A 144,179-nucleotide genomic window follows, 5' to 3' on the forward strand; every position below is an offset into this window, starting at 1 on the left:
GTCGTAGTAGTAAGAAACAGGAACAAACATCTCAGTTCTCCAGTTGGCAGCTAAGGGTATGTCTACACTGCAATAGACATGGCTGGCCCATGTCAGCTGACTGACTGTGGGGCTTGGGCTGTGGGACACTGAGGGTCCCTGAGCCCAAATATCTACACTGGAGTTTTACAGCCCTGACTCTCAGTCATCTGACTGAAGCCAACTGTGGGGTTTTAATTGTGGAGTAGACATACCTTAACTTAGTCCATGAAGCAACTACCTACAGAGCTATATCCCCCTAAAGAAGGTTGTATTGCCAGATGTGAAGAAATACAATACGTAGTGGCTGTTTAAATTATTAAAATGCAGATGTTAAGTAGAGACCTTTTAATAAAAGTAATTATGCTGGACCATTCTGACCATGAAATAATGTAAGTAGATCAGAATGGGGAAAAAACCACTTAGCATCTTGGTATCTAATGTTGCAAAAAAGTCTTATTTATATGAGAGAACTAGTATGTTATTTAAGACTTAATACATTTTACATAGGCACAATATTAACATTCCTAAAGCAGCCTTCCACAACTCCATCTGGACTTCTGAGACCATAACCATGCAATGTGTATCTAAGTTAGGTACTTATATTGCTTCCATTACTATAGTATGTTGGCACCTTGCAATCTTTAATGCAATTATTCTCATAACACCCCAGTGTGGTAGGACATTGCTGTTGTCCCCATTGTACAGCAGCATAGAGCCTGTGACTTGCTGAAGGTAATACAGAGATCGTGGTGGAGCAGGGACATGATCCCAGGCCTTCCAGTTCCCAAACAGGGGCAGCAGAAGCTTCCTAACAGTGCAAGAGCCACCGGTGCCTGAAGCATGGCCCTACACCTCATGCCACCCTGCCCCCTGCTTGCTCTTCTCCACCTCCTGCCCCCCCTCCCCTGCTCACCCTTACAGTTGGGGAAACAAGTGGGAGGGTATACCGTTGAGACCGAGTGGTGGAGAACAACTGAACAGCAAGTGACTGAAAAATTACTCCAATTCTTTGAATGGCTAGTGCCCTGTCAAATATTAAGGAAGGACCCAGGCCAGTTCTGTATGGCAGGATCCTGCCACATGTTGAGCGCTCTGACCTCAATCCAATAAAGCACTCAGGTACATGACTAGGCACAAACAAGCAGAAGGTTGTGGCCTGTGCACACCTGAGGTGAAATTCACCTTCTGTGTGAAAAGGGCCCCCACAGGGCCACTGCATAACATACCTCCCACCTAAGCCCTCTTTTCCAGGCTTCCGTGCTACGTAAGCCTCATGCTAACCCTCTACATAGGGGGCAATTTTATCCTGGTGGAATAATCTGCTAGCTAGTGACAGAGCACTTCTGGTGGCGGTTTTTCTACAGGTAAAACTCAAATGAACAGCACTGATGGGTCGTCCTCTCTCGTCGTTCTTTCTTCATGGAGAGCAAAGAACAGTGCCGTTTAGGGCAGCATTATTGATTTGGGGCCTCACAACTGGTGTCAATCTGAAAAGGAGGCGGCACTACCACACTGTTCCCTTTGGACTCGGTTTCCCTTCCCATTTCTGAGTTCTCAGTGATTGTGAAAAGTGCCTTGAAATGAACAACTACTTGTCCATAGAGTCATCTTGGCCTGGGTGGGAGCAGCACAAGCTTCCCTGCCATTGCTCTGACTAAGGCTATGGCTACACTACAAGGCTTTTAGTGACATGGCTGTGCCACTACAGCTGTGCCTCTAAAAGCCACGGAGTGTAGCCGCTGTTTGTCAGCAGGAGAGAGCTCGCCCGCCAACAAAAAACTTCCAGCCCTCATGAGCGGCAGCAGCTTTGTCAGCAGGAGAGCGCTCGGGCTGCCAAAGTGCTGCTCACACTGGCGCTTTTCATCAGGAAAGCTTTTGTCGTTGGGGGTGTGTGGGTTTTTTTTTTTTTTAATAAACACCCCTGAATGACAAAAGTTTTGCCCCTGAAGAGCCAGTGTAGATGAACCTTAAGTTCCCCACACCTCATCAGGAGGGACCATCTGTACAGATAAGGTCCCTCAGTCTCCTTGCCTAGTCTACCCTGGGTGCCTCGGCTGACAACGGCCTGACTCCTGATATCTGTGAGCCCTGTATCTGAAGGACTTGTAGGATTTAGGCCCCAACAACCCATTACAATCATTTTTGTGATGTAGATGTGTCTTGGCTCCCAAGGAGACTGAAACCACTGATGCATTTAATAAAGGCAATTAAACAGCCATGAATGACTTATTGATCTTGGTTGTATTTTTAGCAAGTGACATAGTGATGAAAGCTCCTACAGTCCATTACAATCCCCTCTGCTATCCAGCTTCCATTTCTTTTACCTCTTGAATTATTTAATTGACTTCACTGTTACAAATCCAGCTGTAAGACCTAAAACTGGAACTAAAATGTGTAGGTTATATCAGGCTGGTAATACAAGACACTGTATGCAGTGACTAACCCAACTGCAGAGAAAATCCTCTCTGCCACCCATCTTTCTCTGTAAGCAATGACTCTGTCCTTCACGACTCCTTAGAATACTGGCATATCCCATACCTTCTCCTGGGGGAAACTATAGCTACCTGAGTCTGTCTTTCAAACACTTCACAAGCTCTTCTCTTGGAATGGCTTATGGCCATGCCTTTCTCCCAACTCCTCTCTTAAGATGAAGCCAAGTGAGGGGCTCATTTATGCTATTAATCTCTTTTTATGACAGTAGAGAACTGGTTATTTGTATTGTGGTAACACCTACAAGGCCCTCAGCAGACATCAGGGCCCTATTGTACTAGGCACTGTATGACCATAGAAAAAAAATTGGTGGTCCTGGTCAAAAAGCTTACAATAGATATAAGATGAGACAATAGGTGGTTACAACCAATGGGTGAGGGAACAAAAAGGAAACAGTGATATCGCTAAGATCAGCTGAATAACTGACAGCCCTGGCACACTAGCTGCCTTACCATTGCTGTGTGGGACAGGTATCCTGGCAAAGGGGATTTGAAAGAGGATAATGTAGCGGATGTGGAGTTTATGGGGAGCTACTCCCATATGTAAAGGGTTATTAACCCGAGCACCTTTCTGAGCGGAAAAATTGACATTAATGGTACGTACTGGAGCAGGAGGGTGAGCAGCCGCATTCTGAAAATAACTAAGTCTTGACTTCTCATCACCAGAGACTGGGGTTCGTACAAGCTGCTGACACAGCACTGCAGTCCTAAAGCAGGGAAGGCTGCATGTCAGTCGTGCCGTACTTATGAGGAGAGCCTAAGCCGCAGTCTCTCCTGCATGTCCAGCTAGAAGTTTACAGTGCTATGGCACTTCCCCAAAAGCTCATGGGATAATCCCACTTTTCTGCCTAACATTGCCCCTCTCTCTAAAACAGGCACTAATGTTCAAGGCTGTATGTGGTGAGAGTTACTGCCACGCCCATGATACCTGCCACTTTTGTCTGTGCAGCCACTGCATTAACCCGGTCTAATGCATTGCTTTTGTAATGCACTTCAGGATTCACTGGGTATGAAGGATCCTCTCTAAACCCCAGTCTCTTATGGCTGATCAGAGACTCAGAGCTAAGCTGTGAGGGACTGGTACTCCCAGGAGCAATAAGAACAACATGGCTTTAGATACAACTGCTGGATCCAAGCCAAGATCACAGTAGAAGCTGTTTTGCTTCTTGGCACTAAGCCTACTATAACTAAACATACAATTAATCTTAAAAATGGGACCAAACTAAGCCCCTCTTGTTTGTGAATCTTATAAACGGAAAGGTTTTCTCTCCTTCTGTTTTTAACAGGAGTTGATGTAAAGCCAAAAGAGTATGTGGGAGCGGGCGTGGAGTCAAACTTCAAGCCTTAATATCTGATGAGGCTGTTACAAAACTAAAATGCCTGTGTCTTTGCTTCCTTCATGCTGTCTATAGGTAGGATGGAAGCTGGCAGTTCTGCTTTAATTTTTGACAATTGATTTATATCAAGGCTGGATCACCTTCCCTACAGACAGGGCCAGCTCCGGGCACCAGCGCAGCAAGCAGGTGCCTGGGGTGGCCAAGGGGAAGGGGAAGGGGCAGCACGTCCGGGTCTTCAGCAGCAATTCAACGGTGGGTCCCTCGGTCCCTGTTGGAGGGAAGGACCTGCTGCCGAAGAAGAAAGCGGCGTGGTGGACCTGCTTGGGGCGGCAAAAACCTAGAGCCAGCCCGGCCCTGCCTACAGAAAATATGCAACTTTTAAATCTTCAGCTTGGACTGATCTTTGGAATCAAGGCTTTACTATTTGATTTATTGCTTGTCAGTGTACCAGGCTTACAGCAGGTGAACGCCAGCAGCAATCCATTTCCCTGCACTTAGTCTGCTAAAGGGATACTGCCAACTAGATTTGTTTTATTTAAAGTCTTACAAAACCTGCAAAATGACCAGAAAGATTTTGATTTTCTTTAATTGTGAAGAAACATCTCATTACCACATTCACCTGCAGCAAAACAGCATCATTTTCCTAGTGCACAAGAACCAAAGGCTGGAAACAAAAGTTAAACTGTTCAGCTGGAATAATTCAATCCCCTTCTTTACTCCCCCTGCACAAAACGGTAGACAGCTTCCATGTGTGTGTTACATCTGAACTCAGTCTGAACACTCTGGGCCTAGTTCCCCCATGCATTTTCACTAGCTTTACACTGCTAGGAAGAGGAAAATCCAAGTCCTCTGATCCTAGCCATGGTAGGGCATGGCTATTTAGAATGCTTTATGCTAGTAGTTTTCCTACTTATTCTTAAGACAAAAATACAGATTTGCATGGGCTTAGGTAAGGGTTTGTTTACACTTGTGTAACTGTGATTTGAAACTGATTTAGCTAGAAGTGCAAACAGCTGTGTGCACACTGCTGTTTTGAATCTACTTTATTTCAGGTCGCTCGCTTATTAGGAATTGGTTTAAGCTCACATAGAACTAATCACATGGTTTAAAAATAAGCACCTATGTAAGCCTTCACAGGCTCTTAGCCTTCACAAGATCAAAGTCATTGCAAATATTTTGCTGCAGTAAATGTTAACTGGTCAAAATAGCACACAAAATTCAAATGCTTAACTGAAATTTTAACCAAAAATTAGCCAGTCAAAAATTAGGAAATATTTCTAGCAAAACAGTTTTGCAGTCTCTTGTTCCTCTTTCCACCAGAACTCAAAATTTTGACTGAAATAGTACCAATTTGAACAAGTAATACATTTTTGGACCCAAAAGATGTTCATGTTGTGAGTGAAGATGGTTTTGCTCAAAGTCAGATGGGGAGAGGGGAAGTTTTAAATGCAAAAATTGTGTTAAGATTTAGGGAGTAAGAAATCAAACTTTAAAAAAAAAGTTGCACTACATTCCTTGCAACAAATTCTGAATGTCACAGTGATTAAGTTTGAACTGTGTAAATATTCTCAGGTCACAGTGCCACTTCAAATCGCTCTTAAGGCTGCTTGTGGGGAAAGTGTACAAGTGAAAAGTTTGACTGACTAGCTAGGTGCAGGCAATAGCATAGGGGTTTTTAAAACTCCTAAGAGAACTTGACACTTAGTTCTCATTAATTTTAATGGATCCTGGGAATCCAAATCCCTTGGGCAGCTTTGACCATCTCAGCATTAACCTTACCTGCAGCTCTCCAATCAAATACAATGTGTGCCTGTCTCTGCACAGGAAGAGGAAGTAAATGACAGACAAGTGTGGTGCCAACATCAGGCACTTTGGTCAGAAACAAAGGTGATCCAAGGCATTGCATGTCTTGGCAGGCCTAGCAGAGTGAATAGCCAAAATACAGCTGATGGAAGTCTGAAAGAGACAATGGACTTCTAACAATAGCAGTCATTCCTCTCTTGCATGTCCCCAACATTGGGGGGGGGGGGGGGAATCCATGTAGGGCCAGGATTTCCCCCAAGTTGTATAGTTTCCTGGTTTAAAAAAAATCCCAACTGAAGTCTCCCTTTGACTCTGCTCTTGTAAAAGGGGCAGGGGGCCTATAAAGGTGTGTGTAGGTCAGGACCTTCATTTCATGTCTTATCCCGAACAGCAGATGCAATTTTACCACCCCTATCCCCAAGTCCAGTCAACGTGAGTGGGAATGGGACTAGCCTCCTATATAGGCAGTTGTCTTGTACTATAGCAGCTAAGAGATCAACTGTTTCTGTCAAACGTGGTGTATTGGGGCAGCAATCACATTTTGAAACCACAGATCACTGTCTAGTTGGAGGTTATATGTGTATGCTAAAAATTAACAGCGTCGTCATTGCAGAGGGTCTGACACACTTGGAATTGGGCAGTTAGACTGAACTGCCGCCCCTGCCACAATATCCACACTATTTTTAGCGTGCTCGCCCAAGCACAGATAGTGCTCCAGCTGCAGTGTAGACATACCTCCAGGGGCTCTCCATAGCACTGTGAAGTCCTTTATCATATTGCACAAGCACATGTGCCTGAATCTCCTGCTCCAATGCAGTCGGTGTAAAGGGAATGGAGCCATCTACAGTGTGTACTTGGAAAAAGCATTTAACATCCCTTCCAAAGAGCAAGGAATGGTTCAGAAGTCTGATTTACATAAAAATCCCTGGGCCTTTTTCCTCTGTGTGTTGTTCTGATGTGGCTGTCAAGATCTAAACTAGTCTGAACTACATGGTCTTTCTACAGTAGCTATTCTCCACCAACAGGGCTCTGATTAGACAATGAATTCACATTTGCTGGTTAGTTGGACCAAAAATCAACCCCCCCCCCTTTGTCTCTTGTATATTTAGCTTTGAAGCTTTTCGTGGCAGGGGTTGCCTGTCTTACTATGTGTATGTGCAGCACCTAGCACAATGGGGCCATGATGTCGATTAGAGCCCCTGGATGCTACTGTAATACAAATAATTAAACACTGTTGCTTTGATTCTGACTATTTTCCTGCATCAGACCCCTCCCCCTTTTCCATTCTGAGAGCTGGGCAAGGCTAATTGTTGTCTTGCAACAGGCTGATAAAACAGTGACACAAGAAGCAGCTGTCACAACCTCTCTGTGCCTGTATCCTGATAATTGCCATGCTTATGTCAGACAGGAAGCCCCATGGGAGTGGCTGAGCATCAGAAATTTTCCCCTGTAACCCAAGGCAACTCTGACAGAACTTGCACAGACCTTTGCAAGATGCAGCAGAAAAGACACATTCTCTTTTTCATACCTCTCCATAATATCATGGCTTAACTAGCTCACTTCAGTGAGAACCTCTTCTCTCCACCCCACCCCCATTCTTTTCAAAACTCTCAGGTGACTGATTTGGTCCTTTTGGAGTAGAAAAGGTCATGGACAAACCTAATGCTAAATAAAAGCTAAGCAACATATTGCATCTGAGGAGTCCCATATAACAGTGGCTCTCAACCTTTCCAGACCACTGTCCCCCTTTCAGGAGTCTGATTGGTCTTGCGTACCCCCAAGTTTCACTCACTTAATTTCTTACAAAATCAGACATTACAAAAACACAAGTGTCACAGCACACTATTACTGAAAAATTGCTGACTCATTTTTACCATATTATAAAATCAATTGGAATATAAATATTGTACTTACATTTCAGTATAAAGAAGAACAGGAGGACTTGTGGCACCTTAGAGACTAACAAATTTATTAGAGCATAAGCTTTCGTGGACTACAGCCCACTTCTTCGGATGCATCCGAAGAAGTGGGCTGTAGTCCACGAAAGCTTATGCTCTAATAAATTTGTTAGTCTCTAAGGTGCCACAAGTCCTCCTGTTCTTTTTGCGGATACAGACTAACACGGCTGCTACTCTGAAACATTTCAGTATAGGGTATATAGAGCCGTATAAAGTCATTGTCTATATGAAATTTGAGTTTTACTGACTTAATGAGTGCTTTTTATGTAGCCTGTTGTAAAACTAGGCAAATATCTAGATGAGCTGCTGTACCCCCTGGAAGACCTCTGTGTACCCCCAAGAGTATGTGTACCCCTGGATGAGAACTACTGTCTTAACACTGAAACTGGCAAGCTCCTTTTGATTGTTCTAAATGACTCTTGTGACCTTCAAGAAGCTCTCATAGCTCCATTGTTTGCAGCAGGCCTTGAACATCTTGCAGGGGAAACACTCAGGCTACAGATGTGCCTTCTAAATTTTCCATGAAATTCAATTCAGCTGTTGCTGAGACATAAATTAGTTATATGCCATCATAAATGTGTGTAGTGCTTTGCAGTCACAAAATTCACCAGGCCTCTGAGGTTGTCTCTACTGAAGTGTAAGCCTAGGGTTCACACTCTCTCAAACCTAACACTCACCCCTTCCATCCACACACAGTGCTAACTCAGGGTTCAGACCCAGGGTTCCTGGACCCACAGGTGTGGAGGGTTCAGGCCCTATTGCTCTGCAGTGTAGACACAGCCCTACTCAACTTGTGCTTTAGGAGTCTGCCAAAAGTATTCCCCAATCCTGTGCACTCACTTTCTCTGGCCTCTGGACAGGCAAGTTTTCCCACACTGCACCAGAAATGGAGAGCACTTGACTGGGTCTGTTTCCCCTCCCCGCCATGGGTTAAATTCTCCATTGACTTCATTGGAGCGATTGCAGTTACTCCTGCTTTACACAAGTGTGACTGAGAACAGAATATGCCCCCAAGTGGTTAGCAGAAGGTATAAATTAAAGTATTGCAGCTGGTTCTATAAACTCAGGGGGAACCCTTGAAAAGAAAGCCAAACTTAAGGGGTGAGTCTTACAGTCTTCCTGCTAGGTGACTTCTGCTACATGCCTCTCTTCCAGTTATTCTGTATGAAATGTTACAGCAGCTAAGATTCTGTTAGTCCTACTTGCATCCACTTGCATCCACTTATTGCTATATATCTCACACCATCTTATATAACCGCCTCTCATCTTATATAATACTCCTGTTCTTCTAATCGCCTCTCAGTTTGTTACCATTTAAATCGGTAGGCCAAGCTCAGACCTGTGGTGCTGGACTCCGAGCTTGCAATCTTCTTTGGAGGGATATATTACCAAGAATAAGGTACTAGGGAGAGCATAGATGGAGGTGAAGGAGACAGCAGCTGGAAGGCTAACTGAAATGAGTGTGTTTTAAGGAGAGATTTGAGGATGCCTGCTGATGGTGATCACTGATCACCATAAAGCCAGGTAGCGGTTAAAAGGCTTTTGCCTTATCCCATTCTATTTGTATGCAACACAACATGCATTCACACCCTTGAAGAAAGGGACCTACACTAGAGTGACCAATCACTGGGCTGCCTCAGAGGCAGCCAATCAGGACCCTATTCCATGTTGCTAAATTCAGAACAGGAACCAGAGCAGACATAGAAGGTAGGCTTCATAAATCAAATTTCCGGGCAGTGTTACAGCTTTGCAGCTGAAAAGCAAACCATGCTCTCTCAAAGCCATTCATGTGGCTTCACTTACAGTTTCTGAACACAGTAAATAAACATTGCAGCAGATTTTTATTACACAGATGACTAGAGCAGATATTACATATTTGCTAAAGCCAATTCATATTTTTGTACATTAAACAGGTGTTATACATATTGGGCCCCATTTATCCCTGATCCTAGAGTCATTCCACTGACTGCAATGGTGGTATATAAGAAAAGAATTTGCACCGTTATATTTATTGGCTTAATAAATCACTTAATTACTCCAGTTTTATGCCAGTATGATGCTATTGACTTGACGGTGGTGAATCAGGCTGTGATGGGGTATGTACCCTCACACTGGCAGTGAAAGGGTTAATTGTACCCAGAGAGCAATTAGTGCAGCTAAGGTGCAGGGGCATTAGGCGGAGCTGGTGCCAGGTCAGGCAACTCATACAGAAGGGACTTCAGACAGTAGAAGGAAGGTGGTTGGGGAGAGTAGGAGCTAGGACCTCTCCCAAGCATGGAGCTCTAGCAAAGGGTCAGGAGAGAGACACATGGACCCACAGATAAGGATCCAGGCCTCTAGGAGAAAGCTCTGAGACACATCTGTGTGTATGAGAGCAGGAGAGAACTCTGCAGAGCCTGGGAACTGGTAACAGACCACATCCACAAACGGCCCTTTGTACATAAAGCCCAGATTGAGTTGCCACTCTAATCGACAGAATTCCCCCTCCACTGCCACCCGACCTCATAGGCCCCTAAATTCACTCCATGCCTAAAGTTTTGGTCAAAAAAGTTATTTGGGGCCTAAGTTTCTGCCATCTTGGCCCCAGTTCTTTTTCACTTCAAACTCTGGGCAGGGCCAGCACAACCCATTAGGCCACCTAGGCCGTTGCCTAGGGCACTGCAATTTGGAGGGCGGCGACTGTGGCGGTATTTCAGCGATGGGACCTTCCGCCGCTTCTGGGGGGGGTGGCATTTCGGGGCAGGACCTTCCGCTGCCTAGGCCGGTGGAAAAGCTGGCAGCACTCCTGACTCTGGGGTATAATTAGGAGTGATAAAGGGAACATTTAGGCTGGCAATACCAGGAAATTTCCATATCAGTGGCATCTGCAGAATAGTCTCCCAAGGGAAGTAATGGATGCCCCAAAACTTCAGCTACTTCCAAGTGGCCAAAGTCCTGGACATTACTACATGGTAAGGAATAATCCAGCCCTATAAGGAATGGATTGTTAACAAAATTGATGTTTTAATTTTCATCATTAGGCTGTTTAGGTCACATCCCAGTGAGATGAATGGAAGCAGTTCACACCTTTTCTTAGGGACAGACTGATACCTTTCCTCACAGTTAGTAACACCTTACACCCAGACGATACGCCAAAGACTTCAAGGACATCCACTCCTAGTGTAAGGTACAACTTCACAGGAGTAAATGTAAATGGAATCTGGCTTTCGGGGCCAGATTCTGGTCTCCTACATTAATGCACATTGGGAATGAATCCGCTCTGAGTGCAGCATTAACTAGTCTTTTGTCATAGAGACATTAGTTCACATACACAGTGAAGGATTCTGGGTCCTAGGCACTTCCCCATTTTTGCATAAGGCCAACGGGCTGCATAGGCATCCCAGACGAGTCACAAAAAGGGGAAGCCTCTCAAGAAGCTGCCTTTCCTCTCAGCACAGCCCTCTCTGCACCTTTCTAGGTGTGATTAAGCCGGTTGTATTCATCTCAGGACCACAGCACCTAGGGTGAGCACACACTCTGTTCTCCTTTCTCTTCTTCCCCTCCCCCCATATATGAATCTACGTCCTGGAGGGTAATGGTTGGGGCAGGTTCAAGGTCACTCTCTATGGAAAGCAATCATACTTCTGCCTCCTAGGGAAACGAGATTAAAACAAGTTGGCAAACACCACACGCTGTGCTAGAAAGATTCCCACTGCTGACCCGTATGGAAAAGCAATGTGCTGATTACACGACAAACACTATCACTTTTCCGTATGGGAAACTTCAAATTAACTCGTTTATCCCAACTCACTTCACAATCTTAACATGAATTAATGTCTGGGTAGACTCCGTTAAAGCTATTCTAGCAAGCCTCAGCATATCCAATGAACAGGAGCTTTTATAGAATTGTCCACATAACCATTACCCATCCCACCCTTCTACAGAAAGATATTGTTTTTCTTATCTAAGAAGAGTTGGTTACACATACTCCTATTACAGTAGGAATATGTTTGGAAATTCAGTATTTTCCAGGAAAAACTGCTGCTTCTCTTTTTGGTAAGGGAAGTATTTGTTTATCAGTATGTGGGTGTTGTAAAGAGATTGCTTTAGTGTAAATTGGAGCTGTCATGAGGAAGCTACAGAATTGTTATGGGGAAGTAACTTGTGCTCTAGCACTATTGTGAGACTCTTAGTGGTTGTTTTTTTATCATGGGTCCAAATCTGCTCCCATTGGACTCAATGGAAACAGGAGCCGAGCCTTTACTGTCTCTTTCCAACTTGGGCTTCAGTATGGTCATTTTAGTCTCTTCGATAAACTTTACTCACACAAGGCTAGACTGTGGCAAACTCTTACACCAGTGCAAGGGGAGGGAACTATGTAAGGCGCTTTTCAGCCAGACTCTACAGCCCATGGACAGGCTCTTCACAGTTGCGGCCACTGCACACAATGGATCACAGGGACAGTTCCCTCAGAGTTTCCTGAGGGCCATGCATCTCGCCAGAGGGGCAAGGAGGAGGCAAATTCATGGTCATACACCTCCTTCAACACTGGCCCACAGAGCAGCCTGGCCACATAAAGGAATTAGGTAGCACCTTCCTTAATGATGGTATGGCCTGTGCCGATCCCTATGAGGTGGTGTGATTCAGAATTCCCTTCTGCCCAGCCCATTGGCTGAATAACACAAAGGCCCACAAGCGACTTCACTGAAGTCACTGGGACAACTTCTCTGAGTGAAGCTTGCAACTTGAGCCTTAGCACTGCATTGTTCCTCCCTTGGCATCACTACATGCACTCTTAGGCAACTCACCAGCATCGAAAATGAAAAGGGTGCCAGCAATAACATGTATGCACATGTGTCAGATAACGTGACCCTGCAAGTACTGGGAAAGCCTCAAATCAGCAGGGGTGTTCACTACCAAAGGTAACCCTCACAAAACCCTTACAGAAATGAACGGGACAGATTTCCATTCAGTTACAAGTGACTGGAACATGAGAGAGAGAAATAGAATGAGGGAGTGAGATTCTCACTGGGGCTCTGGTTCCATTCTTAGTGCTCTGGGGATTAGCACTGCCTGGAAGGTACATTAAGATAAAAAAGATTTATACCCTGAATGTAAACGTTTAGGCTATTTCAAAGGCGGCCAAATTTAAACCCCAATCTTGCAAGGGTTAATTATGTCTACACGATAGTCCCACTCTGAGACACCTCTAGGGCCTGATTTTCAGAGGTGCCGAACATCTGCTGTAGCCACTGATTCCATTTGAAGTTTAGTGCTTTGAATAATCAGGTCCAGGGAATCTGAAGTCCTTGGAAATCAGTGGCTACATGTTTGGTACTGGGACCTGCCACTGGCCCTGGGCCTGCCCCTACTGAAGTAAAAAGCTAGATTCCAAATGACAAATGGGACTAGACCAAGCCCATAAATGAGCATCTGGCTGTGACGAGTGTCTTTAAAAAAAATGTAATGTAAATTTAGTGAAGGTGAAAGGTGCCTAATGGAAAGACCTGGATAATGAAGTCCTCTGTTTCTCAGCACTGTATTGTGTTTTGAGCCCATGCCTGGATCTCTTACACCACTACTTAGGCTACATCTACACTACAGGGGGGGGTCGATTTAAGATACACAAATTCAGCTACGCAAATAGCGTAGCTGAATTCGACGTATCGCAGCCGACTTACCCCGCTGTAGGGACGGCAGCAAAATAGACCTCTGCGGCTTCCTGTCGACGGCGCTTACTCCCATCTCCCCTGGTGGAGTAAGAGCGTCGATTCGGGGATAGATTGTCGCGTCCCAACGGGATGCGACAAATCGATCCCTGAGAGGTCGATTCCGGCGGGTAGTGTAGACCCAGCCTTAGAAGAGCAGGATGTGCTCTCAGGAATGTCTATTAGGACCTCAAGGCTGCAAACTCTGGGAAAAACCCACACCTGGTTAATCAATAATCAGAAGAAAACCTCTTGCTTGACCATTGCAACTGCTTTCTTAACAAGTTTTCTTTAAGGGACATGTCATTGTGTTACTAATGTATAAAATAAGGGGGGGAAGTTTGAGGTAGTGGGACTCTTTGGGACCCGACTCTCCCTCTGGATGCATCTTGTGTTCCCATTGGCAGATGGGCTGCCGCTTAGCTGTAAGTGAAAGCTAAGCTTAGCTTTAAGTGAAAGAACTCTTGTGTTGTCCTGCTTGTACAGCCATCTATCGGTTGGATGGCCGTGTCTCCCCTGATTTATTTCCTGACACCACCTCGCACAGAGTAAAAGTTAGCAAGAGCTTTGGGTTGAAAAAACCCCAGGTAACACTGCCACCATCATAAAAACTATTTCACAAAGCTAGAGGTTTTATAAAATGCCAAACACTTTTGGGCTGTCCAGTCCATAAATACTTTATAAAATAACAGATCTTCCAACTAGATCTAAATCAGGGGTAGGCAACCTATGGCACATGTGCCGAAGGCAGCATGCAAGCTGATTTTCAGCGGCACTCACGCTGCCTGAGTCCTGGCCACAGGTCTGGGGGGCTCTGCATTTTAATTTAATTTTAAATGAAGCTTCTTAAACATTAAAACCTTATTTACTTTGCATACAACAATAGTTTAGTTATATATTGTAGACTTTTATAGAAAGAGACCTTCTAAAAACATTAAAATGTATTACTGGCACGCAAAACCTTAAATCAGAGTGAATAAATGAAGACTCGTGTCATAACTATAAAGAGAAAGGTAACAGCCATCCTGTGTACAACACTATAAAATCCCTCCTGGCCAGCAACTCCAAAATCCTTTTACCTGTAAAGGGTTAAGAAGCTCAGGTAACCTGGCTGACACCTGACCCAAAGGACCAATAAGGGGACAAGATACTTTCAAATCTTGGTGGGGGGGGGGGAGAGAAGGCTTTTGTTTGTGCTCTTTGTTTTGGGGGCGTTCGCTCTTGGGACTGAGAGGGACCAGACATCAATCCATGCTCTCCAAATCTTCTGAATAAGTCTCATTTACAAGCTTGTAAATAACAGCCAGGCAAGGCGTGTTAGGTTTATCTTTGTTTTCTCAACTTGTAAATGTTCCTTTTGCTAGAGGGTTTACCTCTGTTTGCTGTAACTTTGAACTTAAGGCTAGAGGAGGTTCCTCTGGGCTCTTTGACTCTGATTACCCTGTAAAATTATTTTCCATCCTGATTTTACAGAGATGATTTTTACCTTTCTTTCTTTAATTAAAAGCCTTCTTTTTAAGAACCTGATTGATTTTTTCCTTGTTTTAAGATCCAAGGGGATTAGATCTGGACTCACCAGGAATTGGTGGGGGAAAGGAGGGGGGATGGTTAAATTCTCCTTGTGTTAAGATCTAAGAAAACAGTGACTATAACATGCTGCATCTTAAGGACAAGATGGCAACTGCATTAGGCAGGGAGAATATCTACTTTTAAAAGTGTCGTATTTAGAAAACAGCCTTTAATTTACATTGCTACATGTAGAAAGAATAGTTAGACATAATAGGCAAGATTCTGTCACCCCTACTCACACTGAGTAATACCTCACTCTACTAACACTGATTTCAATGGGGCTTGCTTGTGGGGTATTGTACTAGTCAACATAAGGGGGACAGAATCCGGCCCAACATGAGACCAATGGGCAGATCCTCAGCTCATGGAATGCAGCATGGCACCATTGGCTGGCCCAATATCATGAAAAGAAAACAGATAACCCAGAGTAGAAGTCACAGTGTTTGGTGTAAGAGGATCAGAGGCAAAGCTTGACAATAAAATGTATTTATGTAGTGGCAGAGCTCAGACCTTGTCCCCATGGGTCCCATGCTTCCCCATGCAGTTTATGCTAGCCTCAGAGACTCACTGCAATCCTCCACATAGACCTCTCTCTCTAGGGCCAGGGTTATAGTCTACTGAGCCCTTTTCATCATAAGCCAGCAAGGAGGTTGGTGAGAGAGCTCCCACAGTCTCTGTTGTCCCTATGGGCTTATTCAAGAACAGTTTAGCCTCCTGTTCTATCAGGGGCCTGTCTTCCCCTCCCAGGAGATGTTTCTATAGTGGGGGTTGGGGGGAACCCAGGTCCACCCTCTACTCTAGGTTCCAGCCCAGTGACCCTAATGGCAGCAGCTATTGGCAACTGACCTTTCACTGCCAGAGTTACTACATTTCCCTGGGCCACTTCCCCACAGTTCTCCTACTTCTCTCTCTTAACACCTTCTTCACCCTTACCTTAGACTCCTTTTCCAGTGGCTTAAGGGTGTCTTCATTACCCAGCCCTTCAACCACACTTCCTTTTCTCTGGCTCTCTCTGGTCTGACCAGAGTGAGCCCTTTTATAGTATCAGAGGGGCCTTAATTAGAGTCAGGTGTTCACATTAGCTTAACGGCCTCACCTGACTCTTTGCAGGTTAATTGGAGTCAGGTGTTCTCATTAGCCTAACAGCTTCAACTGACTCTTTGCAGGCTAATTGGAGTCATGTGTCCACCCTAGCCTGGAGCAGTCCCTATCAAAGATGATAGCACCTTTGACAAACAGTAAATGACTGACTGTCCTTGGCCACTTTTATATTGCGTGAGTACATATGCTGCCAGACCCACCCCCCCCCTGCAGAAGAGATTCTTTCAGCAGCAAGTTAACATGAAGTGATTTACTTTGTCCATATTGGATACAAGGTTCAGGGGGGTGGGGGGGAATCACTCCAGGTTGCACGTGCTTTTGAAATTTTTATTTCCATATTCCATAGGTCCTTTGGAAGAAATTTCATACAAAATGAAATCAAAGATTGCCTACTTGGAACTTCTTTTTTGGATGGGATAAGTATTGCTGGTAAGTCATATAAATGATTGTGCTGTTAAGATTTGAATTTACTTAGCTCCTGGCCTAGCCCAAATTTGGTTGTGGGGGGGGGGGTGTTTTGTTTTATTCTACATAGATTGTGCCGCCTTGGAACAATAAATAAACTCCAAACTAGAAAAGGCCCATTCCGTGCATTAAGGGCTGGCTTCCTCTCTCCTTTACTTTCATCGAGCAGTACTTTCATTCCATGAGTCATCCCCCTGATTTCAGTGGGAAACTTTTACTAATAAGATACTAAAAGTGTGTGCTGTAGCAGAATTGATCCCAGGATAATAGAACAGACTTGATGCTGCAATTCAACTAATTCAAATAATTGTAGTTGCTTGCTGAACTGTATTTCCCAGGATTATTTCAACCTAAGATCAGAACTCTTCCTCTTCCCAGGTATAAATGCCAAGCCCTGGAAAGTTTTGATAGAGCGTCTTAAACAGCATAGTGTAGAGACCATCCAACCAGGTATGCATGTATGTCTAAATGACTCATTTTCATTAGCCCCGATCTAACTTCTCCCTCCAAAAACTGTGTAATTTAAATTTTCTTGTAACTATATGCTTTCTTAAATACGCCTTTTTCAGCACCTATCTGAGGTGTAAGTTTGCCCCATTGTCCTCTATTGGGGCAGGCCTTCAAGGATGTTCTAGCATTTTATTTTGTAAAATATATGGGCTTTTCCTGATCTCCAGCAGAGGAATGCTCCACAGGCGAGGGCTCTTGGCTCCAGAGGAAAGTGTAACTTGAGCAGTGAGTGTTATTTTTTCCCCCCAACCTCTGTCAGTCATATTTCCTGTGTGGATTGGTGTATTCTTGAAGGGTTGCACAGAGCCCCTGATCTAGCTCACATTATTGGGGCTTTATAGATTAGGGCTAGGACCTCAAAGCAAATCCTGCACTGGGGAGACACTGCAGTGCATTGAACATGGCCTAATAAGCTGTTGCCAAGGTGACGCTGTCAGTTGTTCCAGCATGATGGACCAGTTGAAGTTTCATCTAGACTGGGCTGATTGAGGCAGTAGAGTGGAAGGTAAAGGTGAGTATTGCTGCAGTCAGGGCTTCATCTGGGATGGGCAGGGGGGTTGGTTCCTGCTTCTGTTGTGCATAGCTGGAAGTATAAAACAAAAATCTGTTTCTTTACCGATTGTTTTCCCCTCAATTTAACATACACATGATAACTTGTTGTAGGGAGTTAGGACAACTCACCTTGATGGTGTCCCTTCTTGGCATGCCAATATTGTATTTATAAAAGTGGATATTATTGTTATTGACCTTCTGGGAAGGACTAATGGACAGGCAGTGGAGGTGGAGCCAATATTTCAAAGCCAGTAAATAAATTACCTATCTGCTTTAGAAGTAGGTTTTAGTTTCCTGTTTGAGTGCTAGCTAACAGATCTTTTAGGTCCAAACCTCAGCATTTGCACAAAGTCTTATGCAAATCCACAAACTACATGTAACTGACCAATTTGCTCTGCAACTAAATCTGCCTACAAATGTTGTGGAAGCCTTTAAGGAGGTCTGTTAAACATTTGGCCCAGAGAGTCATACAAGAAAGGTAGAAATGTAAAAGTTATTTGTAGCAGAGGTCCCTTCCAGCCTGATATTCTTTGACTGGGTGAATCTGCTTCAAATTGCAAAATCTGTTGGAAAGAGTGATGGTGTCCCTAGCCTCTCTTTGCCCGAAGCTGGGTGGGCAATGGGGTGGATCACATGATGATTACCTGTTCTCTTCATTCCCTCTGAAGCACCTGGCATTGGCCACTGTTGGAAGACAGGGTACTGGGCTAGATGGACCTTTGGTCTGACCCAGTATGGCCATTCTTATGTTGAACAAGTTTCATAAAGATGTGTTCAGCTATTGAGGGTCTAATCATCCCAGAACAAATGTAACATTTTCATGGACTCTCATTGTGCTGGTGCCCAACTCTGGCCGCAAGGATTTCACTACATAGTTTACCTCTCTCAGCTGCTTGATGACCTTAAAGGGCCTGTCCTGGGCAGCCTGTAGTTTATTCTTTCTTACGGGAATGAGAACCGTCACCTGGTCCCTGGTAGCATAGAAGCAGGCACGTGCTGAGCGGTTGTACCAGACCTTTTGCTTCTCTTGGGCCCTGGCTAAATTCTCACCGGCCAAGTCCATGAGCTCAGTGAGTTTTTCCCAGAAAGTCAGTGCATACTCCACTTCTAATTTTCCATCGGGGGAGACCTTCCCCTCTCATTCGTCCCTCAACAAGTCCAGAGGTCCCCATACAGCAACTCAAAAGGAGAGAACGCAGTTGATTCCTGGGGCACTTCCCGGTACGCGAATAGCAGGTGGGGTAAATACTTGTCCCAGTCTTGTGGGTGCTGGTTCATAAAGGTTTTCAGCATCATCTTTAGGGTCCCATTGAACCTCTTCACCAGCCTGTTGTATGCTGAGGCCCAGGTGCGTCGGACCCCACACTTCTCCCACAAGCACCGGAGCAGAGTTGATATGAAATTGGAGCCCTGGTCTGTAAGTACCTCATTGGGGAACCCCACTCTGCTGAAAACGGTCAGCAGTGCATCTGCCACAGTGTCTTCCTCACCAAGGCCACCTCCTCAGGATAGGGAATAGTGAAATCTACCACCACCAGAATGTATTTTTGCCCTGTCCGAGTTGCCTTGCTGTCCATGGCCACCTTCTGGAAAGGCTCCTCTATGATGGCCAGGGGCCTCAAAGCTGCTTGTGCTGGGCCTTCCCCACCCTCTGGCAGGGGTCACAGGACCTGCAGTACTGCTGGATGGCATCAAAGATCCCGGGCCAGTAAAAGTTCTGTAGCAGCCTCTGCCTGGTGTGCTGGATTCCCTGGTGTCCTGAGAGAGGGACATCGTGGGCCAGGTACAGTAGCCTGCGGCGATACTTCTGGGGGAGCACTAGCTGTCTCCTGATCCCCCATGGTTCCACTTCCCCTTGGGGAGCCCATTCCCGATACAGGAATCCCTTCTCCCACAGGAATCTTTCCCGGCAGCCTACCCCCAGGGGTTTCGCTGTGCTGTGGCCAGAAAGTTCCCTTAGCTTCTCTAAGGGGGGATCCTTCCTCAGCTCGGCCTTGAATTCAGCGGCTGGGGAAGGGATGGGGACCTGCTCCCTCTCAGTGGCTGGTCTGAGGCAGCGGCCCCACCAACTCCTGTCCCCAGTGACTCCTTTCCCGCTGGGGTAGGAACCTGCATCCCTGGCAGGGCACCGCCCTGGTGTCAGAGCAGAATGCCCTTTGCTGGCTCTGGCTACGGGTGATGATTAGGGTGCTCTGGGGGCCGCCCGGCCAATCCACCAGGTCACCCCCCATCAGCACCTTGGTTGGCAACTGATGGTGCACCCCCACATCTTTGGGCCCCTCCTTGGCCCCCCATTTCAGAGGTACCCTTGCCCTGGGTACCTTAAACAGGGGCCTGCACACCCCCGTTAGGGTTAGGTAGGTGTTGGGCACCACCCAGTTTGGGGCCACCACCTCGGGCCGGGTCAGCGTCACCTCAAGTCCCAGTGACCTGCTTCGCATCCGCCTCCAGGGGAATGAGGCACTCGCTCCTCAGGGACTGCCCCCTGCCCACCCTGTAGACTGAGAACTTTGAATCCAGAGCATCCATCCTCCCCAAGGGGCTGGCCTGAGAGACTCCCTCCCCCCTTGGGCCATTGCTAAACGGCCACCCTCTCCTGCCTGGGGAGCCAGCCCTTCCTCTGGCTGGTCTCCCACCCAGTTAACCCTTTGTGGGCTCGGTTTGCTCATCCTGTCCCTGAGCTTTTGGCACCGGACCCATCTGTGCCCCCCCCCCCCGCCCACAGTAATTACACCTCAGGTCCCGTTGGTCCCCTGGGGCCGGTCAGTCAACTCTGGTATTGGCTGTGCCTCTCAGGAGGGATTTATCTGAGACTCCCTTCAGGGAAGCCCCTGGGTGACCCCTCTTCTGCACAGATGTGGGCCTGTCCCCCTGGGATTCCATTCCATATCCCAACCAGATAGCTACAAACTCGTCAGCCAGCAGCCCTGCGTGGCACAGGTCCTTTGGCCTCTTGTCCACAAACTACATCCTCCGGTCAGGGGGACAGAGTTCATACAGTCGCTCCAGCCCCATACAGTTCAATCACGTCCTCCTTGGTCTGGGCCCCGGTCCCATTTGCCCACTTACGGGTGTATTCCGCCATCAGCATGACCAGTTCCAGATAGGTCACCCCCTGGGTCTTCTGCACACTCAGGAACCTTTTCCTGTATGCCTTGGGGGTCAGCTCAAACTTGCACAGCCGGGCTTGTTGAACAGTTCATAGTCACCTGCTTCCACCTCATCCATCTGGCTGAACATCTTTATGGCTTTGGGATCTGGCAAGGGGGTGAGATTCATAGACTCTAGGACTGGAAGGAACCTCGAGAGGTCATCAAATCCAGTCCCCTGCCCACATGGCAGGACCAAATACTGTCTAGACCATCCCTGATAGACATTTATCTAACCTACTCTTAAATATCTCCAGAGATGGAGATTCCACAACCTCCCTAGGCAGTTTATTCCAATGTTTAACCACCCTGATAGTTAGGAACTTTTTCCTAATGTCCAACCTAAACTCCCTTGCTGCAGTTTAAGCCCATTGCTTCTTGTTCTATCCTTAGAGGCTAAGATGAAGAAGTTTTCTCCCACCTCCTTATGACCGCCTTTTAGATATCTGAAAACTGCTATCATGTCCCCTCTCAGTCTTCTCTTTTCCAAACTAAACAAACCCGATTCTTTCAGCCTTCCTTCATAGGTCATGTTCTCTAGACATTTAATCATTCTTGTTGCTCTTCTCTGGACCCGCTCCAATTTCTCCACATCTTTCTTGAAATGCGGTGCCCAGAACTGGACACAATACTCCAGCTGAGGCCTAACCAGCGCAGAGTAGATGCTGAAGCCTGTCTGCAGGGTCAACCTGGTGCACATTGTAGGCCTTCTCAAAGGCAGTGAAGAAGGCATCGATATTATCCCCTTCTTATACTGAGGCAGCACTTTTATATCTGAGTTCACTAGGGGCTTAGCCAGCCTGGGCCCATCCACACTCACCACAGGAGGGGGTCTCTCTGCTTCTCAGCTCCGCCATCACCAGCTTATGCTGCCTCTATCTCTCACGGTCCTCCCATTCCTTCTCATGGTGTGACGTTATGATTGTAATATAATATCTCATTGAAAGGTGACAGGGCCAGAAAGAGTTAATGAACTCACAGACTGACCTGACCCATGGCCGAACTTTAGAGACTGGTTAGGAAGATATGTAAATGAATAGAGCTTTGAAATGCAAGTCTGCATTGTTAGAGATAGAAGGGTAGATGTTTGCTCAGGTCTTGTGATGTAAGCAAACTAGCAATAGACAAGACTTGAGCTTTGATTCAAAGTTCAAAAAAGGAGTATTAACATTTAGGAAGACACTTGAGTGAAATAGTATTATTGTCTATATGTCTCTTTTGAAGGTTGTGGTAACCTGTATCTGAACTGTTTAATGGATAAATTATCCTGTGCTAATTGCCAGGATATTTAGGAGAAGGAAAGGTAAGCTTATTGTTTTCTCAGGCCAAAAGGCTGCAGGAAATGTATAAAAACCCTGGGACACGATCCTTCTTCATCTCAGATCTGCTTTGGGTTTCAAGAGGAGGAAACCTTAAGCCATAAGGATTGAGATCACCAGTCTCTGACTGGAGTCACCCTGAATATGGACATTGGACTATAACCTATGGACTATTTCTAAATGGACTTTAGGCAACTACAAGCTCATCTCTAATATGTATTAGAATTGAACTGAGGACTGTATGTATATTGATCTTTTAACCAACACTCCCTCTTTTCTTTTTTAATAAATTTTAGCTTAGTTAATAAGAATTGGCTATAAGCATGTATTTTCGGTAAGATCTAAGTTATCATTTGACCTGGGTCTGGGGCTTGGTTCTTTGGGATCAGGAGAACCTTTTATTTTATATGATGAGATAAGATTATCAGTAATCATCATCATATCTGACACGTGTGTCTGGATGGAGGCCTGAGGCTCGGTACTTTAAGGGAACTGTGTTGTTTGGACTTCTGAGTAACCAGTGAGGTAATACAGAAGTTGTTTGGTGCTGGCTTGCTAAATCTAAGTACACCTCTACCCCAATATAACGCTGTCCTCGGGAGCCAAAAAATCTTAACGCGTTATAGATGAAACCACATTATATCGAACTTGCTTTGATCCGCCGGAGTGCGCAGCCCCACCACCCCGGAGCACTGCTTTACGGCATTATATCTGAATTTGTGTTCTATCGGGGTAGAGGTGTATTTGGAATATCCACCAGCATTTGGGGTTTGTCTGCCCCATTCTGTTTGCAGTTCACCCTAATTGAGTGACCACAGAGCTGGCTCCCACGGGCAGCATCGTCACACAATGGTCCTGCCATTCTCTCTCACGGTCCTCCAGCTCTTTCAGTTTCAGTCCCTTTTCCAGCTCCACCAACGGGGAACTCGGTCGGGAAGATCCCCTGCTGGTCGGGTCAGTGGATCCTGGGGCTCCCTGGCTGTTCCCAGCCTCTCTTGCGGACTGAGCTGGCTCAGGAACCAGCTCCTTAGAGCGATCATTCTCTTCCAACTGGGCAATCAGCTGTGCCTTGGTGAATTTTCCAATGTGCGGCCCTCTCTCTCTCTCTGCACAGCTCTACAATGTCCTTCTTAAGGAGATGGTTATAGGCCATCTCCGTGCTGTTCCCACAGGGTCACAGACTCACAGGCCTGTGCTCTTTCAGCTCCCTACGATCCCTCGGAGGAACCGCTTCAGTGCAACAGCGGTTCTCAAGAGTCCACTCTCTCTCGGGGGTTAAGCCATAGGCTCCTTCGCCTCCTGGTATCGCACCACTCGGACCCACAAGCATACCCGTCTCCCACTAATCCCCCTTTGCTTTATTACTCCACAGTCACTTACTGCAGGATGTTCTTTGTGGGATGCAGTTTGATACCACCTCTGCCACCAGTTCTCACGGACAGGCCGCGCGATCCTCTGCATATACTTCACACGAAACCAGTCAGGACACTAGGGGAGCATGCATCCTCTCTATGCGCATACTGTCTCCAGGGCAAGAAGCATACAGAGCTTCGACCTTCCTGGGTTTGAGATGTGACAAAGTGGGGTTTTAATCATCTCATTATTATGCATGTGAGTCTTACTGTCCTACGCGACTATCCTATGTACCTTGGCGCCGATGGCCGCAAGGCCATCGAGGGGGCCGCCCCCGCCGATGGCCTGTACTTTCACGATGTGAAACATGTCTTTTGCCAATTTGCAAGACCTTGTACCTTGTCTGATGATGAAAAGGGAAGTAAGGCCACCGCCAGATTTTTCAGCTTGATCTCACCAGCATGGGAGGGAAGTTCTGACAGCTAGAGAGCTTGGGGAACTTGTCACTGTTGGGGCAAAGGTGGGGGAAGGGAGCAAGAACATTTTTCTCTTTCCTTTTGTACAGAAGATGGATATTTTGTAATAGTTACAAGGCTTTTATCTCCTTGGCCTTAAGGTAATATGTATGCTCACAGTATCTATTATGATTGGGTGACTAGATCCTATCTAGTGCCTTGTGGGGAAAGGGTTAACATTCTCTTCCCCAGCAGAGTGAAAAATACAGATTGTTCCTTCCTTGAAGAAACTGCCAAATTCCCCCACTCTGATAGGAGGAAGGGAGAGAGAAGGTAGCTGAGCTCAGGTCGGGCAAATTAGACATTTAGAAGGCATTCTAAAGAGAGTCCTCGTAAGAGAATGTTCCTGCGTTTGGCATAAACTGTAAATTAATCCTGCTGTGAGAAGCTAGTTTTGACTTCACTTTGAGTGTGCAATGAGAATGGCTCCTCTTTGCTTCATTTATTTGAACCCCCAAGCTTGTGGGTTATTTTCCTTTAGCTTTGCATGGCCCTCAATACAGTAACATTCAAATCCATCCTGATTAGCCCCTTGGTGGTAATAATAATACCTTCACACCAGACCAGCAAAGTGTTATCCTCCAGCATCTTATCTCCTGCAAAGATATTCTATATGTGTGAAGACGTATTACAGGAGTGTGACTATGGCCTTGGCTACACTCGGGACTTCCCAGCGCTGCCGCAGCAGCGCTGTGAAGCGCGAGTGTAGTCGCGGCGCCAGCGCTGCGAGAGCTCTCTCGCAGCGCTGCAAGTACTCCACCTCTCCGAGGGGAATAGCTTGCAACGCTGCAAGCGAGCATGCAGTGCTGCAGGCGCTGATTACACTGGCGCTTTACAGCGCTGCACTCGCCGCACTCAGGGGGGTGCGTTTTCACACCCCTGAGCGCAGCAAGTTGCAGCGCTGTACAGCGCCAGTGTAGCCAAGGCCTTAGCTTGTGGCGGGGAGCTGACTTAATCACACTTGTGTGTTTGCTCTTCATTTTACCATTTGTCTAGGTTCCTTTTCTCCTTCCAACTGCATGTCCCAAGTCTTCACTCGCTGTAGCATCCTAAAATTTAGAGGATGTCGGTGACCTGCAGAGTGTGGCTCATGTTAGCTTATTCCAGTGAGAGGCTCCTCTTTGATTCTAGATTCTCAAGGAGAGTGTTAAAAAGAACAAAAAACACCACAAAGGTTCAATCACTTTGAAACAAACAGCCTCTTAGCACTGGGCCAAAGGAAGAGATGCTGCGTTAATTGACTACTGACTCACTTAAAGCCTGTGACCGTAAACCCCCGTTAAAGGTGCCTGAGGAAATGTTATCTTTCCTGTGCTGAGATGCATTCAAACTGTTATCAGTATATAAGAGAATACAAGATTGGTGACAGTAACTGAACCTAATCCCAAATCTTCCTTTGTCTGGTCAACTAGAGTCTAGTGCAGGGGTTGGCAACCTGTGGCACACGTGCCAAAGGCAGCACGCAAGCTGATTTTTAGTGGCACTCTGCTGCCAGCCAGGGTCCTGGCCGCTGGCCCCGCTCAGCCCGCTGTCGGCCTGGATGCACAGAACTCCGGGCTGGCAGCAGGCTGAGCGGAGCTGGCAGCTGGGACCCCAGCTGGCAGGGGCCGGTGGACGGAACCCCAGACCGGCAGCAGGCCAAGTGGCTCAGCCCATTGCCGCTCTGGGGTTCTGTCTGCCACCCGCGCTGCTGGTCTGGGGTTCCGTCCGCAGGCCCCTGTAAATGCAAAATGTATTACTGGCACGCGAAACCTTAAATTAATGAAGACTTGGCACACCACTTCTCAAAGGTTGCCGACCCCTGGTCTAGTGACTTTTTTACCTCAGAGATGAGATCAAGCTGTACTAACATTATTGCAAGGGACTCTGGCTTCCAATATTCCCAAAAGCGTCCTGCTCTGCACACAGAGTTCTGTTCACCCGGCATCTTCACTACTAAAATGGAAACAGAATTTGTTTGCTTTGATGTCTGGCTTGATCCAGCTTCCAGTGAAGTCAGCAGAAAGACTCCTGTTGATGTGAATGGGAGTTGGATTGGGCCCACAGAAAGTGATTAGTGGCTGTGCAGCTGTGAGCTATCTAGCAAGCCTACCACAAGCTCGGTGAGCCTACTCTGCAGGGATGTCCTGCAATCCACAAAAACAGCACTCTAAAGAAAAGCAGGCAGAATACATGATAATTGTGTCATTTTTGATTGCAGGGCTAAATTGATCTTGTTTGGCACAGCCCTGCCTTTTGGATGGTGCAGAGATGCACCACAGACGTGCCGTCTCAGTAGGGCAAAATACTTCCCACAGCTCCCTAGTGTGTGAGAGAGTGCATAAACCCCAACACACTTTGGAAACAACTCTGCACTCCCCCCCCCAAAAAGATGCAATCCAGGCCTGCCTTGAGTCAGCCATGCAAAGGTATTCAGCTCCTTACTCCCTCCCCACTCCATGCACAGCCAGAATCTAGCCTAAGACATGACCATTTTTCTTGTACTATGTTACATTAACTTGCCAGGCTGACTTAAAGGATTTAGCATGCCTATAGGTCATCCTGTATGACAGATACTCAAACTGTGGCGATTGGTGTGGTAGAAAACTCTAAAGAAAGTAGAATTTTGGTAGCTGCCCAAAAAGTAGTACCTGGCCCACTCTAAAGTTTAAAAACTAGACACTTAGAAAATATATAGTTTTATTTAGTTGAACCAAAATGCAGATAAAATAGCAGATGTGTTAACTACCGCAACACATTTAATGTAATCAGTATCTGTTTCATCGGTGTTTTCATATGTGTTAACATTCTACAAAAGGAGATATACAGAGCGATGTTTGCAGATGACACAAAATGATAAAGTTTTGTTCAAAGTAGAATGAACTGCAAAGAACACCAGAGGGGGCCTAACAAAGCTAAATGCATAGTAGATAAAATAAATTGTTGACTAATGCACATTGGAAGGAATAATTTGAAGTACTCATATAGATTGCTGGGTTCTAAATTAACTAACCACCCTGCAAAATGTCCTAGGTATCACTGTGGACCACTCAATGAAAGCATCTGCTTGATTCACCATAACAGCTCTTAAAAATTGTTAGGATGTATAAAGAGAAAAAATATTACTGAAAATATTATAATTTCATTATTTAAATTGAGGGCACATAGTTGGAGCAGCTATGCCTATACGAGCCGCAACCACACCTCCAATTATTGCAGTGTAGACATATCTTGAGTTACGCTGCTGTAAAACCAGTGTAACTACTGAGAGTAAAATTAGGCCCTGACACTATGTTTTTATATTTATGGGGTATAGTACAAGATGACACGTCAGGAAGGTGTATACAGTGTTGGCCTAAAAGTGAAATGTTCTCTATAATTATGGTTCTTTATCGTCCTCTGATTTTTTTTCTATAAAAACTTTAAAAGTAAAATTAAAAACTAGGTTATCGATACACTGATGGCATCTCGTTTTCATTTCCATTCAGCAGATAAGCAGAATGGAAGTGTACAAGAGGCATGCAGCAATCCGTCAGAGATTTTTGTATTGATGGCAGCAATATGTCATCAGATTCCAATCAGTACCAGTTGATTCCTATGCAGTAGTGGCAATAATTAATTCAATCGCAAGGAATTTTAAAGAGAGACGTGGTTGTTACTGTCTAGCTGGGCAATCGGTCTAAAAGGTTTTCAGTGATAATATGCCAATATTGACTTCTGTTCAAATAAATGTTGCACTCGATTGACTCGAGGGATGAAAACAAAATTTCAGTCTTCATCAGAAATATCTGGAAATCTCCCCATTATGGCCATGAATTTTTAAAGTATGACCGGTTTTTGATTTAAAACTAACATTTTAAAGGGAAGGTGAACTTAGAACTCTGGAAAAAATTGTTATTCAGCTTTAATGAGAACATCAGGAAAGATTTACAGTTGTGATCTGTGGAAATACACTTGCTGTATATTCCAACTCTTTCTGGGTTCATGCAGCAATGTGGTTGCATAAGTAGGTAGGTATTGTGGCCCTATTGTTTGACCTTGGTACTGCTGCATATGTACCAACATACTATGTGATGGGTGCATAATAAATCACTACATAATGGTGGTGGTAGATTTTGTTAACACAATCACAAGTAAACAGTATAAATTACTGACTCATCACATGATTGTTTTAAGCCATTCATGAGACAGGGGGTTGTTTTGTATGGCATGGCATTTCACATTTAACAATATTTAATGTGCAAAATATGTGTGAAAAGGAAATAGCAGAATGTAGAATTAATCATATGTAAATACACTACACAACCAGCTACAGTGACAACATAAGTGTCATGACAGAGTGACCAGAAGGTTCCCATCATACCAGAGAAACTGCAGCCAACCAGCATCCGAGACTTATGCTGAGGTTCCCTGAGAACTCCTTAGTGCTTTAGCACTTTGTTTCTTCAAGTATTTCAAAGTGAAATGTGACATAGCTGCTGCAGTCACTGGTGTAAGGATTTGCAGCGAGTTAATATAACACAGTGGAGTTGAATAATTGCAGACTGTGCTCACATTAGGTTCTCATTTCATGTGATTTCTTTCTTTCTTTTTATAGCCCAGAATGTTTAAGGGGAGGAATTCAGCAAATCGTGAAGAAAATGTTGTCAGCAGTACCCATATTCCCCAGCCATAAGCTGCATTATCTCTCCCAGTCTAATGAACTAAGAGTGCTGTTATTGTGGCTGAACTGTGCATCCATTTGTGAGATGTCTGGTACAGATCATTAAGTATGGGAGAGGGGAAAGGAGCGTGAGGTGCTGTGCAACACGTGGAATGAATATTTACTGCACTCTCCGGGTTGTGTGGAGAGTGCATGATCAGAGAAGGTACACATACCACACCACTTCACGTATTGTTTTCTTTCTTGATGCACTTGGCTCTAATGGTATGGTTATCGCATCGCACAATACAGCTGTTTCATATCAGAGAACACTACCATCTTCCCCCTCTAAAGAGAATAATTTCTTTATTCATGTATGCATTGTTTTTAGGAAGGGGATCTGAGAACCTACATACAATCATTAAACTTTACTATTGCTAACATTGTGTTTATGGTGCCTTTCAGCACAATCCTCAAGGGGAGTTTTGCCTGATTAAGGAGTGCAGGATCAGGCATGCAGTGTGTGCCTTTGGGCTACTTTCATTTACTTTTCAAAATATTTGTATTCATTTTCTTGAAGAACACACAATGTGCTGTATAAAACATACTTGGATATAATTATAAGACCGTATTCATTGTTAGGTATCTTAGGAAAAGCTGCACAAAGAACTATTATATAAACACTATTACAAACAATGGACCAGATCTTCAGCTGGTGTAAATTGGTATAGTTTCATTACCCAGAATGTTATACCACTTTTAAATTACAAAAAATTCTCAATGATACCATATCCTATTTTTCAATTACCATAAATCCCTTTCATTTCTTTCAGCAGCTTGGCGATACACTTTATATCTCATATTTCTGCTACCCCTTTATGACAGATATGGCAATTTCCTGCAATATCCTAGACAAACATTATTGAATTAAGTGTAAGTATCTTAGGAGTTCATTGTATTAAAAGAGAGAAAATACTCGTGTTATTGTGGGACAGTATGTAACATCTCTAGCAGGGAGACACGACTATTGTAACCCTGAAAACTGTTATGAGCTTCAAAGGATTATCTTAAAAAATGTGCCAAACAAGAATGAACTTTTAGTTGAGTGGGTTTCCTAGGAAATACTTGGGAAGAGAAGATAAACCCATTGTCAGCTGATTATCTGTTCCCAGGCTCCCAAGATCAAAGGGCCAAACTGGATAAAGTAGTGACTTTCAGATTCATGGGGGTTCCTGTTCTGAGCCAAAAGTGTTATGAATTTGTAAAAACACAGAAAAACCTCTAAGTGAGGTTTAAGGTTTGACCACCTGCCAGACCCCTTGTTGGAGTTGGGTTGATCTCTGGTAAGTTTATTAGCATTCATGTAATATTTTATTGTTTTGAATAAGTTTTCTCTGTAACACTTTCACCTTAAGAATAAATGTTCTTGCTTAGAAATGGCTGTGCACAGGCCTGTTGAGAGAAATTTGAAGCTCCACAGTGTAGGCCGGGAACTGTGCAGTTGGGAAAACCCCCCAGTAAGGAGGGAGAGAGATGTGAGTCTACAGCCAAGACAGGTGATGACTCAGGAACCAGAAGCCTAAAAGTGGGTGCCCTGGGTGGACTGGAGGAATCACAGGTGCAAGAGCCCTGAACTGTGACACCCTCCTTGTTCAATATCCTATTCTAGCCTTCAAAACACTATAGACACTCTGTTGTAACAATGCATTATTACATGTATTATAGTAGTTTGCAGAAGACCAAACAGGATTTCTTACTCAGATGCACAGGGTCTAACTGGTTGCCATATGTGGGATCAGGAAGGAATTTTCCCCCTGGTCAGATTGACACTGATCTTAGGTGGGTTTAGCCTTCTTCTGCAGCATGTGGGTGGAAGTCATTTGCCAGGATTATTTGTGTATATATCACTTGATCATTTCCCTGCCATTGCAGAGGCCTGGAGCACTGGTGCACCTTGATCCCTTTTATTCTCTGCCTGTGGCATGTAATAGCCTCGTCTTCTGTGGGCTGTCATAATCCTTTGGTCTTTTTCCGATTATTGGGTTTAGTGGGTGGGTGCTCACTACATCCACCCTCCCAGTCTTTAGTCAAACCTAATTTAATGGTGTCGAGTTGACAAACTAGAGTGGATGGGTCATTACATAAAGTAAAACTGTTTTCCCATAATTTTTCCCCCTACTGTTACTCACACCTTCTCAACAGTTGGAAATGGGCCATCCTGATTATCACTACAAAAGTTTTTTTCTTCTGCTGATAATAGCACACCTTAATTAATTACCCTCGTTACAGTTGGTATGGCAACACCCATTTTTTCATGTTCTGTGTATATATATTTTCCTACTGTATCTTTCACTGCAGGCACCCAATAAAGTGGGTTTTAGCCCACAAAAGCTTATGGTCAAATAAATTTGTTAGTCTCTAAGGTGCCACAAGTACTCCTCGTTCTTAGGACTGGAAGGGACCTCAAGAGGTTATCTAGTCCGGTGCCCTGCACTCATGGCAGGACTAAGTATTATCTAGACCATTCCTGACAGGTGTTTGTCCAACCTGCTCTTAAAAATCTCCAGTGGGAGATTCCACAACCTCCCTAGGCAATTTATTCGGGTGCTTAACCACCCTGACAGTTAGGAAGTTTTTCCTAATGTCCAATCTAAACCTCCCGTGCTGCAATTTAAACCCATTGCTTCTTGTCCTATCCTCAGAGGTTAAGAAAAACAATTCTTCTGTTCTCCCTCCTCCTTGTAACAACCTTTTATGTACTTGAAAACTGTTATCATGTACCCTCTCAGTCTTCTCTTTTCCAGACTAAACAAACCCAATTTTTTTCAATCTTCCCTTATAGGTCATGTTTTCTAGACTTTAATCATTTTTGTTGCTCTTCTCTGGACTTTCTCCAATTTGTCCACATTTTTCCTGAAATATGGCGCCCAGAACTGGACACAATACTCCGACTGAAGCCTAATCAGCTGGGAGTAGAGCGGAAGAATGACTTCTTGTGTCTTGCTTACACTCCTGCTAATACATCCCACAATGACGTTCACTTTTTTTTTTTTTGCAACAGTTTTTTACACTGTTGACTCATATTTAGCTTGTGATCCACTATGACCCCCAGATCCCTTCTGCCTAGGCAGCCCTACCTAGGCAGTCATTTCCCATTTTGTATGTGTGCAACGGATTGTTCCTTCCTAAGTGGAGTACTTTGCATTTGTCCTTATTGAATTTCATGCTATTTACTTCAGACCATTTCTCCAATTTGTCTAGACCATTTCGAATTTTAATCCTATCCTCCAAAGTACTTGCAACCCCTCCCAGCTTGGTATCGCCGCAAACTTTATAAGTGTACTCTCTATGCCATTATCTAAATCACTGATGAAGGTATTGAACAGAACCGGACCCAGAACCGATCCCTGTGGGACCCCTCATCATGCCCTTCCAGCATGATTATGAACCACTGGTAACTACTCTCTGGGAACGGTTTTTCAACTAGTTTTGACTGATGACAAAGGGGTGATGGAGAGTCTGCAGTGGAAGACTGGGGATCACAATCACAACTTATCAGCTGAAAGCCCAGTACAGCAGTGATTCTCAACCTTTCCAGACTACTGTACCCCTTTCAGGAGACTGATGACTTGTGTATCCCCAATTTTAAACTCACTTAAAAACTACTTGCTTACAAATTCAGACAAAAATACAAAAGTGTCTCAGCAAACTATTACTGAAAAATTGCTTACTTTCTCATTTTTACCATGTAATTATAAAATAAATCAATTGGAATATAAATATTGTACTTATAGTTCAGTGTATGGTGTATATAAAGCAGAATAAACAAGTCATTGTTTGTATAAAATTTGTTTGGACTGACTTCGCTAGCGCTTTTTATGTAGCGTGTTGTAAAACTAGGCAAATATCTAGATGAGTTGATGTAACCCTGGGAAGACCTCTGCACACCCACAGGAGTACCCCTGGTTGAGAACCACTGCTGTAAAGAGTAGCTGAGTCAAGGGTAAAAGTGAATTTCATGCCAAGGGCAACCCATGTGGTGTTAACAAAAATGTTGGTCCAAGGATCTATGGGCCTCTGTTAAAAATCCAAACAGGGAATCTTGCAACATCAAAAAAATTATGAAAGCTGCACCAACTTTAAGGTCTGCCGCTACTGAGGTGCACCCGAGAACTGGGAGCCCACGTGTAGTTGCAAGATCTACAAGTGCTGAAGGATGGCTCTTTTTTAACAAATGCAATTGCTGACAAAGGGAAATTGCCTCATCCAAGCTTTCTTCTTTGACAAGAAGGGGAAGCTTCACTGAAGTACAGTTAGTAGCAGCAGGATACATTTTAAGCAATTTGTTCTGTATAAATAAGACTGGTCATTTAGCAGAAAACTAGGGAGGAGTTATGCAAATAAGGAGCAAAGAAGAGAGGCTGAGAGGTCAGCACCTGCAAATCCGGCCACGTTTATCTGTATGTCTAACTGTGGATTTAGGAGCCTGACTTTAGATATTCAGGTATGAAAACCAGGGTGAAATTTTCAAATGTGCCTAAGGCCCACATTTTTAAAGGTATTTAGGCATTGCTGCACTCAGCGTTGCAACACCTAAATCATATTTTCAAAAGTGATTTAGGCACTGGAGCCTAAGTACCCATTGGCTCCTAAATGCCTAAATTCCTTTTGAAAATGAGATTTGGGCTCCTAAATCTATTAGGTATTGCTAATAGATTAGAATAGAGCACAACAACCCCTAAACACATTTACAATCTGGGCCTATGTGACTTAGGAGCCTGTGTTTCATTGACTTTCTGTGAGAGACAGGCTCCTAAATTACATTAGAAAATTTTACTCCTTGCTCTTTAAAAGTTTCCCCCTCGGTTATTGTTGTACACTTTCCCCTGCCTCTAGGGAATGAGTTTTAGTAGTTGGAAGATTGGACAGTTAAAATAATGGCTGTTGGCTTTTGGCACAAGTGTAAAGACTTGATAGTAATCATCAAATATATATCTTGGATTTCACACTGTTCTATAAACCCAGGAAGCCATAGTCTGGAATAAATCCTACTACATAAATATGTGCTGATGTTTATGGCCACTGGTGGGATATAAATAGAATATGCAATTGGAGGGGGTGTAATAAGTGTTCCATTTTTTCTGACTCACACATGAATACTTAACTCATGAAAGGGCGAGAATCAATACCAAGCCCTAAGGGGTTTTCTGCGGAACTGTGGGTGGAAGCTTTTGTTGTGTGTGTTCAATGCAAACACTGGCATTAATATGGATCAGGGAAATGTGATTTATTGTTCACGTCAATTAGAGATAGAAAAGACCGGCCAGATCATCTGCTCCAGTGTTGTTCAACTGTTTCTAGACTGTAACCCCCATGTTATAACATGTATCAGGGGGTAGCCGTGTTAGTCTGTATCTACAAAAACAACAAAGAGTCTGGTGGCACCTTAAAGACTAACAGATTTATTTGGGCATAAGCTTTCGTGAGTAAAAACCTCACTTCTTCGGATGCATGTTATAACAGAATCCTTCCTGCTTTTAACCATAAAGCATTTGGGACCCTACTCTCATTTAGCCATAAAGAAAGGGAGGATGGTCAAGAACCCCTTTGAAAACTCATGATTCATGTTGTTCCCTGGCAGTGCAGGATCATTGTCTCCAATTCGCAGTAAATAGATAGAGATAGAATTTCATACTAGTAGGAAGAAGGAAATACTATCTACAATTTTTAGACAATTTTAAGCACAGAAAGTCTACAGGTATGCTTGCCACTAATACAGAGAGCCTACCTGTTTTTTCTGGTTCACGACAGGCACGTTGGGCAGAATTTTCAAGGCAGAGACCAGATTTGTGTATGAAAAAGTCACAGCAAAACTTGTACCTTTCTTCACATACACCTTTGCCACAATTCTAGAAGTAAATGGTGTAGCTGTGCTATCAAGTTTCTAGTTACATACCTAAATAAATAGCTGTTTGCAGACACACTATCCTAATTTGCACAAGTCGCCCTGGTAAATGCTTATGGTTTTAATGGATTTCATATGCACGGGTTTCCCTCTTCCCATTTGAAAATGGTGGCCTATGCTATGTCCACCTGTGTCTAAAATAGAGTGAGTTTCACTGTAGGAGCTAGAGAGAACAAATACTGCTCAGACATAATAGATGATGCAAAGCAGCCCTGCGTGAGCACTCTCAGCACCCCCAGCCTACCTGCTGCTCCATGCAGCTCTGTCTGACATTTCTTGCCAGTGAGGGAAAATCACTACTCCCTTCCCCACTACCACCAGGACACCCTGAAGCCTCCTTTCCCATGGTTGGGAGAAGCAATAATGGCTGGTGGCAGCAGGGAGAGCCCTGGGAAGAAGTGGGGCTGGCAAGCTAGTTGAGAGGGAGAAACTAGACAGCACCTCCAAACACGTCCCTGGCATTGTGCGCCTGCCCCAAGGACAGGAGAAGCAATAGGGGGTAGCAAGTCAGAGCAAAATGGAGGGCAAAAGGGCTTGCTCACCATCCCGGCTAGTGGGCAGAGGGGCTCGGTCCCCTCCTCTCCTGGGGGCAGATGGCAGAGGTGGGGGCAGAGGGGCTCATGCCCTGCCAGAGGGGCGATGGGAAAGGGGCTCAGTCCCCTCCTCTCCTGGGGGCAGATGGAAGAGGTGGGGCAGAGGGGTTCGCACCCCCCAGGGGAGATGGTAGAGGTGGGGGCAGAGGGGCTCATGCCCCGCCAGAGGGGCGATGGGAAAGGGGCTCAGTCCCCTCCTCTCCTGGGGGCAGATGGCAGAGATGGGGGCAGAGGGATTCGCACCCCCCCGGGGGAGATGGTAGAGGTGGGGGTAGAGGAGCTCACGCCCCCCCGGGGGCAGATGGTAGAGGTGGGGGCAGAGGGGTTTGCACCCCCCAGCGGAGATGGCAGAGGGGCTCACGCAGCCCCTGGGGCAGGTGGTAGAGGTGGGGGCAGAGGGGCTCACGCTGCCCCGGGGCAGATGGCAGAGGGAGGAGATGGCGGGGGGGGCCTCAGTTTTCTTCCCCAGACAGTGGGGGGAGGGGGGTACACGTGCAGCAGGTGGAAAAGCCGCCGCCCCCCCTCCCCACCTTTGAATTTAAAGGGCCAGCTCTGCCCTGGGGTGCGGCCGGGGGCGAGCCTGACCATCCCCGGGCGGGCAATCGCAGGGCGAGCGCCCCGGGCGCGGGCTGCCAGCGGCGGATCCCACCCGGCGCCCCGGTCACTGGCCGCCCGGCAGCGCGAGCGGCGCCGAGCTGCGCAGCGGGCCGCGGAGCCCCCGCCCGCCCGGCGCGCCGCCCAGCACCTGCAGCCCGGCCCCGCGCAGGGGCGCTGCCCCGCTCCGCCGGCCGGCTCGGTCACTGGCGGGGCTCACGCGTGTTCCCAGGGCGGGCTCGCCTCTCGCCCCCGGCATCTCTGCGGCCGCCCCCGGAGGAAGCGCTTCCTTTACTGCACAGAGGATGAATGTCTCTGCAAGGTCATCTCTGCCTTCGGCTGCGCGGCGGCATTGAAGGTAAGGGAGGGAGCCCAGGGCCGGTGGCTTGCTGCTGTGGCAGACCGTCGGCTGGTGTATTTTGATTGTACGTGGCCGGTGTTTGGGGTGTGTGTGTGTCACACAATCATCGGGTCAGTCCTCCTCCTGCTCCACCCGTCGCTTCAATGCAACATGGCTTTCTTTGCCGCGGGGGGAAGGAACCCACCTTGCACCTGGAGGCGAACTCTGCCAGCAAGTTTGATCAGGGCAAATCAACCCCAAGGCATTACCATTGCAGAGGGCTGGGAACGGGCATAATACCAGCAGGGCACAGCAGGCGGGGTGGCTTGGCTGACAGTAGAAATCGGGGCTGTTAAATGGGGTGAACACAACACACACACACAGCTTTGATGCATGCGCGAGGAATGAGCAGCAAAACCGGTCTGGGAAAGGGGAGCATGGCGGGGCCGTCGTGGGGGATGCGTCTGTGCCCTGGATGTCTGCAGCCCAAGGTTGTCGCTGTGAATTCTTAAGCGGCTGAAGTGTGGAGAGGAGGAGGGGGGTGACAAGTGCAGTTGGATGGGGGACCGCAGTCTGGGTTCTCGTCTCTGTCCTAGGGCAACACTGGGGAAGAACCCATTCCCCTCCAAAACACTTGAACATTGTTTGCTAAAAGCTAGTATGCCTTTGGGATTATTTCCCCCTCCAAGGAACCTGGGTCGTGGGTGGGGCTGGAAGAAATGTTTACTACAGCAGGAAGATAAACAAACAGAACCGATGGGATGCAGGCCTCGATTCATAACATATTTACACCCCATTTATAGAAGATGGAGGGAATTGTTGTTGCATATTTTGCTCTGAAAATACATTGCATATATTTCCCCAGATACCAGCTAAGGGTCAACTCCCGAAGTCTTTACAGGGAGTGTGTCTTACTATATGTCTGTACACTGTCTAGCAAATTCAGTTAGGACTGCTGGGAAATACAATACTGTGATAAAAACAATAACAAAATAATTAGGCAAACCCTTCACTGAAGGGGCAGAATTGTCTTCTCAATGGCTTCAATGGGAGTTTTGCCTGAGTAAGGAGTGCAGCAATGGGGCCAACCTATTTTTTTATTTTTTTTTCCAGTCACAAATGCTGCATGTTTTGTTTTGTTTTTTTAACTTCTCATGTTTATAATGGTCACCTCTCCATAGTAGATCTGGGCAAAGAGACCCATACGAGTCTTGAAAAGATAATTGCTCAGTTGTTTGTTGCTTTCAGAATTATTTTGTATTTTCTTTTACTTCCCTGGTTTGTCTCTGGGAAGATGTTATGGGTTTTGGTTTTCAAAATGAAATAAACAGAATAGTCAGATGTTAAAGGAAGAGGGGAGGGAAACAAGGTGCTATGTTTCCATCTGTAAAAGACAGGCATTTGAATGGTAAAAATGAGTTTATAGTTTTGCTGCAGTGTTGCTTTGCTATTCAACAGTGGAGAGTAATTACCCTAGCAACGGCACTGTTGCACAGTACAAATACTTGCCCAGACTCAAGTGACTAGAAACAAAACACTCCATATCTCTTTGCGATATCATTTGTTTCAAAACCTTTGATTTTTTGGGGACAGATTTTTGTTTTTAAAGGAAGGGTTGGGTGGAATAAGAGTGATGTGGATGACAGAATGAGGCTTCACAGGACCCATCGTAAAAGAGACTAGAAAAAAGCCAGTGAGCAAATACTTTGTATCCCCTTCCCAATCTCTGTCCTTGGGATGTACTTTTTCCAGGAATGAAAATATATGTTATCCTACCCTTCCCCTTGAATTTCCTAAACCAGAGATCCCAACCTGTGCATTCAGTGGAAGTCTGCTGAGAGTTGGCTGGTCACATGATATTAGTTCTCTTTGCTTCCAGCTGCTAAAATGAATTAAAAGAAATTGACATTACATTAAATACTTTCCTAATGTTATTTTACCTGTAAACCAGGGCTGTAGTTGCCACACTAAAGTGATTGCCAGAGGGAGATGAGGTTTGTCCATGCAGGAAGAGGAGTGGGGGTGTGCAGAGGACAAGCACTCTAATGAGATGTGGTCCACATGTAAATAATGAGATCCCTGGCTTTGAGCATTACTGCCATTCCATACCTCACTGTTCATAAATCTTCCAAAACCCTGCTCCTGCTTCCACTGACGTCAGTGGCAAAACTCCAGTTGACCTCAAAATCACAGATGATGTATTACAGTGGAGGAATCGCAGTTCTTCACAAGTGAATCTGCATTTTTTAATCCCATTTTCTTTGCCTTTCCCGCATTTTTCTTCTTATCTTGGGAAGGGATAACTAACTCTGCCAATGGATTTCAGAGATCTTAAAGCCCAAAGGGATCATTATGATCATCTAGTCTGATCTCCTGCATAACACAGGCCATAGAATATTTCACGGGGATTCCTGCATCTAGCCCAACAACTTATGGTTCTGCTAAAGTATAGCTGTTAGATAGGTATCTATCTTGATTTAAAGACTCCAAGTGACAGAGAGCTTACCACATTCCTTGAGAATTTGCACCAGTAGTTAATTACCCTCACTGTTAAAAATTTACGTATTCTTTCCTGTTTGAAATTTTCTGACTTGAGCTTCCAGCCATTGGATCTTGTAATGCCTTTGTCATCTTAAATAGCCATCTGGTATCAGATATTTTCTCTCTTGGCATGTGCTTATAGACAGTAATTGAATTGCCTCTTAACCATCTCTTTAAGTTAAACAGATCAAACTCCTTTAGTCTTCCCTGGAAGGTAAGTTTTCCAGAACACACATGTTCTGTAGCTGTTCTTGGAACCGCTCCACTTTTTCCAATCTCCTTTGTAAAGTCTGTACTCAGTATTCCACTACTGGTCTCACAGATAAAAACTCTTCCTCGGTCCTGCTCAATATTCACCTGTTTATTCATCCAAGGATTGCGGGAACTCTTTTTTCCCACAGCAACACAATGGGAGTTCATGTTTAGTTGGTTATCTACAATGACCCCATGTCCTTTTCAGAGTCACTGCTTTCCAGAATAGTCTCCTAGTCTGTAAGTGTGACCTGCATTCATTCTACCTAGATCAGTGGTTCCCAAACTGGGGTTCGCGAAATGTTATGGGGGTTCTCGGGGGAAAAATTCCCTAATGGCGGTCAGAGCTGTCCCTAGGGATCCTGGACAGCATGGGGCCAGCAGCCCAGAACCCATGGACTTCCAAGAGCCAAGCAGATCAAAGCAAGCATTGCTATCACACTGAGGAGATTTAAACTTCAAGATTCCTTATAAGAAATGGAAAGGGAGGTGGATATTTTTTGCTGTTTTTAAAATTAAATAGGCAGCTAGTCTTGTTTTTAAAATTATTATGAACAATTTTAAGCTTTGTGGTAACGTGCATTGTTTGCCTGGACTGCTCAAGACCTGAATGCTTGTGTAGGAGGAACTATTTGAGTTGGCGTCTTAAATGCCTTCATGCTGTTTCACATCTGATACTCCTTGATGAAACATAGGAGCCTTGTCTTATAACAGGCTTAGTCAAAGTGATACAAGCTATGAAAGTGAGATCTTGGAAGAGTGTTGCCATTTTCATAATGCAATAAAAATACTGTAATGATAACTAATAATTAATAACAAATAGTGCATAATAAGCATGTCATAAAAACAAATTTTATATTTCCAAGATCACTGCTTTTATAATTTATACTCAGGTAAAGGAGAAAATCCCTGGAAATATTCATTTTTAGGAGGGGGTTTGCGAGACTTGACATTTTAGTGAAAGGGGTTCACAGGTTGTTAAAGTTTGGGAACCACTGACCTAGATGCATAGCTTTGCATTTGGCAATAGTAAAGTGATCTGTTCTCCCCCCATCTCTTCATTCACTGGGGGTCTGCAATTGAGTAATAACGGGGCACCACTGTTTCCTTCTCCAGAAGTCAGCTAGAGTTTAGCCAGTGACTTCATTGTGAACACCATCCTCCCATTTTCTCCTTGTAATATTTGTTTCATACCGACTTTAAGGTTGTGTGGCTGCAGACATCTTGCGTCTGGAAAAGAAACAAGGGGTTGAATATTGATAATGTTCACCGCAGAGCATTGCTTTGATAATTGATTTCATTCATACGTATCTCCAGTTGTTGGTATGATGCTTCCCCATTACACCAAGCTTCACTCTATCCTTGCAAGTGCTGTAATTTCATATTCTGCACTGAGGAAGTTTGTATCTATAACTGATGTTTAATGACACATGAATGAGTAGCGGCACATTGAATCTTAATGGAGAATTACCACCTTCAATATGTTAAGATCTAAACAAGGATCTGTAATGTATGTGGCGGAGCATTGGTGAACTCTGTAAAGAGAAGCAGTCATCCCAACTACTAAAATTAAGCCCTAGTGTTTGGGGTAACTGAAGACAGTGTTTTGTTATGGATGACTGGATTAGAGCCATGGTGCTCATGTCCAATTCCACTCAGGTCTACATTCGCTCTAGCAGACTTTAAAACGTTAGAAGGGAAGCCATCTTGGCGCTGGAGAAGAAATTAAGGTATGGATCGTGTGTGAGTAGAGGTAGCCGAGGTGTAGGGGTACATGTTTCAGAATAGGTTGGCTGGGAACTAGGAGTACTGCAGGATCTGTCAAGGCCAGGGGAAGCCTACAGAGCTTAGGAGCTCTGGTGGGTAGCAGGGATGCTCTGGTGAGTTTTAAGACTACAGGAGTCACTGAGGAAGCGTTACTCCAGCAGTCTGTGTTGGATTCTGCTGCTATTGCTTCTGCCTTCCCTCTATTCACTTGTGTACGTTATATCAAACTCTAAATCCCAGAGCACTCTACTTCTCCATGAAGATGAGAGGAAGCTGCTTCTCTTCCCCAAAATATGGCACAGGGTTGGCGATAGAGCATTTCCTGCTGTCTTCTCAGCACTCCAAAATGACTTTGGGGAACCTCTCCCACAGTGGGATTTCAGGAGGGATGGCAGGGAGATGAGGTGTCTCAAGTTCCAGGTGGGGGGGGATATGGATAGTTTCAATTTGTGTCACTGACTGCCCAGCTTCTGTAGCCAGGAGCACTCACCCGAAAGGAGCGACTGGGGACAATAAAATTTTTATGAAAGTTAATGTTTAAAATGAAATGTACGTGAGTTAAGAGGCAAGGTACGGTACATCTGGGGTCAGGCTTGGGTTATGGGGGGTTACAGGTATCATTTGCAAGGATGAAAATATACATACATATCGCATAACCTGCATAGACCCAGATTGGGGTGCAAGGTTTTTTAAAGTGTCAGTGGATAGGTGGGCTCGGGTACGCCATCCATGGAATGTATAAGAAGTCCAAGTCAGTATCGGTGTAGCAGATAAGTACATGGATGGGGTGCATCCCTGGGTCCGTCAGGGAAGGAAGTGGGTTATTTCCCTGGTCGGCGGTCTCAGTTACTCAATGTGGTATTGACAGTGTACTGTGATGTGTTCCGTATAAATGTCTCTGGAACACCTGATGGTGTCGGACACCATGAGCTGTCTCATGAGCCGGCTCGTTGTGGGGGTCCCACGAGCCCAGGGCTCCCACAATCAGGGCGTGTATCTGGACCTCATAACCCTGGGCTCTCAGGGTCTTGGCCAGTGGGGTGTACTCTGGGGTGCGCTGACTCTACAGTGGTTCTGTGAACCTGGGAAAAGATGTATTATGAGCAGCATTGTGTTTTGTTGCTAGTCCAGTGAAACATGAATGGTGTTTTTCCATGCTTTCTGTTTTTAGGGGGTAAAAATGTAGAGGTGAGCAGAAGAGGTTAAGAACTTTGATCTGCTACCACTACTTTTTCTTTTTTGTTGAATGGTTGAGATTCTTGTCCTTTCCATGTGAAAGATGCAAGCTTTCCTATGGCCTGTCATGAATTATTGTGGATCATGGCATCATAGAAGTCAGAGATGGAAAACACTTAACAAGCAATTTAGTCCTATCCCCTGCCAGTGTAGTATAATATATTTTGCTTGTGTGTCTCTTCTTGTGCTGCTTCTGTCTGAAATTTCAAAGCTTTTCCTTTTGAACCAGTGTGAGTGGTAGTCCATACTCTTGGCCAAACTAAGAGTGAACAATTTACCTCTCACTGAAGTGTTGTATTATTGTGTAAAGAGTTTAGCCGTTCAGATTCTCATTAATTGGGCAATTCATTATAATAAATACTTGTCCCTACCCGATATGTTACTTTAGCATGGCAGGTTCTTTTAATGGTGGTGCATAAAGCAGTCCATGGAAGGACTAGATAAAAGTCCATTGTTTCATGCTCTTTAAAACTAACTAGAAATTAGCAAAGGTCAAAATTTTCTTGCTTCTCAAATAAAGATCACACCAAGGAGCAGATTTTCTTTAACTAAAAAAAAAAAAAGGTAGAGCATTGGCATGACTGCTAAATTATATGTGTAACTATAAATGTAGACATTTATAATGAACCAATTCAAGCATAAGGACATGTAGCTCTGTTAAAAAAGATCCTGCTTATTTTGCTGGTCTTTAGAAAAAGGAATTTGCTTTGCTGTCTCTTATAAAATTACAAGTCCAATGTGTATGTAGTGATGTCTGAGACCACTGTGGCACCTGCTTTGGGTTACCTCTTAAACAGCAAGTGTGTGAGCATAGATATTCAGTATATCTATCAGCCCCTCATCACCACAGTGACTGAATGCCTCCCAAGTATTTAAAAATAGGAAATGATATATGTCAAACCTATTCTTGGTGGAATTATAAAGTTAGTACCCTACTACAATAATGTTTCTTTGACAATTTATTAAATGTGTGAATTTTTTAAAGGAAATAACCTCCTTTTAATATCCTGTAAGAGCAATGGCTTGATTGATGTGTAGTTTTGTGTGTGCGCCTGCGCCCATGAAGAACTTGTTACTGCAGGGAAGCAAAGCTGGTGGGGAGGGCAATGAATTTTTCCTTTTAGTTGGTGCCGTTAGTCTTATCTCTTGCAGGAGTGAGTTCTGTGGTCCATGTCCAGCTACTGTGAAAGTTCTTTCTCTTTCACTCTTCAGCCTCCCTGTATTGGCTGACCGCATACGTGCCGGGGGTGCTGCCACTGGCTTGAAGAAGTAATAACAACCCAAATACATGGTTTCCACCTTCAGCACCCCCACTATAAAAATTGTTCCAGCATCACTGGCTGACACTTTCACCATTCCAGTGAATCACGTCTTCCATAGTCATAGTGGGAGAAATGCTCTCTCAGGCATTTAAGTGCAATCCCATGCAATACCAGGACAGAGACTTTTAAGAGGACTCTGTTCAATGGAAAGCCATGGCCAAGGATGGAGCCCAGATGATGCATTCACAATGACCTGTGTTGCTAAGTGGTTGGGCTCCTGTTTTGTACCCGTTCGAGCTTTATTCGGGATGTGTGGCCTCATTCTTATGTATTCTAAGTTGCACGCCGGGAGGTCACACACATATGGATCAACGTGAACAGCACTGAGTCTGATGTGTTGGGGTTCAACTTTCTTGCAGAGGGAAGTGGGTATTTTTTGACACTGGCTCTGTGAGCAACCAGTGACATTTAGCAGTGTAACAGGACTGAAATGCTTTGGACTTTATTAACAATCTGATGGCAGATGCCTTAAAGCCTGAGGGACATTACAGAACAGACAAGTCTCTTTGAAGCACTTTTGGCTTTATTGCCCTCACCTCAGCCTTGTTTGTGCTCCGCTTTAGCCAGCTGCTCCTCCTCCCACCTAGGCCAAGAGAAAGCTGGGAGATGGTGATGTAGAAGAGATACAGAGCTGTGTGTTGTCCGTGTGTTGCTGTGCCATGGGTATGGAATAATGTGTGGGAGAGAACTGAGCCTTGTGGGACTCCATGGGTGAAAGCTTGGGATTGGAGAAACAGTTGCCTGGATCTGAATGGAAAAAGTTTGTACTTGTACAGTGATTTACGATCTGGAAAAGTTCTGCAGGGCAGGACTATGCTGCTGCTTTGGCAGTGGAAAATGAGGCTTTCTCTGCCTTCTTCAGAGCACAGGCATAGGGTTAGAGAAATTCCTTCTTTCTGAGCCTGTATCACTATGCTATCCCAGTATTGTTACTGTGTTCACTAGGTAGGCAGGGTCGGCAAGCATTTCCATTATAAACCTGTGTTTTCAGCTATTTGTAAGTCAACAGTAAAAAATCACTAGATTCCTGTCTAGATTGTTACATAACACTCATCACAATAATATCTAGGTTCAATCTGGGAGTAATATTTTTTCCCCTCAATTTGAAGAATATCAGTTAGTATTTTTAAATTGTAAGAGTAAAAAAAAATTACTGGGCTAACCATTTTCTCTTCTCTTTTTCACTACAAAAGATTGCTTCATTTGCAAACATTAAAGGCCCAGACCTGAACTTATTCATGCAAGTCTTCCCAACAAATCATTAATATTAAGGGACAAATACTACTTGTGGGTTTCCTCACTGGTGCAAAAGGCAAAAGCAAGCTGCTACTTTCAGAATTACGAATACAGACTGAGAGTGAAACTAGATAAGATAAAATAGATAGGCACCTAGAGTGAATTTTTATTGGTGACTTGCAAATTGTTGAAAACAGTCTTTTAATGCATTGCATTGTGTCCTTTGTTTCATGTTATGTCTTTGTTTTATGACCACATGCTCTCTCTGGCCCAGTGACTGTTCCACTGTGGATAAATACTTAAATAATCATTTAAAGAGGGAGAGAGAATGGCATAACTCTGTAGCCCAGTGGTTAGGGCCCCTACCTGAGAGGTGGGACACCCTTGATCCAGTCCCCCTATTCCAATCTCTCTCATTACTGATCCACAGTGGAACAGCTTCAGCAGGAGAGACAGGGAGCCCCACATCAGTATAGTCTATTCGTTTGAGCACTGTCCTGAGAGATGGGAGACCCCTGTTCAAATCTTTTTTCCCACTCTGGCAGAGAGAATTGAACTTCAGTCTCTCATTTCCCAGGCAAATGCTGTAACTACTGAGCTAAAAGCTATAAGGTGGCCACCATTACTGTCTTCTCCTCCTCCTCCTCCTCCAGCCAGATTTTGAATGGGATCTGTTCCTGTGGGCATGCTCAGAGGCCACCCACAGAAAGTTAGGCACCGAGTGAGTTTAGGCACCTGCAGGGTGAGGCGGCAGCTGAGTGGGAGTTTTGTGGATCACTGTGGTGCCACACCCCAGGACCGCATCGCCGAGGCGCCTCAGTTGCTTCGTGGATTACTCCCCACCTCTTTACAAGAGCCTTTATGACAGGCCAAGGTGCAGAACAATGGCAGTAAAGGGTGTTTTACTGAAATACAATAATTCCTGGTACTTGCTGAGTCAAAGAAAATTAATCTACCCCTCCCCCCATAAAGAGAATGCTTTAGATAGTGTTTCTGAATAAATGTTTTACATTCATTTCTAACAAAATAAAACCAGGTGTATGTGTGTGTTTTCCATTCTGTTGTACACGTGGACTTTGAACTCGGAAACTGTTCTATAGCAACAAAGACGTGCACTGATTGATATTTGAATCGTAGAGATTCGGTTACTTATTAAAGTTGAGCAACTCACTTCTTGTTTAGAGTCGGTGGCCAAATGTTTGAGTTTGCACATTTGTGGCAAATATGAAAGGGCAGAGATGTCGGTACCCTGCTGTGTAAACATGGAAAAAGTGTAATCGACAACACTCCACGACCCCATTCAATCTATTAGTTTGAGAGAGAGAGAGAGCTTTGTGGCTAAGAGGCAGAGTAATACCGCTTCACACTCTGATCTGTCCTCTGCTGAAGAATGGACACATTTACTTGGGTACAACTATTTAACTGAGGTGGAGGAGAGGGAAATGCCAAAATGCACAACAAATACTGCTCACAATGAATTATTTCACCAGTTATCGACCCCTGCCCATGTACTATAGCCTATCCTCTTGGAGAGACCGACTTTGTGCTTTCATAAATCTTTTCCACCCTGGACTAATATCCTCAGATATAAAAAGTAAATGGTGGAAAAAAGAAATCTGATATGTTGCTATTACCAAGTTTCCCAAGTACAATGAGTAGTTCACATTCAAAAAAACAAAGATTCTACTATTGTAAGAAGGATCCAGCTTCAGGTCACATTTTTTCCAACATGATGTCTGTCTGGACTGTAGATATTAGTAGCTCCAGTTGCTTTCTCTGTTCACTTTACTATACACTAATAGTAAGCATCATGGGATGTTTAGTTCCACTTACTTGATTTTGCTTTTCCAAGGTGGTCTCTCTTACCACAACATAAAGAAGCTTCTTAAGGGTGCTGAAAGATTTCATGTCATTTTGATGACAAGATCATAAGAGTTCAACTCTTCAAAAACAACAAGGAGTCCTTGTGGTACTTTAGAGACTTAACAAATTTATTTGGGCATAAGCTTTCATGGGCTAAAACCCACTTCATCAGATACATGGAGTGGAACATACAGTAAAGATATAAATACACAGCATATGAAAAGATGGGAGTTGCCTTACCAAGTGGAGGAGTCAGTGCTAACAAGCCAATTCAATTAAGTTGGAAGTAGGCAATTCTCAACAGTTGACAAGAAGGAGTGGAAATCACTTTTGTAGTGTTAATGAGGCCAATGTAAAGAAGGTGGCCCATTTCAGTTGACAAGATGGTGTATTTAGCAAGGGGAAAGTAGTTTTTGTAAAAACAATGAGAAATACTTGTGGCACCTTAGAGACTAACAAATTGATTTAGTTTTTGTAGTGACCGATCCACTCCCAGTCTGTTTCGAGGCCTAATTTGATGGTGTCCACTTTACAAATTAATTCCAGTTCTGCAGTTTCTCGTTGGAGTCTGTTTTTGAAGGTTTTTTTGTTGAAGAATTGCCACTTTTAAGTCTGTTATTTAGTGACCAGGGAGATTGAAGTGTTCTCCTACTGGTTTTTGAATGTTATAATTCCTGATGTCAGATTTGTGTCCATTTGTTCTTTTGTGTAGAGACTGTCCGGTTTGGCCAGTGTACATGGCAACTCTTCAAAGTATGAAATACAAAACTGCATGCTTACCTAAGAGACCGCATTTGTTAGCCCTTGCTTTTGGTAAATTAGTGTAGTGGAGAATTTACAGAGATATAGTAGAACCTCAGCGTTACGAACACAGAGTTATGAACTGACCAGTCAACCATACAACTCATTTGGAACCAGAAGTATGCAGCCAGGCGGCAGCAGAGACACCCTTCCCCCCCCCACCCCCCCCGCAAAAAAAAAAGGCAAATACAGTACAGTACTGTGGTAAACATAAACTACTAAAAATAAAGGGAAAGATTTGACAAAACAATGAAACTGTTTCTGTGCTCCTTTCATTCAAATTAAAGATGGTTAAAAGCATTTTCCGTATGCTTAGTAAAGTTTTAAAGCTGTATTAAGTCAATGTTCAGTTGTAAACTTTTGAAAGAACAACCATAATGTTTTGTTCAGAGTTACGAACAACCTCCATTCCCGAGGTGTTGGTAACCCTGAGGTTCTGCTGTAGCTCTTTCCTTGCTTCCGTGTTGAAGGACTCAGGGCAGGTCTACACTACGGCAGGGATCGACACTCTGAGATCAATCCACCGGCGGTTGACTTATTGGGTCTAGTAAAGACCCACCAAATCTACTACAGATCGCTCTCCAGTCGACCCCTGTACTCTATCCCCAATGAGAAGAGTAAGGTTAGTCGACAGGAGATTTTCTTCTGTCGACTCCCCCCGGTGTAGACTCCACGGTAACTTGACCTAAGGTACGTTGACTCTAGCTACGTTATTCACGTAGCTGGAGTTGCGTAGCGTAGGTTGACTTACCGCAGTAGCGTAGACATAGCCTCAGTTGAAGCTCTACGGAGCACACAGTAGTTTGCAACCTACCAAGTTGCTGGTTGGAATAGTTGGCAAAGAACACACATGGGTGGTGGTGGTTTTATTTTCATAAATACAGTTTGTCTCTTTGGCTGTGCTGCTATAAGTGGAGGTGGCAGTATTCAGAGGGCTACCTACTGGATAAAGGCATGTGGATACCAAGATTATAATAAGACACAAGACGGTTGGGTGTAAGAATGTATGTTCAGAAAATAATTATTTTTCGATAGGAGGAGACCTAGGGAGCTCTAAGGAGAGAGGATTGAGGAGGGCATGAGGAAGAATGTAGGAGGAAAACTTTGGCAGTGGCAGCACCGTCTTGAAGATGAAGGATAGAAGCTAAAAAAAGGGCGTGAGGATGATATGGCTGCTCTGGTAGAAGTGGAGGATAATTTTAGACTGGAGTTGAATTGGGAGTCCAAAGAGGAGGTGGTGCAGTTTGGTTAATGGACTAGCCTTTTATCCGGGAGACCAGGTTTCAAATCTTCTATAAGTCAAAAGTGTCAGCTGGGAGGGTCCCTCTTAGTGAGAGATCCCATCCCTCCTTTCTTGTTGCCATGCTCTATAGCATGCTCCTTGCAAGGGGAAACAGATTTTTCCAGGTATACTTTTTCCCTTTGGTTCAGACCTAGATTCCTGAGTGTCAGCTACAAAACAAACAAAAAGGGTTTCCCTTAAGTGACATTAAAAAATTAAGGTGACTGGAATCCTGCCCTGGCTTTGTTTACCTCTGTTTGTTTCACTGTCTCCTTCCTGGTATTTTTTTCCTCATTCTCTCCACATCCCCAGGCACTGGTCTGTTCAGCATGTTTGGTAAAAGGTTTGCCAGCATTAATGCTGAGCCTACACTTATCCGCAGAAACCCTGGCCCCTGCTCTGTCTTCTTTTAACCACCTCATGTCATCACCATTTTTGAAAGGGCTAATTGTTTAATTAGCGCTAAGTGGTACAGCAAGCAGGCAGCGCTGTCAGAAACAGAGCTTTATAAAATAGGTCATTTCAGGGGTTCTCAAACTGGAGGTTGTGAAGTTATTACATGGGAGGTCACGAGCTGTCAGCCTCCACCCTAAACCCCGCTTCGCCTCCAGCCTTTAAAATAATGTTAAATATAAAAAAGTGTATTTAATTTATGGGGGGCGGGGTCGCACTCAGAGACTTGCTGTGTGAAAGGGGTCACCAGTACAAAAGTTTGAGAAACCCCTGTTTACATGCTCTGCTATTTGTTTCTCAGAACAACCAGCCCCACCCTTGAATTCTTCAGAATCTGGTTCCTAACCAGTCTGGGTCCCTCTTGAAACTTAGTTCTCTTGTTCCACTTCCACTCATCTTATCCTATAAGGGATTAATTATCTTGTATAGCAGAGCTAATCAACACAGGCTGAAGGGATAGCGTTGAAGACTTGGTGCATTTGACAAGACAGAACCAATTATAGATTCAAAGATTGACTGATTTTATGCATAGTAACACCATTACTTACTGGTACTAGTGTTCACCAACTGAAGTTTACTGCAATAAAGTGCCACATACAGTAATGTGATTTGTATCTATTTTATCACTGCTTTATTCAGAAAGTTTATGTAGATAATGATAGAGCAGTTTCTTGCAGTGTTTTAACAGTTGGAATTAATCAGAAAAGATTGGCAGCTTTTCCACTGTGTTTTGCCTCTCGACCTGGCTGATATGCTGAGCTGAGAGAAACGTGGGATATTTTTAACTATTGCTCAGGTCTGAGTTGTGGAAAGCTTGACAGGATGGTATTTTATGGACATCTAATTGAACAGCTTCCTCAGCCCCAGGTAAATAAGACCATTAGCATAGAGTTACTCATGGTGGATGAGACAAGTGGGTCCATCTGAACTAATATCCTGCTCCTAGTGGTGCCAGTGAGGGATGCTTAAGAGAGAGACAAAACCCAGCCCACAATATTCTCAGCCAATTGTGCTATCCTGGAAGGAGGGTTCCATCTCAGCTTCCTCAGTAGATCTGCTTCAACCCAAAAGCTTTGTAATACTATGATCTAACTTCCTACCTAAGAAGATACTACAAATTGTGATGCTCTATGATAGCACCTAGAGGCTTCAATCAAGATCGGGCCCCACTGCACTAGGAATTGTACATTGATAGTTGTTTGTTGCTATCTGTATGTACAGTTCCAGTCTCAGAGTTTAACAAGTTGTTTTTTGTTTTTTTTAAATGTGAGATTCCCCAAATCTATGGCTTCAGTCATGTAACTGACTGCACTTAGACACGGGTGCACGTGCACACAACTGCTGGCAGGATTGGGGCCTATGTAGACAAGACAGAAGGTGGAGGTAAAGAAGTATTAAAACTGAGGCAGGAGAGACAGAAAATCAGGTTCATATAAGAAGGGGACTGGAGAGCCAGGAATATAGATCCAGATCTCGAGTTTCAGTCCACCTCTTGCACTGCAACACACCATCCAGTTCTGGTGCAAAGCCCCCTTCTAACCTGCTAGTTAAAAGATGACATGCATGTTTTAAGTGCCTTGGTTTTAGAGTTTGGGTTTTGTTTTTTGAATGCCTACTTGCCTGCTAGCAGTGATCTTTCAAAGTAAATTAATTCAGGCCAATCTGCCCCAATATATTTAATTTCTTTATATAAATCGTCTGCGAGGTCAGTGATGTGGAACTCGTGCATCATGATTTGGCAGCCAGCGTGGCCAAGCAGCAGAAGCCTGCAGAGCAGTTAGTAGCTACAGAGAACAAATTTCTAATGAACTATGCCCATAGATCACTGGCTGTTAACACCATTACACACCATATTGATCCTTTTTTTTTTTTTTTTTTTTATGTCATCCTATAAATCAGAGCGGGTTTATTATTAGAGTTCTCCAAATAGGTAGTGAAGGATGAAGTCTCTGTGTACCTAATCTACAGAGGGAAGGCTTACATTTCTAAAGGAGTAGCAGTCTGCCTAGTTGAAAGGCTGGAAGAGACCTATTTCAGGATTATTGTTAGCTACAGTTATGTAGCTGTTCTTTCAAATGTAGGGGTAGAGAGAGAAGCATATAATTTATAGTGACCTGCTTGAAATGAAGGCGGAGATAAGCAGTACTCCATCCCTACGATCAGAAAAAAAACCCCAAACCCTGAGCATATGACAGGCAAAAAGCACCTATAAAGCACTCAGAGAGCAGGTCTTCTCTCTGCTAAAGGGAGCAGGAATTTCCTGGAATTTAATTCTCAGTGAAAGTGATAAACTTTTGCTTGCAAATATATATAGATATAGATATGAATTAAATTATATCTTACTATAACTGACCCAAGTTAATAAATGTCACTGCCGTCTCTTGGCAAGGTATCAAGGTCATGCTATAACATTCGCAGTTATTGTGATCCAGAAAACAAATGGGCTGGTTTTATATGTATGTGGAGGGGGGGTTTCTTAAGAGAACATGACAGACAAATATTAGTTAGCGTGATCGGGATCCCAGATTGCCTTCTAGTGACGAAGATCTTTTGGTTCATCATTTCCAGTGACGTGAATGTGACAGCAAACAAAGAGAAGCCAAAAAATAAAACAAACAACCTGTGCAAGGTGTTACGCAGTCAGTTTTGCTGCTAAAAGCTTTCCTTTGTGCAAAAGGACTGCTGGTTTAGGTAGGGAACACTAACACTAACTGCTGCTGGGGACTGCATGCGGTAAACTGGTACAGCTAGAGAAGATGACTAACCATAAAGGGGGTTGTAAAAGAAAATAGCTTCCTCTCAAATTATGATAGCAAACATTTGTAGGGCCTGATCTAGCATCCGTTGAAGTCAATGGAAAGATTCCCATTGACTTCAATGGGATTTTCAGTAGCCCCATGTAATACAGTTCAGAGCATTTTACAAACCTGAACTCTCACAACTACCCCCTGTAAGGAAAATCAGGCAGAGAAAATAAAGTCATAGTCTTCAACTTTGTGTGCCTAAAATTAGGCAACTTAAATTTATATTTAGACACCTAAGTAAGTGGCCTGAGGTTCAGAGGTGCTGAGCACCCATGGTCAATGGAAGATGCAGGCATTTGGAATTATGACTGGGCTTCTTGCTTTGGTTTACAAGTTTTCCTGCAATTTCCCCTTAAAGCCCACTACTTGCACTTAACATTCACACATGAACCTGATCTCTAGTTCTGTCTCCACCCATTATTTACCCCAATTATTTGATTTGTATCATATTTATCAGGATTGAGTCCTGGCCCTATGAATTCATGCTCACCAGGGTAAGACTTAGTAGGAGAACTTGCACAAGTAAGGGCTGCTCACATGAATGTGTTTGCAGGAGTGGGCCCTTCAAATGCCATGGGGTAGAGACCTTGTTTTCTTGCTAGAATCTGATATACCCTGAGAAGCCCATAAAAATAACTAATCATAAACAGCCAGAGGATACAAAAAAGAACACTGAGGTGGACTGAGATTAGGATAGAGTGGGAGGAAATCTTCTGTTGCACAAGTAGGACAGCTCTATTAGAGCAGGGCTGGGGATCTGGCCCTGTGAATTATCTTGCTTCTGATCCATGTTACTTACATCACCTTCTTCTCATCCCAAAGGAGCTTTAAAGACCCAGAGAGTAGCACGGCATCACCCTTTATTCCTGTCCATGGCTTGTTCCTCCATTAAACCCAGCTGGTTATATACCTGCGGATGACATCCCACCATATAGTTTCTAGTTCTGACAGACTGGTTAGAGTGCCTTTTTTGGATCCTATCATTTGTTTGTCTTCTGCAGTGTCCCCATCACCATAATCTTTTCATTTGCAGCCAGTCCCATCCCCTGATTTCACATCCTACTCTCCTAACTTAGTTTGTCTTTAAAAATAATTCCACTTTACGCCTGCCATCTTCCAAAGAATTCATTCCTACTGCCTCCAGCCTTCTGATGTCTGTTTCATTTAACTCGGTTGGTTCCAAACCATAGAGTACTGTTTAGTACACTGGTTTGATAAGTTTTCACATGGGTACCAAATTTAATGTTTGTATCTGTCCATAATTTCATCAACTTCTGTGCAGCACTTGTAGCTAAAGCATACCTTCTTGTAACTCATCATTGATGTAACCATCAGTACTGATCAAGCTTTCTCGGTATACCTAAGATTTTCCTTGTTGAAATGCAGCAGCTAAGTGGTACAACAGTTGATCTATAGTCCCTTTTCCAAAAAGCAAATACTTCATCTTCTTGGCATTTATTTTAAGCCGAAGTGGGCTAACCAATTATCTAAGGTAACTAAGAGTATCATCATTAAGGGCACGTCTACACTTGCAAAATTACAGCGCCGGCAGTTACAGCGCCGCTCAAAGAGCACTGAAGGAAAACTGCTGTTGTGTGTTCACACTGACAGCTGCCTGCACAATAGCATGTACACATTTGCGGTGCTATTCAGAGCAGTGCACTCTGGGCAGCTATCCCACAGAGAATCTGTTCCTCTTCTGCCGCTAAGACTTGTGGAAAAGCAGAAGGAGTCACAGGGCATCCTGGGTCCTGTCCCTATGCTCTGTGATGTATTGCTTCACATCCCAGAAATCCCTGTGCTTCCGTCCGCATTTGGCGCCATCTTTCAACAGTTTGTGTACTGCGCACCCTGCCCTGCCTCTTTCTGGCTGTAGGAATGGATTCCAAGCTGTTGACCAGAATGCTGCTCACACTGACCAACACGTCACGAGTGCCAGTGGAGTTATTCCTTAAACTACAAAGGCAAGAGAAGTGCAACATTGATCTCACCAGGCGTGGTAGCTACGACACGAGACTGCTTGTGGCATTCACGGAGGTGCTGACCACAGTGGAACACTGCTTTTGGGCTCGGGAAACAAGCACTGAGTATTGGGATCACTTCGTGATGCATGTCTGGGATGACGAGCAGTGGCTGCAGAACGTTCGCATGAGGAAAGCCACATTCATGGGACTGTGTGATGAGCTCGCCCCAGCCCTGCGGCGCAAGGACACGAGAATGAGAGCTACCCTGTCACTGGAGAAGCGCATGGCGATTGCACTGTGGAAGCTGGCTACTCCAGACTGCTACCGATCGGTCGCTAACCAAGTCAGAGTGGCAAAGTTGACCGTTGGAGTCGTGTTGATGGAAGTGTGCAGGTCCATTAATCGCATCCTGCTCCGAAAGACCATTACTCTGGGCAACGTGCATGAGATTGTGGATGGCTTTGCACAGATGGGCTTCCCTAACTGTGGAGGGGCGATAGATGGCATGCACATTCCAATTCTGGCACCAGACCACCTAGCCACCGAGTATATTAATCGCAAGGGGTATTTCTCAATGGTTCTTCAGGCGCTTGTGGATCATTGTGGGCGTTTCACAGACATTAACGCAGGCTAGCCCGGAAAGGTGCATGACGCATGCATCTTTCGGAACACTGGCCTATTCAGGAAGCTGCAAGCAGGTACTTTTTTCCCAGACCAGAAGATCACTGTAGGGGAAGTCGAAATGCCCATTGTGATCCTGGGAGACCCCTCCTACCCTTAATGCCGTGTCTTATGAAGCCATACATGGTGCAACTTAACAGCAGCAAGGAGTAGTTCAATAACAGGCTGAGCAAGCACAGAATGACTCTGGAGTGTGCATTCATCCGTTTAAAAACCCGCTGGCAAGGCCTGTATGGGAAGCTGGACATGGCCGATGACAATATTCCTATCCTTATAGCTGCGTGCTTACGCTCCATAATATTTGAGTAGCCAAAGGGGCAGGGGTAAATCACTGTTCCTGGACCCTGTACTCTGGGCACGTGGCTCTTGGGGAGAGCCAGCACTGTAGAGTGGGCCTGATAATCCTTCCTATCCCCACGCTTTCCACCGGAGGTGATCATTATGGAAGCTAGCTCACTGCTGAGGGTGAGCAGGGAATCAAGGAGGGTCTTCTCCAAGCTTGCAGCTTCCACCCTGGCCCCTATGTAGCTAGCCTGTGTGCAGCAGTGGTCCCTCCCACCCCCCACCCCCAATGATGGCACAGTGGCGCGGGAAAGTTACCGTTAATGGGGAAAGAAACAAAGCAGCTCTGCTGAGGAACCTGCGGCAGCAGGTTGCCCAGTATCTCCATGAGAGTTTCCTGGAGATCTCTGAGGGAGATTCCCATGAAGTGAGGGAGTGTATCAACAGCCTGTTCTGCTGCTCAAACTAGGCATGAGGTGGGTGACAAACCTACTTTCTGCCTCCTGCCCCCAACAACTCTCTTCAGCAATTCCCGAAATCAGATCCACGTACCAGGGGCCTCGTTTCCTGTTTGTGCTTTGCCAAGATCTGACTGCTGTGACTGGCTAGGCTCCTCCGGGGTAGAAAAGAGCTCCTGAGTGCATGCATCTCTGGCCTCTGAATCATCCTCTACCTCTGGTTCCCCGTCCCACTCTTCATCCAAAATGGCCTCCTCCTGGCTCGGTCCACTCTCGACTGGCACATGAGCCAACAAAGTATCCACAGGGGCCTTCCCGGTGGAGGTGGAGTCACCACCGAGTATCGTGTCCAGCTCTTTGTAGAACTGGCAGCTCGTGGGCACAGCACCGGAGCAGCGGTTTGCCTCCCGTGCCTTGTGGTAGGCTTTCCACAGCTCCTTCACTTTGACCCTGCACTGCAATGTGTCCCGGTCATGGCCCTTTTCTGTCATGCATCTAGAAATCTGTCCATAGGTATCATAATTCTGACGGCTGGAGCACAGCTGGGACTGGACAGCCTCCTCTCCCCAAATGCTGATGAGATCCAGCAGCTGGGCATTGCTCCAAGCGGGGATCGCCTGGTGCGTGGAGCAGGCATGGCCACCTGGAAAGATGGGCTGAGACCACTGCATGCATCACCGACCAAACAGGAAGGGGACTTTCAAATTTGCAAAGGAATGTATGGGGTGGGGCTGACAATCACCTGAGGGCAGGGCAGTAGAGTTCAAACCGATGGCCAGAGAGGTGAGACCAGGCATTGTGGGACACGTCCCGGAGGCCAATAGCAACGCTGCAATCGCCATGGTGTCTACACTGGTACCGCAGTGCTGTCGCCCTGGCGCAGAAAGCTCTACGCCTCTTGGGGTGTTTTTTTTTTTAGAGCGCTGCATCTGCGCATTTTCTGCGCATGAAGTGGCTTGGCAGTGTGTACCCCTCAGGAGTTACAATGCTCAAAGCTGCTTTACTGCGCACAAACTTGCTAGTGTAGACGGGGCCTAATTCAGATGTGTCTGTAAATTGTATGAGGTCATCAGCACAAGCTAGAGAGCTTAACTCTAGATCACCCTATGCAACTTCAGCCTGGTCCGAAGCCACGGTTTCTTGCCTAGTACTTCCTCTAAAACTGGCCTTAATCTGTTGACAAATTGCAGTACTTTCATCATAATTTTTCCCACTGATGATAAACTTATACTTTTATAATTATTCATATCAGGAGACTCTTCTTTCTTCAGGATTGGTACAACTATAGCCATTAGCCAGTCATCTGCTACCTCTTCTTGCTCCCATTCTTTCAGTGCTTTGAGAGCACTTGTCCCACTAGCTTTTAGAGTCTATAGAAATGCTGAGTGTGGCAGTGATCATGAACTAATGGGAAACATGATGATTCAGTTAAACACCAGCCATATGAAAATGATATATGAAAAGATTAAGTTGTATGGAAACCCAATCAGGCCAGCGATGCAAGTGGTGAGAGAGGCAACAAATGAACTGACAACAAATGACAAGAAGTGCTGGAAGTATGGAAGGATCATCTTGGCAAATTGCTGAACCCTGCCGTTCTTCCAGATGCAAGTATTCTAGACATGTGAGATGAACAGGGCATCTTGCGAGGTAAAATGGATTTCATCACTGAATTACCCTCAGAAGATGAAACAGAAAGAGCAGTGAAGCAGTTAAAAAATGGAGAAGCTGCAGGAATACATTACATATAATTAATTTTAGTAGGAGTTGCTCACAGGCTATCAGATCCTGTAGGTTTTGTTTGATCGTATTGGCAAGGAATTGTAACAGGGAGGCTGCCCGCCTCTCACTCTCTGGCGCCTCCTAGTGGCCCATCTGGGGATTAATTCACCACATAGTCTGGCACCCTTCCAGGGGTGGCTCAGCCTGTTGTCCCACTCATTTGCTCTACGGCAATGGTCACCAACTGGTAGATGGCGATCGACTGGTCAATAATGTAGTCTCTGCCAGTTGATCACAATCTCTGGCCACCAAAAGTCCGGTGGCGCAACGGGGCTATGGCAGGATCCCTGCCTGCCCTGGCCCCGCGCCGCTCTCGGAAGTGGCCGGCATGTCCCTGCGATGGGAGGGTGGTCAGGGGATCTCCACGTGCCACTCCTGCCCTCAAGCACCACCTCTGCAGCTCCCATTGGCCGGGAACGGGGAACTGTAGCCAAGGGAGCTTCAGGGGTGGTGCTTGCAGGGATAGGCAGCATGCGAAACCATATGCTGTCCCCCCCCCACACGGGGCCATGGCGCAGGGACGTGCCGGCAGCTTCTAGGAGCAGTGTGGGGCTGGGACAGGCAGGGAACCTGCCTTAGCCCCACTGTGCCGCTACCCAAGGTAAGCGCTGCCTGGCGGGAGCCTGCACCCCCAGCCCTGAGCCCCCTCCCAGAGCCAGCATCCCATGCCCCAGCCCAGAGCCCCCTCCCAGAGCTTGCACCCCTCGACCACAGCCCAGAGCCTGCACCCCCTCCCTTACCCCAACTCTCTGCCCCAGCCCAGTGAAAGTGAGTGAGTGTGGGGAGAGTGAGCAGCAGGGGGGCGGAATGGAGTGAGTGGAGCGGGGCCTCGGGGAAGGGTAGATCCTGGGTTGCACTTAAATTTAAAAAGTGATCTTGTGCTTAAAAAGGTTGGAGACCACTACTCTACGGCCTCTCTCGTGCCCCTGGAGCTCCAGCAATTTCCTCTTCGTGGCTTAGCCTTATGGCCAAGTCACATTGAAGTCCCCCGTCCCCCCTTCCAGGGTATTATCCCCAGCAGTCCCCAAATAGGTTGCCTATGGAATGCCACTCCCACAGTGGCTTGTAGGGGAACCTGGGTCCTCTCTCTACACCGGGTTTAAAACAGAAGTTCAGGTCTTAATTCTCCTGTCTCTTACTGCTCCTTCCCTGGACTTCTCCCTACTTCCACCACACACCCCCCTTGTATCAGGGACTGTGACTGCAGGCTTCCTCTCTGCAGTCCTCCCTCCCTGCTGCCAGCTCCTTGGCTTTAAAGAAGCCCTGCCTGTTTCTGCCCAGGTGAGTTTCATCCCTACTTAAGCCTCATTGCATCTTGGCTCTCCTCCAGGTACAGCCTATGGCTAATTGGCCTCTCTTGCCTATGTTAACTCTTCCAGAGCTACTGTGGCGTTAATAATCCCTCTTAGACGCGGAAGCAGATGTGTGATGTGTTGGCTGAAAGTCTGGCTCCATTCTGGAGTTCTGTGGTGTAAGAGATCATGTCTTCTCCCTGAGCTACAGGGAGCTGCAAGAAATGAGAAGACAGGTCCCCAGTGAAGATTCTAGTTGGAAATTTTCAGCTAGTTGCAGTAAATTCCATCTAATCTAGTAGGTTTTGGAACACGGCAACAAAGCCCAGTGATCAGCAACCTGAGGCTACTGGTTGTCCATCAGAAGCCAACAGAGACATGGAAACCAAGTGGAGGATTATAATAGAATTTCCTGTAAAGGGTATACTCAAAGGGTCTGACTGTTCTCTGATACCTGTGTAATTCAGGAGTAGCTACATTGAAGATAACATGTAAAAAAATTTAAGTGAGAGGGGAATTGAGACCAAATTTCACTTGGGGGTGAGCAGAGGAGAGGAGAAAAAAAAGCTTTGTGAAAGTACTGTATTGTTTAGACCCGGACTGCCTAGAACACTGATCTGACTTCACAATCCAATATACGAACGCCTGGGGGAAGGGATGAGAGGTGTTCTAGCCAGAAGGGGCTAACTTACGTCAGAGCGGTATAGAGCCATACTGTAGTTTTGTGGGGTTAGGGAAATGTTGGGTCTGGCGTTTGAACAGTGGAGCAAGAATTAACCAATTAAACCCATGACTAAACTCACTGAGCCTGATTTCCCAGTGCATTTTCATCTTGTGTGGCCATTTACACTTTCATAAAGTGATTATAAAACACTCCCAACTCAGAAGGTTTGTGTGTTACACCCACTTTACACTTACTCTGCCAGATTCAAACCAGGGTGATCTTAGTCCAAAAAGCAGTAGCTTTTACAAATAAGCCAATAATAATAAGCCTTTCTGCATTAGAGCTGCAAGATCCGGCCCATGGTATGTTTCCCAAAGCCAGGTTTAGGCTGCTACACTGGTTTATACCAGCTGAGGATCTGGCACCTGAATATTTTCCTAAAAAGGCAAAAACTTCTGTTTACTGTTTGTTCATAAGAATAACGTAGCTGAAGTTGAAGTATCTTAGTTCAAACTTACTGTGGGTCCACACACGGCAGGCAGGCTCCCCTGTCGACTCCGCGTACTCCTCTCACGGAGCAGGAGTACCGGTGTCGACGGCGAGCACTTCCAGGATCGATTTTATCGCGTCTAGACAAGACGCGATAAATCGATCCCAGAAGATAGATTGCAGCACCCCTATAACTTTTGTGACTGCTTTAATAGAATTATCATTAGGTTGTAAGAAACCTCACTTAAGTCAATATGAGAGGAAAACAGTCCTCACACAGTAATTGTTCAGTCTTTACATGTTATTGGGAACTCCTGTATTTATTGGCAGGTTTTGCCAAGTTATATTATAATACAACCCAGCAGCAATTTGGCACGAATTAAGGAATGTTCTGGTCTGAAGGAGAAACCACCATTATAAGAGTTCTTGGAATGGATACTGAAATATTGTTTGGTATGATCATAGACATTGCAGATAAAGAAAGACCTGTTTAAAATCAATGAGTCCATTCCCTTGCAAGGGAAAGGTGTACGTACAGTATCCGATATCTGACTGATCCTACTCCAGAGACCTGTATTTAAAGTTAGTTATTTAAGTCAGACGATCGAGGGTTGGCACTAGATGAATGAAATTCATTTTCTCTCTCTCTCTCTCTCTCTCACACACACACACACACACACACACACACACACACACACACACACACACACACCCCTTAGTGTGACTATAAGAACCAGAGGGCTACATCCTCTTCAAATCCAACGTACCTGGCTATGTGGGGATTCCATTAGTGTAAGGGCATGTGACGAAGGGAAAGATGGTGTAGTCGAGGTGCTGCTGCAGTCTGGTAATCCCTGGCTGCAGGGGCTGTGGGGTGTGAGGGGGAGCATTGTATCTGACCACAATTTAGAGCAGCCTTCAGAGTTACTTTAAATTGTACTGGGGGACTAACTGGACCATAGCCAATCCCGCTGTCAGAATGTCAAGGGCTTAAAGATAGTGTAAATGATTTTTTCCATCCCAGCTGTGCTAGAAACCGTACTGGCACAATTGAGGATCTGGCTCTGAATCTAGACAGTTTAGGGGGGGAAATTGTCCCTTAGTATTTAACATCTTAACCTTAGTCCGTCCAAAGGCCACTCTCATTACTGTCAATTTTGTCACTTTTAAGCACCAGTTTCACAAGAAATGTCATGGTTGATAGGTTCAGCGTCAAAGATTAGTCATTAGGAAAATGATAAAAAGTAAGTATATGCAGGGTGGCACTGGAGGAGGCAGAACAAGTGTGATAAAACATTTATCAGGAGGAGGATACACTGAGCAAAATTGTACAGAAACATGATGACAGAATTATACCACCCTGGAAATCTAGTATCTTACAACAGTAGTTTAGTTTTATAACACTCTGTCATGCTGAGGCATCTCAGTATTGTTAAAACAAAATGCTAATCCATCATGCAGGGTTGATAATTAGTGAACAGGATTAAATTCAGCACAGGATTATGAGAAACTCACATTTTTATCCAAGGTTAACCCCCTACTGCCACCATTTTTAAAGCTCCCCTGAGTAATCATGGTCAGTCAGTTTCACTACACTGTAAAATGAGTTGCTGATCTCCATCTAGTTCTTGAGGATTACACACACACAAAAAGTTATAATAGTGGTATTGGTCCATTCCTGAAAATGGTCTATTACTACATGAAAATATTAGAGTTATCAATAATAATGCAGAAAATGCAGACGTGTTCAATGACTATTACTGTTTTGATGTGGGGGGAGATGAAATAGTATCATATGGTGAAAACACTCCATTCCATTCCATTAGTGTCTCTGGGGGATTCTAAACAGAAGCTATGAAAGTTATACATTTTCAAATCAGCAGGTCCAGATAACTTGCATCCAAGAGTTTTAAAAGAGCTGGCTGAGGAGCTCCCTGGACTATTAATGTTGATTTTTCAATAACTCTTGTTCCAGAAGACTGGAAGAAAGCTAAAATTATGCCAGTTTTTAAAGATATTAAACAGGATGACCCAGGTAATTATAGGCCTGTCACCCTGACATTGATTCTGGGCAAGATAATGGAGCTGCTGATCCGAGACTCAAGTAATAAAGAATTACAGGAGGGTAATGTAATTAATGCAAATCAACATGGGCTTATGGAAAATAGATCCTGTCATAGAATCAGAAGGGACCTTGAAAGGTCATTGAGTCTCATAGACTCATAGACTTTAAGGTCAGAAGGGACCATTATGATCATCTGGTCTGACCCCCTGCATGCTGCAGGCCACAAAACCCTTCCCTGGACTCTGCCGTTGAAGTCCCCAATCCTGTGTTTTAGTGACTTCAATCGGCAGAGACCCTCCTGCTAGTGATCCCTGCCCTATGCTGCAGAGGAAGGCGAAAAACCTCCAGAGGCTCAGCCAATTTACCCTGGAGGAAAATTCCTTCCCGACCCCAAATATGGCGATCAGTAAGACCCTGAGCATGTAGGCAAGTCTCTCTAGTCTGACCCCTGTTGGCCATTATACTATTTACGTACCATTGCTTGGTTTTCCTTGGCTACTATGTTTTACCATTAAACCATTCCCTCCATAAACTTATCTAACTTAATCTTAAAACCAGACAGGTCTTTCGCCCCCACCGTTTCCCTCGGAAGGCCGTTCCAATATTTCACCCCTCTGACGGTCAGAAACCTTCGTCTAATTTCAAGCCTGAACTTCCCCACGGCCAGTTTATATCCATTCGTTCTCATGTCCACATTAGTACTAAGCTGGAATAGTTCCTCTCCCTCCCTCGTATTTATCCCTCTGATATATTTAAAGATAGCAATCATATCCCCCTTCGCAGCAGGACCAAGTACCATCCCTGACAGATTTTTGCCCCAGAGCCCTAAATGGCCTCCTCAAGGATTGAACTCACAACCCTGGGTTTAGCAGGCTAATGCTCAAACCACTAAGCTATCCCTCCCCCCAAACTAACTTGATATCTTTTGTTGTTGTTGAGATTATAAATTTGGTTGATAAAGATAATAGTGTTGATGTAATATTCCTACTCTTCCGTAAAGCATTTGATTTGATATCATGTGACATTTTGATTAAAAACCTAGAATATTATTAAATTAATATGGCACTCATTAAATGGATTAAAAACTGGCTAACTAATCGGTCTCAAAGTAAATGTAATCCGTGAATAGTCATTGAGCAGGTCTGTTTCCCGTGGGGTCCTGCAGGGATCAGTTCTTGGCCCCACGCTAGCTCAGATTTTTATCAATGACTTAGAAGAAGATGTAAAATTACCACTGATCAAGTTTGCAGATGAGACACAAATTGGGGTAGTGGTAAATAACGAAGATGCCAGATCACTGATACAGAGTGATTTGGATTGCTTGTTAAACTGGGCACAAGCAAACGCTGTGTTTTTTGATATAGGTAAATATATATATATATATAAGAATGTAGGCCATACTTACCGGATGAGGCACTCTAATCTGGGAAGCAGTGACTGTGAAAAAGATACTGAGAGGTAAGGGGTAGAAAATCAGCTGCACATGAGCTCCCAGTGTGAAACTGTGACTAAAAAAGGTTAATATGATCCTGGAATCAGGGCCGGCTCCAGGGTTTTTGCCGCCCCAAGCAGCGCAAAAAAAAAGCCATGATCGCGATCTGCGGCAGCAATTCGGCGGGAGGTCCTTGGCTCCGAGCAGGAGTGAGGGACCGTCCGCCGAATTGCCGCCGAATAGCTGGACGTGCCGCCCCTCTCCAGAGTGGCCGCCCCAAGCACCTGCTTGGCAAGCTGGTGCCTGGAGCCGGCCCTGCTTGGAATGCATAAACAGGGTAATCTCTAGTATGAGCAGATTTTACCTCTATATTTGGGACTGGTGCAACTGCTGCTGGAATACCATTTCCAGTTCTGATGCCCACAATTCAAGAAGGATGTTTATAAATTGGAGAAGCTTCAGAGAAGAGCCATGACCGTGACTGAAGGATTAGAAAACCTGCTTTATAGTGATAGACTCCAGGAGCTCAAATCTATTTGGCTTAACAAAGATCAGATTAAGGGGTGACTTGATTATAGTCTGTAAGTATCTGGGGACCAAATATTTAATAATGGTCTCTTCAGTCTAGCAGAAAAAGATAACACATGATCAACTGGCTGGAAGCTGAAGCTAGACAAATTCAGACTGGAAATATGGCGTAAATTTTTAATGGTGAGAGTGATTAACCATTGGAACAATTTACTATCAGTTGTGGTGGATTCTCCATCTCTGACCATTTTAAAATCAAGATTGGATATTTTTTAAAGGATATGCTCTAGGGTATTTTTCTAAAGGATGTGCTCTAGGAATTATTTTGGGGAAGTTCTGTGCTCTGTGTTATACAGGTCAGACTAGATAATCACAATGGTCCCTTCTGGCCTTGGAATCGATGAAGAATTAGCGCTTCTAATCTACAGATCTCAAAGCATTCTTACAGATAGTGAAATCAAGGCACAGAGAGAGTGTGACTTTCCTGAGGTCAGCAAAGAAGTCAGTGGCAGAGCAGGGAATATGCTGCCACCCACATTTGCACAACTGGCACTAATTGGCACTCCTGTTATCAACAATTTCAGCCAAGGATTGACTGGGCAGAAAGAGTCCCACTCTTTGGAGTTGAACGCTACAGGTCAGAATTGAGGCCCATTGGCGAGATAGTTTTTAGGCATTTGCGCTGCTCCTATTGCACCTGTTCTGTGCACAGAAGGTTTTTAGGACTAACATCAGCCTTTAGTTTCAGCCATGCTAGCTCATTCATCTCTAGGCAGTGAGGTTACTCCACTGCAGGGGCAGCTCCAGGCACCAGCGCAGCAAGCACGTGCCTGGGGCAGCAAGCCGCGGGGGGCGGCCTGCTGGTTGCCGTGAGGGCGGCTGTCAGGCTGCCTTCGGTGGCATGCCTGTGGGAGGTCCGCCGGTCCCGCGGATGCGGCGGCAATTCGGCAGCGGAGACGCCGAAGGCGCGACACCGGCGGACCTCCCGCAGGCATGCTGCCGAATCAGCGTAACCAGCGGACTGCCCACAGGCAAGCCGCCGAAAGCCGCCTGACTGCCGTGCTTGGAGCGGCAAAAAACATAGAGCCGCCCCTGCTCCGCTGGGCCTGAGAACAAAACCTGGTCCTTAGTCTGCAGGAGAGTTGGACAAGTTGGATCGGCGGTTTTCATAACTAGGGGGTTCGGTGGGATTGATCTGATTGGTTTAGCCATCCATGCCCTTTTCCACACAGGAATTAAGCAGTAAGGGCCAGATTGCGTCTGGCCTTGCGTAGATGCACAAGAAGGGGAGGGCACAAGCAGTCTTCTCCCACTCCTCCTTGAGCATCCCAGACACAAAGACCTGACAATAATAGTCTCTCAGCTCTGGCAAGGCTAGGAACTGTTCCCTTCTCTTCCCCCCTACCCTCCATCCCCACCATGGATGCAAATCACTCTAAAGGGGACAAGGAGGAGGTGAGGCACAATCCCAGTGATCAGGATGTCAAATTGTACAACCAGGCCATAAGAAAAGAGGCCTGGGAAGCCTTCCCTTGGAAAATTCCTGTGTAAAATTCTCTGTTTGGAATTTACTTCCAAAATGAGCCATGCCTGGTAATACCAGAAATACACATCGGCAGGATACTGGGAAATTGCTGGGTAATATGCATCTGACTCAAGTGGGCTCCGGGGAATATCCTCTGGAAAATGTATTTTTTATTATAAATTGGTTCATTTTAGAACTATACTCTTCCCAGTGGGCAAGGCAGGAAGACCTCCTTGCCAAAGAAATCGCTGTTAAGTACACTCACGCTTTGTCCCCAAAAACAAGACAAATGTACTGGATGTCTTGATGTCGCACACAAGGTTTCCTCAGCAGGGTTCCTGTGCACAGTGTGTTGGTGGGTATCTGCAAGATCCATAACATCAGGCTTGTGAGAATGAGAGCAGAAGTTCCTGTTGGGAGCCAACCCAAATAGGCAGACGAAAGGAAAGAATCCAAATCTTGTCTACTGTAGCCACACATCAGAATTGCCCAGGAGGAAAGAATGCTGAAAGGGGGACAGAGGTAATATTTTTAAGTAGCTAACAAGGCGATGCCAATTCAATTATCTTGTATTGCATTTCTCGTCATATTTTTAACAATCAAGCATATAACTGAGTCAGTTACCTTTAATAATTAACTGCATCCTGGACTCACATGCCAAGATAACCCAGTTATGATGTGCTCCCCACTAAGACAATCTGCCACCTTCTAATGAGTAGTGATTCTTAACATTTTACCCTACATTTCCCGTAACTGTGTTTAAACTTAGTTGTGGTCATCGTGAGTGGTCTAAGCTTTGTTTAACAATCAGACTAGCCTCTAGTCACCAGTTATTTGACCACAGGAATTCAATTAGCTGGCAACCAAGGCAACCCCAATTATTTTAAAGCAGGTTATTCTGAGAACAGGAGCTAGCAAGCAAGACACTGCCTAGCATAAATTCAGTAGGTGAAATTTGACCTTGTATAAAAGGGTGCAATCTGACTGAAATCAATGGAGTTGCACTAGCTCATAGTTAAATTTGCCCTGTTAACATAGGTTTAGAGGCAGAAATATTAACATATGTATCCAAAGCACTGTAGGTTCAGTTCCTACAATCCTGACACCAGCATTGTCCTGGCAGTCGGCTTTATGTAGGTAGCTGATTCAGAATGAAGGGAGGGCAGATGAGGTAGAGATGATTTGTTGGGATGGCTGAACTCTACACTATATCTAGTGTGTAGGATGTCCTTTTAAATCCCTATCCTCTATTCTACAGCCAGATGATCCTAAAAGGGTTCCTGGAATTTACAGGGAGGCATAGATATCTCCATATATCTGCAGCTAGTGCAGTAGTAAGGCCTAAGTTCTAGATGAACACTGAAGAGTGTAAACAGTAGTAGGGACATTGCTTGTTGTATCATTTGTCCTTGTATGGACAAGTCATTGCCCCCCCAAGTGCCCCCTCCTGGCTGGATGTGGTGTTGCAACACTTTTTGACTGCTTCCCCACCTTCTTTTCGCCTACTCTGGTGCAGGGGTTTCCTGGCCCCCTGACTGACCACTTCAGAGTCCAGCCTCTCCCTGGGCTCCAAAGTCCACCAAAAAATGTATACAAAGCAAACCTTCAGCCTGGGCTCAGTGGGCAGTCCTTGGTAGAGGCATGCCTCTGTCCCCCAGTTCAGGGGCTGGCGCACTCCTTCCCTTACTCAGAGTATTTGGCAGGTTCCAGCTCATCAGTGTCCCCATCTTAGTCAGGCTTCCACCTCGCCTCTGGAGAAGTCTGTCTAGTCTTTCTTTCTCTCAGCCTTCTTTTCAGGCGATCAGAGAGAGAGAGAGCATGTGCATACATGGGCACTTCCAACCTTCTCTCCTCTGAGTCTCCTCCCCAACCAGACTCACTCAGCTCTGCATGGAGACAAACCTGCTCTCCCCCAGCTGGGCTTTGTTCCTAACTAGTCCTGGCCCACCCTCTGCGACCTGTGTTGGGTAGACATCCCATCACACTTGACAACAATTTATGCCCTGATCCTGCAACTCATAGCACAGGGATAGACTTCATTGACTTCAGTAGGGCTCCCCAAGGGCATAAGGATCTGCCCACCCAGAACAGCTTGCAGGATCAGGGCCTTAATGAGTTCATGCCCAAACGCTGATTTTGATAGAACCTTTTTGGGATGCTCACATCTAAGAGCTTTGGTTGTATCAGTGTGTTCTGGGTGTCCTGAAGAACCCATCCCATTACCATTGAATGAAATTTTTGAGACCTTCCAAATGCAAAGCACTATATTATAGGATGGAGTTAAGAGGACCAGCTGAATAAGTGTAGCTATGTTCCTTTTGTCTTCTGTCCGCACTGCAGAGAAAACACTGTAGACTGCACTGGTTTCGTGGAACCTGCACTAAAGACTTCATCCCATGTTTTGCAACAAAATGGTACGACCAATGTTTGTAAAGCATGTGTATGGATTCAGTGTGTTGCATGGACATTCCAGACTCAAAATATTCCAAACAGTGGTTTGTCGCAATATCATCTCACGAAGTGTAGACAGCACCAGAGAGGAAAAAGGCTTGGAGAAGGAAAGTTGAGTGGGGTTTTCTCACTCTTGATTTGGCTGCAGGGAGCAGTTTTCCTGTCACCTCACTGGATTCTGACCAGTTATTGAATGAGCTTCTCCTGCCCACATCTTGAACTAAAACCAGTCAGTGAAAAGTCCTTTTCTTTTTTTTTTCTGGCTGACTCTGCTCTGGCAAGTCTATCAAGGAGGACCTGGGGGGGGGGGGCGGGGCGGAAATAAGCTCAGTTTGATGGAGGCTATATCTGGTTTGTGGGGATCTTTTGGTTTGCTTTTGGAAAAGTTTGAAAAATGGGAAAACATTTCAATGTCCCATTAATTTGCTACTGTTCCCTCTCTTGTTCGCCCTTTTCAGAGATTCTAAGGCCAGAAGGGACCATTAGATCATCTAGTCTGGCCTCCTGTATACACAAGCCATAGAATTTCACCAGTTTTCCCCATACTGATCCCCATCATTTGTGTTCGACGGAAGTACATCTTCCAGAAAAACATCCGGTCTTGATTTGAATGCATCACTTCTCTTGATAGTTTGTTCCAGTGGTTAGTCACCCTCACTATTAATGTTTGCATATTTCTAATTTGAATTCATGTGGCTTCAGCTTCCAGACACTGGTTCTTACTACACCTTTCTCCTCTAGATTAAAGAACCCCCTAGTACCTGGTATTTTCTCCCTATGAAGGTATGTATATGCTGAAGTCAAGTCCCCTTCTCTTTGATAAACTAAACAGATTGAGTCTCACTACAAGACTTTCCCCTCCCTTGCCCCCTGCACTCAAATAATTGTCAAGACTTTTTTTTTCTACACCCTGTTCAGTTTTTTCCATGTCCTTTTAAAAATTTGGACACCATAATTTTATTCCAGCATCAGTCTCACCAATGGTATGTACACAGGTGAAATCTCCTCGCTGCTCCCCTGTTTATATGTCACATTAGCTCTTTTTGCAGCAACATCATACTGGGAGCCTGCGTTGAGCTATCTACTATGAACCCTAAATCTTTTTTCAGTCACTGCTTCCCAGGATTATGTAGGTATGGCCTGTATTCTTTGGTTCTAAGTGTATACATTTGTATTTGGCTGTCATTAAAATGCATTTTGTTTGAATGAGCCCAGCCTATTTAAGCGATCCAGACAGGTCTGTATGACTACCCTGTCCTTATTATTGTTTACCTTTCAGGCAATCTTCATGTCCTCCACATACTTTATCAGCAGTGATTTTTTTTATTATTATTATTTATTTATTCTTCCCTGTTTCAATTTGACTTTCCTGCCTTAGGCCAAATTAATCAGTTTCTCCTGTCAGTTGCCAATGACTGAATCTGCCCTTGTTGAGAAAGTATTTCCTGTCCGTGATTGACAAGAGAGCAGGCTTTGCAAAGATGGAATTCCTCTTCCTTCATTTCTTTCTTCCTGCTTTTCTCTTCTATCTGTTACACCTCCTTCCTTTCCCTTTTGTCTTTCATGTCCCAGAACAGAGAATCCCTTTCCATACAGCTGGAGTACAGCTGCATCTGATTATTGCATTCAGGTCTGGTACCACATCATCAGACAGATACTGATAGAAGAGGGAGTTCAGAGAAGGAAAAAACGAACAATGATATGAGGCTCAGAAGGACTGAGTAATGCTAGAAAGGTTTGAAGAGCAAAATAGGTAGAGCTTATCTGTGTGACAGTGGCAAATATTTGAAGGGCATTAAGACTAAGATTGGAGGGTACAAGTTGGAATAATTAAAAAAATGGGCTGAAACTACAAAAAATTGTCCATTTATACTGAACATAATGAATAGTCTCTTGGCCTTGAGATATATTAAGCTGTGAAATACTCTGGCAAGGGAAGTGGAGTAAATGGGAGATAACACTGGTCTACAATTTTTGAGAAGTCGTCTGCTTTAGAGATAAAATGTGCTATTTATTATGTATTTTGAATTCAAATATGACAATTAAAACAACTGATTGGCTACTGTTTCTAAGATATTTAAGTTTTTACATTTTATGTCTATGTATATTGTGTAGATAGTAGAGTTTTAATCATAAATTGTAAACCTAGCTCTTTTCATGTGTTTATGGCTGCTTTACATGATAATATTTCACCTGTCCTGTTTATGTAACACTTTAAAAATCAGCAAAGGGTTATATAAATAAAATTTATTATGAAACAAAAGGCAAAAAACTATTATGTACATAGTTTAGTCCTATTCAGTGTCTACTCGGCGCTTCTTGGCTTGTCTCTTGTATTCCCAACTGGAGGCAGAAGTAACAATTGCTGGTATGATCTGTTGGCTCTCTCCAAATCATTGGCACTGCAAAAGGCATAGATTTCCTTTTCCTGTTCAACCACTGGCGAAGATTTGTTGCACAAGTGTTGTAGCATATGTGTAGGGCCCACCTCTTGTCCTGATCTCCAATTTTGCAGCCAAAATAAAGGCGATAGGCTTTCTTAACCATAGTGGTTATACTGCGCTTTTGTGATGCAAAAGTCACTTCACCACAAACATAGCAGAAGTTATCTGCACTGTTCACACAAGTGCGAGGCATCTCTGCTCACTTTGGCTAAACAGAAATGTGTCCCTTTGCAAAATCAAACACTGACAAATAAGAGAGCACGACACTGTATGATTTCTAGAGCTGATATAGGGCAATTTGTTCAGCAGAGTGATGTAAGCTTCGTTATGATTGCATCATCCATGACTTCTAGGAATAACATGATGCAATTCATATCATGTATGACGCAATACCAGCTTCAGATTGCATCATTCATTGTTTTGCCTAAAAAGCAAGTACTGTCCAAACCCAGTCATAGATTTATTCATAGATCCAGTCAAAGATGTATTTTAGTCATTTCTGGTTTAAATTGAGATCCCTTCCCTTTATAACTCACTTATCGTCCGCCATTCCCAAGTCAAGGGTCGTATATACTGACCCAATAGCATATCTTGAAAACTAGAGCCAATCAACAATTTTAAGCATCATTTTCGTTCTCAGTGACCCAGAATTAGTAAAGTTTGACTACATTTATTTCAGAAGCATTTGGCTGTAGAGCAGTGTAAAGAATCAGTGCTGGAAGAGCACTCAAGCCCAGGGCCAGAAGGTCAACACATTTTTGTGCCAAAGGGGATAGTTTACTTTCTTCCTCTTTGCTCCCTCTTTCTCTTTCAGCTATCTTTGTTTTCACGCTGCCCTCCTGCCTGCTTACCAACCACAAATTCATTCACAATTTGTACAAAATATACATGTGTGATAAATGGGGCAGAGTTCATTGGCCCAGTACTGGAGAATTATAGTGTTCCAGGGATCAAGGCAACAAACATTTCAGGACAAGTTTCCTGCTCTGACTTTGAAATAGGATGAATATCGGATAACCATGGAACTTAGCTAGATGCCTTGCTTGGCTGTTAGTCCCCATGGAGAAGACATTAGGGCTAATGAATTTCTATCAGCCTCAACCTTATCCTTAAACTAGAGGGCAAATTCCCCACAATTATCAGGGGAAAGAATCAGATACATGTTCTGCTGGGAAAGAGAAATGGGTGAGAGGGTTGATATGGTGCCATGGGATATTCCGGTCCATCTGCAATGCTAGCTAAACAGCTGACTCTTTCTAGCCACCTCCATAGCCTGTCTCTATTCACAGAGACGTTTGTTTTTCCAGTAACTCGATGCACAGTAAATCTAGGAGTTTTCCCACAGCCGCCCAAGCCTGATGTCTGCAATTTTTAGAAAACCAGGGAGCACAGTGATTCTGTGGGACCAGCTTGAGTCAGGTTAGAGTAATTATCTTGATTGATTACTGGGTAGATAAGAACCCTGGGGATAGTGCAAATCAGGGTCTTGAGTTTAGTGACAACTAACCGCTTTGGGACAGGACCATCTTTTTGTTCTGTTTGTACAGCACCTAGCACAATAGGGGTCTGATCCATGGCCGGGGCTGCTTGGTGTTACAGCAATACAAATAATAATAAATAAGTTTCTCCTAGTTTTTCCAGGTCTCCAGCCTGGGCTTACTGAGCCATAACTTTGAGCCACTTACCCCTGTGTCTGCTCACATCCTTTATCCATTTTTGGTCTCCTTTGTATCGCCTCAGCTCCTGCCAGCTGTCTGTGAATGTACAAACAATCCATTTAGAAACCAAACCCAAACATTGGGCTGTCCATATCTTGTAAAAACTAAACATTGTACCAAAAATACACGTGGCTAGTCACTAACTCAGTGTCATGACACCCGGTGTTTAGTGAACATTGGATGTCATCTCTCCAGTGACACTGTCATTCTTGATCCCCTGCCTCCCTATATCCAGCAGCCAAGAGGGGATAGTGTTGTGCAGCAGCATAAATAGGTTTCAGAGTTGCAGCCATGTTAGTCTGTATTCACACAAAGAACAGGAGTTCTAGTGGCACCTTAGAGACTAACAAATTTATGCTCAAATAAATTTGTTAGTCTCTAAGGTGCCACAAATACTCCTGTTCTTTTAGCATAAATAGGGCCATTTTCAAGGCTGCCTGCTTATCTCTTGCCCCCCCTTGGGACTAGTTATAGAGCCGCAGTAGCAGCAAGCACTTCCCCCAGGCCAGCTATCATTCCTGGTCAATGGCGTCTAGTTACAAGGGTAGCTTCTTTCATGCACTGCCATTCTGAAGAGCGTCAACAGCAGGTCAGCAAGTCCCTCTGTGGCAGCTTTCTCTGTAGGCTGCCCATTTGTTTTCTCAGCTTCAGCTTCAACCTTCCCTGTAGCAGCATTGCAAAGGCAGCTGTCTGACTGGCCCAGCACTGATCCAAGTCATTGCTTATGGCAGCAATCCAGCTGCAGGAAACCGCTCTAGATCTTCATACATTGGAAACATTTAAAAAAATGCGAATCTAAATGCAGATTCCTAAGTCCACATTTAGGCATCTAAGTAAGTGGCATAAATGAGAGGAAAGTTGGTCTTATTAAGGTACTGGACTGGGACTCAGGAGATCTTGAGTTCAATTCCAGGTTGTTTTACAAACTTCCTGCATGACATTGGGCAAGTCACTCGATCTCGGCTCCCTGCCTGTAGAGTAGGCTTCATAATACTGCCCACTCTTTGCATGTTTAGAGTGTGAGCAGCAACCGTCTCTCACTGTGTGTGTGTGTGTGTGTGTGTGTGTGTCTGTGTGTGTCTGTGTGTGTGCGCGTGCGCTGTTCCCAGCACAACGGGACCCTGATGTTGGTTGAAGCCCATAGGCTCTACTCTAATACAAATAGTAATAACATGACCTGATTTTCAAAAGTGCTGAGCACCCAGAAACTCCCACTGGTTTCAGTGGGATTTATGAGTTCGGCACTTCCGTAAATCAGACCACTTTGATTTAGGAGCCTGAATGTAAACACACAAGCCTTCTTTTAGTGACTTGGGTGGAAAATGTTGGCGGTATGTATATTGGAATTCTGTGGTAATAAAAAGTTGCCCATTTAAAAAAGTGTGTCAGTAAAAAGAAATGGGGTTGCCAACCCTTTCCTGATCCTCCATCGTGAGGGATCATTTATTGACTTGTGCTTCCCTTCTCTCCGGGCCCCTGAGTTTTCTCCTCTCTAAACCTCGTTTTAAACTCTTCCTTTTCTCTGTAGCTGGCAAGGGACGTGTGAAGCATTTGGTGATTAGTCTGCAAGGAGGTTACTCTCTGAAAATAAATCACAGTATCTGTCTGTTCATAATGGCTGTATAGTTGCCATATATTTTTCTCACTACCTCAGGTAAGCATTTGTCTGTGTGTCAGCTGCTTTTCATCTGAGGCCAGTAATTGAGCTCTAAGCTGTGAATGGTCTGTTTTCACTCTCTGCTAGGTTCTATTCCAGCAGACTTGGAAACAAGGAAAAGAAATTTCACACAACCTTACTTATTCGCAGCTGTTCTCTAGCAAGATACAGCATGACCTCAGGTCCCTCTTAAGATTTACAGACTAAATGGAAGAGCTATTTGAGTGGGGATAGCTAAAACTACTTGAAAGCAGGGGGGGGGGGGGAGTCTAGATTGACAAGCAATTGTTGGATGTTAGCTGACAAACTAAATACAACTTTGAGGCCATATTAGTCTCACTTTTTGGACATTTTGGGGCTCATTTGGCCATCTGAGGACTAAAGAATTGCATGATAGTTTGAGACTATATCTCGAGAGGGGCTGGCTGTGTGACTGGCTCAATGGACTGATGACCATGTACAGCTTTTCATCTGTAGGTCACCAGCTTGAAATGCAGTCTAGGGTAATGTTGGCCAAATAGTGTAACTGAATCATCTGCAATAAAACGGTGACTGGAGTGCATATCATATAACCCATTATCCCGACTGATGCTAATTGTATTCCTTAAAATATTTTACCAGGGGAAATACTTTTAGGTGATCCCTAAAGGGTGGTCGCACCAGTTTAGAATTGAGGACCACTGTTTGGCCAGTGTTGGGGAATCTTAGGTTGCTGGTGCCTGTTAGTGGAGTCCAACTTCACCTCTTATGAGCATTAATTCACTATTTAAAAAAAAAAAAGAAATATATCTGGCATGAATTCCAGAAGTGAGAGAAAAAGAATTTATACCTACCGTTTTACACTGTAATAATTGTATACTTTTCCTGAAAGTACTTTTCAGATGGGGATCCGGCTCATGGCTGGTACAATAATCAATTATCACTATTTGTTGGCATGAAAAAAGAAAGATACCTTTCAATTGCAGTGTCAGGCTTATTGGGTCTCCTTTTCCATTGCAGTAGAATTTTATGTAATGCAATAGTCCAGGGGAGGAGGGAGGGAGATTTTAGTGAAGTAACTTCTTTTTTGGCATGCCTATTTTTTTTTAATGTTTTTTCTCTGTGACTGAGGTACTTCTGGTTTCACTTTGTGTCTGTGCAGAGGTGAATTCCCAAGTCGTAGCCTGTGCTCAAGAATTTATCTAACTGTAGCTATTTTGAGAATTTATCAGCAGATAGGTGATAAAAGAGAATGTAATGATCAGCCAAGCCTAGATGATAAGTAGATTTAAGACACGTGTTGCACAAAGCAAGAGGCAATTCACTGCCTTCACTTACTGTCACGCTGTCTGGAGTGGCTCACAACTGAAAGTGCTTACCTCAGGGCAGACATCCCATTCTGGGGGTATGTTCTATTATTAGATTTCACCAAGCCAGTAACATAGGTGAACTCCTGGATCACTACACCAGTCTTACCATGGAGTCACAGGCATTCCCCTTAGACTCTCCAGTCTATCTTGTCACCCAGACAAACTGAACTTTATGATAAAAGGTCACTTAAACCCAAAATCATACCACATCCGGTTTCTCCCACTCCCAGGAGACCAGTCACTTACCCTGGATCAACTGGTACTCCAGGCCTTGCACAAAAGACAGTGCTGGAAGCCAGTTCTATAGTAAACTAACTCAAGATTTAATAGCTAAAAAAAAGAATGAGAGTTATTGAGAGGTTAAGCAGGTAAAATATATGTACAGGTGAGTTACAGTCTATAATATCAAATGGTAGCAGAGATGTAGTAATCTGCCAGATTCCCCAAAGTCTCTCAGGGCTACGCAGAATAACTCTGGGGATCTCTGTCTTCTCATTCGGGTATTCTGCCTTGTTACAATCCAAACAGTCCAGAGATAAAGGATCCTTCTTTGAATCCATATTTATATCTTCTTCTCACAGAAGACAAGGTGACAGTCTCTCTACCCACATAGGTTTTCCCTTTGATGATGATGCATGAGGAAGGCACTTAGACTTTTGAATATATACATAATGGCCACTTGGTGTGAAATGAGCATTTTCCGTTAACGTCCTTAAGTCCTTCGTTAACATTTCACAAGATTTCTTTGATAGGTAATTTTAATTGCAAGAGTATTTACCATGTAAATGTTTGCTATTACATTGCGACAGGAATAAAAAAGCTAAAACAATACAAGTAACCTTCCATTAATTTTATGAAGTGTAAGCATCCAAAACACTTACACATTTTGCAATTGCTTTGATCTAATACTCAAGTGAATAAACTGTGAATAAACATGACCTGGTCACCATCATCATACTCGCTTCACTGAGGATGAAAAAATAGAGGCAAATTTAGTCTAAAACATAAACATATTTATTTTAAATAAACAGATAATTAGAAGAAGAAAGTAACCAGAAGGAGAGGGGATGGCTTAGGTGGTTGTTAATGGGATATATAGTCTTCTAGACCTAGGTCACGAGTCCAAATCCATTACAGGTGGTGATTGAAGTTCATTACCATCTGATGCCTTTTGGATGGAGTATATGTAATGAATTGTAGGCCCAGTTGCTAGTGTACATATTTTCATAGCGCAGACTGGCACAATCATTAGTACCTGTGTTCATCAGCAGAGAGGCCAAGGATTGAATGTGTATGGAGAAAGAACTATTTTCTAGTCCCTCTGGATGACCCATTGAGGCACGTGGGTGGGGGAAGTTTCATTGCCACTGCCTATATTGTAATTGTTCTCTGCATAACTAAAGGGCTGCCCTAGGGCTGCCAATCCAGCATCTTTTACCGGTACAGTATTCAATTCTTTTTTTTTTTTTTTTTATTTTAAGAGAAGGATCTGACCAGTTTGTTTCATCCAATCAGTCTTATTTTCTCAGGGCTGACATGTGGGCAAAGTCAGCGTAAGGTCTTTCAGAGACCTTTGAAACCAGTACCCTGTCAGCTCTGTGTGGATACTGAAGATGCAATGGCACGTTTTGTAAGGGTAGGGATTTTCATGGCTGCATTTGTCTAAAGTGTCCCCTTTTTGGGAGTCAGTGGTAGATTCGCTATTGCCTTCAGGCTCAGACAGGGCTCTGCCACATTGTATATTGTTAGGCCCTGACCCAAAGCCCACTGAAATGAATGAAAAGACTCCCATTAGCTTTGGTTCAGAAACAAGTGCTTTGGTGCCATTCTGGGGTGAAAGATGCTCTTGTGAATGTATAGCTTGGTAACTATTATGCCTTCATTTATTATTGCAACAGACATACATCATTTCCACCAGTACAGTACGGGCCTCGCAGACAGGAAGAACTTTACACTGTCTCATCTTGTTTAGAACCTTGCATTTGTCTCTGACATCTTAGTGGCTCCATTCAGATGTAATAATAAAAAAATAATAATACTCAATAATACCTAGCTCTTATGCTCTGTGCAGTCAGTTTTCAAATAGGCAGAAATGCCAAAGATAGAGAAAAATATCTTACGTGAAGATGTTGATGGGACTGAACCCAACATGTTCTAAACAGAGCAAATAAAGGAAATATTATCAACATAAACAGAAAGAAAAGAGGCTGAGATATGCAGGTCAGATCTTGCCTTAAGTGAATACTCCCCCTGCAGTTGGATAGTAAACTGGTGTGACTCAAGCGAGCAGGTTTTGCCCTGATGTTTAGTGAGATGTACACTTTGGACTCCGTGCCCTCTAAAGAGCATTTACCAGGGGTGTAAGGATGCCAGCGAATTGCTTTGATTTTTATCTCCCAGCACTGAAGGCTTCTGACCTGCAACCATTTGGTTTCCCGCAGAGCAACAATACATCAGATGGCAAGTGGCTTTAGCTTACTGTATTTTTTTCTCTTGTTTTCAGGCATAGTGTTGAGGAGTAGGCAGTTTACTGAGATTATATTGTACTTTGTACTGTGTCCATTGTCACTGACAGATAGCAGCAAAGCACAATGAAAATGTGAAGCAACAGGAAACAACTTCCTAGCTGGCAGGCAAGAAGAAGGAAGGTGTTTAACTGTTTGGGCTGCAAGCTTCTCAACATTAGCTATGTTTCTTCTAGCCAGCAGGCTAGGGTAAATATGGTGACATCATGATCACAGATCTGCTTTCTTGAGTTAATCACACACTTTTGTGAATCTCCATTATTGTAATGGCTGACTAGACTGCATCCTTCTCCTCTGCACACCATTTGGGGTAATTCTTCTGCATTAGGATAATGGTTGTAAATTGTAGTGTGTGTGCACTCCTTCAGATAAAAAAATGAACTGCTTTGACACAAGTTATGTCCGCATAAAGCTGCCACCGTTACTATGATACTCATGCGCATGCATATTTGGCTCCTTGCACCAGCGTTGCGCATACTCAGCAGGAATGCTTGTGTTGATGCACAGTACGGTGCACCATGGGTAGGTTTCCCAGTGTGCAACGCGCCACAGGAAGAACAGCAGCAGGGAACGTGACGATTTCATGGAGGACAGATTGCTGTGGGACTGTAGAGGTCCGGACTCATGCCTGCGGCGCCCCCTACTGGTTGCTTCGGGGAATCAGCTCGTCCAGGGTCTGGAGCGCCCTCTGCAGGCCGGTGATCCGCCTTGTCCCTACTTCTGGCTCCTGTGTCCCTCCCAGGACCCGGTGCCCCTATTACTGGGATGCTGCCCCCTGGCAATACCCCACATATCTGGGTCTCCCCTCCCTGGGGAACCCCCACCCGCTATCCCCACCTTGCCTCAGTACTAGGCCACTGCCAGTCAGCAACTAGCCCCCGCTCCCTGGGGCAGACTGCAGTATAGGCCACTCATCACTGGCAAGGGGGGTTTGGACCTGCTGCCTTGGACTATCCCTGGGCTGCCCCCTGCAATCCCCAGTACTCCTTGGCATAATACTAGGCCGCAGCCTGGGGCTTTCCAGACTGGAGCTCCCCAGCTCCTCAGCCTGTCCCCAGCCCTGCTCCACTTCAGTACTCTGCTTCTAGCTCACTGCAGCCAGGCCCTTCTCCCTCTGAAGGCAGAGAGAGACTCTGGCCTGAGCTCTTGGCTCCCTGCCTTTATAGGGCCTGCTGAGGCTGTTTGGGGCGTGGCCCCAGCTACAGCCACTTCCCCCCCCAATCAGCTGCCTGCTCCCTGGGCTATCTCAGGCCCTTCCAGGCAGGAGCAGGTGTCCACCCTGCTACAGGGACATAGATAAAAACCAATTCAAAGTTGTTGGTCAAGGTCATGGAGCAGCTGCAGATGATGGAGCTCCACTTCTGGACCTGAGAAACGAGCATTGACTGGGGATATAATCTCGTAATGCAGGTTTGGGATGATGACCAGTGGCTGCAGAACTTTTGGATGCAAAAGGCCATATTCCAGGATCTGTGTGCTGAGCTCTCCCCAGTCCTTCCACACCGGGACACCAGAATGAGAGCTGCAATGACAGTGGAGAAGTGAGTGGTGATCACACTATGGAAGCTTCCAATGCCAAATTGCTACTGGTCAGCGGCAACACATTTTGGAATTGGAAGATCCACAGCAGAGGCAGTTGTCATGCAAGTGTGCAGGGCCATTAATTGTCTTCTGCTACACAGGACTGAGTCTCTCAGTAACGTGCAGGACATAGTGGATGCATGTGCAGCAATGAGGTTCACAAATTGCGGTGGGGCAGTATTTGGCTGGTGTATCCCTATTTTGGTACTAACCCACCTTGCCACAGAGTACATCAACAGAAAGGGCTATTTTTCTATGTTTAAGCAAGTGTTGGTGGTCACTGGGGATGCTTCACAGACATCAGTGGTGGCTGGTCAGGGAAGGTGCATGTAGTTCGCCTCTCTAAGAACACAGGACTGTTCAGGAAGCTGCAACCAGGGACATTCTTTCCCAACTGGTAGATTATCTTTGGTGATATTGTAATGCCTGTAGTGATCTTGGGAGACACAGCCTACCCATTGCTCCCCTGGCTTGTGAAACCATACACTGGCCACCTCGTCAGCACCCAGGAAAATTCAACTACCACGTTAGTAGGTGCAGAAAGACAGTTGAATGTGCTTTTGGTAGATTGAAGGGATGCTGGCATTGCTTACTCACAAGATTGGATTTCTGTGAGAAAAATATCCCAATAGTTATGGCTGCCTGCTGTGCCCTCCATGATATGGCAGGCAAAGGGGGGAAAGTTGCTGCTGGGGTGGAGGGCAGAGGTGGAGCAGCTGTCTGAGATTGAAAGGCCAGACCAAAGAGCTATTAGAAGAGCTCAACATGGAGCTATGCAGCTGAGGGAGGCCGAGCACTTTAACAGTCAGCCCCAGAATGCAGCGTGGTGGACTGCATTCTATCTGCCCCTTAAGTTTTTGGGGGGTGTTAGGAATTGTGTGGTGCTTGGGGTACATTTAGGAATATAATACTGTTGATGCTCCTATTAATTTGGTGATGGTAGCTGTACTCCATGTTTGTCACTGTTTCCATGAATTCTGTTGCCCTGCACAGTAATACGTAGCGGGTGCTTTCAATAGGTGCTAAGTATTCTGTATCATATGTTGTGAAATAATAATGATAAATTATGTTCCCCAAAATAGATTTTGATTGTGTACCAAAATCAATGCTTAGAAACTATGTACAATTAAAAAACAAATATAATAAAAACTTCTGAAATAAATTTAAAGGAACAACATTAAACACAGAGCATTCATGTCCATTTCAGTCAATTTTGGCTACACATATAGCAACCGTGGCTCTCTTAGGTCAGTGTATGTGAAGCTGTGTCCATACTGTCCCCCAGCATGGAGCAGTAGGGATAGGAGTGCGGCCCCTGATGCCACATTGAATGGGGGGGGATGCTAAAACAGAGTTCTCTGCTGACTGCAAAGGAAGGTGAGTCCATGCTTGTTGAACTTCTAGATCCACAAGGGTTTGCAAGATCTGTATTTTCTGCCAGAGAAGGTCCATTTTGTCCTGGTGCATCTCCCAGCAGGAAAAGGAGAGGGAGTCCTGGGCTTTTCTCCTAGCTGCTCTTTCCTTCTTCTTACAGTCTGATATATTCACCCTCCAGGGCCTCTGTTCAAGTCTGATACAGCACTGCCTTGCAGGATCTCACTGAATATGTCGTCCCGAGTCGCATTTTTTTTCTCCTCCTTGTCTGGCTCAAGCATTCCGCAGGGGGGCCACAGGCAGAGCTTTACTAGAAAGGCATTGCATTTTCTGACACTACCTCCTGCCAGCATGGGAGCACACGGGGGTGAAACAGAGATGAGGGAATGCAGGGGTTTTGAGTGGAAAATGGACCAAAGGAAAATGTTAAACTTTTGCAAAATCGGAACATTTTTGTAAACTTAAAATGAAATACAAACTCCTCTAATTTCAAAGTTTTCAGATTTCATTGCAAGCATTTCACAGCCTTAGGCCCCAGTCCTGCAAAGGGGTCTGCTGACATGGACCTTCACCAGCACATGGAATCCCATTAACTTCAATGCGGGAGACTCCATGGGTATAACGGTCTGCAAAGATGAATCCTTTTGCAAGATGGAGCACAAGTTTGTAGCCTGATACATAGAAACCTGAGTCTGAGACTGGTACAGTCATCTGTAATCAAGTGCAATATATGAAGATGCTGCAAAGTGAAGAGAAACTGATTTTAACCCGTGGAGAATTTTATTTGTTATAGTAAAACAAGCTGCCAGAGTTTAAAAAAAAAAAAAAAAAGAGTGAACTTTGGCCCAGATTACCTGCACCCAAAAGGTATATATCAGAGAACTGCTGAATAGCAAGGAAGTTCTCAGGAGGACTGTGAGAATATGAGCTAGAGCTGCAAGGGACTGTTGTTTGTATTCCACTGGCATAAAGAAAATTGGTATAGCACACAGTGAACAGATTGGAATTTGCTGGAAGATACAGTATTAAGGCAGAAGTTACACTTCCTTTTAAATTCAAATCAGTTAAGAAGACTTCATTTACCCCTTCTGGAAAGGGGGTAAATAGGTGGGAAAGTTTTCAGATGATACAAAATTACTCAAGATAGTTAAGTCCAAAGTTGACTGTGTAGAGTTCCAAAGGGATCTCACAAAACTGAGTGACTAGGCAACAAAATGGAAGATGAAATTCAATGTTGATAAATGCAAAGTAATACACATTGGAAAATATAATCCCAACTATATATACAAAATGATTGGGTCTAAATTAGCTGTTGCCATTCAAGAAAGAGATCTTAGAGTCATTGTGAATAGTTCTCTGAAAATATCTGCTCAATGTGTAGTGGCAGTCAAAAAAGCTAACAATGTTAGAACCGTTAGGAAAGGGATAGATAGCTCAGTGGTTTGAGCATTGGCCTGCTAAACCCAGAGTTGTGAATTCAGTCCTTGAGGGGCCCATTTAGGGATCTGGGGAAAAAATCTGTCTGGGGATTGGTCCTGCTTTGAGCAGGGGGTTGGACTAGGCCCTGGTCTACACTACAAGTTTAGGTCAAATTTAGCAGCGTTAGATTGATTTAACCCTGCACCCGTCCACACAACGAAGCCATTTTTGTCGACTTAAAGGGTTCTTAAAATCGATTTCTGTACTCCTCCCCGACGAGAGGCTTAGCGCTGAAATCGACCTTGCTGGGTCGAATTTGGGTAGTGTGGACGCAATTCAATGGTATTGGCCTCCGGGAGCTATCCCAGAGTGCTCCATTGTGACCGCTCTGGACAGCACTCTCAACTCAGATGTACTGGCCAGGTAGACAGGAAAAGCCCCACGAACTTTTGAATTTCATTTCCTGTTTGGCCAGCATGGCAAGCTCAGAGGTGACAGTGCAGATCTCATCAGCAGAGGTGACCATGGAGTCCCAGAATCGCAAAAGAGCTCCAGCATGGACCAAATGGGAGGTACTGGAGCTGATTGCTGTATGGGGAGAGGAATCCGTGCTATCAGAACTCCACTCCACCCCAGAGGACTGCCCAAGCAACAGAAAGTTGGCATTCAATACGTTTTGAAGTGCAGTATGGCCTTGTCCTCCCCCACCCCACCCAGTACTTCCCTCCTCCCCCACCCCTCCTGGGCTACCTTGGCAGTTATCCCCCCATTTGTGTGAAGAATTAATAAAGAATGCATGAATTTGAAACAACAATGACTTTATTGCCTCTGCAAGCGGTGATCAAAGGGGGAGAGGAGGGCAGTTGGCTTACAGGGAAGTAGAGTCAACCAAGGGGGTGGGTTTTCATCGAGGAGAAACAAACAAAACTTTCACACCGTAGCCTGGACAGTCATGAAACTGGTTTTCAAAGCTGCTCTGTTGCGCAACGCGCCCTGCTGTGCTCTTCTAATCGCCCTGGTGTCTAGCTGCGCGTAATCAGCGCCCAGGCAATTTGCCTCAACCTCCCACCCCGCCATAAATGTCTCCCCCTTACTCTCACAGATATTGTGGAGCATACAGCAAGCAGTAATAACGATGGGAATATTGGTTTCGCTGAGGTCTAACCAAGTCAGTAAACTGCACCAGGTTCATGGTGCACATTCTACCACCATTATGCAATTGCTCACCCTATAGTTGAACTGCTCCTTACTACTGTCCAGGCTTCATGAGCCATGGGAGCAAGGAGTAGACTGGGGTAGGTGTGACCACGCAGTGCTGCCGGTTGGGAGAGCAGCCTGAGGCAGAAGCCTCCAGCTCGCATGATATTCCAGGCAGGATTGAATCTCCATGAGACGAAACTTAAAGAAGAGAATGACCTGGAATCACTCCCATTTATGTCCAGGCGCCCCGACCGACCTCACTGAGGTCTGCCAGGAGCACCCAGGTCTGCCCAGGCACCCCTGACTCACGGAGGTCGGCTAGGAGCACCCAGGAGACAATGACAATGACTAGCAGTAGTACTGCACCATCTGCTGCCGCGTAGGCAAGGAGCTGCTGCTGTATAGCAATGCAGTACTGCTTCTGCCAGCAGCACCCAGGAGACATACAGTGATGGTGAACTGAGCATGGGTAACCCAGAAAAAAAGGCGAGAAACGATTGTTTGCCGTTGCTTTCACAGAGGGAGGGAGGCCTGATGACATGCACCCAAAACCATCCGCAACAATGTTTTTGCCCCATCAGCTATTGGGAGCTCAACCCAGAATTCCAATGGGCGGCAGAGTCTGCGGGAACTGTGGGATCGCTACCCACAGTGCAACGCTCCAAAAGTCGACACTAGCTTCGGTACTGTGGACGCACTCCACTGACTTAATGCGCTTAGTGGGGACATACACAATCGACTGTATAAAATTGATTTCTAAAAAATCGACTTATAACATCGACCTTTCATAGTGTAGACATACCCTAGATGACCTCCTGAGGTCCCTTCCAACCCTGATATTCTATGATTCTAAGACAGAAAATAAAGCCATGGAACACCCACACCTTGAATACTGCATCCCGTTTTGGTCACCCCACCTCAAAAAAGGTATATTAGAATTGGAAAAGGTACAGAAAAGGATAACAAAAATGATTAGGGGTACGGAACAGCTTCCATATGAGGAGAGATTTGAAAGACTGGGACTGTTCAGGTTAGAAAAGAGAACACTAATGGGGGATATGATAGAGATATATGAAATAATGAATGATGTGGAGAAAGTGAATAAGGAAGTGGTATTTACTCCTTCACATAACACAAGAACCAGGAGTCACCCAATGAAATTAATAGACAGATTTAAGACCAACATAAGGAAGCACTTCTACACACAATGTACGGTCAACCTGTGGAACGCCTTGCCAGGGGATGTAGTGAAGGCTAAAGTATAACTGTGCTCAGAAAAGAGGTACATTCATGGAGGATAGGTCCATCAATGGCTATTAGCCAAGATGGTCAGGTATGCAACCCCATGCTCTGGATATCCATAAATCTCTGACTGCCAGAAGGTGAGACTGGATGACAGTGGATGGATCACTCAATCAATTGCCCTGTTCTGTTCATTCCTTCTGAAGCATCTGGCACTGGCCACTAATATCTTACACCTAGTTTTTGAACTGCTATGTCTGTATCAGTTTAGGAACTGATCTAGTTAAAGAGGTACAACCCTCGAATGTGAGTGCAGTTATAGGTGCTTATATCCGTACTGATTGTACAGGTATTACTGCCTCCCAACTAGGGGTTGTACAGCTTTGACTATATCAATTTCTAAACAGATATAGTCACAGCAGTACAAATCAAGGGCACTTAATGCCACACAGGAAACACGACGCATTTTGCAGCAGGAGGCCATAGTACAGCAGCTAGGGTAGCTAACACCTAAACAAACCTTGAGCACTCAGCATATGGTCTGTAGGAACTGCTACAACTGTGGAAAAATTGGAATTTGAAATAAACGAAGTTGTATTGCGTCTGGTCTACTGGGGTTAATCAGTTACAGAATGTCTTTCTGTTCACTACACTGCGCTTTGGATCAGGCCCATAGTGTATTGTGCTATTTGCTAGGGGTCACTTCAACCATTCTTTCATTAGCATTGAGGATGGCAGAATAAAGTGAGTTTTCTCACATTCTATTTGTACCCTTAGACACAATTTCATGATTTGTGTCTATTAGGGAGCTGCTGGTTGCAGCTCTAAAGTTCAGGTTGTTCTAAATGGGCTTAAAGAGGGGCATAAATTCCTGTTTTTCTTGATGTGAAATTTTCCATAATGTTAGTTTTTGTGTGTTTGAATTTTTTATGGTGTTTTTGTTTGGTTTTGTGTAATAGATTTTTAATAGAAAATATTTTAATTTGGCTTCTGGCTAAAATCTGTCAGGTTTCTGCGGCTTTATTATTAACATCTATGGTTGAAGGGTCTAGAGGAAGGTGGCGAGCACTATGAGGGGGAATGGGATGTGAATATGAAAAGCAGGCATGTGGAAATGGGCCACAGGTACAGGGGGATGTAGTGGGGTACAGGAGAGAGCCTGAGGAAACAGGGGAATAGACTTCAAAGGGACTACTCCCATGCTTAAAGTTAAGCATGTGCATACGTGCTTTGCTGGTTTGGGGCTAGAGTGCTCAGCACCTTATAGAATTAAGGTCTCCCTGGGCAGTGGGAATCAGGGAGAGGACTCAGCTGTCATAAAAACATGTTTCTTCCACTAATGCTAAAGCTACTCTGGAAAAATTTCTGTAGCCTTCAGAGTGATTGGCAGCCAAAATGGGAGTACTGTGTTATCACAGGCTTTGTTCCCAGCATTTTGCCCTTGGTTTCTCACCTATTTTTTCACATGCTTACTACCATTACAAAGAAAGCATGAGTACAAGCTGACATTTTTTCTGTAGCAATTTCCCCCAGTTGTTCCTCTCAGGTTCATAACCTATTCCTTTCCTCTCCTTTATCATGTCTGAGTATCCATGACAGTGGCATCAGCAAATTGTTAGATGCTGCAATGTGCATCTCTTTATTCAGACTTTGGGGAAGGAGGAGCAAGAGAGGGGTTTTGTGAGGGGGCTGTTGATAGGGTTTCTTGTCATTTATGTCAAAGGCGCTTACAGCGCTAGACTGATGCTTGGTGTTCTGTTTTTGTTTTTAGTTGGATGTTTGTGGACAGGAGGTTGGGTTTTATTTGGTGAGGATGGTTCTTTCATATACTAAAAATTATTGGGCCAGATCGTCGGTGTATCTTGGCAGAGCTCCATTAACCTCCATGGAGCTATCCCAGTTTATACCAGATGAGAATCTGGTCCATAGAGAGCAACAGTAGTCAGGACATTCACCTTTCCTCTGATTATAATGCTCCTCTCAGATTATAACACTCCCCTTTTGTTACTGTATCGCCTGACCATTAGAATTGGATAAATCTCAGATTTAACCCTCTTCTAGATTTTTTTTTTTTTTTATGGTGCATGCTCTAAACCAGAGGTGAGCAAACTACGGCCCAAGGGACTCTCCTGCTTGGCCCCTGAGGTCCTGGCCCAGGAGGCTAGCACCCGGCCTTTCCCCTGCTGTCCCCCCTCCCCCACAGCCTCAGTTCACTGCACCAGTGGCACAATGCTCTAGGTGACAGGGCTGCGAGCTCTTGCCGGGCAGCGCACAGAGCCGCAGCCTGACCTGGTGCTCTGTGCTGTGCGGTAGCTCCAGCCGGGCGGTGCGGCTGTAGCACCGCCAGCCACCAGTGATCCAGGCAGTGCGATAAGGGGGCAGGGAGCAGGGGGGGTTGGATAGAGGGCAGGGGAGTGCAGGGGGTGGATAGGGGTTGGGGCAGTCAGAGGACAGGGAACGGGGGGGGGCTTGAATGGGGACAGGGGTCTTGGGGGGGCAGTCTGGAAGGAGATGGGGGGTTGGATGGGGCGGCGGGGGGTAGTCAGGGTGAGGAGTCCAGGGTCAGTCAGGGAGAAGGGGTGGTTGGATGGGGCTGGGATCCCCGGGGGGCAGTCAGGAATGAGAGGAGGGGTTGGATGGGACGACGGAGGGCAGTCAGGAGCAGGAGTCAGGGGACAAGGAGGGGGGTTGATGGGGCAGGGGTCCCGGGGGGGGGGCTGTCAGGGAACGGGGGGGTTGGATGGGGCAGGAATCCCGGGGGGGAGGGGAGACAGTCAAGGGGTGAGAAGCAGGGGGGGGTCGGATAGGGGGCAGGGACCGGGCCACGCCTAGCTATTTGGGGAGGCACAACCTCCCATAAGCAGTCCTCCATGCAATTTCGGAAACCTGATGTGGCCCTCGGGCCAAAAAGTTTGCCCGCCCCTGTTCTAAACTCCTAACAGCATTATTTTTGCAAACTCAGAAGCATTTGGGATGTAGCCTGGTTTTTGTCCTATGCTACATAGAAGCCCTTTAATACATTTAACAAATGACTCTGAAATAAGTTTCCCTGTTTGCAAAAATAACATGGTCTATAATGAAGGCTAGAAAAGAATCAGCTAATGATCTGTGATCTGTAATATCGAAATTCCTGGGGGTGGGGGGCGGAAAGCACTCACGAGAAAAAGTGCTTCAGAATTGCCCCGAACAGGGGAAGGATGGTGCAGCCTGTGCTCTCTCTCTGCACAAGGGAGAGCTCCCTGAAGAACAGTCACCCAAACTGCTCCTGTGGCAGCGTGGCTCCTTATTGCTTCCTGCTTAGGACTATGCCTCAGGGTATGTCTACATTGCAAAGTGAAAGGGCGATTATAGCACGGGTAGGCATACCTGTGTTCATTTTAATCTAGGTAGCATGGATGACCATAGCACTGTAGACATGGTGGCACAGGCTTCACCATGGGCTAGTAACCAGAGTACATACCTATGGTCCCTGGAAGGCTTGGATTCTCGGGGTATCTCTTACTGAATCATTTCCCTGCCATTGCAGAGAACTTTAGGCGGTGGTGCATCTTGGTCCGTCCTGTTCTCTGTCTGTGGCATATAATGGCCTCTTGTCCTGTGGGCTGTAATTTTTTTATGTAATTGCGGTTGTTGGATTTAGTGTACGGGCGCTGGGTGTTGCTGATGGCCTGTGATATACAGGGGTCATATAGATGATCCGGTGGTCCCTACCGGCCTTATTGTACGATTATGATAGGATAAGGCAGGAGATAATACAGCAGACAATCAGACAGTATGAGCGTAGATGAGTGGATAATGGGAACGTACCTCACTCCCAGGAGAGCAACCTTGCAATATTACACCCATTCTCTCACCTGGGCTGAGTAAAACAATTTTTTCATTAAGATATGACATGAAATTTTCAGGTGGATTGATCTTGTTTGAAAGAAATGAGGAGGGTGTTGGTGTTGAAAATCCATGTTTATGTCCATGTCCTCATGATCAGGGGTGAGCCAATAAATTCTGTGCAAGGGTTGGTTAAATTTACATGTAAAATTTGCTAAACTGCAGCCTAGAGGATAATCTTTGATCTCCATTGTTAATCAGAAGTAACCAACAGACGCAGTCACATGGCTTTCATGTAAATTCTTACAAAAATTGTTGGTGCCATGTTCTAACATATCAAATCTGCTGTACCTGTGGGTGCCTCTGTCAGCTTTGAAATGGTGTCCTCCCTCGTTTTGGAAATGCAGATTCTGATTATCATCAGAAATGTCAACAACACAGCCAAAGTAATAGAGATCATGTCCGTAATGGACTTGTATCTCTTTCAGAGACCAGTTTGTCTCAGACACAATACCCCTGCACCCACGAAAGCAAACCTGAACAACTAATGGCACACATCTTGATGCATACAGGTTCCAACAGACCTGTGTTGTTGCTACTGAATCAGTATGACATATCACAAATAAGTCCCAGTAAGTGTCACCAGCCCATCCTGCCAGGTCACATTGTCCCTTCAAGGAGTAATGTCTACACATCAACACTAATAACAGTTGTGTTCCCATGTGCATAAGGGAAATGGAGTTTTAAATAATTCTTGCTTACAGTTTCTTTGCTTCTGGACTGGAGCCTGCTAAGTGAGAGATGTGGCTATGACCACACCATCTTTTTGGAAAGCTATACCCACTTTCCCTACAAAGCACATGAAACACAGGGAAGCCAGGTGCATCCCATAATGTCATCCATCACCTTCACATGATGGTAGCATAGGATGGTATCTCATTTTGAGCATCTTAATTCCTTTCTTTCAACTATGTAACCCAAACCAGACAGGATGATAGAAGTCCTGATTATCTCTAGTTAAGATAATTCCTTTCAAACTATTTTAATTTCTCATTCGTAGTGAACTGTCATTTGTCTCTACTTCTCTCAGTCTCTCATTCATAGTGACAGATCTAGGTCCCTCCGATACCACGAGAAAATAAACTACAACCTATTAATAGAAGCCCCTGGAGAAAAAAAACAAAACAAACGCTCCTATGCTAAGACCATGAAATTACAGCACTCCCATGGAAAGACTGAAGTGGAAATAAAACAGTCTTGGTATCAGAGACATGTATGTATGAAGTTAAATATCAAAACTGGTGCTCTGTGATTCACATTTTCAGTACTCCACAGCAAATTGTAGAACATCCATGTCTTCTCCAAAATTAAAAGGCCAGAGGGAAGGCTGATGTTGCTACTGTGGCAGAGTACATGTTGTGTCAACTCTTGCAGTTTCATTGTGATTCTTGTTATATTTTGTGCTTTTTCTTAAAGCCCCAGCTCCTGGAGTCATGTGATGAGATCAGAATCTCAGCTTTCATTTGAAAAGTTTCTATCCCTCATGTTTACAAAGAAAGGCTTGAAAATGTGAACCCTAAAGACTCAAAAACCAGACTGCAAATAACAAAAATTGGGTTCTTTTTATTTATTATTTTAAATCTTGTGACTTTTAAGCCAATTTCATGATTTTTTTGGAGGCCTGACTCATGACTTTTGAACCTTGGGGTTTGGCAATGCTGACAATGTTAACTAATCATTGGCATACTTCCACATGTTTGGGGATTATTTGTAAAGTGAAGCCTTAGCTTGCAATTCTCAGGATTTTTTAACATTTACAGGATTTTTGTGTTTTGACAATAGAGGAAACTATAACATTGTTTTAAAAGGGGGATATGCTGAAATAAGTGGTAGATTCTTTCCACCTTGACTTGAAGTTAACAAAGTTGTTTGCCTGAGAAATCCCTTAGATTTTAAAAAAGACGCGCAAACCATACAGGGATTCTGTCTGCCCATACAGGCCATGTATGTACTCTGGCAGGCTTTCAAAACTTTTTTGTGCTGTTTGTCTCAAGATGTCCAGGAAAATTGCACCCTGGGATAAGATATGACATGAAATTTTCAAGTGGATTGATTTTGTTTGAAAGAAATGAGGAGGGTGTTGGAGTTGAAAATCCATGTTTATTACTGGAAACTGTTTTCCATCTTTATGGTGACACTAACACCTCTTCCTAATAAAATTAAATTTCAGATGATTTCTCCAGGTCTAACACTGAACACATTTCACCTGAGCAATTTCATAGCGATTTCGATTTGTCTTGGCATGTTTTCCTTCCTAATATTGGGTTTTATTTTCATATTTCCTCCAACGGCTGTTTGCTTGCCATAGGTTTTGTTTGTCAGTGTGAATTTTTTACTGCAGTGCCAGTCGGACAGTCAACACGTAGTTTATTCAAGGATCCCAGAGTCAACCTGTGCTTGCAAGCAATAACAAAGATAACTTCCACAGTTCATTTGGTCTCCTTTACATAAAGTTTCTCTTTGTTTCTGATTTTGAACTGTCATACTATAGTTCCTGTTGGTTTGTTATTCTCTGACAATATAAATAGCTTGGTTCAAGTTCTGCTTTCGTTTACACTCGTGCACGCCCATTGGCTTCAGTGGGGTTTCACCAGAGTAAGTGAGAGTATGTCAACACTGCAATAAAAAAACCCGTGGTGCTGAGGGCTTGTCTACATTACCCGCTGGATCAACGGGCAGCGATCGATCCAGCGGGAGTTGATTTATGGCATCTGGTCTAGATGCAATAAATCGACTGCCAAGTGCTCTCCCGTCGACTCCGGTACTCCACCAGGGCGAGAGGTGCATGCAGAGTCGACGGGAGAGCATCAGCCGTCGACTTACCGCAGTGAAGCCACCACGGTAAGTAGATCTAAGTACGTTGACTTCAGCTACGTTATTCATGTAGCTGAAGTTGCGTAACATAGATCGATTTCCCCCCCCCCCCCAAATCCCTCCAGCGTAGACCAGGCCTGAGTCTCAGAGCCCAGGTCAGATGACACAGGCTTGCAGGACTCGGGCTACAGGGCTAAAAATTGCAATGTAGACATTCAGGCTCAGGTTGGAGTCTGAGCTCTGAGACTCCACAAGGGTCAGGGTCTCAGAACCTGGTCTCCAGCCCAACCCCGAATGTCTACACTGCAATTTTATAGCCCCGCAGCAATAAAGCCATGAACCTGAGTCCACTGACCTAGGCCAGCCACAGCTGTGTCATTTATCACAGTATAGGCGTACCCTGAGTGGAGAATTTGACCCTTGCCTAAATTAGATAGCAAAATAGTTCCCATTTGGTGATAGCAGAGTCAGTTTTCCCCATTGTTTTAATTAGCCTTTCCTTATAAATTAGTTCATTGATCTCGGTTGTCATTCTAGCAGATGATTGTGGCTCCCCTTTAAGATCCTCCTTTCTGCTCTTGAGTGCCCAGAAACAGAAAAGATACAGTGTTGTACAAGAGGTCTCCTCAGTACTGTCGATAGAAATAATACCCCTGCCTGCCATATGCAGCTGGAGCAGCAAAGTGATCATCACTCTGGGTAGGCTGTGACGAGTACCAGCGTTCCTGTACAGCCTTTGTTACAATAGATGGAGAGCAGCCAGTTTGACAGATCAGAGGACCAGATTCTGCTTCTGTACCTCACCTACTCCTTCAGCAGTTCCACAGATGTCAGCAGAACGACTTGAGGGGTAAGGTACTGTTTGACGACCTGGCCTATTAGAAAAGGGCCAGATTGTGGAGCCATCACTCATTTCGGGGGGCACTTCCTCACAGGAGTATTCTCATTGACTTCCCTGGAACTATTCCCATGAACATGAATCAAGTCTCCACAACCTTAGCCTAATTAAATGTATTTACTGTCCTGAGGTTAAGTGAAATGTCTGTGTTAAGTTCTCTTACCCCAGTGAAGTCAACAAGGTGTCCTGGAGGTAACTGAAGTCAGGATCTTGTCCCTCTGCAGTGGCTATCCCTGGGATAGGGAGTGGAGTATAGTTTTAGTGATCACCACTTGAGGGGTCATTTGAATGAACAGAATAAAACCAACTTTCCAATGCTATTTTTATAGGTGCTGGTGTATTTGCACTTCACTTTCACAGATCCCTGGGAATTTGCTTGTATGCTTCATTCAGAAGCAATTTCTTTGATGGTTTCAAAGATGGGAAGGAATCTCACCTTTTTTGGAGGGAAGTTCTCAACTGAAGAACGGCCACACTGGGTCAGACCATACTGGGTCAGACCATCCAGCCCAGTATCCTATCTACCGACAGTAGCCAATGCCAGGTGCCCCAGAGGGAGTGAACCTAACAGGTAATGATCAAGTGATCTCTCTCCTGCTATCCATCACCAACCTCTGACAAACAGAGGCTAGGGACACCATTCCTTATCCATCCTGGCTAATAGCCATTAAGGCCTGGTCTACACTAGGCGTTTATGTCGAAGTTAGCGCCGTTAAATCGAATTAACCCTGCACCCGTCCACACTGCGATGCTATTTAGTTCGACATAGAGGTCTCTTTAATTCGACTTCTGTACTCCTCCCCGACGAGGGGAGTAGCGCTAAATTCGACATGGCCATGTCGAATTAGGCTAGGTGTGGATGGAAATCGACGCTAATAGCTCCGGGAGCTATCCCACAGTGCACCACTCTGTTGACGCTCTGGACAGCAGTGCGAGCTCGGATGCTCTGACCAGCCACACAGGAAAAGCCCCGGGAAAATTTGAATTTGAATTCCTTTTCCTGTCTGGCCAGTTTGAATCTCATTTCCTGTCTGGACATCGTGGCGAGCACAGCAGCACTGGCAACGATGCAGAGCTCTCCAGCAGTGATGGCCATGCAGTCTGTGAATAGAAAGAGAGCCCCAGCATGGACTGATCGTGAAGTCTTGGATCTCATCGCTGTGTGGGGCGATGAGTCCGTGCTTTCCGAGCTGCGATCCAAAAGAAGGAATGCAAAGATCTACGAGAAGATCTCTAAAGACATGGCAGAGAGAGGATACAGCCGGGATGCAACGCAGTGCCGCGTGAAAATCAAGGAGCTGAGACAAGGCTACCAGAAGACCAAAGAGGCAAACGGACGCTCCGGATCCCATCCCCAGACATCCCGTTTCTACGAGGCACTGCATTCCATCCTCGGTGCTGCCGCCACCACTACCCCACCAGTGACCGTGGACTCTGAGGATGGGATACTGTCCACGGCCGGTTCCTCAGACATGTTAGGGGACGGGGAAGATGAGGAAGGAGATGAGGAGGGCGAGGCAGTTGGCAGCTCTCACAACGCTGATTTCCCCGACAGCCAGGATCTCTTCATCACCCTTACAGAGATCCCCTACGAAGCGTCCCCAGCCATTACCCCGGACACAGAATCTGGTGAAGGATCAGCCAGTAAGTGTTGTAAACATCTAAACATTTATTTTTAACAAAACAGGAATATTAACAATTAAAAGAATGGGTTGTTCATGATTAGTGTGCCCTAGGCGCTTAACGGTTTAGTAAGGGGCAGTGCAAGTTTTGAAAAGAAATCTAGCAATGTCCGGTTTTCAGTGATTGTCCTGCACAAGCCGCTCTACTGTGTATTCCCTGCTACTGCAGCTACAGTAAAATGCGGTCTATATGTGCGGGGATAGAGCAGTAATCCTCCTGGGACATCTCGATGAAGCTCTCCTGGAGGTAACTTGAAAGCCGTTGCATGAGGTTCTTGGGGAGAGCGGCCTTATTGGGTCCTCCGAAGTACGACACGTTGCCGCGCCACGAGATTATCAGGTACTCGGGGATCATTGCTCTGCACAGCAGGGCGGCATACGGCCCTGGTCTTTGGAGGCTTTCCCGGAGCATTCTCTCTTTGTCGCTCTCGGAGATCCTCATCAGGGTGATGTCGGCCATGGTGACCTGCTTTTAATTAGGTAGGGGAATGTTAGTGTTGGGACTGCTTTCCCGTTCCTTTACAGAACTGTCACCGCTGGTTTGCAGCCACGCGGTGGAGGCGGGAGAGGGGCAGCCGAAAGGGATCGTTCCCGGGGACAGCCGCGAGGGGGTGGGACAGGGGCAGAGTTCCCGCTTGCCGGATTGCTGGCAGCAGGGACTGACATTGATTTAAATGTGAAATGAGGCCAGTGGTAATATAAAAGTTTTAAACTGCCACAAGTGTACGGCTTACCATGTCTGCCTGCAACAGAAATTCCGTTGTGCTGCCTCGCTTCTCAAATGTGCTGTTCAAGACCCCAGGCACAGAATGCGAAGGCCGAGAATTCGACCTTGTGCTGAGTGCGCATGTGAAAGGTGCTGTGCATGGTCTTGTTCACAGAGAAAGACTATGTTCTTTGTTCACAACTACATTTATCTTTCAGAGGAATTCACTCCCTTTTTCCCATTTCCACAGCCCCGTCTGCGACTGTCTCACAACCTAGCCTGGAATCACACTCCCAGAGGCTAGCGCGGATTAGGCGTAGGAAGAAGAGGACACGGGAGGACATGTTCTCTGAGCTTATGGCCTCTTCCCAAGCCCAGGCAGCACAGCAGACCCAGTGGCGGGAGAACTTGACCCGAATGCACCAAGCCAACATGGATCGGGAGGAGAGGTGGCGGCAGGAAGACCAGCAGGCGACTCTAACGCTGCTTGGACTACTGAGGGAGCAAACGGACACACTCCGGCGCCTTGTGGATGTTCTGCAGGAACGGAGGCAGGAGGACAGAGCCCCGCTGCAGTCCATCTCTAACCGCCCTCCCCCGCCACCAAGTCCCATACCCACCTCACCCAAAGTGCAAAGAAGGAGAGGCGGCAGAGTCCCTGCTAACTCTCACTCCACCCCTGCAGAGAGCTCTAGTAGCAGAAGGCTCTCATTTCCCAAAATTTGAAAAGTTCTTTCCTTCCCGCCTGACACAAGCCCACGTCCAAGTTTCACCTCCCAATGCCATGTGTAGTTGATAATAAAAAATTCGTTTCTGTTAACTACTGTTTCAATCATGTTCTTTTGGAGGAGGAGGGGAAAGGGGGTTGGAAATTGGACAGGACAGTCTCCTTTGGCAGGGTACATAGTCGGGGGCAGGCACAGCAGCAGGGCACATACACAGTGCAGTGATGCAGTGACTAGTTGCCCCGGTTAGTCTGGGAGGTTGTTTTGATGTAATGTTGGGGGGGGTGGGTTGCTCTGTGACTTTGTGGCGGGGGAGGGCAGTTACAGATCTTAAGCGCCGGTCCTTAGACAGGATCACAGAGCCACACAGCATGGGATCTGTAACCGTCCTCCCCCTGCCACAAAGTCAAATAGACCTCCCATACACACAGTCCCGATCAGGAGGGGTGACAGGCTCCGTTGAAACAAGCATCCCACCGCAGCGGAGCCTGTCAATCCTTGAGTTTAGAAGCTGCATTCGCATCACAACACTAGACCCGCCCCGCACCACAGTCTGCGTCCCAGTTTTAAAAAATTCCCGCTAAAACAGTATTAAAGAAAACGGTGTGCTTTAACAAAGTAGAACTATTTTTATTTCGACACGTGTGTTGGAGGGGGGGTGAAGGGGGTATGTAACTGGATAGGATAGTCAACATTACCTGGGTAAAGAAACGGGGGCAGGTTTAGCTTCTCAGTACACAAACTATAAAATCACAGGTTACCCTGCTCACTCAGGAACTTTGCTTTCAAAGCCTCCCGGATGCACAGCGCTTCCCGCTGGTCTCTTCTAATCGCCCGGCTGTCTGGCTGTGAGTAATCACCAGCCAGGCTATTTTCCTCAACCTCCCACCCCGCCATAAAGGTCTCCCCCTTGCTCTCACAGAGATTGTGGAGCACACAGCAAGCTGCTATAACAATGGGGATATTGGTTTCGCTGAGATCACAGCGAGTCAGTAAGCTTCTCCATCTCCCCTTGAGACGGCCAAAAGCACACTCCACCACCATTCTGCACTTGCTCAGCCGGTAGTTGAAGAGTTCTTTTTCAGTGTCCAGGGCGCCAGTATAGGGCTTCATGAGCCAGGGCATTAGCGGGTAGGCTGGGTCCCCGAGGATGACTATAGGCATCTCCACATCCCCAATAGTTATTTTGTGGTCCGGGAAGTAAATACCTTGTTGCAGCCGTCTAAACAGACCAGAGTTCCTGAAAACACGAGCGTCATGAACCTTGCCCGGCCATCCCACGTAGATGTTGGTAAAACGTCCCCTGTGGTCCACCAGTGCTTGCAGCACAATGGAAAAGTATCCCTTTCGGTTAATGTACTGGGTGGCCTGGTGGTCCGGTGCCAGGATAGGGATGTGAGTTCCATCTATGGCCCCACCGCAGTTTGGGAATCCCATCGCTGCGAAGCCATCTATGATCGCCTCCACGTTTCCCAGGGTCACTACCTTTGGCAGCAGTACATCAACGATTGCCTTCGCTACTTGCATCACAACAACCCCCACGGTAGATTTGCCCACCCCAAACTGGTTCGCGACTGACCGGTAGCTGTCTGGCGTTGCAAGCTTCCACAGGGCTATGGCCACTCGCTTCTGTACACTCAGTGCAGCTCGCAACCGGGTGTCACTGCGCTTCAGGGCAGGGGACAGCAACTCACAAAGTTCCAGGAAAGTTCCCTTCCGCATGCGAAAGTTTCGCAGCCACTGGGATTCATCCCAGACCTGCAGCACTATGCGGTCCCACCACTCAGTGCTTGTTTCCCGTGCCCAGAATCGCCGTTCCACGGCATCAACATGACCCATTGCCACTGTGATGTCCTCGGCGCTGGGTCGCCTGCTTTCTGACAGGTCTGTGCTACTCTCAGACTTCAGGACATCACCGCGGTGCCGTAGCCTCCTTGCCTGACTTTTCTGCATCTGCCTCAGGGAAACCTTTATGATAAGCTGCGAGACGTTGAGAGCGGCCACAACTGCAGCGATGGTCGCAGCGGGCTCCATGCTCGGAGTACAGTGGCGTCCGCGCTGTCAATGACTGGAAAAGCGCGCGAACTGTTTTCCCGCCGGCGCTTTCAGGGAGGGAGGGCGGGAGTGATGGACGGATGACGACAGTTTCCCAAAAGCACCCTCGACTCATTTTGTTACCCAGAAGGCATTGCCGGCTACACCCAGAATTCCAATGGGCAGAGGGGACTGCGGGAACTGTGGGATAGCTGACCACAGTGCACCGCTTCGAATGTCGACGCTATCACCGTTAGTGTGGACGCACAAAGTCGAATTACTGTCCTTAGTGTGGACACACACGTTCGACTTTGCAATATCGATTACAAAAATTCGATGCAAGTAAAATCGAACTACTCTCGTAGTGTAGACAAGGCCTAATGGACTTAACCTCCATGAAATTATCTAGTTCTCTTTTAAACCCTGTTATAGTCCTAGCCTTCACAACCTCCTCAGGTAAGGAGTTCCACAGGTTGACTCTGTGCTGTGTGAAGAAGAACTTCCTTTTATTTGTTTTAAATCTGCTGCCCATTAATTTCATTTGGGGGCCCCTAGTTATTGTATTATGGGAACAAGTAAATAACTTTTCCTTATTCACTTTCTCCACACCACTCATGATTTTATATACCTCTATCATATCCCCCCTTAGTCTCCTCTTTTCCAAGCTGAAAAGTGCTAACGTCTTTAATCTCTCCTCATATGGGACCCGTTCCAAACCCCTAATCATTTTAGTTGCCCTTTTCTGAACTTTTTCTAATGCCAGTATATCTTTTTTGAGATGAGGAGACCACATCTGTAGGCAGTATTCAAAATGTAGGCAATATATAAATGGATTTATATAAGGGCAATAAGATATTCTCCAGCTTATTCTCTATCCCTTTTTTAATGATTCCTAACATTCTGTTTGCTTTTTTGACTGCCGCTGCACACTGCATGGACGTCTTCAGAGAACTATCCACGATGACTCCAAGATCTCTTTCCTGATTAGTTGTAGCTAATGGGACTTGAGGGAGGCCCAGACAGAGCCAATTATATATAACTTGATAGACCTGCCTTGGTATGAAGAAGCTTATTGGAACCTGCTATCTCGGCAACATTCAGATTTTGCTTCTCTACAAGTGTTTGATTTTTTTCAAAGATTTGAATATAGGGATGTATCAAACATACCCTTCAAAACAGGGGTGGGCCAAACTGATCCTTCTGCCAAGTTTCCTCTATTGTGTGTATGTGAACATCCAGTAGGCAAATACATAATGGTTAGGAGATGAGAAATATTTATACAAGTTAGAAAAGAGCTCATAATTCATGTGGAAGACTGTGCAGAAGACCTACACGTGAGTTATACCCAACAAGTGCAAATATTTATACAAGCTACTAACATTTTCTTTATGTAATATTCTACAGAGTTTACTTTTCAGTGTCCAGAAATATGCATCTGCATATGTGTGGTCCATCCCTCAGTTGCTCACTTGCAGGCTCTATGGCCATTTTATGATCAGTACCAGCAGAAACGTGAATTGCCAGTAGCATTTGGCAGGATGGACCAAACCCTCACGTGCTGCAAAATAAGTGAATAATTTAGTCATATGAACACACCAGGGACCAGATTATCCTCTCCACAACACAGGGGACAGGAAACTCCTTGTGACTCCCTGATCATCCACTTCTCTTCTCTGGATTCCTATTTCAGGGATTGTGCTCCACTCAAGTTTCCTAACATGAGTCCTGATAAGAAAGAACAATGGAGTATATGTAATATATCTGGTTGCAGTTTTTAGATACTGTATCAATTTAAAAAAATAACTTATCCTAACTTTTGGAAGCTATGGCTGTGGGGTCATGTCTCACTCTAGTGAGAAGGTTTAGGGATCCGAATCTCAGCAAGTTAGTTTTCAATAACATGCCATGCCCCAAAAATTTTGCATCTGAGCATTGACTGTCACTGAAAAGAGTTTTCTCCCTCCTTCCTTCCACAAGCAAGTCACCTAACAAAATCTCTAACTAGCAGAAAGGAGTGGTCCTGCTTCTGACTCGACCAGCTTTACTCTGTTATGACTCCATTTACTCTAGTGTCAAAGGGGAATCAAGCCCAATGGGTGCAGCCTGTCCGGTGTGCTAATGATCAAATCATGAGGGAGGATTGCTTAAATCCAGCCTTTTCTTTGTTAATTTTCACTGGGTCTGCGAGACGAGCTGGCAAGTACATTTGCTTGTTTCATAGACCAGTTGATAGACCTGGGGAACCTTTGTGTAACCTCTGGGCTCTGCAGTCAGAGATGCTAATTGTGATTCTTAGAGAGCAGTGACCCTCTTTCAGCAGCCTTGGAGTATGCAGTTAGGCTCTACCTTCTCTCCAGAGTCTCTAACGCTCCTAGCCAGACTCGCATACTCTCTGTAGCAATCAAGGCATTGAACACCACCAAGAGGACTCCCAGCCCCAATCAGTGTAATGTTAGGGCAGGTTCTTCACCTGCTCAGCTGGAGAAGAGCTGTAAAAGGTCATGGGCTGTAGTTTTGCTGTGCTCTTTCATTCTCATACAAATCTATTCCTGAGGTCAGCCAGGGAATATTGCATGCAGGTAACCCTTCAATGTTCATTTTGCCCACAGTTCAGAGCTGAATCTGCATCCGACATTCATGCTGAAACTTATTGTCACAAAATGTAGGTTTTTACAAAGGTTTTGGAGATCCCCTGCTACCATCATGAGATCAGGAACTGTGTGGATGTCTGTTTTATCTGCCACTGACTCCCTTGATTTTGGTCATATTTGGAAAGGGAAGGAGGAGGGAAGCAGGACATTGGAAGAGGAGCTGCCAAACCTGCCCATTCCCCAGTGCACAGCCTAAGAACGATTACTGCTGTCTAAAACTGGGATAACTTTCACTGTATGCACAGTGATGGCTACTGGCTTTATATCAACTGAGAAATGAGGACTTGTGGCCTCACGCAAGGAGGTTTTTGTGGCTTATTTTATATAAACTCCGTACTTCCTGCTCAGCTCATCAGAAGTTGTCCTTGGAGCAATTTTGATGTGTGAATTTGTATGGGCTTCCGCAGCAAGATTCCTATTAAGAAGTTTAATATCCCTGGTATTTTAGGGCTGGCTTATCCCAGGACATTTTTGGTCGGGTAGAGTCCAAAGACACGCCAGATTAGAGATACAGAGTTCAAATGATAAATTATGAATATCTGGAGGACATCAAGTTAATGAATTCATAATGAGGGGGGAAGGATAGCTCAGTGGTTTGAGCATTGGCCTGCTAAACCCAGGGTTGTGAGTTCAATCCTTGAGGGGGCCACTTAGGGATCTGGGGCAAAAATCAGTACTTGGTCCTGCTAGTGAAAGAAGGGGGCTGGACTCAATGACCTTTCAGGGTCCCTTCCAGCTCTATGAGATGGGTATATATTTAATGAGTCACCATGTTTTCCTATGCACAAAACTAGGTTTGCTGTATTCATTTTGATTTTGTTTTCATTAAACCCTTGGGACCTGCCTCTCTTCTCACTCTCAATGCACTGCATATCAGGGGGAGTTTTACTGAGGTCAGTGGCAGAGTTTCACTAATACAAGTCTGGTGTAAAATGGGGGGAGAATGAGACCTTTTGTTGAAAAGGGCAGCGTCTGTTGGTGCACATTTTACATTGCTGGCATCGGTATCAGTATCCCCACTTTACAGATGGCAAAATTAAGTCCCAGAGTGGTGATATGACTTGCCCAAGGTCACCTAGCAGGCCAGTGGCAGAGATGGAAATATAGAACCCAATTTTCTGAGTCTCAGCTTAGCACTCCACTGGCAGTGGAGATGTGGGAGAGGCTTTGAAATGAAAGCCTTCTGGGAGACACAGACAACCTACAAGGTAAAAGAACAAGGCAGGGATTTTCCCAAGTGCTCACCGTTGATCTAGCTCTGCTTCCATTGTCGTCAATAGGAATGTTACCAATGACTTCAGTGGGAGCAAAGTTTGGCCAACGCTGAGCTCTTTTGAGCATCCCACTCTAAAAGTACATTTTTAAAATGTGTTCCGAGTTCAAAATGAGAGTTACCCAGATAATTCTGCTCCCTCTGTCTAAAATTCCCCCCCGCTGTTTCATTTGGAAAAGGTTTTCTTCTTGATCTCCTGTTCTCCGGTGGTGCTCAGTTTAGCTGCGTTTCTCCTGACAAATGGCTACGCTTCAGCAGTGGGCAAACAGATGTATATACAGGATCTACCTGTAGTTCGTAAATGAGTTTAGTACATTTTGTCAAGAATGCTTCTGGAAGATTATAAATGCGGAATCGTTTTCCTTTGTGAATATAAGTATACATAGTATCAGAGGGGTAGCCGTGTTAGTCTGAATCTGTAAAAAGCAACAGAGGGTCCTGTGGCACCTTTGAGACTAACAGAAGTATTGGGAGCATAAGTTTTCGTGGGTAAGAACCTCACTTCTTCAGATGCAAGACATTGGTTCTTACCCACGAAAGCTTATGCTCCCAATACTTCTGTTAGTCTCAAAGGTGCCACAGGACCCTCTGTTGCTTTTTATAAGTATACATAGTACTTCCAGTAGCACAGCCAGAATCAGTTCTGGTGTTCTTCTTAACATTAGTCCATAGTATTTCATTCAGCAGTTCATTTTAGCAGCCAGGTTTTACTTCACAAATATTAGTCTGAAGGTACTAGAAACTTGCCACAGATGCCTGTCCATCTTCAATACTTCTATTGCACTATAAAGCACCTCACAATCTTTAGTGTATTGGTCCTCCACACATCGGTGAGGTTAGAGAAGTATTAACCCCATTTTACAGATGGGGAACCAAGGTACAAAGAGAGATTTAGTGACTTGCTCAGGGTCACATAGGAAGTCTGGCGCATAACAGGAATTTGAACCTGGATTTCCCATGTCTCAGGCTAGCCTCCAGTCATGGGACCAAACTTCCTTTCTGAAGGTTATTGTATCTCTAGCTTTGCATTACTTAACGTTATTTATTGAATTCTGACTGCAGAATATTTTCCACAAAGCATCAACACAGATCCCACTTCCCTTTTTTTTTTTATTAGCGTTAGGTGCCAGGTCAATCACATGACTAAATGAGTGCACAACATTCTTATTCTTTTCTAATTTACTGATCATCTTTTCCTTTGTGCCTTTGAACATCTCCCTTAAATATTAAAAAGTATCTAAATTGGGTATTTTCCCTGCTTAAATCTGATTGCTGTTAATGCTGTGTTTCCTTCTTTAACAGATTGGCTCTAAGGGAAAGTTGTTCCTGACCACGATCCCCTTGATACAAACACTGCTCTGCAAGAGTATTGCTAGAGGAAGCTGACTGCAAGCTACAGCTCAGAAAAATTCCATGGGGACGGTACCAGATCCTCTGAGGTCTGCCAAACTTTTGTTGGTTGCCGCTTCTGAAGAGAGAGATTGCCTGGGAGATCCGCAATCCACTAAGCACCAGCACAAACAAGCAAGCCTAGAGAGGAGCAGTAATGGCATTTCTTACACCACGGCTGAAGCTGCTGGAGTTTGCTTGTTTGACCTGAACTGTACTGTAGTTTCCGACATTCAAGGGAATGAGCACCTCTGTGGGGATGATACTAGCCAGCAAGACATGTTTTTGCCTGGGTCCTTCAGCCAAGCTGAAGAAGTGCCTCCTGCATGTACAGAATCAGCCAGTAACTTGGAGCAAAGGGGCAGCAGTGACTCCACAGTGCAAGCACAGATTGTAGCAAGAACCTGTGCAGCTGGGCATGCAACGGATATGACGCCAACTACCCACAATTCCAACCAGCTTCTACAAAGTGACCTACCAAGGATAAGGTCACTGGCACAAGTTGATGACTGTGCAGTGAAGGTCTGTAGGATGAATGATCCGGCAGAACTTCAGGAGTTAAATTATCCTTCCCCAGACAACACTATCAAGGGTAGTGAGTCCTGTCACCATTCTTCTCAAGCAAATACCCTGCAAAGAATAGACATGGAAAAAGAAAAAGCCGTGGAAATAAATGACCCTGGCTTCTCTCTGGCAGCCACTCCAGTGAGGGACTTAGAAGCTATTCCTGATCTGGGGATCAGGCCGCAGGTTTATTCAGAAGCAGAGATAAGGGCTGCAAATGATGTGAAATCCTGTCCCACTTTTAGGACTGCACTTGCACAGAGCAATGAGGCTTTGCCACCATCCAGTTTTGAGGGGACACCACCCGTGTGCAAGGCAGAGATGGAGAAAACAGGACCAGTGTTGCCTCAGCTCTCCAGGTTCAGAGAAGCAAGTACAATGACAGTCCAGCCTGAGAGCACATCTTTAACTCGGGAGGCAGTACACAGGACGTGGCGTGATGCTGAGGTTCAGGCAGTGGCCAGTATGGAGAGCAAATCCGCTTCCACCAGCCCAAGTATCCTTGCTGCATTCTTCAAGGGGAATCCTTCTTTGGAGGCAAAGGAGCAATTGCACATCATTTATCAGAGTGGTGGTGGGCAGAACCAGTCAGAACTTGCTGACGACTTTGCATCACTCCAAAAGCCAGCCTTGTGTCCTGGTATCATACCAGAAGTGTGTGCTCTGACAGCGGGGATGGATACAGTGAAAGCTCAGCCTGCCAAACTGCAAAAGCATCAGGGAGACCCACCTGACACCATCTGTCCAGTGCTGTCAGGTAGCACAACACCTGCCTGTCCAGGTCCACAAGGAGCCGGGAACACCCAAGGAACACCTTCTGTCAGGGCAGAAACACAAGTAGCCTGCTTGGCCAGAGACAGCACAGACATTCCTCAGCTACCATCAGATGCTGCAGTCTTACTGAAGGCAAAACCTGTTTACCAGATTACGGTTAACACCAGTAATCAGCCTGCAGCCCCTCAAGAGTCTGGTGATGGTGAACCCCACCCGTCTCCATTTGCAGCAGTCCCAGAAGCCAGCAACAACTTTCCACACCAAGTCAGTGATTCAGAAAGTAACCAGTCACCTGGACACGGTAGTGTACCCCATGGAACTGAGCAGACGGAGACCCTGTGCAGCGCAGCTGGTAACAGCACTGATAGAAAGCCTTTGCCGTTCCAAAGTGTTGATGAAGTGCGAATCAGTCCGGCTAATGTCAAAACAGAGAGAAAGCCAAAGAAGGAAGAAAAGCTAATGTTGCTCGATTCTAAAGGAGGAGTTAACACCAGTACTGGAGCTGCTGCTGGTTCTATGAAGGTGTATACACCAGGCACAGTTAAAACGGAGCAGGATAAAATGTTGGAAGAAACTAATCAGGCAAAGAAGTCCAGCAGCCTGAGTCTGCAAGCTGGATTTACACCTGAGTTGAATATGAATTCTACCCATGACACCCATAGGCTGGGGACCCCAACAGCTCCACCAGATCAAATTAGCAAGGCCAGTGAAGCCAGGAAGGAACCAACAGCTGTTCCTGCCTCTGCTCCATTACTGCCACGTCTTGGGGAAAAGAAGAAAAAGCCCATGGTGGCCACGGAGGCAAACGTACAGGTGCAGCAATCCAAGCACATCAGAGATGTTGTGTGGGATGAACAAGGCATGACATGGGAGGTGTATGGTGCTTCGCTAGACCCAGAGTCACTGGGGATCGCTATCCAAAATCACTTACAAAGACAAATACGAGAACATGAGAAACTGATCAGGGCACAAAGCACCCAGAACCGGAAATCGATTTCCTCGGAGACGTCTTCAAATAAGAAACTTAAAGGGAGGCAGCATAATGTGTTCCAATCCATGCTGCAGAACTTTAGGCGACCTAACTGCTGTGTCCGACCTGCTCCTTCTTCTGTGTTAGACTGACGGGGGTTTGAGTGTCCACAGGGACAACCCCTCCCCCAAAGGTGGAAAGAAACCCCACTGCTCAGTTGTATTATCTGGGATTATGATGCAGTGACCGTGGAAATTCTTACCTGAAATTTTCAGAATAGTCACTACATTGTCCCTGGATGAGGTATCACCCCTTTGTTATTTCCGTAGTAGACCCTCATCCAGTCTACTGTCAAATGAAAAGCGAGGCACTTCACAAAAGCACAATTTTAAATTGCCAAAGTACTGCAATGAGAATGGGATCTCCTGACAAGACACGAGGCAGAGAGAAGAACAGCATAAGTGTTTCTCAAAAGTGATCTTTGTTGTATCACAAGGACTAGCATAAGGTGTGGTGGTGGTGGTTTTTTTTAATTAAACTAACCTTAAATAGCTGTAAACACACACATACTCTCCAATACTAACAAATACAAATTTATTTTAAAAAATCTGCATTGAGTTAAGTGCATGAAAGGAATAAGGGGTTAATAGCTTTCAGTGATAACAACATATAAAAGGGGAATTTTCAAAAGACACCAAGGTAGGTAAGTGCTCGTCTCCCCTTGAAATATAACAACATTTGATTTCCTAGCTTGTTAGGAAATCCCAGCATTAACTAATAAAAGATGAGGGGAATCGCTAGAGCTAGCCATTAAAATTCAGAAGTAGAGAGGTAATTATGAGGAATGCTCTGTAGTCCTTTTACAATTCTGTTTATTTTAAAAGAAAAGAGCTTTCAGGCATATTCTTTCCAAAGAGAAGAATGGTGAGCAAATCAAATATGAGTTTTCAAATCATTCTCGCTTCCACAGAAACAAGTTAGATTCTCTACTGTACAGTTACTTGCATCTGACTGCAAGTCACCTTTTTGTGTGTTGGTAAATCTTTGTTACAAACTCCAGGGGGAGAGATCCGGCTCAGATTCTGAACATGTAAAAACTGACTTGAGCCCATATTGTCTCTCAAGCCTGCAAGTTGGTAGGAATTCCAAACTGGGAGGGCTTGAAGAATTAGCCACAAACGTACAGATAAATTATTGCCCAGTCCTGCAACTCTATGGGAGCGCCTCCTGTGGAGCGCTTGCAGCATTGGGCCCTTAGCCATGAACTTGCAGATTCCAAGTAACTTGATCGTGTTGCACTAACATGAATGCAGTTGTTTTACACAGATGCTCATGGGAAATGAATTCCAAGCTTGCACGCCCAAGTGCTCGTAAATAACAAACGTTAAATTTACACACATGAGTACTTAGAAGTAGTGAATTTTATATACAGTCGGACATGGCCTGTCCCTGCAGGGGAAAGGGTTCCAACAGACAAAACTAAGTGAGGAACAGAAGCAGTTAAATCAGCCAGCCATAGATCTGACTGCACCTTGGCAAGTAGGACCAAGCACAGTCATGCATTACTTTTTATAGCAGTGATGAGAAAAAAATATATTTATAATCCTCACCAAGCTAGTAAATTTCACAGAGGTCTAACTAGTGTAGACCTCCAGCAAGGTCTGAGAGACCTGTTACCTCTCCCTAAACTGTTACCTGTCCTTGAGAGAGTCAGAGCCTCAGTAGCGTTTTCAGACACTTCCTCTTGATCCTAAAAGTGCTGCTCAACTGGTCAGAGAGAAGAACCCCAATTAGCCAACACAGCCCCAAATAAATATTCACAGCAAACTGTAAGCAATCAATTCATAAAGTAAAGAGATAACTATATGCTGAACAAATTCAAACAATTTGAATAAACCTGTGAAAATTCTGATCTACTTGCTGCATGTCTACAATGCAATAAGACAGCTGCGGTTGGCCCATACCAACTGGCTCGGACTAAGGGGCTGTTTAATGACAGTGTAGATGTTTGGGCTTAGGCTGCAGCCCAAGCTCTGGGACCCTCCCACCTCAGCAAGTCCTAGAGCCCGGGCGCCAGCCCAAGCCCAAACATCTACACTGCCATTAAACAGCCCCTTAGCCGGAGCCCCAAGAAACCAAGTCAGCAGGCACAGGCCAGCTGCAGATTTTTAATTGCAGTGTAGACATACCACTGGAGGCTAAATTAGTTGAGTAAAGTATTCACTTGGAATTATTTCAGCTCTAATCTTCATGGGCCAGATTCACAGCAGGTGGAAATTGGCATATCTTCATCCAAGTTAGAGGGTGTAAGACTGGCATACATCCATTAAGGGTTTGGCCCCATGTGTCTTTCAAACGGGTGTGTCTAGTTTAATATATACAGACACAATATACTGTGCATGCAGCATTATTGGAACTAGATCGGAATGTTTCTAGTCATCCGCTGCTATGGTTCAAGGTAGAACAGACTGTAACTAAAATCTGGGAGTGGGCCCAGTGCTGCAGTCCTGTTCAAGCAAAACTCCCATTCCATATGAAGGTATGATTTATACCACTGTTGTGGCCCGATCCCACACTCATCGTAAGCAGTGGCAAACCAGTGCAGAATCAAGCCCTTAGTGAGCTGAATACCAGAACTCAAAGGTAGCGAGTACTTTCCACAAAATACGGGGCTACTATCCGAAATACAATGGTGACTTAAGGTAACAACTCTGCTCTTGTGATAGTGCAGTGTAATTCATGTCATACACTTCCTTACACTGTCATGTGCAGAATAACTAATGCAACACAACGATCTATATGTACATGTACTACCACCTATTTACCATCCTGTAAATGCATATCCTGAAATCATGCAGGATAACAAACTTAAGGGGCCAAATACTCCACTGGTGTAAATTGGAGCGGCCCATTGAAGTCAATGGAACTATGTCGATTTACACCATCTTAAGGATCTGACCCTTTATGTATAAATGATCCCAGGGTAATAGTCTTGCATATTAATAGACGTTCAGGATGACCACATAACTTGTGAGAAGTTTGGTGAGGCAGAGTTGCAGGATCACTCCAAATGAGTGAAAAGAAATGGTTTATTCCGCTCTTCATTGGGTAATGCATTAATGTCCCCTGAGGGAAAAGTGGTTGTTTCTTAAGTTTTATTTTGTGATTTGTAAAGTTTTGCGTTTTGATCCTGGCTGAGTTTTGGAGCTCCAGCAGCCAGCTGTGCTGTTGGACTTTAGCCAGCAGGATGTCTTATCCTAGTCTTGCTGCTTGTTTGCCTTTCTGCAAAGCAAGCCACTTTGACATTATCCTAATACACTGATGATAAAAGGAGTTCATCATTTGTAATAAGCTGTGGTTCTGCAACCTGCTGCCTCTTTAACCCTGAAAATAACAGCCCAGTTAAAAAAACCTGAATTCTGATGCATTGCAATTAGAGAGCAGAGCTGTTATCTTGCGTCACCGTTATGTTTTGTATGTTATCCTCATTTTTTATGGAAAGTATTTCCCCACCTTCAGTTTTGGCATTGAGACTCAACCAGGGCCTGATGCAAAAGCCCATGAAGTCAATGGAAAGATTCCTAGTGACGTCCGTGTGCTTTGGATCACTGATACGTATAGAGTAGAGCATCTCGTGAGAGGAAAGGTATTAAGTACTGTGTCATACATCTCTCCTGAATAAGAGCTTTCTCACTAAGAAAGGGGCATTGTATCTGCTTCCGAGTGCAGCTTTCAATATTTATCAGATGCTATTTTGGGTGTTCCCAGCAGTGTCTGTAGGCCTTGACCCCTCCCCTACTTTTCATTTTACATGTTGGGGCTAGCACAGGAAGCCTCAGTACCTTTAACATAAGTCTGATGACTTTGCCGTTGATTTCAAACTCCTGAGGCACAGAACGAAAATAAGAGTGGAGATCCAAGTGCGACACTGTCAGTCTGGGGAAGAAGTGACCTAAACAGACATGGCTTTTGAGCACAAAACAAGAAGTGAGAGAGGAAGAAATAGACCGATTTTTACTGGCATTTAATTTTTTTTTCCAGCTGTGTGCACTGAAAATAAGTGAAGTGTGCATACAGGCAATATAGACTGTATGTGGAAAAATATGAAATAGTGCTTACCTAGATTTACCCCTGGCTAATGAGAGTACATGGTCACTCGCACTACTATATTTTAGCCAAGATTTTCAAAAGTAGCTGGTGGGTCTCGGTGCCTAACTTGCGTCAGTGTAAAGGGAGCTGATTCTCAGGAAGGGCTGAGCACCTGCCTTGTGTAAATCTCGTTTGAAAATCTTGGACTTGGTCTTTAATGACACACAGTAATATTTTGAGGTAGAAAGAGGCCATATGGCTCATCTGGGTCTGTTTGTTTACACACTGTCTTGATTTTTTTCCTCCTGACTTCTTGTTTAAATCTCTTTTTCCAATAGGTTCACAGTTCTGTTGCTGCCTTTCATTAAGGCAATTCCATTTAATTATCCTGTGCATAGTTCACATTTTACATGGCACTCGTTATAATCCCTTGTATTGTAAATTTGAAATCATTACCGTGCAGCAGCAGAAGCCTTTGAGACAGTCTTTACTGTGTTTATAATATTAGAGTAGTAGTAAATAGCATCGGCTAATAAATGGTAGCGTAGTGACTATTTCCCCAAAAGCGTGATATACAATCGTGTTTCCAGTGTATGTTCCCACATTTGCAAGATTAGCAATATTCTCCAAGCTTGAGCATTTATTTCCCACTAATTTTCCTACCCTGTCCACTACCGTATGTGGGATATTTGGGGGAAATTGCTGTGATTTGTAGAAAATCCTGTCTTCAACACCAGGTGGCTTTGTGGATTTGGTTTTTGCACTCCCACCGAGGACGACTGTTAAATAGGAATTATTTTGCTTCCACCAAAAACTGACTAGGACTGGTGGTGGTCATTTATTCCTGTCCGCAATGCCATATACCTTCTTATACTGTAGATCATGTTATACGTACAAAATGTAAAGGTACTGCAATGCTCTTCTCAGAAACAGCCCTGAGGTAATTACCTTTTCATTGATGGATATGTCAGCTTTGGGGGCCCTTTTCATCCCCAAAGGAGACTTCAATCCCATAAAGCTTATATAATAGTTTAGCCTAGTTTAATTAAAAGTTATTATTTCTAAGTTCAGTACTGAATTGATGCTTAACTTTATTTCTGGCATCTTTTCAGGCTTACAATACATTCTGATTCCATTCCTTCACCCTGTCATCTCACATTACTTTAAGTGACCTCCAAACTTGCTGCTGAATTTAGGCTTACGCATATAGGGATTCTTCCTTTATACGTCTGTCAAGGACGTACTTTTTGTCTCTTTCCATCCCCTCCTAGCATTGTGAATTTCATGTGGATTTTTGCTTGGAATTAAATGTTGACAGTATTGTTTGGTAAGGCGAGTTGACAGGTATGGCATCTCTTACCACGTTTGTGTCTGTGTTGGCACCGAAGAGGTTCCCAATATTTGCTGCAGTGTTTGTTGTTTCATGTTCAGGTTTAAGCCTTTGTGCTGTTTATTCTTGTGACTTCAGCTCAATTCTGCTCACACCCTCATCAGCTCTAGCCCTGCCTGATACCCTGTGAAGTGATGTCAGTTGTGGAGCCTTTTGTCCCTTCCTCTATTATTCCCCTTGTTATAAACTTTTGTGGTTCATTCTAGTCTGAATTGTCCCTGTACAAACTTGTTAATATGAGCATATACATGTATGGTTCAGAGTGTCCTAGGGGCAATCAGTGGCTATGGGTATTTACAGAGTTCCATTGACTTCATCCTGCAGCCCACTCCCAAAAAATATTTTGAAAATCTGGGCTCGGTTTGCTCTATTTAGACCAAAATTTGCTTGGCGCTTAATGACGACCGATGAACACGTAGATGAACTGAGTAAAATAATTGTTTTGCTTCATGAGGAATCAGCAAGATCTGTCTTAATTCCCTGCAGCTGTTTCTAGTTGTAACATTCACCAGCCTATCCATCCCTCATCACAACTGAACAACCTCTCTCTAAGTAAAGTATCACCAATACATTTTATAAACTGAAACTAAAAAAGCAAGACTGCCAGGCTGCATCCAAAAGACTGCTCAGGCATCTGCGGAAAGACTGAGGTGGTCAGCAGAACATAACGACAGAATGATCCTTAAAAATGTTGTTTAAAGATAAACTCAGAAATGTCAGTGAAACTGTATGTGGGCACAACCGCCTGCTGAAATGCATTCAAAGCCAAGCAATAATGTGTCAAAAAGAGTCAATAAACACCAGCACAGCTCATGTAAACTAGTCTATATTTTTACTTCGCTCTATTAGGGCAGAATTTAAGCAACTTGATAACTAAATGCCAGGTTAAAGCTTTCTCCTGCATAAGCTATCTAGACAACCATGTTTGAAATGAACCTTGTTGGAGCTACTGGAGATTTCACTATCAGCAAAAGGAACCTTATGCTTGGGGCAGTGCTGACACGTCATGGAGCTGAGCAAGGAATATGATTATGTAGCCGTCCTTTCACTGGCTGTGAAAACTTGTTCTTGGTTTCAGCCATGTTGGTGTCAAAATCAGAAGTGTAATCGGCCTGGTGGGATGAAAGAAAATACTAAAAAGTCCTGTTTGCCTTCACACACACGCCCTACACTCCCCTTGCCCTGTGACCCAAAACCACACTGCAGCAATTAAATGGTTAATAATATGAAGGAATACCATACAGAATGGTGAAAAGACGGTCCAAATGTAAAGTGAAACTGAATGACAGGGTAAAACTGTCTGAAAAGCCCCCAGTTGCAATTTGAAACTGAAGGTAGAGTAACAGATTGAAGCAACCCTTGCATTTAATTTGCTGTAGGAAAAAGAAAATGTGGAAACCAGTCACAGGAAAGGGAACAAGGTCCATGTTGGTGTGTCTCTTGGAAAGCTATAAGTAGCCAGATGGATTTGGGATAAGTGGAGTTAATGGAAATAGAAAGGTTGTTTCCATCTTGACCTCAGGAACACTACATTTTTCTAGATTGGGAACCTGAACCAGTTTTTAGGATCCATGAAACATAAAGCCCAGGGGAACCCCTGACTCAGGCAATTTGCAGGATAGTCCCTAAGATCTATGGAGTCTGCTGTTGTCTGAGGTCATTGATCCGGGTTCTGTTAGCTTTGCATTGGCGTAGGCAGAGCCAGTAGATTGAAGATCTGTGTGCTTTCTGCTAGCCCACTCTGGGAAAAGACCACGCGGGCAGGACTCATTCTGGCAACCAACCTACGAGTGGCGGGTGGAAAGAAATATGACCCTCCCCTCTTTCAAGGAAGGATGATCCACCACCTATTCCTTCCCTCTTATCATAGAAGAGGAGAGAAGGGATGAGAAAAATAGGGGAAAGAGAGCAAAAAGGAGGAGAAATTGAGTGATATGGGCTTTACTAGGAGCTCCCCAAATCCTGTATCCAGGAACATACTGGTTCATTTTATTTTTGCCATTGGCTTATTCGGAAATAAAGAATCTGTATCTGCAATAGTCCCGGGTATTGTACATTCCTAGACATTGATTGTTTCGCTGATGCATATAAATGCTGTTGTCGTGAAACCTAACTGGTAAAACTAACTAGCAGCACCAGAGGTGAAAAGTCTCAATCTGTTGTTGGTTACCCCTGTTACGCATGGGTCTTGTGAAACAAACCCGCAGGCAAAGTATGTCCTAGGGATGTGGGGAAAGTGAGTGTGCTCTCTAAAGTTGTTGTTAGTGTTATCACTAGCATTCATTTTTAACTAATCCATTTGGAATTTATTCTCCATTATTACGTGTCATTGGCAACATGAAAAATAAACGTACAAAGATAAATGACTACAGATTTAGGGCCTGAGCCAAACCTTATCGAGATCACTAGAAAGACTCCCATTGATTTCCCATTGGCCTTTAATTGGGAAATTTAACAAAGCCCACAATGTCCGTGTTCCCTTGTTTTAGGGCTGAGTTCGGAAAAGTGCTGAGAATCTGCTGGGCGGTGCTGAGCACCCTTAATGTCCCTTGACCACTCAGCACCTTGGCAGGATCAATCCCATGGTGAAAAAGCAGAAGCAGTCTGTTGAAAAGTGCCCAGAGTCTTGTAGTTATTGAATACACTCCAGTCATAAGTGAGAGGAAGGCGATCCGAAGTCAGTTGAAAAGACAGACAAGTCAGGAGTAGTGTAGACAAAATAAAAAATGGTATCCTTAACACCAGAGCACTCATTGTTACCAGTGGTGTGGTAACAAAAGTGGGTAAACTAACAAACTAAACTCTCTAGCCATCAAAATACTGTCTATACAGGTGTGGTGATGGCTTTGAAATTATAACTGAATGATGGACTTCTTCCCAACGCAGAAAAAATATTAGCTTATGTTTATATTATCCATATGTAGGGGAAATATTACAGTACTGCACACTGTCTCTAACTTTTAAAAAGAGAGGGGCTTTTTTTCTTACCATATACCAAGGTATGTATAAAAAGTACAAGCACCATCAATGTATTGGACTTGATTCTCCACTGCCTGTCTCCTTGTAACCATTTACACCTTTGCAAAGTGAGTGCCAAGTACTACCCAATCAGAATGGGTGTTTTACACCCTCTTTGCACGTGTGTAAATGAATACACAAGGTGCAAGGCCATCCAGCCCCTTGAGTTTAGGAATAATGATAGTAGTGTGCCACCTGATATTTCAGTTCAGGCTTTGCAAAACCACTGGGATCTGAAGGAGTCTTTTACATCTCACCTTTCGCTGGTTGGTTTCATTTTTGTATGTAATGTATTTGTACTTGTGATATAGACAGAGGCCAAATTTTTCAAAAAGTTATACTCCTAAGTCTATCTTTATCCAGGTTGGCAGCTGGCCTTATTTCCAAGTGCTGAGCTCCTGAGTCCCTCGGGAGTGAGTGGCAGCTGCAGGTGTTCAGCTGTCTTGAAAATCAGGCCACTTATTACAAAGCTTCAATATATATTTAATAGCCTAAATGTAGTTACCCATCTTGGTCAGTGTAGGTATTTAAAAGAAAAAGCAAAGGAGTATAGCTCGGCCTAGGATGATGAAATACCCAAAATGAAATAAAACACAGCATCAGTTATTTTGAAAGGCAGTGACCAGTTACTTTCCCCCTTTGTGCTTTCCAAGCAGCTCTGTTTTCCCAGTGTTTGTAATGTATCTTAAGTCAGACCCTGGCAAAGAAGGTGTGACGGGTTCCCTGTGGGCTGCCATATGGAACTGGGCTACCAATGAACCCTCTGACTCACCAGCCTGGGCCCCCTCTCAGCACCGTGCTGCTATGACAGGCTATAGACCGCTCCCGGTCCTACACTCCCACCAGCATTCAGACAGGCAGGGACACACCCAGCTGCAGTTGCATGCAAGCTTTGGCCAGCCACTGCATGAACCAAGAGAGGCTGCAGCCAAAATAACCCCCAGCTCTCCAGCCTAGGACCCCAGCGCTGTACCGTCCTGCCCTGGTCAAAATCCCAACCAGTAAGAATGTATTACTCAGTTTGCCTCTCGCTCAATGTGGAAAGGAATATGCACAATACACTTGTGTTAAACCAAGCTGAGATTTTCCCCAGACACTTCAGTCAAGGGCACACTGGTTTAGATTAAAACATAAAAGTTTATTAACTACACAAAGATAGATTTTAAGTGATAAGACCAGATCAAAGCAGATAACCTAGTAAATAAACAACGCAAACTAAGCCTAAGGTACTAGAAAGATTGGATATGAATTAGCAATTTCTCACTGTGACTGATGATACTAGCAGACTTGCAGATTCTTAAGGCACAAGCTGCACTTGCTTTGCAGCTTGGGTTCCCCACCCCTGTTCCAAGTCCTTTTCCTTGGGAGCTTCTCTTAGGTGTTGAGTTGTTGGGGAGTGAAGAACAACAGATGAGGTCACTCCCTGCCTTATATAGCTTTAGCATAGGGCGGGAACCCTTTGTTCTAAAACAGGGGTCGGCAACGTTTGGCACGCGGCTCACCAGGGTAAGCACCCTGGCTGGCCGGGCCAGTTTATTTACCTGCTGACGCGGCAGGTTTGGCCGTTCGCGGCCCCCACTGCCCGCGGTTCGCTGTCCCGGGCCAATGGGGGTGGCGGGAAGCCGCGGCCAGCACATCCCTCGCCCACGCTGCTTCTCCAGTAAATAAACTGGCCCGGCCTGCCAGGGTGCTTACCCTGACGAGCCGCGTGCCAAACATTGCCGACCCCTGTTCTAAAAGCAGTTCCCTGCCCAGTTTGTGGAAAAATACAGGCGCCCAAAATGGGGTCCAGAGTCATGTGGTCTGGTCACCTGCCCTTGCAGAGTCATAGCAGCCATTACTTACAGGCTAGCCGAAACATCCACAGGAAGGCTAAGCTATTCCACAGCCCATTGTCTTTGTTGATGAGCCATTAACAAGCTCTGGCTTCTTCATTGTTGTACCCGAAAGGCCAGCTGTGGGTGTTCTCCAGAGTAAGCCTATTTGAAATACAGATCCATAATCAATATTCAGAATTTCAGATACCAAAATGATACATGCATACAAATATGATAATCATATCATGCAAATAACATTTCAAATGACAGCTTATATGACCCATCTTCTGCAAAATGCATCATAATTATGCCATAATCACATCATACTATTACTATGATGGATATGGGGTGTAGTGTCACAGGTTTGGAGAGTTGGAATTCTATCATTACCATTCAGACAGGCTTAACGAAGGCAACACTTTTAATATTTTTGCCTATGGTAAGACGTTTGTAACAGGTGAGAGAGTAAGTGTGTGTGTTTTGGAGGGGGGGGGTCTCACACACATTGTGTACATACTATCACAGGATGACACTAAAGACATGTTAGGCACTGACTTAGCCCCAGAACAGTAAATGGAGAAATATCAGTGTTAAATTATTATGCTATAGCAGTGTCTCCAATAGCAGATATTCATTATCTTAGCATAAATGGGCAATGTCTAATTGTTTGTGACTGAAATAATTCTTTTCCATCCCCTGGATATAGAGGGTCCAGGAAACAACAGCATTGGTGTGTTCCTCTCTGCATGGGGGCAGGATGCCAGCATCCATATGAAACTCTGCTCATGTGTGGAAGTGGGATCCTTTCTCTCCAAAGCAGAGGAGTTGAAGGGCCCAGGAAAGAGCAGGGGTGGAGGATAGTGTATCTGTGACCATGTGGTCTCCCAGCTATTCCCCACCCCCTTTGGATGTGGTTCATTACTGCCCTGCGGTAGCAGTAGCAGCTGCAGAGTGCTCTGCAGCCTAGGGGCAAGGATGCTGGCCTCGATGGAGAGTCCCAGTGCCTCGCTGGAAGACAGCTAACTGATCTTGGGCTCCAGATCATCAAAGGAGTGTGCAACGGATGAGCCTGCAGAAGTGCATGCTGGCTCAGTGCCCCTGCAGAAACCCACATTTGCATATGTAACCTAGCTGGTGTGCATAGAAAATTGGTAATTGCTAACATAAGAGCCCATTTTGCACACTGTGGTGGAGTTTTGCAACACACCCATGGAACCTCCCCACATTTTGAAATACTAGGCATTTAGTGTCAAACCCTGGAAAAGATGATATACATCATAGGAATGCTGCCAGCAGAGACTCTAGCAGGTGTTGCTACGGAATATTATCCATCATCTACCAAACCCTTCTAAGCAGTTCTGACACAGTGACTTATCCTTTAATTCTGAGATGGTTCTCCCAATAGCTTTTTCCTTTATAAGTAGCGAAGGGTTTCAAAGATGCTAGATGAAGCTCCCACATTTAGAAGCTATCTTGAAGAACTGCACCTCTGTGGAATAGAAGGATCTGTCCACTTGTGGTACATAAAGCCAAGTATAAAAACGAGTATAAAAAAAAGTCTCAGCAGCCCACTGAGGAATGAATGGAATTTGACTCCAAAGTTAAGTGGAGAGATGGGTGTGAACTTTAAATGCCTGGTCATTGCAAAATGTCCTTAGAAAGATGGCCACAACTCTCTTGTCAAAAGATTAGAATCTATTTATGGGCTCCTAATGCTGACTAATGTTCTTGTGGCTTCATTCTTTTTCTAATCAGAATGACTGAACGTGACATACCGTACAAAGCAGAGCTAGTTCTAGGCTTCAGAATGTACTTTACCATTAATTTTTCAACCTAACATTAGAAACGTGTATGTAAAGAATTTGTTCGGTGATACTAACACTGCGTTATTGACCTGGTCTTGTCCCTTAGGAAATCCTGTTCACTGTTTTACATCTCCTGGTTTCCACAATAAATACAATGAAATAAACAGTCTTAATTACTTTGGGTCTCTGGGTGTGGGCTGGGCATGTGGAGAAGAAATAGGTTTGTAAGAGTCACTGGATGTTGCATCTAAGCCTATGAGTATCTGCAAGCAACAACTACACAAGAGTGCTTTCTGAATGTAGGTTTGAAGCTGGCTCCCTAGCAAAGACTACAGCTATGTCTATAGTTGGAGCTGGGGCTGTGATTCCCAGCTTGCATATACGTACTTGCACTAGTTGTCATCAGACTAGTGCACTAAAAATAGTAGTGTAGCCACAGTCACACAGGCAACAGTAAGCAGTGACACGGCTAGCCACCCTGAGTTCATCCCTACAGGGTCCACGTAGCTTTGTACCCATGGAGGCTAGCTCATGCTACTGCCTGTGCTGTTGTTAGTATGCTAGCCCGACGGGAACTAGCACTAGTGCATCTCCTTGAGCTGGGAATCATAGCCCAAGAGTGCTGGAAAACCAGCATCCTTAGTCCCTGCTGGGAAGGAGAAGAGATTGTAGCCAGCTTTGATTGAGCTAACTCAGGTACCAGTAGCTGTATCACCCCACTTGCCATCCTGGCTATATACCTGTTGAGTTCCAGGAGGTGGGCGGGCAAAAGTCCACCCAGCCTAAGGGGAGGAGCCACTAAACCCAGGGCCCAAATAATTTTGGGGGACCACTAACAAGAAAGCAGGGAACCCTGGACAGCACCTACTGCTCCTCAAAGGTACCTAGGGAGACAGCAGACTAGGTAGCCCATGCTGTACTGACTTCTCTGCTATTATTATTCAAACTAGCTCAATCACAGCTAGCTCAGGTATGTCGGCGTGGACTGTAGTCACACCTCTGCTTGCAGTGTAGACACACCCTTAGCCTCTCATCACCCCTGTCCAGGAGAGAAGTATGATACATCCAGCTCAGTTCCCCAGGAGGCATATCCTGTTTCCAGGTCCAACAGTTACTTAGCCCTGTAGAAATGTAACTTAAGTCACCACAGCCATGGAGCAAGCTGTCCTTTGTCTTCCCCACATTCCTCCTGTGTAGGAGGGTGCTCAGAGCACGGGTGTCAGAATAACCCTCCTCCCCCGAGACAACAATACTATCGTCACAGCACAGAGGATGACTGACACACCCAGTGTAGCAGTTTGATCACATAGGGAGGCGTGGTTTTGTCATATGCCTGCCTGCTCTCTTCCAGCAGGTGTCCCAGAGGGCCCGACTAGCTCATCTGTGCCCTGACATTGGGGAGCAGGTAGATGAGTTGCATTCTGCTCTCTAGTCTCACCTGGAGTACTAAGAGCCTCACCTGGTGTAAATTGTCATAGCTATGTCAATTTACATCAGATGAGCATCTGCCCCCAAAAGTCACATGATGTTGCTGCTGCCTGTGCCACATGTATATGGGGCTTTACACGCCCTTTTGTTAGATAAAATAGCATGAACCCAAGCTGCTAACAACCCATTTCTTTGGACAATTACACAACTTGTTTTATTAATGAGCTCTCCTGGATCCTATTCTGTATGGTTCAGTTCATCCTGGTGCCATTGTCTGCCAGGGATTAGCTGGCATACGGAGCGCCTGGAGCCTATTGTGTTTCAACAACAGATGTGGTTTTCAGGGGTTTTCCAGCTAACTGCTGCAAATGAGAGTCTCTTGGTTATAGCCAGCAAAACCTCTGAGAGCTCTCCCTTTCCTACCCTGCTCAGGGATTCTTAATATGGTGCAGATGTATGCTAAAGTTTAAAGAGCCCATCCAGCCCACAGAATGGGCTTGCAAAAACATGACACTTGTTGGGTTGCTCGTTTATACAAGCAACCCCATCACTGCTCAATACCATACTGCAAAGATAAGCTGCCAGCAAGTTGGAAGCCAGTTCATGTGAGCATGAATCTAAGCAGACAAGAAATATGGCCCATTTTCACTGCTGATGCAATGCCATGAAACAACTCAATGGCATTGCATCTGCTTACATCAACTCAAGAATCAGTTTGGTCCCATCTATGCAGATTGATTATATTTATTGAGGCCACAAGATTCACAACATAAAAGGAGAAAAATGTCAGAATAACCTGAGCTTAGTAAACTAGAAAACTGCAAAGCAGTTTGGGACTCAGTTTGTGTCAAAGACACTATGCAATATGTACTGTAATGAGGAGCTTTCTCATGAGATTTCAAAACCCAGGAGCTTAAGTGACATATAGATAAGCATCCTGCATTTTAGAGGCTTATCACTGTTTTCTAACACCAACATGTTTAAAGCTAGGCACTGAAATCCATAAGCAGGCACTTAAATAAAAATCACTGAATTTTTAGTAGCACTGAGCACCCAAAACTCCCACTAAAATCACTGGGATCCATACTGCTCAGTATCGCTGCATATCAAGCCACTTTTCATTAAAAGCCTTTATACAATTTAGATATTTCACTGTAGGCAGTTATGATTGAAAAGGTCAGCCTACATTTTAAAAATGCAGGCCTGCGGTAAAGTGTGCATGCAGCCCCATGTAAATTAGCCATCAGGAAATGGTAATGTTACCCTTTTTTATAACAGTAGCGGTAGGCATATGTGCAGGGGGATGTGTTTGCCACAGAGATGCACATTTTTGAAACTGTAGTCCTGTATGTGTACAAGAATCCAGGAAAGTGAGGTCAGCGAATCAGAGCTGTGGCGGCTAGCCTGTAAAGGAATTTGCCTTTGCTATTCCAGCTCAGTGTTGAATTAACTTTGAAGAAAACCTGTGTGCTCCAGCACAAAGACAGGAATTGGGTCATTCATGCTGAGGTTCTGCTTTAATTCTGTCACTCCATTTATTTCCTTTCCTAATTAATGCTGAGAAAGCTGCTTGTGCTAATGCTTTGTCTCGCTGGTTATGCCTGTTACTCAGTCCCACTTAAACTCAGTTATTACAGCATATCAGAAAAATTCAGGTGAGTGAAGGTTTTAAGAGCTCTGTTCCCACAGGCTGCTGAGAGCTATAGCACTAGCATTCATGGTTTCCTAGGCACCTGTATGGAAGGCTTCCAAATAGAAATGCCCACAGAGCTCAGCAAAGCGAGTAAAGCTGTGTACCTGCACTCAACTGAGCACTGGCCATTGTCATGGGGTGGTTAACCCTGTAAGGGAGTCAAGGCCCACTCAACCTATGAAGGGCTTCTTTAAGGAGAATGAGCCCATCTCAGCCATCCTGTAAGCAATTAGCTGCTAGCCAGGCAGCAAATTAACAATCACCTGGAGCTGGTAAGAAGCTACTGGAGCTCAGCCCAAGAAGGGTGATTTTAAAGATGGAAGGCTCCTAAGGAGAGGAGCTCCCAGAGAATACAGTAGCATCAGGGGATGGCTGTGATTACCTGCCTGCTAAGCTCCCTCAAGCCAGCAGGTGAAGGGACTGATTTAAAAGGAACCAAGGGAGCAGGGTAGGATAAGCTGACTAAGGATAGGGAGCAGGGTAGGATAAGCAGACTCAATTCCTGAGTCTGAGTAAATGATTTTAAGCATCAACAAGGCTGTAAGGGGGAGTGCTTGAGGATGGTGTCCTGTGATAATCACAGTGTGCATCACAGAGAGGACCCATGTGATGCTTAATAGAGGTAAGTGTTCATTAGTAATAACCTGGAAATAATACATGCATATCAGCATTATCTGCAGGTGGAGGCTACAGCAGTAATTCTTCAAGTGCATTTCAGCAAATCTCCTCTTCTAGAACTTCTGGTAGAGATGGGCCTTGAAGTGAGGGTTACAAATCAGTCCAAGGAGAGCATTCCATGTGCCAGGGGTAGGGTGGGAGATGACAGAGGTTTCTGTGAAGCACTGTCAGGTAGGCAGATGAAGATGGAGTCACTGACCGAGCACAGAAGGCAGTAACAACTGCAGAAGAGCTGACATATTTCTTCCCCTTGGTTGTGAAATTACCCTTCTCCTTCTCTTGGGCTTGGTCTTTCGTTGACTAGCTTTCCACATCTAGCTTGCTGGCATGAATCCAAGGCACAAGTCTTTCAGGTTGACTGGCTTAATGTCTATACCTTGCCAACCTGATCTCGAGGAACAAGCCACTGTGAAGTTACTGATTAAGAATATCTAGCTTACTGATCTTCAGTAAAGGTCCAGAGTTGCTGGCTCAGCAACTCTTGTTTGTGTGGGCTGATGTGAGGGGACAAGCTCTGTGGGTATCTCTATCTCAGCAGGATATCTGTGGTTCAGTAACTCCTACATGATGCTCTGGCATCAAGGCACAGGTCTCTCTGAGGGGTGTGGCTCAGCACCTCTAGCTGGATAGGCATGGAGAACAGTGCTGACACTTGCTCAGGTATGTCTCTTTCCGTTCCATGTATGAACCTCCCCACCACTCCTGTTTTTCCACACTCTCTAGTATCCGTCCCCTGATCAATTAGTTACATCAGACATGGTGACTTATGAAAGTAAGGGTTCTAGAGGTTGGTTTTTGCTAGAAAAAGGACTGACTTTTTAATCTCTCATAAGTCAAATTAAATCTGGGCCAATACAAGGCTGTTCCCTAAAATATATTCTCAAATGTTTTGCCCACTTCTAAGTATCCCAAGCAATGGGTGGGGAAAATTCTGCATTCTAATATACTTCCTGTCACATTCTAGGGGTGCAATCCAGACCCGTGAGGGGTTGTCATGGCCTGCCCTGGAATCCTGAGTGCCTCACAATGCCCTGCTACTGTAGCTCATGACCTGGACACCAGCAACAGCAGATAAGCATGCAGGTCACACCCTGAGCGTCTGTACGCTAGACAGCCCTGGTTCAGCAGCTCTGACCCCATTTGCCTGCCTACAGCCCCCCTCTGGCTTCCACCAACCTTTATTTAAACCAGCAGGGTGACCTCAACACATTCCCAGTCCTGAATTTCCCAAAAACTGTGTGCCCTGAAATGTCCAGCTCTCACCTGGACCACTCAGAAATAATAAGATTTGTTGCTCCTTTAAAAAGATTAAAGCTTATTAACTTAACTGGGATAAGTAACCCCTTTCCTTCAAACACCACACTGAGTTGGCTTATAGTAAAAATAAAACTTTTTTTTTTTTTTTTTTTGCTGGGTTCCTCTTTGAAAATATTTCAGGTTGTGAGAACACTCCCCCTAAAAAAGTGACAACCCCCCCCATACTATGCCACCCTTACTTCTGCGCTGCTGCTGATGGTAGCAGTGCCTTCAGAGCTGGGCACCCAGCCAGCAACCACCACTCTCTGGCCATCCAGCTCTGAAGGCAGCACATAAGTAAAGGTAGCAATTTCATAACCCCCTATTAGCTTGTAAAGGGAATAGAAGTAGAGGTGGTGTCATCATAGGTTTCACCCCCACTCTGGACTTTAGAGTACAGATATGGGGACCTGCATATGAAACCCTAAACTGAATTACCAGTTTAGACCATTCCCAAGTTCTAACTCCTTTCCCTGGGTAGCCTTGAGAGACTTCTTCACCAATTTCCTGGTGAACACTGATCCAAACCCTTGGATCTTAACACAGGGAGAATTTAACCATTCCCCCTCCTTTCCCCCACCAATTCCTGGTGAGTCCAGATCCAATCCCCTTGGATCTTAACACAAGGAAAAATCAATCAGGTTCTTAAAAATAAGACTTTTAATTAAAGAAAAGAAAGGTAAAAGAAAACCCTCTGGGAGATAGCATACCAGCTGATCTCACAGACCACAGATTCAAAACACAGAGGATGTTCCCCTGGGCAAAAACTTAGTTACACAAAAAATACCCATATTCCCTAATGCCCAAGACAAGTTACAAATAAAATAAACATAAACCTATTTATTCCCTTCACTAATACTCACTACTTGATAAGAGGCTGATTTCTGGAGCTTTCCCACTCTGGTCAAAACTGAAACTAAACAAAGAAAACTTCCCTCCTTCCTTTTGAAACATCTTATCCCCCCATTGGTTCCTCTGGTCAGGTGTCAGCTAGGCTAGGTGAACTTTTTAACCCTTTACAGGTAAAAGAGGTATTAATCCTAACTATCTGTTTGACAGGTGGTTACAGATGTAAGCAGAGTCAGGATGAGCTCTACCCTGACATTGGTGGTGAATTATGGCGAGTGTGGAAAAGAACTCCAGGGGCTGATCTGGTTTGCGTAGGCACACCCACTCGCCTGGCATGAAACAACAGCAACTCAAAGTGGTTACTTTGGCTGGTGTGGGATCCCCAGTTTCTCTATTATTGGGGCAGGAAGAATAAAGTTTTGTTACCCTGATTCTGTGAATCAAGGCCAGTGGAACTGTTGTATGACAGAAGGACTGAGTGAGTCCTTCACCATTACCTAAGTAGCACTTGCTTGACAAGGGGCATGGGTTACAAAACCCAGTGAATTAAGAGAGACAGAATGTGGACAGGTATGGTATGGGCCCTCTTTGAGGGTTTGAAACACCAATTGCACCACCTCCTCTCTCCACTGTTGAATGTAAGAGCTAACTTTGATTCCATTAGGAGTCTAGTTACAGGCTGCTGAGCTGAATTCACTTTGGGCCAATGGTGCACTAGCACTGCGGCTCCCCTACTATGAGCTGAAATTGCTAAGAGCTGAAATCACAAAAGAGCTAAAGTTATTAAGAGCTGAGATCGCTGAGACTGTGTTAACTAGTGGGGGAGCCTGAAGCTATATTGCTAAGCGGCTGGCGGAGCAGCTAGCAGAGTGGAGCCTCACGGGGACAATTGGAGCGGAGCTGAGCGACTCACAGGTCGGTGAGCAGGGCGGAGCGGCTGGAGAAGCAGCGAGCAGAGCGGAGCCTTGTGGGAGCGGCCCAAGGAACGGCTGAAGTGGAGCAGAGCTGAGCGGCTCACAGGTCGGTGAGCAGAGCGGAGCAGCTGCCAGAGCAGTTCGTGGATGGCGGGAGCGGCTCATGGGACAGCTGGTGGAGTGGAGCGGCTCGTGGAGAAGGCTGCGGCGGAACCCCACGGAGAGGCAGCCGGTCGGCCTCGGATCACGTAAGGTGCCCCTTAACACCCTGCGTGCCTTCTCCCCCCCCCCCCCCCCCCCCCGCTTGAACTCTGGGGCTGCACTGACCAGGGACAGAGACTTTGGGGGTTGTTGGACTTTTGGGACTTTGGTGATCCTTGGGTTGCTGGACCCAAGAGACTTTGGGGTTGTTGGACTTTTGGGACTTTGGTGATTCTTGGGTTGCTGGTTTCAAGAACCAAAGGGAAAGGACACAGCCCAATTTGCTGGGGTGGGTTTTTTTGCTCATGAAGCCTGTTTGTGGTGGTTTTCCAATTTAATGCTGATGTCGTTTACCTCATGTTATTAAACATTTTCTTTGTTACACTCAGACTCCGTGCTTGCGAGAGGGCAAGTATTGCCCCTTAGAGGCGCCCAGGGGGTGGTATGTAATTGTCCCAGGTCACTGGGTGGGGGCTCAAGCCGGTTTTGCATTGCGTTATTGAAACGGAACCCCTAGATACAGAACCCGGCCCTTGTTGCTGCCAACTTAGATGGGCAGAAGGGTTACACAAGCAAAAGTGAAAACCTGCAACTAAAAGTCTAAAACTTGATCTAGCAAGGTACAGGCTTTGTTCAAGGTAGTTTCTCTCACTAGCCGCTCATCAGCCATGGCCAACTTTCCCTCCGTCAGAACCTTCCACAGATGAACAAGAGGCTGGCTTCCCTTGTCGTCCTAAAAAGATGTTTGCCTAAACCTATATTCAGATCCTAGAGACTTCAACCTCACCCTACATTGAAGGACCCATCTTTCCCAGCTTGCAAGAGCTCTGGCCTCTTATCTGTCTAGTGATTGATGCCAAAGATGGCTTCTGTCTTTGCTTATATCTTCCCAAGTTCGATGGCTTTGTTTCAAAAGGCAGGATGACCTCATGCTGTTTTTCTCCCCCCTCCCCCCCTTTCTGTGGGCTTCCCATCCCCCTTCATGCAAATGGGCTTTCCATTGTTTTGATTCTACCATGTTTAATTTACATAGGAGTCAGGTACGTTGTGGTGATGTTCCCTGCTGTCCATGTGACTTCAAACAATATAGTGCATATCACCTTTTTAAATAAATATCATGACACTAGTCTCTGAGGTGCCGTGAGTATGTCAGGTTCACAGCAGTGAACCCCAAAGGGGCCTGTGTGTCACACCTCCTTGTTAGGAAGTTTTCCTGATATTCACCCTAAACTTTGCTCTTCCCTCCCCCTCCTCCAGTTTAATTCCAGTCTATCCAGACATGTCCCTTCACCCAGCCTAAGCGGAGGTCTCTTCTCCTGGGTGTGTATGCCATTCAACCATTGTGTTTGCATAAATCCCACATTGTATGTCACTACCTGCCGTATTGTTTCTTTTGCCTCTTATATTCGATATTACTCCCACATTTGACCTTGGCAGGCTCATTGAAGAAACATGCAAAAATTGCATAGCAAATATTCTGTGCCCCCTCCCCCCCCCCCCCCCCAAAGTGATAGGGAGCTGAATGACTGGAAAATGTGCTCCTAGCAATAATTCAGCTCCATCCTTCTATATGTTTAGATACTGCAGTTCTGTATTCATGGCAGAAGGCTTCCCTTCCAGCAACAAGAAACATGATCCTGACAACGCAGTTTTCCTCCTGCTTCAGTGTTAGTTTTATACAGAGGGCTTCGTTAATGGAAAATGTGGAGAAGCAGCCAAAGCTGCTGGAACTATTGGACAGGGGTGGAGGAGGGTAAAATGGGGTCCAATCAAGGGCCACCCCTCCACCTAGCACTATCCTGGACTCCGAGACATACCCCACATTCTGGGAAAACTGGGGCTCAGGGGATGTCTCTTCGCACCCGCCATGTGACCTTGCGGTGGAAAACCGCAGAGAGAAACCAGCCAGAGTCTCCAGCTGGTAGGAACAGCTGTAGCCAAAGCAGAGAACTTCAGACATTCACAGCACTCCCTGTACTTTTGACTAATTGTTCTCTGTCCTGAGCTGATTGGCTGTTTGCACCAACCCTCTCCTTCCCAAGCTTTTCATCTCTGCTTCATTCCACGCCTGCACCTCTTAGCCTCTTCTCTCCTGCCTGGCCCCCCCTCTAACTTCCCTTTTCTTTCCATTTAGCATATCCCCTCCAAACTCAACTCCGAACAGGCCAGTTGCTGCTGTAACTTTAACAGTGCTTCTATCTCCTGTCCCTTCCCCACGCTATCTTGTCTATTTAGATGGTAAGCTCGCTTGGGCATGTTACTCAACATTTCAGATGTCTCTACACAACTGCAAGGAGTATAGGGAATAAATGAAAGTATTAATATCTAAATTATGACTTAACTGGCACCACAGAGCAGGAACAGAGGGATACAGTTTGTTCAGAAAGAACAGGTGAGGGGGGAGGAAAGGGAGGTGGTGTTGCATTATACATCAATATATGCACTCCTTCTAAGGTCCAAGAAAGGTCGTTTAAAAATGGAGGGGGGGGGGAATTCATTATAGGGGTCTACACTAGACCACCAAATCAGAAGAAAGTGGATGAGTCATTTTTAGAACAAATAAGAGAAATATCCAAAACATAAGACCTGATAGTAGTGAGGGACTTGAACTATGCAGATTTCAGTTGCAAAAGTAATATGGGAAAACGGGCAATATGTTCTTGGAATGTATTGGGGACAAGGTAATGTTTCAGCTGGTGAAGGAAGTAACCTGGGGGACAGCCATTTTAGACTTGATTATGATTAAGAGGGAGAAATTGGTTGTGAATCTCAAGGTTGAAGACAACTTGGATGAAAGTGATCATGAAAGGATAGATTTCATCATTCTAAGGAAAGCCGGGCATGAGCAGCAGAATGAAGAAAACATTCTCTCTGTATCTACAGAAGAGGCTACTGTGGGCAGAAAGTGGCTTAGTACTTCAACAAACTCTGCCTCCAAATGTTTAGCCAGTGACTTCCACTAGTTCAGTGCTCTGACTCTTTAAATTTGGCTGCAACCATGTACTGCTCAATATCTTTTATACATGAATGAGCTGTTGGGGGAGGCTAGCCCCTGCCCATCTGCCTGAAGCCCCTCCTGCAACAGAGCCCAAAGTGTGCGCGCGCACACACACACGGCCACTGCCCCACGGTCCCAGAGCGCCCACAGCCCCAGGCCTTGTGAGAACAAGTCCTAGCCTGGCTGCCCCAGCCCGTCTGCCACAGAAGAGCAGGAAGGGAACTGGAAGCCTGCAGGAGGGGACCTGAGGGTGGAGCATAGGTGGGGTCACACCAGGCTGTCTGCGGAGGCACAGCCTCCCCCAGCCTATAATACCTGCTGCCCATGCTTCTATATTTCATTTATATGATTTTAATGAATTAGGCCTTAGCATAGGTTGTCAACTTCAGTTTTATTTTGAATAGATTTATTTTTGAAAAGTTTGATTCAAATAAAAATGGCTTAAATTAAAAATACGATATTTTTCAATTTTTTTTAACTTTTTTTTTTTTTAATCTACTTAGGCAGAAAATATCCCACTGAAAACTACAGCTAAAAATGAGTGAGCACATGATAAATGTGTTCTGATAACAAGAGTGTCTTTGGTGTGATGTGATAAATCACATAATCAGATCTTCTCTTAAAGTAGAGATCTTTTTTATTAAAGAAAACCACAATTAAGAGAGAAAGCAAAAAGGCTTCCTTCCACACAGCTTGGGTGCCAGCTTTGTCTGCCTTGCTTACCACCAGGGACCACATCCCACCTAGAACTCTATACAGCGCACACAGAAATTCTAGTGGCAGACTAATTTGAGTAAATTTCTTGAAACAGTTCTTGTGACACCAAGTATAGCTCTTATTTGTATGTGCAACACCCAGATCAACTAAGGCCAATGGTTCTCAAGCAGGAGTACGTGTAGGTTTTCCAGGGTGTACATCAACTCTAGATATTTGCCTAGTTTTACAACTGCTACATCAAAAGCACTAGCGAAGTCAGTATAAACTAACATTTCATATAAAGACTTGTTTATACTGCTCTATATTCCAATTGATTGTATTATATGGTAAAAATGAGAACATTTTTTCAGTACTAGCCTGCTGTGAAACTTCTTTGTATTTTTTTTGTCTGATTTTGTAAGCAAGTAGTCTTTAAACGGGGTGAAACTTGGGGGTACACAAGACAAATCAGACTCCTGAAAGCGGTACAGTAGTCTGGAAAGGTTGAGAGTCACTGAATTAAGAGTTAGATCAGAGGTGTCAAACATGGCCTGTGGGCTGCATCTAGCCTGTAAATGTACTCAGTCAGAGGCAGCAGACTCTCCTTTAAAAACAAGTTTTTTTTGTCTTCCATGCCTGCGAAGAGAACCTTTTAAATGTAACCCAAGTGTAATCAATGCAGTACTGTTTGCTTAAATCTGCAACCAGCCTGAAACAATTCCTCAGAGTGTGAAATCCCCTCTCCCTTATTAATCGGATAGGAGTGCCAGCTGTAAAACCCAGTGATATGTTCACGTTTTGGTGAAAGGCCTGGAGAATGGGGCGGTGGGTGGGTTTGAAGCCCATGGAGTCAGGGGGAACCAGGGCTGCCCAGAGGGGGGGGCAAGTGGGGCAATTTGTCCTAGGCCCCGGGCCCCGCAGGGGCCCCCATGAAAGTTTTTCAGGGCCCCTGGAGCGGGGGTCCTTCACTCGCTCTGGGGACCCTGGAAAACTCTCGTGGGGCCTGGGCCCCCAGAGCTTCTTCCGCTCCGGGTCTTCGGCGGCAATTCGGCAGCGGGGGGGTCCTTCCACTCCGGGACCCACTGCCGAAGTGCCCTGAAGACCCACAGTGGGGGGTCCTTCTGCCCCAGGACCTGCTGCCCAAGACTCCAGGCCCCCTGAATCCTCTGGGCGGCCCTGTGGGAAACGAGTGCCTTGCGCAGGGAAGGAAATGGGGGGGGAGAAAATGGGGAACCTCCCAAAGACAGGAAAGGAGGGGAGAAACAGAAAGGAGGATGAGGAAGGAAAAGAAACCCAGGGCAGAAATACCAAAAACTTAAAGCGAGGCAGATTTTTCTCATGGAATGATGAATGTGAAAATAGAGCACTGAACAAATAAACACTTATGACACAGGCCATTTTTTGTCCTGAACTCTCTGCAAATCTCTTACTGACGTCAGTGAGCATTGCACTGTGTACAGTGGGGAGTACGGTACCTAGTCTTAAGTTTATACCCTGGCCCAAAGACTACAATTTTACATGCACAATTCACTCTCTCCTCTGAATGAGTTTGATCCCCCTGAGCTAGATCCTGCTGTTAGCTTTGTTGTGGCACAAGGGAGCCAGGGCATGTGGAGGGTGTCTCTTCTTCCCCTCGCAAGTAAAAGGTTAGAATCTCTTCATAGTGACTGCAACAGGAAGCAGACACATTTTTAGAGTAATTCTGTTGGTTCACTGGAGTGTCACCAGAGATGACTTTGGCCCAGTTCTACATTTATGTATTTTCAGGATTTGAGGATCACACTTCAAAACTTTTAATGAGCTGTCAAACCTTGACAAGATTTGAAAAGACAGAAAACCTTGGCAGCACTTTTGCATTGCATTGCATTGCATGGCTGGCTGTCTGCCTGGAGCAAAAGTGACCCCACTCATGTCTACCTAGTCATGGGGCATGTGATTAATGAATTAGAATTCTTCATGATAAAATATTGCTGCACGCTACCGCCTAAGCTGCACGTGTGACAATTCTACTGTGGTTGGAAACCTATAACTTGTTGTTCACAAAAGCATAAATCCTCAATATATGCATAGGCTTTGCAGAAGGGGTCCACTAGTCAATCACACTGCTCCATGGTTGTTAGGGCAGGGTTTCAGTACTTAGCACCTGGAGCCCCTGTGCCTCCCTTCCAGGGAGAAGAGTGTAAATGCATCAGTGTATAATTGTGGATCTGCTGCAATCCCTTCCCCCTCCCTTCTGCAGTGCCACAGAGCAAGCCATGGTGGAGCATAACTTAACTGCATGTAATAGATGCAGAGTCTACTCATGAAGCCTGCCCCTCCTACTCACAAGAGCAACAGTTTGGCTGCATTTGATGCACGTGGCAGGAGAGAGGCAGACTTCACCCTAAGAAGCTGTGCATTGTACACATTTTTATTAGGTCTATGGCTTAGTTCCAGTATGCATTGCTTTAGTAAATAGGGAAAACCAGTAGTCTACTATTTACCCACAGAACCAGGCAGCAGTGCCATCTCCCCACCAGCACCACTCCGCCAATGTGCCTCCAGCCTGACCCAGTGGGCCTGCCTCTAAGGGTGAGCCCATTCTCCAGTGCCCATCCACTCCTTCACCTCTGCTGAAATGGCCTACAAGGGGACTAAGTGGTACCAAATGTAGTGGCCGTTTTTGGAGCTGAGGTATCTATCCACTGGAAACTGGACTGAGACAACGATCCCTTTTGCCTAGACCACCAAATAGTCACCAGGCAATAATAACTTTTGGCCACCCCTGCCTGGGATGTATTTGAATTGATGACCTAGAAGTGAAAGGTTCTTCTATATTCTGTTACGCGGGCTCTGGCTTAATGGCTTAGAACGCTGGCTAACCTTGTAATTACATAAATCTAAATGAAGTCTTTGCGTGTGACTAGTGCACCAGCCCTCACCCAGAGCCTGAGGGAATATATTTCTTCATGACACTCTCATAACAGATGAGCCAGGGCGTGAGTTCTTTGCCAAAGGTCATCCAAAAGTCACGCTGCTTGTCACAACATATTACAGCTTCTTTGCTTGGTCCAAGTGGGTTAGTCCATCTGCTTCAGCAGGCAGAACTCTCAGGCAGGAAATTTTTCAAGCCGCCCAGCCCTGCCACAAAGATCATTGTCCAGACAATCTAAACAAGATTTAGTGCCTAGAAGCTACAGCTGGATAAACTGGGGTGAGCAATGAGATGCATGGTTTTAACAGAGTAATTCATCATTGGAACAACACATACCTAGGGATGTGGTGGATTCTCCATCACTTGGACTCTGTAAGATTGAATGCGTTTCTCAAATATATACTTTAGCTCAGCCCCAAGGTAAGTGCTTGACACAACCTTGCCCAATAATTTCTCTCTGGCCTATGTCATGCAGGAAGTAAGACAAGACAATCATAATGGTCCTTTCTGGATGTAAAAATCTAAGGTGCTCCTCTTCCTCTATGTGGCTGTGCATGATGGCATAGAAGGCTTAAACTTGTGTAAGCAGAGTCAGGATGAGCTCTACCCTGACATCTGGTGGTGAATTATGGTGAGTGTGGAAAAGAACTCCAGGGGCTGATCTGGTTTGCATAGCCACACCCACTCGCCTGGCATGAAACAACAGCAACTCAAAGTGGTTACTTTGGCTGGTGTGGGATCCTCAGTTTCTCTATTATTGGGGCAGGAAGAATAAAGTTTTGTTACCCTGATTCTGTTAATCAAGGCCAGTGGAACTGTTGTATGACAGAAGGACTGAGTGAGTCCTTCACCATTACCTAAGTAGCACTTGCTTGACAAGGGGCATGGGTTACAAAACCCAGTGAATTGAGAGAGGATGGGGACAGGTATTTATACCTGATGTTATGGGCCCTCTTTGAGGGTTTGAAACACTAATTGCACTACCGCCTCTCTCCACTGTTGAATGTCAGAGCTAACTTTGATTCCATTAGGAGTCTAGTTACAGGCTGCTGAGCTGAATTCACTTTGGGCCAATGGTGCACTAGCACTGGGACTCCCCTACTATGAGCTGAAATTGCTAAGAGCTGAAATCACAAAAGAGCTAAAGTTATTAAGAGCTGAGATCACTGAGACTGTGTTAACTAGTGGGGGAGCCTGAAGCTATATTGCTAAGCGGCTGGCGGAGCAGCTAGCAGAGTGGAGCCTCACAGGGACGGTTGGAGCGGAGCTGAGCGACTCACAGGTCGGTGAGCAGGGCGGAGCGGCTGGAGAAGCAGCGAGCAGAGCGGAGCCTTGTGGGAGCGGCCCAAGGAACAGCTGAAGTGGAGCAGAGCTGAGCGGCTCACAGGTTGGTGAGCAGAGCAGAGCGGAGCGGAGCAGCTGCCAGAGCAGTTCGTGGACAGCGGGAGCGGCTCACGGGACAGCTGGTGGAGTGGAGCGGAGCGGCTCGTGGAGAAGGCTGCGGCGGAACCCCACGGAGAGGCAGCCAGTCGGTCTCGGATCACGTAAGGTGCCCCTTAACACCCTGTGTGCCTTCCCCCGCCCCTGCTTGAACTCTGGGGCTGCACTGACCAGGGACAGAGACTTTGGGGGGTTGTTGGACTTTTGGGACTTTGGTGATCCTTGGGTTGCTGGACCCAAGAGACTTTGGGGTTGTTGGACCCTTGGGACTTTGGTGATTCTTGGGTTGCTGGTCTCAAGAACCAAAGGGAAAGGACACAGCCCAATTTGCTGGGGTGGGTTTTTTTGCTCGTGAAGCCTGTTTGTGTTGTTTTTCCAATTTAATGCTGATGTCGTTTACCTCATGTTATTAAACATTTTCTGTTACGCTCAGACTCCGTGCTTGCGAGAGGGGAAGTATTGCCTCCTAGAGGCGCCCAGGGGGTGGTATGTAATTGTCCCAGGTCACTGGGTGGGGGCTCGAGCCGGTTTTGCATTGCGTTATTGAAACGGAACCCCTAGATACAGAACCCGGCCCTTGTTGCTGCCAACTTAGATGGGCAGAAGGGTTACACTTGCAAGGTCCTGAATGTTTCCTCCCGCTCATCTTCCATTGAGAACAGCTGGGAGTTGGTGATGCTCAGCACACTCAAACTGGTCCCTAAGTAAGCTGACAGAAAGGGGAGCACAACACAGACCATGGGGTCTAGACACATGTGATCTACAGTTTGAAGCACCAGCCTTCAAGCAGGGCATGTTTGTTTTGTTCTGTGTATTGCTATCTGTGCAGCTCTTTGCTGATTCGCAGTGAGAGCCTTTGTGGGAGAAGTGTGCTTTATGGTGGGTCTGGCTGGGGTGGGTCACGGCTGAGAATGCCAAACTAAGGGCAGACTGGTAAAACAGAGCAGACACACCCCAAACTCATGGTTTATTCTATAATTAGATTAACCAAATCAGTATAAAAATTGAGCTCTTGAGTCACTACACTGGCTAACAAGCAAAAACACAGTCTTCCAGGCAATCCAGCCCTTATCACCACCCAGACATGGATTGGATTGGCACTGGTTGGCTAGCCCTGTGTCTGCCTGGTAACAGATAGCACCTGCCAGCCTCATTAGCCAGGGCTATAATGGCTGGGAGGAAGTGAGTGAGAGGGAGGAAGGGGGGAAGAGAAAGGCCAGGAACAGAGGGAGGGAGGGAGAGTCTTCTGGTCTGTTGCTGGCCAAGCCTGCACTTGGCAAAGTTGGCTGCAAAACCTGTATGTAGGTGGAAAATGGTGGCAGGAAAACAAATGTAAATAAAGAACACTGGTGTTGCATCAAGCTGGGGCGTTCCTGACTGATTGGAGAAGGCAACAGGGGTTGAAACCAGAGGGGCCCAGCGTGCACCTTGCAACAGAATCCTATACATGGCAAGTGATTTTTCAAGGCTCATAGATGAGGATCACAGCAGTGATGTTAAATGTGCTAACTTGCAAAAAAGTCTCTGGTTTACCCAAGCAGGTTGCTTCCCTTTGTCTGTTTAGACTGTAAGCTCTGTGTCTGAACAGCACAAGAGAACTCCAATCGCTGTTAAGGTCTCTAGTAATAGTGATAAGTGAGAGGGATAGAATACCAGTGAATCATCTCAGGAGGGCAGCTGGACTGGATAACTCCCGTTCAGGAGCAGGATGGAGGAGAGGTCAGCAGCAGCTTGAAAAGATCACAATTTTCTAGAACAAAAGCCTCTAAAGGGTGCTCGTGAAAATAGTGCATCCTCCTGGGTACCAGAGCCCTTCAGGTGTGTTGCAAAGAATCTCACAGGCCCAGGCACAGTGGAAGAGGTGGGGCTTCCTGGCCAGGAGTCTGTGCTGTATGGAGTAATGCTAAGGGCCTGAGAATGACCTGACCTGAGATATGCTAATGTATGGTAACAAACTTCCATACTAACTGGAAGGAGGTCTACACCGTCAAGGCTTTTTGCACCATTTCAGACTGTTCAGTAAACATGGGCGATACTGTGCTATAGCTAATGCCATCAGTTTCTCATAGCACCCTTTGATTTACTTTGGGATTGTTATATCATGGAGTTTTTTGGTAGCTTTCTTTCCACTGAGCATAAACTACATCCCAACCCTTTCCCCCCGCCCCTCCAATGCGGCTGACTGACAGAGGGCATCCCTCTGACCTTTACCTGTGAGTGACGTCGACATTAAAGATAATTCCTAAATTCTTTGACTTCCCAGAGTAACTCCTGCTCTACTAATGCTCTGGTGGTTAATAATTGTAAGCAATTAAGGGATTTTCCAGGAAAAATGAACTACCTTGATCTCCATCTGGGAGCCAGAGGGAATGTGCCTCTTGCCTTTTCCTATTTCCTGGGGAAAATTAATCTCAGGTCAAGTCAGCCTCCAAGTTCCCAGCTTCTTCAGGGGTTATAAGCAGATCAGAAGTTCCCCATGGCATGATGTGAGAGCCTTCTCCAAGGGGCACCTCGCCAAATACTGCACATCAACACAGGCTTTGTTAGCTGTGTCTTTCATATTCAATTTTGGTATATATAGTGTATCCTAAGTAGAGTATTTAAAAAATAAAACCTAAGTACAAGTTAGAGCTAAAATGTTCACCTCTTTCTGAGGGTGCCTGCAGTCCAATACATCTGTCTCGTTGTTTAGTAAGTTACATCTGAGTCTGAATCAAAACCCCATGGACTAGATCCTGAGCTTGGTGTTAATCAGTGTAGCTCCATTGGCTGCAAAGGCACTGTGCTACCTTTCACCAGTGGAGGCTGGGGCTCTGATTCAGAATACCCCTTCAGATCTGAATCTGAATTTCACCGCGGGCCTCGCAATATATCAGAAGCCAAATCAAAACCCTGGATCCCAAAAGCTTTGGGGAAGCTTAGATTTGATTCTGATCCCAACTTTGAGGCTCAGGTTTATTGACCCATAATTTGGTGGCCTACACTCGTCTAGAGTCAGGTCTATCTTATTATCTATTTGCTGTTACTGCTCCTCTCCTGCCCCAATCTGTCTTTCACTTCACTGTCTTGTCATAATCTTCGATGATGAGCTCTCGTGGGCAGGGAAAACCTGTATTTTTATTAGTCTGCACAGCACCTAGCACAACAGGGCACTGATCCCTGATTGGGGCCTCCAGGTGCGATTGCAATAAGGAAAAATAATGTATTTGTTAAATGCTAACAGTGCAGTTACTGCTGCTCAAAAGGAGGTAAAGGAAGACAGTTCCTGCCCTGACATGCGGCTTGTTTTGTATTTCTGTGAATTGGATTAGCTATTTGTCATAATGTTCCTATTTAGGAAATGTTCTTCTTTTACTGTAAACTATTTGAAGCCCTAGATGGTTCTTTCAGAACTATGGTATGATGACTTAACAGGCCTGGAGATTGAACTTTGGTCTCACCCCTGATGTTGTCCCACGGGCAATGAGGCGCACGGCTGGTGTGCCATAGGGGAGCTTGCATGGCTATTGACTGTGCTATACTTTATTTCCAGGGCTCTTATGTTCCCTTTGAAATGTTCTTAATCCACTAGCAATTAGCTAATTGCTCAATATACAATCCAAGAAAGAACATGGGTTAAAAAAGGTGTAAACAATCAAATGAACAGGCTATAAACTGTCTTAAAGCAAGCACCATTGCAGAAACAGGGTGTCTTTAACTCTTCCAGCATTGATATATCCGCCTTTGGGGAAGAATTAAGAACTTCAAGCAAAGCGCACAAGGTCTTAACAGGTTGCTGAGACATTGCTTTAATATTTGCTTCTCTCTGAGCTAGAGTGATCAGACAGCAACTGTGAAAAATTGGGACAGGAGGTGGAGGGGTAATAGGAGCCTATATAAGAGAGACCCAAAAATCGGGACTGGCCCTATAAAACCGGGACATTTGGTCACCCTACTCTGAGCAGCAGCTCTGTGTTGGGGATTATTACCACTGTGCCTTAATATATAAAGTATAAGGGACTCCTTTGGCAACACACAGTGCAAAGGATGACTGCAGCTTTTCCTATGGTTTTAATGTCTGTCTCGGTCCTGGTTTGCAGAGTCTTTACAAAGAGAAAATCTAAAATGCCTAGTAGTGAATTTGCAGGACTGGAGTAACCCCTGCTGGGGGGGTTTAAAGTTAATGTCAGATCTATCACTCCCCAGTGATGGAATTTCATTAGGTTGTAACAAAAGCTGTTTGCACTAAACACTTCGTTAGATGGATTCATTTGTAATACTACTGTAGCTCTTTCCATGGACTGGCTGGGGAAAGAAATGGATATGAAGAGGAAAGGATCTGAAATTGCCCAGCAATAACTACATTTGCATCCACAGAGCTGGCTGAAAATCTGGCCTTATGGAAGTCAGTGTTAAAACTCTGATAGACTTCACTAGCAACAGGATTTCACCCCAGGTAGCTAGATGTTTCCCAGCATGCATTTCAAGCCAAAAACGCAGTAAGAATTATTTGCCAGGTTGAGGCTCAGCTGAAAATCAGACCCTAAAAGCACGGCATTAGAGTCTGGCTGGGGAGAAGTTCTGCTAGGAGTCACGTTCTTGTTGCCCCTTTTGCCCCAAGTAGCTAACCAAAATTTAGGATCTTGTAGGTTGTCCCAGTCAGGAGGAGAAATTTGATGGAGTCTGGTATCTTTTGATTCAATCTTCTTTACAAAGAATGTACAAATTCTTCTTTCCCCGATCAGAGGAGGAACTAAATCACAGTAGACCATTTCCTTGCACCAAACTCCTTTCAGCCAGCACCCCCCAAAAGCCCTCTCCAGTCTTTTCTCAGTGTTGTGCTACACAGAGTTTGTTCAGGCTGTCTCTTGCTTCCTGGTCTCCTGCGCTCTCTCTCTGCGCCAAAACAATGTCCAACAAAGTCCATCTCCCCACATCGTTTGAACTCCTGAGTGGACTCGCATATCACTGTTCTGGGCAGTGGCATGCTTACCTGTCTCAGCTATCTTAAATGAAAGGCGGCAATTAATTTTATAACATTATTTACATTCCTTTATCAAGCATAAAACAACTCCAGCTATAACTAAACAGTTTGTCAGATCCACCCATGACATTGGCCAATAATTTATCACTTTTGCAGATGGACGGCCCCGTTTGTTCCTTATCACAGGCCTGAGTAACCATGAGGCATGTCTTGCTGAGACCCGAGAGGTCATTTTTGCTCAGAAAGGTTATCTGCTTTTATCTGTTAAGCATTTTCGCTTCACCGCTCAACTGACCCCCTGCCAGCTTCCCTGGGAATTTCCCCTCATTAGTATTTAAAAAATGATTCCAAACCATTAAGCAGCTACCTGTAACTTTTTTCATGCAGTATTTCTGACATTTATTTAAGTGAGACGGTGCACCAGACTAAGCTAAACTAACCAGCACTGTTATTTATGAGATGCTCCTTGCCTCAGCAGCAGTGAGCAATCTTACCTTTCCTTGCCTTCCCAGGTAGGCGTGTCTCAGATGTATACATCATTCAGTGGCAAACATGCCCCTCAAATTACACCGAGCTAACGTTCTTCCTCAGTGGTTAAAAAATGCTATTGAGCAGTAAGAGGAAGTGTGCCTGAGAGAGAAATAGACAACTTTCCTGAACAAACATATTTTCTGTGGTCCTTGAAACAGCACTCCCCAAGAAAAAGTCAAGGACTCTTGCACCAAATGCCTTGTGATAAATATAATGGCAGCCCTCCTTCAGCAAATGTAAACTGTCATCCACTGTCATATCCTGAGGGGCATTGTAACTGGAGGAATTTTGTGTCTGTTTAAAGGAACAGGAAAAATGTCATGCAAAATATCACTAGATTAGATTTGATTTAGGTGAGTTACAAACAGAGCTCAGACCTCATTTTACTATAATCCTTTCTCCCTTTCCATTCCTTGCCATTTTGTTCCCTTCAAATTTGGATTTGGAGACAATGTAAGAAAATGTAATGGTCCCATCAGTATCCAGGCCCTCATTCAGCAAAGCATATAAGAACATGAGTTGGGGGGGTTGTTTGGTTTTGGTTTTTTTTAAGCTGTGTGTATGCTTCAGTGCTGCTTTGAATAGGGATAGTGGTACAACTGGCTGGCTGGCCCCATAAGGGGTGACAGTAATTCTCTAGAATCAGGTGTTTGTATAAACTGTTCCCCAATATCAGATAAAAATTTGCTTTATTTTTTATTTATTTTTTTACAAATACCACTGTCAAAAACTTGCTTGCTAGATCAGCAGATATTGAACACAGAAGTGGCATGAACACAGTCAAAATGTATTTGTTTAAAAATACAGCTCCGCTTCCAAGACAGTCAGATTTTAAAGCAACATCAGCTGTATTTTAGGTTCACAGACTTCATTATGAACATCTAGTATCTCCTTCTGTATACACAGGCCATAGAACCTCTTCCCAGTGATTCCTGCATCAAGCCCATAACTTATGTTTGAGCTAGACCATATCTTTGAGCAAGATGCGGACCATGATCTAATAATCTCTTAGGCCATGTCTGCACTAGAGACCTTACTGCAGCACAACTGTACCGATGCAGCTGCGCTGCGGTAAAATCTCCAGTGTAGCTGCTCTGTATCGACAGGAGAGGGCTCTGTCATCAACATAGTGCTGTCCGCAACTGCGTTTCTACCGGTGTAACTTATGTCGCTCATGGGGTTGTTTTTTCACACCCCTGCGCGACATAAATTTATACCGACAAAAGTGCTAGCGTAGACATAGCCTTAGACATCTCTTGGATAAACTAAATAGACTCAGATTCTTAAGTCTCCCACTATAGGGCAGGTTTTCCAGACTTTGTATTTCTCTTAACTCTTTTCTGGACCCTTTCCAATTTGTCAACAACCCATTTTTGAATGTCTTTTCATTTGGCACATTTGAACTTGGCCTTAGAACTGTCAGTCTCCAGCTACAAGTTCAGAGACATTGTTAATGCAAGCATTTCCACTCCCTCTACTGTGTGCCTCTCCTGTGGATACATGGACAGTTCTTCAGAGTTGTTGTTGCAGAAACTTTTTCAGCAAATCTACTTGCACAAATAAATACATGTGAAGACTTTGGCAACAAGTTGATTGAAGAGAGCAAATGCTGCCCAAATAGCAAATCAAGCATGTTTGTGTTACAAACATTTTTGTTTAAAGCCACAGACAACATATTAATGAAAACAAGATCCCAAGAACTGCAGGTTTTCCTAAAGAAGCCTCTATGTTGTTCCTATTTTTGACTTTGCTTATAAAAATAAGAGCTGTGCTATGTAAGCAGAATCTTGTGACAATGTTTTCACTTCATTGTGTGCTTGTCATTTTTTGCACATTTATTCGAAGCCCCTTTATACTTAGACCTTTCCTGTTTACTTTGGTGGAGGCATTTTGAATAGTGGATTCAGAATTTAAAAAACCCAGATTTTTCTCTTTACAGATGTTCATTAGGGTAACAACTAAAATGATTGTTGCAGAAAACTAAAATATCCTTGATTACATCACCCTGATCACTCTTAAAAATCTATCTATTTCCAAAATAACAGTAAAGCCTGCAGTAGCACCACTGCTGTTAATGGTGTGTCAGCACTGTCATTATCCACACCTGGTATTTTAGGGATTTGCACCTAGGCTGTTAAAGACAAGCAAGGTGGTGCGATCTGTCATCTCTGCTCTGGTGCACACCTCTAAGAAATCATTTCCTCTTAATTTATAAATCAACACTAATAAAAAGGGAACTAAAGCTGTGGACATAGTATTCTGGAGAAGTATTTGACGAAGGATAGGGGATAGTGTGTATAGACAGTTATTACGCTATTGTTGTTATTTATATTCTATTTTTTGAGAGACAAGGTGTGTGAGGTGATCTCTTATTGCACCAACTTCTGTTCATGAGAGACAAACTTTTGAGCCACACAGAGCTCTTCTTTAGGTCTCTGTGTGGACCGAAAGCTTCTCTCTCTCTCTCTCTCTCTCTCTCCACTAAAATTTGGTCCAATAGAAAATATTATCTTACATTTCCCCCTGCCCCCTGCCTTTGTCTCCTTAATATTCTGGGACTGACATGGCTAAAACTGCACTGGATTGATTTTAATAATGCCAAATCCACCCCCCCATGATGCATTTGACTCAGACCCTCCCCCCAGAATAAGACAAGACTAGCTTAAAAATAATTTAAAAATCTGGGCTCTTTCTCCTCTGGTTTCTGAGCCTTTAGGGTTCACGTTTTCAAGATTTTTGTCTGCAACCATGAGGTGTGTGGTGTTTTTTTGTTTGGTTGGTTTTTTTTAATGCATGTTGAATCCTCACACATTCACATGACTCCAAAGCTTGGGCGCTAAGAAAAACACCAAATAGTGTGATTCTGGCAATCAATTCATGAGAGCTGACAGCACTGTTAATACTTTGACAAGGCTTTTCAGAATCTTCTTCTATTTTAATATGTAAAACATCAGGTCCCGCTCCTGTTCCCTGTCATGTCAATAGCCAAACCTGAAGCAAGACTTGGGGCCTCAATACATTTTCAAAACAAGCTTTAAAAAGGAAAATTAAATACTGACACTATTTTCATCATAGCCCAGACCCACAGGTGGCGTAAATCAGCATAATTCCATTGACATCAATTGTGCTATGCGCATTTAAACCAGCTGAGGATCTGACCCATAGGGTTTCACTGAAACTGGTAAAAGTCAGGAAATGTAGAATTGAGACGATTTTTGTTCCCTGAAACCTACCCCATGTATAGCTCTTGCATCAACTCTAGGCTCTAGCTATAGCTAATCAGTTTGCTCGAACACCTCTTTCCATGGTATCTGAGCACTAAAAGAAGGAAAATCCACCACTGTTCACTTTTCCATGATTAAAAAAAAAACAAAATTCTCTGATTAAAAAAACATAAAAATCCATGTTTCATGTTAACAGTGGGAAAACGCTGAACTTTAGTTTCCCTAGCCACAATATACATATAGGTATCAGTTGAACACAATATTTTATTGATATATTTACAATTTTTCAGCAAGTTTGAAGCCTACCAGTGCCATCAGTTATTATAATATTCATGCCATGATCCAGTCACAGTGCATTGTTTCTTTACTGTTGTTGATGGCCCTGCTGTTTCAGCTTCTTCTTTTTCTTTTTCTTTTTCTTTTTCTTTTCAGTTTGTTTAGTGCTTTCCATGTGTTCTACAATTGTCTGCTTTCGAACGTAACCTACAGTCTTGCTGCATAGAGTACAGAACAGTACATTACCATCAACATGAAATTTGTCCTTGCCAAACTCAGTGACATGGTGTTTAGGGGGGATTTTTAAAGTTTTCAGCATCTTTTCATAACTTTAATTACTCACAACTGGAGGCTGAAGTGAAATTTGTGATGTGTTAAAACACAAACCTATATATGCTGGAAGCAATTTATTGGAACTTACCTATGTAAATTTAAAGCACATTCAAAAATCAACCACAAGAGTGGGAGGTTGTGCACCTTGAATAAGTGACACTGTTCCTTTCAGTAAAATTTTAGTGTTTATTTTTTTCACAGAATATAAGAACTAAAGTTTTTCTGGGTTTTTTTGTTTGTTTTTTAAAGTGAATTCTGTGTTTTTCCATGGCAAACAGATTTCTAGGATCCCTGCTGTTCAGTGAACACAACAATACTGAGGCAGAACATGTGGGTTGAAGATGCTGGTTTGGGGCATTAACTGTGAGTGTCATGGTTTGAATGGGTTTCAGTCTAACTGTTCTTGCACTGTTTCATTTCAATTATGAACGTTAAGGTTGAAAGAACCAATTTGGCAAGAATTGTCTCAAATGTTCACCCATCTCTCGAACTGAATGGAAAATGCGGGGCAATGCTCAGCTGTCCTTATGAAGATAAATATCTTCTAAAATACAAATATGACTTAAAACTACCTCTTAAATTTTGGTCTGCAAATTTCTGCCCCTGAGAAAGTCATGTTGCTTGGCTCCATTGTTACGAAGTGGGATGTTGCCACTAGAGGGAGCTTTCATCTAAACGTAAGAGCCTTGTGCTGTATCTTAGTACCAGAGCATCTGCAGAGCAAGTTTAATGTTTTTATTTGCTGATTCCAGCAGTTTATATGCTTCTAATGGGACACAATCATGAGTCAAATAAGTAATGGCAGCCTGTTCTTTATATTTCAGTGTGACCTAATTTAAGAACAATCTGAAGACTACTTATCTGATAGGTCTTCCCCCAAGAACCTATTAAAAATGTTGGCTAGTTTCCTTTCCCCTGAAGATGGTCCAACTTTGGGGTGTTATTTTTTTAATAGAAGTAAATGTTTCAAGATCACTTTCTTTTAATGCAACTTTTTTTGATGAACTTCCATGTTAATGGAAATATTTTTACAGTATATGTATACACAGGTGCACTTCCTACAATGCAGAAATTAGACTTGCAGACTGAAATTGAATCCGGTTGTGTGTGACTGGCGTGAAGCTGAGATGAGGTTCAGGTTAGAGTCATTAAAGCCCTGCTGAATGCAGGCTGCCATCCAGCTATTTACTGAAATCTGTTTGCTTCTTCTGCAAACCTAGGTACTGCAATCTGACACTGCTTATAATTAAAACTAGGAGAGCTGCAATTACAGCAGGGAATGATTTCTTTAGTAAAGGTTTTGTTAACTAAACGAAAGCCTGAGAATCAAGGCCCCATATATTATATAGCCACAGAACTTATCAATGAATCCACCCCTTTCCACAAAATTGTACACAGAGACTCAAGCTTTCATTTTATAAACAAAAGTTTCATCCACTTACGATTGTGAAGAAAAGCTTGAAAGGGTGAAATGAGTGTGACCAATGCAGTGTTGTCTTCCTAAATTTGCAGACAGCCTAAAACAATAGCTATGGGAGGAGCAAACTGCCCAATTCCACTCAATGACTGGTTGACTCTGAAACTTAAAGACAACAATTGAACCAGCAACACTGTTAACTATTTCACAGCTGCTCAGTTGAGTAGAAGCATCCACCTAGTGTGCTGATCCCAAACTTATTCCTGCTCCTCTACAAGTGTCAAAAAGCCCCACAATACCCTTATCTAGCTGCCAAAAACTCGAGCATCCGACATTTATACTGGTGTGTTTTTGTTGGCATGAGTGTAGGACTGTTGTATTACTTACCAGGGGAGAAAGCAGGAGTAAATAATATAGGGAATCCTCTGCTGATAATACCTTTGTTACAATACAAATTCTGTGATGGTGTATTTGCCATGTATGTTACAGGAAATTCTTTTAGAAATGTTTGAGAGTTTTTAAACATTCTATCAGGATTATTTTTATATCTCTTCCATCTGTAAAGCCAGGTGCCTAGATAAATGTAAAACACCCCCTACAATGACTTGAAATAGCTTTCCTATATCTAGAAATATCATGATTTTGAAGTCCAATATCTTGGTCTCTTTGAGAGGTAGAAGTAAGTACTGTGTGTTCCACTGAGAACCCAAGAAGCTTTGCTTCACAGTAGTACAATAACTCCTCGCTTAATGTTGTAGTTACATTCCTGAAAAATGCGACTTTAAGCGAAATGATGTTAAACTAATCCAATTTCCCCATAAGAATTAATGTAAATGGGGGGGGGGGGTAGGTTCCAGGGAAAAAATTTTCACCAGACAAAAAACTATATATTATATAGATATACACACAGTATACATTTTAAACAATTTAATACTGGTCACAGTTATGATGATTGTGAAGCTTGTTTGAGGTGATGAAGTTAGAGGGTGGAAGAGGAAGGGATATTTCCCAGAGAATGGCTTGCTGTTAAATGATGAATTAGCACTCGGCTGAGACCTCAAGGGTTAACACATTGTTGTTAATGTCGCCTCTCATCAAGGTAGCATGAACAGGAGGGAGGGGAGACAGCATAGCAGACAGAGACCGACACACACCTTGTGTGTGGGACAGAGAGAGAGATGCACACTGCCCCTTTAAGTAAACTGACCCACTCTTAAGTGCATTGTCTTTTTAAGTGGATCAGGAAGTTGAGACAGCAGCTGCTGCCCCAAGCTCTCTCTCTGTCTCTCTCCGTCAGTGTCCTCTCCCTGCTCTATATAGAGAAGCAGTAAGCGGGATGCAGGAGCAGTGGGGAGGGGGATACCCTGACATTAGCCTTCCCCCCCCCCCCCCCGCCTCCCCTGCACAGCAAGCTGGAGTCTCTGGGAGCAGCTCCAATGCAGAAGGCAGGAGCAGCACATGGCAGTGGGGGGAGGGACAGCTGAACTGCAGGCAGCTGCAGCACAGGGAACTTAGGGGAGCGGGGAGCTGATGGGGCGGGGGGGACTGCCGGTCCACCCTGGTTCCAAGCCCCCACCAGCTAGCTGCAACGGGCTGCTCTTCCTACAAGCAGTGGACAAAGCAGGCGCTGCCAAGCGACATTAGACAGGAGCATTGCACAACTTTAAATAAGCATGTTCCCTAATTGATCAGCAACGTAACAACGTTAACCAGGACGACTTTAAGTGAGGAGTTACTGTACAAAGTGTTTGGAGGGCAGCTCCCTATTCGGAGTAAGGAGGAGGAAACATTTTCCTGGAAGGCTGGGTGATTTTTAAAAGATATTGACAGCAGGTTGCAGTTGTTCACAGTTTTGGAATGTTTGTCCATCTCCCCATGACTTACTCTGGTGGACAGAGTACCGGTGATGTGATATTGGTATACAATTATTTTATGATTAGGAAGAGTGAACATAAGGAATCCTATTTTGTATCAACTGGTATTACCATTTGGTTCATACCTACTTCACATACTATGGGGTGGGGCAAAACACCAATTACAGGCTAACTGGCTTCAGTGTAAATAGACTACACTAATGGTGGGTTTAGAGACTGGATTCAAGTGGTTATATCTCCCAGTAGGAAATACAATGTGAAAATGCTAAACATGAATCTGAATTCGGAGCTGCTGCTAATGGATGACACCGTAAATTGGGATTATCCACCACTGATCAAAACTGAATTTC

The 144,179-nt window shown here is 44.9% G+C and overlaps 2 protein-coding genes and 1 long non-coding RNA gene across 3 annotated transcripts; all 3 read left to right on the forward strand.

The window, feature by feature from the left end:
• Nucleotides 1-15,834: 15,834 nt before the first annotated feature.
• Nucleotides 15,835-30,024, forward strand: LOC135984100 (uncharacterized). Its single transcript, XR_010602009.1, has 4 exons — nt 15,835-16,139; nt 16,312-16,394; nt 16,809-16,880; nt 28,405-30,024. It is a non-coding gene; the product is annotated as an uncharacterized LOC135984100 (long non-coding RNA).
• Nucleotides 30,025-35,793: 5,769 nt separating this feature from the next.
• On the forward strand, nt 35,794-110,277 carry GPRIN3 (GPRIN family member 3). The gene is made up of 2 exons (XM_005291997.5): nt 35,794-35,959; nt 101,591-110,277. The coding sequence occupies exon 2, from the start codon at nt 101,702-101,704 to the stop codon at nt 104,135-104,137; it is 2,436 nt and encodes an 811-aa protein (XP_005292054.2). The 5' UTR covers nt 35,794-35,959; nt 101,591-101,701; the 3' UTR covers nt 104,138-110,277.
• On the forward strand, nt 92,141-94,425 carry LOC135983561 (uncharacterized). The gene is made up of 2 exons (XM_065596119.1): nt 92,141-92,861; nt 93,856-94,425. Exons 1-2 carry the CDS (start codon nt 92,285-92,287, stop codon nt 94,329-94,331), a joined length of 1,053 nt encoding a protein of 350 aa, XP_065452191.1. The 5' UTR covers nt 92,141-92,284; the 3' UTR covers nt 94,332-94,425.
• Nucleotides 110,278-144,179: the final 33,902 nt, after the last annotated feature.

The sequence above is a fragment of the Chrysemys picta genome, chromosome 5, assembly GCF_011386835.1.
Source record: "Chrysemys picta bellii isolate R12L10 chromosome 5, ASM1138683v2, whole genome shotgun sequence".
Classification (NCBI taxonomy): Eukaryota; Metazoa; Chordata; order Testudines; family Emydidae; genus Chrysemys; species Chrysemys picta.

Coding starts and splice junctions, on each gene's coding strand:
- LOC135983561 (XM_065596119.1), top strand. CDS start 92,285: ATGCAGAGCTCTCCAGCAGTGATGGCCATGCAGTCTGTGAATAGAAAG. Junction 92,862..93,855: donor ATCTGGTGAAGGATCAGCCA/GTAAGTGTTGTA, acceptor CCATTTCCACAG/CCCCGTCTGCGACTGTCTCA.
- GPRIN3 (XM_005291997.5), top strand. CDS start 101,702: ATGGGGACGGTACCAGATCCTCTGAGGTCTGCCAAACTTTTGTTGGTT.